This window comes from Oncorhynchus tshawytscha, linkage group LG15 (assembly GCF_018296145.1).
Source record: "Oncorhynchus tshawytscha isolate Ot180627B linkage group LG15, Otsh_v2.0, whole genome shotgun sequence".
Classification (NCBI taxonomy): Eukaryota; Metazoa; Chordata; class Actinopteri; order Salmoniformes; family Salmonidae; genus Oncorhynchus; species Oncorhynchus tshawytscha.
Genome location: NC_056443.1, coordinates 14,942,982 through 15,087,160, shown reverse-complemented (window position 1 = coordinate 15,087,160; position 144,179 = coordinate 14,942,982). Strand labels below are relative to the sequence as shown.

General features: G+C 42.0%; 3 protein-coding genes across 6 annotated transcripts in view; 2 read left to right on the top strand and 1 right to left on the bottom strand.

Annotated features, from left to right (window-relative positions):
* Window positions 1-25,702, top strand: part of LOC112214487 (phospholipase C, beta 3 (phosphatidylinositol-specific)) — a 101,747-nt gene extending 76,045 nt beyond the window's left edge. Inside the window, exons 15-33 of one of the 2 annotated variants that reach the window (XM_024373263.2) lie at window positions 4,058-4,159; window positions 4,302-4,375; window positions 4,484-4,580; window positions 4,838-5,047; window positions 5,221-5,375; window positions 5,484-5,645; window positions 6,446-6,545; window positions 6,657-6,761; window positions 7,143-7,237; window positions 7,812-7,947; window positions 8,696-8,731; window positions 8,852-8,961; window positions 9,184-9,293; window positions 9,499-9,658; window positions 9,813-9,889; window positions 11,279-11,368; window positions 18,030-18,087; window positions 18,335-18,421; window positions 23,967-25,702. In XM_024373263.2, the coding sequence (XP_024229031.1) occupies window positions 4,058-4,159; window positions 4,302-4,375; window positions 4,484-4,580; window positions 4,838-5,047; window positions 5,221-5,375; window positions 5,484-5,645; window positions 6,446-6,545; window positions 6,657-6,761; window positions 7,143-7,237; window positions 7,812-7,947; window positions 8,696-8,731; window positions 8,852-8,961; window positions 9,184-9,293; window positions 9,499-9,658; window positions 9,813-9,889; window positions 11,279-11,368; window positions 18,030-18,087; window positions 18,335-18,421; window positions 23,967-24,260 (2,258 nt within the window). In that variant the 3' untranslated portion in view covers window positions 24,261-25,702. Of the gene's footprint in view, window positions 1-4,057; window positions 4,160-4,301; window positions 4,376-4,483; window positions 4,581-4,837; window positions 5,048-5,220; window positions 5,376-5,483; window positions 5,646-6,445; window positions 6,546-6,656; window positions 6,762-7,142; window positions 7,238-7,811; window positions 7,948-8,695; window positions 8,732-8,851; window positions 8,962-9,183; window positions 9,294-9,498; window positions 9,659-9,812; window positions 9,890-11,278; window positions 11,369-18,029; window positions 18,088-18,334; window positions 18,447-23,966 lie in introns of both variants that reach the window. The other variant, XM_024373264.2, reaches the window with a different exon arrangement.
* Window positions 25,703-77,822: 52,120 nt separating this feature from the next.
* LOC112215067 (glycoprotein hormone subunit alpha 2) lies at window positions 77,823-78,976 on the top strand (the record flags this gene model as incomplete). The annotated part of the gene is made up of 2 exons (XM_024374074.1): window positions 77,823-78,035; window positions 78,282-78,976. Coding segments are annotated over 2 exons (318 nt in total), but the record flags the coding sequence as incomplete, so codon positions are not given.
* A 3,444-nt stretch (window positions 78,977-82,420) lies between these two features.
* LOC112214486 (serine/threonine-protein phosphatase 2A 56 kDa regulatory subunit beta isoform) lies at window positions 82,421-125,978 on the bottom strand. 3 transcript variants are annotated; one of them, XM_024373262.2, is made up of 13 exons: window positions 124,089-125,974; window positions 106,317-106,513; window positions 105,589-105,690; window positions 105,320-105,412; window positions 105,054-105,184; window positions 104,820-104,879; window positions 98,211-98,319; window positions 90,316-90,369; window positions 89,982-90,032; window positions 89,605-89,724; window positions 88,544-88,671; window positions 86,599-86,700; window positions 82,421-85,039 (listed from the first exon to the last, which is right to left on the bottom strand). In XM_024373262.2, exons 1-13 carry the CDS (start codon window positions 124,279-124,281, stop codon window positions 84,835-84,837), a joined length of 1,545 nt encoding a protein of 514 aa, XP_024229030.2. In that variant the 5' UTR covers window positions 124,282-125,974; the 3' UTR covers window positions 82,421-84,834. The 3 variants fall into 3 exon arrangements, with proteins under 3 accessions (XP_024229030.2, XP_042154113.1, XP_042154114.1); XM_042298179.1 differs by having other exon boundaries at window positions 84,951-85,039; window positions 86,593-86,700; window positions 124,089-125,976; XM_042298180.1 differs by lacking the exons at window positions 82,421-85,039; window positions 86,599-86,700; window positions 88,544-88,671 and adding an exon at window positions 88,801-89,083 and having other exon boundaries at window positions 124,089-125,978.
* Between the last annotated feature and the right edge of the window lie 18,201 nt (window positions 125,979-144,179).

Here is a 144,179-nt window from a genome sequence, read left to right as displayed (position 1 = left end):
CATGGCTTGGTTTATGCTCTGACATGCACTGTCAACCTTATATAGGCAGGTGTGTGCCTTTCCAAATCATGTCCAATCAATTGAATTTACCACAGGTGGACTACAATCAAGTTGTAGAAACATGTCAAGCATGATGAATGGAAACAGAATGCATCTGAGCTCAATTTTGAGTCTCAAAGCAAAGGCTCTGAATAAATAAGGTATTAATGTTGTTGTTTTTTCTCACACAATACTCACACACATTCACATACACATAACACAAATGCATACCGACACAGCACAAACACACACACACACACACACACACTACATTGTAGAATAATAGTGATGACATCAAAACTATGGAATAACACATATGGAATCATGTAGTAACCAAAAAAGTGTTAAACAAATCTAAATATATTTTAGATTTTAGATTCCTCAAAAAAGCCACCCATTGCCTTGATGACAGCTTTGGACACTCTTGGCATTCTCTCAACCAGCTTCACCTGGAATGCTTTCCCAACATATGCTGAGCACTTGTTGGCTGCTTTTCCTTCACTCTGCACTTCAGCTCATCCCAATCCTTCTCAATTGGCTTGAGATTGGGTGGTTGTGGAGGTCAGGTCATCTGATGCTGCACTCCATCACTCTCCATATTGGTCAAATACAGTGGGGAGAACAAGTATTAGATACACTGCCGATTTTGCAGGTTTTCCTACTTACAAAGCATGTAGAGGTCTGTGATTTTTATCATAGGTACACTTCAACTGTGAGAGACTTTTTTTTTTTTATCCAGAAAATCACATTGTATGATTTTTAAGTACTTAATTTGCATTTTATTGCATGTGATGATCCCTGTGTGTGATCACCTACCAACCAGTAAGAATTCCGGCTCTCACAGACCTGTTAGTTTTTCTTTAAGAAGCCCTCCTGTTCTCCACTCATTACCTGTATTAACTGCACCTGTTTGAACTCGTTAACTATATAAAAGACACCTGTCCACACACTCAATCAAACAGACTCCAACCTCTCCACAATGGCCAAGATCAGAGAGCTGTGTAAGGACATCAGGGATAAAATTGTAGACCTGCACAAGGCTGGGATGGGCTACAGGACAATAGGCAAGCAGCTTGGTGAGAAGGCAACAACTGTTGGCGCAATTATTAGAAAATGGAAGAAGTTCAAGATGACGGTCAATCACCCTCGGTCTGGGGATCCATGCAAGATCTCACCTCGTGGAGCATCAATGATCATGAGGAAGGTGAGGGATCAGCCCAGAACTACACGGCAGGACCTGGTCAATGACCTGAAGAGAGCTGGGACCACAGTCTCAAAGAAAACCATTAGTAACATCCTACGCCGTCATGGATTAAAATCCTGCAGCGCACGCAAGGTCCCCCTGCTCAAGCCAGCGCATGTCCAGGCCCGTCTGAAGTTGGCCAATGAGCATCTGGATGATCCAGAGGAGGAATGGGAGAAGGTCATGTGGTCTGATGAGACAAAAATAGAGCTTTTTGGTCTAAACTCCACTCGCTGTGTTTGGAGGAAGAAGAGGGATGAGTACAACCCCAAGAACACCATCCCAACCGTGAAGCATGGAATTGGAAACATCATTCGTTGGGGATGCTTTTCTGCAAAGGGGACAGGACGACTGCACCATATTGAGGGGAGGATGGATGGGGCCATGTATCGCGAGATCTTGGCCAACAACCTCCTTCCCTCAGTAAGAGCATTGAAGATGGGTTGTGGCAACGACCCGAAACACACAGTCAGGGCAACTAAGGAGTGGCTCTGTAAGAAGCATAGTGGTTAGAGCGTTGGAGTAGTAACCGGAAGGTTGCAAGTTCAAATCCCCGAGCTGACAAGGTACAAATCTGTCGTTCTGCCCCTGAACAGGCAGTTAACCCACTTCCTAGGCCGTCATTGAAAATAAGAATTTGTTCTTAACTGACTTGTCTAGTTAAATAAAGGTTAAAAAAAAAGCATCTCAAGGTCCTTGAGTGGCCTAGCCAGTCTCCAGACCTGAACCCAATAGAAAATCATTGGAGGGAGCTGAAAGTCCCAGCGACAGCCCTGAAACCTGAAGGATCTGGAAAAGGTCTGTATGGAGGAGTCGGCCAAAATCCCTGCTGCAGTGTGTGCAAACCTGGTCAAGAACTACAGGAAATGTATGATCTCTGTAATTGCAAACAAATGTTTCTGTACCAAATATTAAGGTCTGCTTTTCTGATGTATCAAATACTTACAGTGGGGCAAAAAAGTATTTAGTCAGCCACCAATTGTGCAAGTTCTCCCACTTAAAAAGATGAGAGAGGCCTGTATAATTGTCATCATAGGTACACTTCAACTATGACAGACAAAATGAGACAAAAAAATCCTGCGGACGACTTTGTCAACCACTGAAAAAAAAGGTTGAAGACATCCACTACTCATTCACTCAGCCTATTGAGTCCACTAGTGTCACTCACACAGAACTACCCTATGCCTTGACCTCTTTCTCCACACTCTCTCCAGATGAAATCCTGTGACTAGTGAGGTATGGCCGCCCGACAACCTGCCGCTCGGCCCCATCCCTGCCTGCCTCCTCCAGACCATCTCTGGAGACCTTCTCCCATTCCTCACCTCCTTCATCAACTCAGTGGTCAGGGATGAGTCTGACTTCAAAATAGCCCGAGTCGCTCCCATCCTCAAGAAACCGACACTCATCTGACGTCAAAAACTATAGACCTATATCCCTTCTCTGATTTAACTTTTTCGTTCTCTCTCTCAGAATGATCTTCTTGACCCTAACCAGAGACTGCTCATCTCTGTGTCATGAAGGCTCTCCGCACTGCCAAAGCTGACTCTCTCTCCTCTGTTCTTATCTTCCTAGATCTATCCGCTCCCTCGACACCGTGAACCATCAGATCCTCTCCTCCATCCTCTTAGGGCTGTTCGTGTCAGGCTCTGAACACTCTTGGATTGCATCCCACCTGGCAGGCCGCTCCTACCAGGTGACGTGGAGAGGATCTGTGTCTGCACCACGTACTCTCACTACTGGTGTCCCCCAGGGCTTAGTTCTAGGCCCTCTCCTCTTCTCTCTATACACCAAGTCACTCAGCTCTGTCATATCCTCACATGGTCTCTCCTATCATTTCTATGCGGATGGCACTCAACTAATTTTCTCCTTCCCCGCTTCTGACACCCAGGTGGTGACATGGATCTCTGCGTGCCTGGCAGATATCTCAACTTGGATGTCGGCCCACCACCTCAAGCTCAACCTCGACAAGCGTTGCTCTTTCTCCCAGGAAAGGCCAGTTGACAACTTCACAGTGTCGCTCTCCTGGAGTGCAAAGAACCTTGGCGTGTCCCTGGACATCACCCTTTCATTCTCTGTAAACATCAAAGCGGTGCTTGCTCCTGCAGGTTCATACTCTACAACATCCGTAAAGTACGACTCTACCTCACACAGGAAGCGGTGCGGGTCCTAATCCAGGCACTTGTCCTCTCCCATCTAGAGTACTGCTACTCGCCGTTGCCTGGACACCCCGCTTGTGTGATCAAACCCCTGCAACCTATTCAGAACGCTGCAGCCCCGCATGGTTTTCAACCTTCCCAAGTTCCCCGTTCCTCTGCACACTCCACTGGCTTCCAGTCGAAACTCACATCTACAAATGGTGCTTACCTACGGAACAGGAAGAGGAACTGCCCCTCCCTACCTTCAGGCTATACTCAAACCCTACACCCCAACCCGAGCACTCCGTTCTGCCACCTCAGTTCTCTTGGCCCTCCCATCACTACGGGAGGGCAGCGCTCCCGCTCAGCCCAGTCCAAGCTCTTCCCTGTCCTGGAACCAGCTTCCCCCTGAAGCTAGGACAGAGTCCCTGTCCTTTTTCTGAAAAAAGTATCTTAAATAATCCGCCTCACCTCACTTGTACTTGACCCCCCCCCCTTTCTAGCTCAGACTATAATGATATAACTTTTTTACTTTCTATGCCTGTGATATGTGGTTGTCCCACGTAGCTATCTTAAGATGAATGCACTAAATGTCTGTGTGTGTGTGTGTGTGTGTGTGTGTGTGTGTGTGTGTATATAGACTTCCCATTCAGTGACAGCGAGGGGGGCCAGCTGCTGTCCAATGGGGAAGAGAAGCTGGCAGAGAGTCTGGTCAAGGACGGAGATCCTCGGAAGTCAATTGGTCAGTTCACATCTTGAATGAACATGCTGGGGAGGGAGGAATGGAGAGAGGAAGGGGAGAGAAGGATGGATGGATGGATTGATGAATGGGTGGCTAGATAGATGGAGGATATTGGTAACAGTTGTTTGTGTATGTTTTCTAGGAGGGGAGGGAGAGAGTGATGAGGAGGAGGAAGATGAACCTGTGGCTGAACTGAAGAAACCAAACTCTGATGAGGTGAAACCTCTATTTATTGATTGACCTTCATTGATCCCCGAAGTCTTCTATCGATATGGGTCAGCCCAGTGATAAAATGAACACATAACAATTCTCTCTCTGTCTCAGGGTACTGCCAGTAGTGAGGTAAATGCGACAGAGGAGATGTCTACTCTTGTCAACTACATAGAACCTGTCAAGTTCAAGAGCTTTGAGGTTGCAAACAGTGAGTGTGTGCGTCTGATGATAGCAAGCAAGTTGTGTGTGTGTGTGTGTATGTATGTGTGTGTCAATGATGTGCATCATTGGTGTGTGTGTGTATGTGTGATTGAGTGGATAGGTGTCATTACGCCTAATCACTCCTCTCATGTAGTGCATAAGGCTAGCTAAATTACTAATTCATAGTTCATTATTAGCCAAGAGACACACACTGACATATTGATTGATTTGAACTGATTTGTATATATTCTCTCTCTCTCACAGAGAGGAATAAGTATTTTGAGATGTCATCATTTGTGGAGACCAAGGGTATGGACACACTGAAGAGTGCACCCATCGAGTTTGTTGAGTACAATAAGAAGCAGCTGAGTCGTATCTATCCTAAAGGGACGAGAGTTGATAGTTCAAACTACATGCCCCAACTCTTCTGGAACGTAGGCTGTCAGATGGTGGCGCTAAACTTCCAGACACTCGGTATGTCAATCTTTCTTCCTTATACCTGAACTCTTCTTATCTTCTCATACCTTTCTTTATTATTTTCTCATCTCGCTCTCATCCCTCTCTCTTTCCCTCTTGTTATGTCTTCTGTCCCCCTGCTTCACTTATTTCCATGACTGACAATCTCCCTCTCTCCCCCTCTCTCTCAGACCTGCCCATGCAGTTGAACATGGGTGTGTTTGAGTATAATGGACACAGTGGTTACCTGCTCAAACCAGAATTCATGAGAAGGACAGACAAACACTTTGACCCCTTCACTGAAAACATAGTGGACGGCATCGTAGCCAACACCGTCAAGATCAGGGTAAGTGGGTATGTATGTCTCGGTGGGGGTGGGGCGGTGGGGTTACGTGTGTGTGTGTGTGTGTATGTACGTATATGTCTGTAACTATCTCCATCCCTCCGTCTCCAGGTGATCTCGGGCCAGTTCCTGACCGATAAGAAAGTGGGTGTGTACGTGGAAGTGGACATATTTGGACTTCCTGCTGACACAAAGAGGAAGTACCGTACCAGAACTTCCAATGGTAACAGCCTGGACCCAGTCTGGGATGATGAGACTTTTGTCTTCAACAAGGTAACGTTATTACAGGCTGAAGAGACACACACACCATATCGATACACACACTCACACAGTGTGCAAAACATTAGGAACACCTGCTCTTTCCATGACACAGACTGAGCAGGTGAATCCAACCTACATGTACTGTATATATTACCTCAGTCAGTCACTCCAACTACCTCATACCCCAGTACACTGACTCGGTACCAGTACTCCTTGTAAATAGGCCTCGATATTTTATTGTGATACTATTTTCTTTTTAACCTTTTTGTTAATTTTCTTACTTTTTAACTGTATTGTTGGGAAAGGGCTCGTAAGTAAGCATTTCACGTTAAAGTCTACACCTGTTTTTGGCGCATGTGAAAAATAACATTTGATTTAAATTGAGATATGGATTGGGTATGTGTGCCATTCAGAGGGTGAATGGGTAAGACAAAAGTTGAAGTTGCTTTGAACGGGGTATGGTAGTAGGTGCCAGGCACACTGGCTTGAGTGTGTCAAGAACTGCAACGCCGCTGGGTTTTTCACGCTCAAAAGTTTCCCAGTTGTATCAAGAATGGTCCACCACCCTAAGGACATCCAGCTAACTTGACACAACTGTGGGAAGCATTGGATTTAACATTGGCCAGCATCCCTGTGGAATGCTTTCAACACCTTGTAGAGTCCATGCCCTGACGAATTGAGGCTGTTCTGAGGGCAAAAGGGGGTGCAACTCAATATTAGGAGGTGTTCCTAATGTTTCATACACTCAATGTATAACAATATACACACATAACGATGCAAACATACACAAGGTAACAGCATTCTGTGTGTAGGTGGTCCTGCCCACTCTAGCCTCTCTGAGGATAGCTGTGTTTGAGGAGAACGGGAAGTTCCTCGGACATCGGATCTGCCCTGTGTCAACCATCCGACCGGGTTAGTACTGTGTTTGTCTGCCTGGCTGCGTGCGTGTGGTTCTTTTTGATCTTGTATCGTACAGTCTGTTCTTTCAATGCTGTCATCTTGTGTGTGTGTGTGTGTGTGTAGGTTACCACTACATCAGTCTGAAGAATGAGATGAACCAGCCTCTGTTGCTTCCCTCTCTATTGGTCTACACCGAGGCTCAAGACTACATTCCTAATGAACACCAGGGTAAGAAACTACACTATCCATAACCCCCTAGGAATATATTACCCATAACCCCCAATGACTACACTGCACATGACCCCTTAGGACTATATTACCCATAACCTCTAGGACTACAGAACTGAGTTATCTGAAATTCCCGACCAAGAACCTGTTCATTTCCACTTCGTTATCTTCTATGTCGTAATAACAAATCAGAAACTGGGGTATCATCCGTCTATCCTGAGTTTACAGACATGCTGAACTCTGACGTCGCCTACTAAGAAAATTACTTTGATGACAGCATTTTCTGCAGTTAAATTCCAAGAGCAACAAACATTACTAAGTGTGTGTATGTGTACTAGGTCTAGGCACATTGCTCACTTTTGTGTTGTGTGTTTATGTTAGAGTATGCTGAGGCTTTGACCAACCCCATCAAACATGTGAGTCTTTTGGACCAGAGAGAGAGACAGCTAGCTGCTCTGATGGAGGACAACGGCGAGGTGAGGAGACCACACACACACACACACATGTTATGTTCTTCTATCCTCATGGTGACCTAAAATGATTTTACCTAACCCCTAACCGTAAACCTTACCATAACCCTAAACCTAACTCTTAAATCTATCCACCAACCCCTTACCCTAATTTTAACCCAAACCTTAATTGTAACCCTAACCCTAAACCTAACCCCTTAGCTTAAAATAACCTCCCACGAGGGACAATTTTCCTTGTGTTACTATCCTTGTACTATCCTTTGGGGGATTTTACATCCTCACAAGGATAGAAGAACCCACCTACACACACACACACACATCACATGATATACTGAGGCGTGGTGAAAACCAATAGGGTTTTACCTGCATCGAATTCTTGAAAATAGAACCAAAGTTTAATTTCCTTGCGGAGCCATGCTGCTTACTACGCCCAGGGTTCATTGAAATGAGTGGGATGCCTCGCAATCTGCTAAAGTTACACATCCAATGTAGCAGGCCTTTAAGACTGATGTCAAAATTGTGAATTAAAGATTTACACAAGTTACAAGTTAAGAATCAACCTTCTCTCCACTGTGTGTAGCATGTATTGGAGCAGCCGAAGGAGGGAGAGAGGGATCGGAAGGGCGACGCCCCCCTGGGGAAGATCCCCTCCCCCCTCCACCCCGTCCCCGACCCCATTGATGACATCAGCGACCTCATCAGCTCACCTGGACCAGGTAGACCACACTGTAACACACACACACACACACACACACCTATCATTGTTTGGTGTATTATAGAGGAGGCTGGTGAGTGGAGCTATTGGAGGATGGAAAGGTATCAAACACATGACTTGCATAAGCGGAGGACACCAATCCATTTATTCCATTCCAGACATTATACTAAGCCCATCCTCCGATATCTCCGCCCACCAGCCACCCCTGGTGTGTTTTGTATTGTATTATATATCAGGCCTTATGGAGTTATGGGGATTGGTGATGTGTGTGAGTGTTGTATTGTTAGTATTGTATATATTTTTTTAACTAGGCAAGTCAGTTAAGAATAAATTCTTCTTTACAATTACGGCCTACCCCAGCCAAACCCTAACCCGAACGACGCTGGGCCAATTGTGGGCCGCCCTATGGGACTCCCAATCACGGCCGGTTGTCATACAGCCCAAGATTGAACCAAGTTCTGTAGTGACGCCTCTAGCACTGAGATGCAGTGCCTTAGACGGCTGCGCCACTAGGGAGCACGTATTTGTTGTTAGTTATCGTGTGTAGGCTTAACCAGATGCTCTATTCAAGAACCTGGGAGAGCTATTTGTCGCGTTCCAGGCTGACTACATTGCAGATGCAGATCTCAGCATGTCTGCAATGTAGTCAGCCTGGAGCACAACCATTATGTGAGTATCATTGCTGAGTTCTGAAGTGAAAACATCACATCTACATTTCATCCTGTCCTGTTCCTGTCTCCATGTGTCAGGCCAGAAAGAGGATCTTATTGCTACAGTCCTGGCAAGTAAGTCATCTCCTATCCACCCATCCAAATTACATTACACCACAGAACTCATTATCACCCTCATGTGGTGGGAGGCCAAACCAGTTAGATAATTTATCCCTTTCTCTCTCGCTCTCTCAGATCTCCAGGCTCAGTCTACAGAAGAGTTGAAACAGCAGAAGTCGTATCTGAAGCTGTTGAAGAAACAATGTAAAGAACTCAAGGAGCTCCGCAAGAAACACCTCAAGAAGGTTAGACTGACACACACACACACAGCTTGTCCGTCTTTCTGCAAAATTTGAAATACTAACTTGTAAAGATGTTGTCAATAAACCACAGTGATATTTTTTATAGACAGCTTAAATCCATTGCGAATACTGCTGTTTGTGTTTGCATCAGCACACTGTCTATTTGATATGTGTTGTGTGTCTGTGCACGGTTGTGCGTGTATACGTGCGTGTGTGTATTAAAAGGTGTGGGCCTTGAGTAAAGAGCAGAGGAGTCGCTGTAACCAGCTCCGCTCTGACACACAGAGACGACGCAGTCAGATGGAGAAACATCTCAAAAGCAGCATGAAGAAAAAGTAAGAGAGCGAGGGAGGGATGGATGGGGGTGATGAAGAGTTGGTAGGGGGTGATGAAAAGGAGAAAGAGATTCCAAATCAACCACTTGGGGGGGGGAGACACAGTGGGGAATATTTGTGTATATTAATGTGTTTGTATGTATATAATAATATATTTGTAAAAAATATATATATATTTGTTTGTTTATGTGTGTGTGTGTGTCAGTGAGCCAGCAGAGCCGGTGCAGAGGCAGTTGACAGCATTGGAGATGGAGTTACAGAAACAGACGGTGCAGCTGAGAGAGTGGCAGATGCAAGAGCTCCTAAAACTACGGCAACAACAACACACACTGGAGAGAGAGAAGAAACACACACACCTACGAGAGGTATGCACGCACCCAAGCACATACGCATGCGCACACGCACACACATGCACACACACACCTACGAGAGGTACACGCACACACACACCTGCGAGAAGTACACACACACACATACGAATCACATACAGATTCTCACCCCTCCTGCTGTGTGTTCCAGGCATTTCAGAAAATAAAGGAGACATCCCAGGAATGTCAGACGGCTCAGCTCAAAAAACTTAAGGAGATCTGTGAGAGGTAAGATACTGTTTCATGCTTTATAACGACAGTTTTACACCATTCCACATGCCACAATCAACAGCCCGATCAAAACTATGCGAAGGTGATGTGTCGCGCTGCATGAGGCAAATGGTGGTCACACCAGATAATGATTGGTTTTCTGATCCATGCCCCTACCTTTTTTTTAGATTATCTGTGACCAACAGATGCATATCTGCATTCCCAGTCACGTGAAATCCATACTTTAGGGCCTAATGAATTTATTTCAATTGACTGATTTCCTTATATGAACTGTAACTCAGTAAAATCTTTGAAATTGTTGCATGTTGCATTTATATTTTTGTTCAGTGTAGATGGATTTATATAAAAACACCTTTATAAGTAGAGTTAAGTTCTTATGTGAGCGGCAGTGTTGGGGGTAAAGTGTAACAAAAGTAACACATTACGTAATCAGCTTACTTTTATGAGTAGCGGACTAAAGTAACACGTTACTTTTTCAAATTGGGTAATATTTTTACAGTTACTTTCAGAACCATATCTCTACTGGGTGCGTGTTTCCATGATCGAGCGGACAAAGGCTGTTTGGAGAAATGTCATTAAAGATGCTGTCCATAGAGATGTAGAGGGCTCTGATCTTTGACATTGATCGCTTCTGTGATATGAAAGCCCATAGAGGGCTTTCCTGTCTAGCTGCAAGTGTGCCCTATATACATCTCTATGGGTCCATCATGTATGTGCGGTCTATAACCAGAACTTGCAGCTCGAGAGAAAGATTTTGAACAAAAAGATCTGTACAGATGTTTGGCTTGCAGTATATATGGCTAATTAAGCAGCCCATATGATAGTGAAGTATTTGTAGACTAGCACAGGAAAGAACGCCACTGATGAAAAGAGAAACTCCAAACCAGAGTTAGTAAGTAGCCTATATTTAGTAGAGCGAGCGGCTTGCTGTGATTTTTTTTTCATGAAAATAAGTCTAAGTAATATAACTAGTAACACAAGTCATTCCTTTCCACACAAAGTACTTTTGTAAAGTAACGCGTTACTTTTGTTCTTTGTATTGATTTAAATGCAATGTATTACTTTTTCAAGTAACTAATCCCAACACCGGTAAGAGGTAAGATCATGTTTTATGATCATTTATAATAATAATTGATTGGATTCATATAGTGCTTTTCCAGATGTTCAAAGCGCTGTAAATACTAAGGGGAACTCACTTCGTCCACCACCAACGTGAAGCTCATCACTTAGGTGGTGCACTGCAACCATTTTTGCCAGAACGCTCACCACGCATCAGCTATTATAGCAACTGTATTACTCCGAATGCAGATGGATTCATATCAAAACACCATTACCAGAAAGCTAAGTTACAAGTTATTGTTTATTTGTTTTTGTTATTGTTTACAGAGAGAAGAAGGAGCTTCAAAAGATTCTAGACAGGAAGAGACAGCACAGCATTATCGAGGCCAAGAGCAGAGACCGAGACAAGGCTGAGTCGTATGTCACTCTGTGTGTGTGCGTGCGTGTGCGTGTTAGTGTTGCACGCTGTACCGAAACTTCGGAACTTTTTCGATACTAGAACATGTCGGTAGAAGAATTGTTTTTACTTTTGGTACTTCTGTCAAATGTGTCACACCTCATATACGGATTGAGAGGGTTGAATCTGTCTAGTCACCCCTTAGCACTCACATCTATAGCCATGAAATTATTTGAAAGGCTGGTCATGGCTCACATCCACACCATCATCTCAGAAACACTGGCTCCACTCCAATTCGCATTCCGCTCCTACAGATCCAGAGATGACACAATCTCTATTGCAGTCCACACTGGACTAAAGGAATAAGAATCCTGTTCATTGATTACAGCTCAGCGTTCAACACCATAGCCCCGTCCAAGCTCATCACCAGGCTCAGGACCCTGGTACTGAACACCTCCCTCTGCAACTGGATCCTGGACTTCCTGATGGGCCGGCCCCAGGAGGTGAGGGTAGACAACAACACATCTGCCACGCTGACCATCAACACTGGGCTTAGTCCAGTCCTGTACTCCCTGTTCACCCATGATTGCATGGCCACGCAGGACTACAACACCATCATCAAGTTTGCTAAAGACACAACGGTGGTAGGACTGATCAACGACGATGATAAGGCAGTCTAAAGGGAGGAGGTCAGAGACATCGCAGTGTGGTGCCAGGACAACAATCTCTCCCTCAATGTCAGCAAGACAAAGGAGCTGATTGTGAACTACAGGACACGGAAGGGCGAGCATGCCATCCACATCGTTGGGGCTGTAGCGGGTCGAGAGCTTCAAGTTCCTCTGTGAGCACATCACTCACTAAGGACTTAACATGGTCCACACACACCCACACAGTTGCGAAGGGGGCATGATAGCACCTCTTCCTCCTTACTAGTCTGAAAAGATTTGGCATGGGCCTCTCAGATCCTCAAAAAGTTATACAGCTGCAACATTGAGAGCATCTTGACTGGCTGCATCACTGCTTGGTACGGCAGCTGCAAGGCACCTGACCACAAGGCGCTGCAGAGGGTGGTGAGAATGGCCCGGTACATCACTGGGGCCGAGCTCCCTGCCATCCAGGAACTCTATACAAGGCAGTGTCAGAAGAAGGGCCAAAAAATTGTCAGACTCCAGCCACCCAAGCCATAGACTGTTCTCTCTACTACCGCATGGCAAGCGGTACCAGTGAATCAAGTGTGGAACCAACATGACCCTGAACAGCTTCTACCCCCAAGCCATAAGACTGCTAAACAAGATTGCTAAATAGCTCATTTAATGTATACCCAGACTACCTACATTGACCATTTTTTGCACTAACTTTCCTGCACTGAGTCTATGCACACACGTTGGACTCACACATACGCACATACATCACACATACGCTGGACTCACACTCACACATACTTACACTGACACCCCAACATATACACACACACACACACACCCACATACACACACTACATATGCCTCCCCACACACACAACATGCGCACACATGCAAACTGACGCCACACACACACATACATACTGACGCCACATACGCTGCTGCTACTCTCTATTCTCTATCCTGTTGCTTAGTCACTTGATCCCTACCTATATATACATAGCTAACCCTGCACATTGACTCGGTACTGGTACTCCCTGTATATAGCCATTTTATTTTTACTTGAAGCATGTGACTATAATACAATTTGATTTTAATCATTTGTCTGAATCTTCTCAAAGGGGAAGTAGTAAGCTGGCCAGGTTACCTGACAGCGCAAGACACTTTTGAGAAGCAAGCGAGAGGAAAGAGAAATTGCAGACACATGGCTTTTCTAACATAAACATCATGGGAATACTTTGCTTACAGAGCAGTTATGACGGCCATCCCACCGAAACAACTAAGCAAAAGGTGTTACAAAGCGGTGCAGTGCAAGGGAGGTTTAGTTCCGAAACAACATAAAAAACTATTTTACACATGACATTTGCATTGTAACATTCTGCTAGCAACTTAATTTGATTTTTGGGGGGGGGACAATGACATGAACATATATTCAGCATGACATTCATGTGAACATTATAACATGATTACAACCCAAAAGTAATGTGAAATGCACTCATAACTTAGCTATGAAAGCAATATATTTAGACTAACGTTACTTCATGTTTGTCTGGGCTTGCTAGCAGTAGCCACCCTGGGAGTTGCAATGCACTCTGGGAATCGTAGTATGCTATGTAAAATCCATAGGATTTCTATGGTGTGTAAACTATTGCAGTACAGAAACTTCAGAATGAAATGATTTCTATGGTGTGTAGACTATTGTAATATAGAAGCTTCAGAAATGAGCTTCAAAGTGTTTTTTTTATGTCGTTTGGAACTCAACTATTGATTTAATATATTAAATGATTTAGGTACAATGAATAATGAATCATAGGTCTAATGAATGTAATGTGACCTGATATTATGGCCATAGATGAGCAAATTAACCCAGATATGTATCAAATTACATTTTAAAACAGTTAATGTAATGTAATTGTAAATTTATCTCAGCTATGGTTTTTCATTAGGAAAATGTAATAAATTATCATGGTATTTAATATGGTGGTATATCTTGGAAAGAAATTGAATATAGAATAAAATATATTATATGTGTTATTTTACCAGTTATCAACATATTGTTCAATGTAAAAATACACTACATGACCAAAAGTATGTGGACACCTGCTCATTGAAAATCTCATTCCAAAACCATGGGCATTAATACGGAGTTGGTCACCCCTTTGCTGCTATGACAGCCTCCACTCTACTGGGAAGGTTCTCCACAAGATGTTGGAACATTGCTGCGGGGACTTGCTTCCATTCAGCCACAAGAGTATTAGTGAGGTTGGGTACTGATGTTGGGAGATTAGGCCTGGCTCGCAGTTGACATTCCAATTCATCCCAAAGGTGTTCGATGGGGTCGAGGTCAGTTCTTCCACACCGATCTCAACAAACCATTTCTGTATGGACCTCGCTGTGTGCACGGGGGCATTGTCATGCTGAAACAGGAAAGGGCCTTACCCAAACTTTTGCCACAAAGTTGGAAGCACAGAATCGTCTAAAATGCCGTTGTATGCCGTAGCGTTAAGATTTCCCTTCACTGGAACAAAGGGGCCTAGCCCGAACCATGAAAAACAACCCCAGACCATTATTCATCCTCCACCAAACTTTACATTTGGCAATATGCGTTGGGGCAGGAAGCTTTCTCCTGGCGTTCGTCAAACCCAGAATCGTCCGCCGGACTGCCAGATGGTGAAGCGTGATTCATCCAGAGAATGTGTTTCCACTGCTCCAGAGTCCAATGGCGGCGAGCTTTACACCACTCTTGCCGATGCTTGGAATTACGCATGGTGATCTTAGGCTTGTGTGAGGCTGCTCGGCCATAGAAACCCATTTCATGAAGCTCCCGATGAACAGTTATTGTGCTGATGTTGCTTCCAGAGGCTGATTGGATCTTGGTAGTGACTTTTACAACCGAGAACAGATGATGTTTACACGCTATGTGCTTCAGCACCTGGTGGTCCCGTTCTGTGAGCTTCGTGGCTGAGGCCCTATGGAGATTGCATGGCTGTGTGCTCGGATTTTTACCCACCTGTCAATAACGGGTGTGGCTAAAATAGCTGAATCCACTCATTTGAAGGGGTGTCCACATACTTTTCTATATACAGTGCACTCGGAAAGTATTCAGACCCCTTGACTCTTTCCTCATTTTGTTACGTTACAACCTTATTCTAAAATTTATTAAATTTGTTTTTTTTCACCCTCATCAATCTACACTCAATACCCCATAATGACAAAGCAAAAACAAGTTTTTAGAAATGTTTGCAAATGTCTTACAAATAAAAACCAGAAATATCACATTTACAGTATTCAGACCCTTTACAGCCTCGAGTCTTCTTGGGTATGACACTACAAGCTTGGCACACCTGTATTATTTTTTTTTCTCCCATTCTTCTATGCTGATCCTCTCAAGCTCAGATTGGATGGGGAGCGTCGCTGCACAGCTATTTTCAGGTCTCTCCAGAGATGTTCAATCGGGTTCAAGTCCAGGCTCTGGCTGGGTCACTCAAGGACATTGAGAGACTTCTCCCGAAGCCACTCCTGCATTGTCTTGGCTGTGTGCTTAGTGTCATTGTCCTGTTGGAAGGTGAATCTTTAGCCCCAGTCTGAGGTCCTGAGCGCTCTGGAGCAGGTTTTTATTAAGGATCTCACTGTACTCTGTCCCGTTCATCTTTCCCTTGATCCTGACTAGTCTCCCAGTCCCTGCCGCTGAATAACATCCTGACAGCATGCTAAGCTATAAGAAGTTTGTTGATGGATATCTATACTTAGGATTTCTTTTTTATCATTTCCGTTTTACTTGATGTTATCACTGTTACAAACAATACACTGTTTAACACAATATGGATGGTGCTAGGTTTCCTCCAGATGTGACGCTTGTCATTCATCAGACCAAAGTCTTTAGGTGCCTTTTGGCAAACTCCAAGCGGGCTGTCATGTGCCGTTTACTGAGGAGGTCCATAAAGGTCTGATTGGTAGAGTTTTACAGAGATGGTTGTCTTTCTGGAAGGTTTCCCAACTCCACAGAGGAACTCTGTATCTCTGTCAGAGTGACCATCGGATTCTTGGTTGAATCCCTGACCAAGCCCCTTCTCTTCTTCCATTTAGGAATGATGGAGGCCACTGTGGTCTTGGGGACCTTCAATGCTACAGACATTTTTTAGTACCCTTCCCCAGATCTGTGCCACAGAGCTCTACGGACAATTCCTTCGGCCTCATGGCTTGGTTTTTCTCTGACATGCACTGACAATGACCTTATAAAGACAAGTGTGCCTTTCCAAATCATGTCCAATCAATTGAATTATACCACAGTTGGACTTCAATCAAGACAATGAAGACATCAAAACTATGAAATAACACATATGGAATCATGCAGGAACCAAAAAAAAGTGTTAAACAAATCAAAATAGATTTTAGATTCTTCAAAGTGATGACGTCTTTGCACACTCTTGGCATTCTCTCAACCAGCTTCACCTACAATGCTTTTCAGGCAGTCTTGAAGGAGGATTGAGATCGGGTCATCTGATGCAGCACTCCATCACTCTCCTTCTTGGTCAAAAAGCCCTTACACAGCCTGGAGTTGTGTTGGGTCATTGTTCTGTTTGTAAAAAAAAAAAGAGAGTCCCACTAAGCGCAAACCAGATGGGATGGCCTATCGCTGCAGAATGCTATGGTAGCCATACTGGTTAAGTGTGCCTTGAATTCTATATAAATCACTGACAGTGTCATCATCAAATCATCATCACACCACCACCTCTTTGCTTCACGGTGGGAACCACACATGCAGAGATCATCCGTCCACCTACTCAGCATCTCACAGAGTCACGGCGGTTGGAACCAAAAATCTCATATTTGGAGTCATCAGACCAAAGGACAGTGGTCTAATGTCCATTGCTCGTGTTTCTTGGCCCAAGCATGTCTCTTCTTCTTATTGGTGTCCTTTAGTAGCATTTTATTTTGACCATGAAGACCTGATTCACATGGTCTCCTCTGAACAGTTGATGTTGAGATGTGTCTGTTACTTGTACTCTGTGAAGCATGTATTTGGGCTGCAATTTCTGAGGCTGGTAACTCTAATGAACTTATCCTCTGCACCAGCTTTAACTCTGGATATTCCTTTCCTGTGGCGGTCCTCATGAGAGCCAGTTTCATTATAGCGCTTGATGTTTTTTTTTTTGCGACTGCACTTGAAGAAACTTTCGAAGTTCTTGACATTTTCGATATTGACTGACCTTCATGTCTTATTAATGATGGAATGTCGTTTCTCATGGCTTATTTGAGCTGTTCTTGCCATAATATGGACAAGGTCTTTTACCAAATAGGCCTATCTTCTGTATACCACCCCTCACAACACAACTGATTGTCTCAAATGAATTAAGAAGGAAAGAAATTCCACAAATTAACTTTTAACAAGGCACACCTGTTAATTGAAATGAATTCCAGGTGACTACCTCATGTTGAGAAAATGCCAAGAGTGTGCAAAGCTGTTGTCAAGGAAACGAGTTGCTACTTTGAAGAATCTCAAATGTAAAATATATTTTGATTTGTTTAACATGATTACTACATGATTCCATATGTGTTATTTTATAGTTTCGATGTTGTCACTATTATTCTACAAAGAAAAACCCTGAAATGAGTAGGTGTATCCAAACTTTTGACTGGTACTGAATGTAAATAAGGTATTTCTGTTTTTATTTGTAGTACATTTGCAACAATTTGTTTGTCTGTTTTCGCATTATGGGGTTATGTGTGTAGATTGATGAGGGGAAAAAAATATTTAATCAATTATAGAATAAGGCTGTAACGTAACAAAATGTGGAAAAAGTCAAGGGTTCTGAATACTTTCCGAATGCACTGAATAGTGTGAATTCAGCCCAGCTTTTATTCTTTGACTTTACTAATACGCTTTATCTTATTTGCAGTGGTATCGAATACCGTGATACTAAACCTGGTATTGGTATCAAATTCAAAATTCTGGTATCAGGACAACACTAGTCTGTGTGTGTGTGTCTGTTTCTCATGGTCTCTCTTCACCTCTCTCTCTTTCTACCTCTCTCTGTAGGGAACTGAATGAGATCAACAGGAAGCATATCTCAGACTCTGTCACGTTAATCCGCCGGGTAAGTGTGTGCAGGCCTCACACACACATACTTATCGCCTCACTCTTGAGTACATCTCTTTCATGCTTATGGCGGAATACATCTCTGTCAGCCATTGTGATGTCAATAACTCCCTTTTGCTCTTTGTTTTCTCCCTCCTCTCTTTCCCTCTTCTCTCTTTTCTTTCTTTCTCTCCCTCTCTCTCTCTCTCACCCTCCCCCTTCCTCCTGCTTTCTTTCCATTATCTCTGTCTCCTCACCTTGCCTAGTTGGATGAGGCCCAGTCAAGGCGTCAGGAGAAGTTGGTAATTGGTCAGAGAGAAGCCCAACGACACATAGAGGAGGAGCAACCATTGGTGAGACGCACACACACAGACACTGGTGAGACAGACACACATACTGTACCTTCAAATATGCTTTATTGGCATGGCTGTTAAAGTTGAATTAATCCTTCATCTAATCAATTAAAGTATTTTTTTTCACTCTCTCTTCCTCTGTCTCTATCGCTCCTTATCCCTCTCTCTCTCGCAATTCAACTTCAATTTAAGGAGCTTTATTGGCATGGGAAACATATGTTTACATTGTCAAATCAAGTGAAATAGATAATAAACAAAAGTTAAATAAACCATTTAAAATGAACATTAAACATTACACTCACAAAAATTCCAAAATAATAAGGACATTTCAAAAGTCATATTATGGATGTGTTGTAATTATGTGCAAATAAAGTACAAAAGGTCAAATAAATAAATATACAGTTGAAGTTGGAAGTTTACATACACTTAGGTTGGAGTCATTAAAACTCGTTTTTCAACCACTCCACAAATTTCTTGTTGACAAACTATAGTTTTGACCAAGTCGGTTAGGACATCTACGTTGTGCATGACACAAGTAATTTTTCCAACAATTGTTTAGACATTATTTCACTTATATTTCACTGTGTCACAATTCCAGTGGGTCAAAAGTTTACATACACTAAGTTGACTGTGCCTTTAAACAGCTTGGAAAATTCCAGAAAACGATGTCATGGCTTTAGAAGCTTCTGATTGGCGAATTGACATCATTTGAGTCAATTGGAGGTGTACCTGTGTATGTATTTCAAGGCTTACCTTCAAACTCAGTGCCTCTTTGCTTGACATCATCCAAAGAAATCAGCCAAAATTTGTAGACCTCCAAAAGTCTGGTTCATCCTTGGGAGCTATTTCCAAATGCCTGAAGGTACCACGTTCATCTATACAAACACTAGTACGCAAGTATAAACACCATGGGACCACGCAGCCGTCATACCACTCAGGAAGGAGACGCGTTCTGTCTCCTAGAGATGAACATTCTTTGGTGCGAAAAGAGCAAATCAATCCCAGAACAACGGCAAAGGACCTTGTGAAGATGCTGGAGGAAACGGGTACAAAAGTATCTATATCCACTGTAAAATGAGTCCTATATCCACATAACCTAAATGGCCACTCAGCAAGGAAGATGCCACTTCTCCAAAACCGCCATAAAAGAAGTCAGACTACGGTTTGCAACTGCACATGGGGACAAAGATCGTACTTTTTGGAGAAATGTCCTCTGGTCTGATGAAACAGAAATAGAACTGTTTGACCATAATGACCATCGTTATGTTTGGATAAAAAAGAGGGAGGCTTACAAGCCGAAGAACACCATCCCAATTGTGAAGCACGGGGGTGGCAGCATCATGTTATGGGGGTGCTTTGCTGCAGGAGGGACTGGTGCACTTCACAAATGGATGGCATCATGAAAATTAGGTGGATATATTGACGCAACATCTCAAGACACCAGTTAGGAAGTTGAAGCTTGGTCCCAAATGGATCTTCCAAATGGACAATGACCCCAAGCATACTTCCAAATTTGTGGCAAAATGGCTTAAGGACAACAAAGTCAAGGTATTGGAGTGGCCATCACAAAGCCCTGACCTCAATCCCATAGAAAATGTGTGGGCAGAACTGAAAAAGCGTGTGCGAGCAAGGAGACCTAGAAACCTGACTCAGTTACACCAGCTCTGTCAGGGGGAATGGGCCAAAATTCATGCAACTTATTGTGGGAAGCTTGTGGAAGGCTTCCTGAAACGTTTGACCCAAGTTAAACAATTTAAAGACAATGCTACGAAATACTAATTGAGTGTATGTAAACTTCTGACCCACTGGGAATGTGATGTAAGAAATAAAAGCTGAAATAAATCACACTATTATTCTGACATTTGACATTCTTCAAATAAAGTGGTGATCCTAACTGACCTAAGACAGGGGATTTTTACTAGGATTAAATGTCAGGAAATGTGAAAACGTTAGTTTAAATGTATTTGGCAAAGGTGTGTGTAAAGCTCCGACTTCAACTGTATGTTGTTTTTACAATGGTGTTTGTTCGACACTGGTTGGCCTTTTCTTGTGGCAGCAGGTCACAAATCTTGTTGCTGTGAGTGAACACAGTGGTATTTCACCCAGTAAGATTGGCGCCGACAGAGATGGTCGCCTCGCTTCGTGTTCTTAGGAAACTATGCAGTATTTTTCTTTTTTTATGTATTATTTCTTACGTTGTTACCCCAGGAAATCATAAGTCTTATTACATACAGCCAAGGAATACTGCTTTCCCGAAGCGGATCCTCTGTTCGGACCACCAACCAGGACAATGGGTCTGATCCCAGTAGGCGACCGAAAACAACGGCGCCGCAGACGGAGCGGTCTTCTGGTCAGGCTCCGTAAACGGGAACATTGCTCACCACTCCCGAGTATACTACTCGCCAATGTCCAGTCTCTTGACAACAAGGTAGATGAAATTCGAGCAAGGGTTGCCTTCCAGAGAGACATTAGAGATTGTAACATTCTTTGTTTCACGGAAACATGGCTCACTCAGGATATGTTATCAGAGTCGGCATAGCCACCCGGTTTCTTCACGCATCGCGCCGACAGAAACCAACTTCTGTCTGGTAAGAAGGGCTGGGGTGTATGCCTTATGACCAACGACTTGTGGTGTAATCATAACATCATACATGAGATTAAATCCTTTTGTTCACCTGACCTAGAATTGCTTACAATGACCTTCTCCCATTCCTCCTCTGGATCATCCAGATGGTCATTGGCAAACTTCAGAAGGGCCTGGACATGCGCTGGCTTGAGCAGGGGGACCTTGCGTGCGCTGCAGGATTTTAATTCATGACGGCGTAGGATGTTACTAATGGTTTTCTTTGAGACTGTGGTCCCAGCACTCTTCAGGTCATTGACCAGGTCCTGCCGTGTAGTTCTGGGCTGATCCCTCATCTTCCTCATGATCATTGAGGCCCCACAAGGTGAGATCTTGCATGGAGCCCCAGACCGAGGGTGATTGACCGTCATCTTGAACTTCTTCCATTTTCTAATAATTGCGCCAACAGTTGTTGCCTTCTCACCAAGCTGCTTGCCTAATGTCCTGTAGCCCATCCCAGCCTTGTGCAGGTCTACAATTTAACCCTGATGTCCTTCCACAGCTGTCTGGTCTTGGCCATTGTGGAGAGGTTGGAGTCTGTTTGATTGAGTGTGTGGACAGGTGTCTTTTATACTGTTAATGAGTTCAAACAGGGGCAGTTAATACGGGTAATGAGTGGAGAACAGGAGGGCTTCTTCAAGAAAAACTAACAGGTCTGTGAGAGCTGGAATTCTTACTGGTTGGTAGGTGATCAAATACTTATGTCATGCAATGAAATGCAAATTAATTACTTGAAAATCCTACAATGTGATTTTCTGGATTTTTGTTTTAGATTCCGTCTCTCACAGTTGAAGTGTACCTAATGATAAAATTGACAAACCTCTACATGCTTTGTAAGTAGGAAACACTGTCGATTTTGCAGGTTATCAAATACTTGTTCTCCCCACTGTATGTAAGAATGCTGTTCATCGACTACAGCTCAGCATTTAACCCCATAGTACCCTCCAAACTCGTCATTAAGCTTGTGACCCTGGGTCTCGACCCCGCCCTCTGCAACTGGGTCCTGGACTTTCTGACGGCCACCCTTAGGTGGTGAGGGTTAGAAACATCTCCACCCCGCTGATCCTCAACACGGGGGCCCCACAAGGGTGCATTCTCCGCTCTCTCCTTACTTCCTGTTCACCCATGGCTGCGTGGTCATGCACGCCTCCAACTCAATCATCAAGTTTGCAGACGACACTAGAGTGGTAAGCTTGATTACCAACAACGACGAGACGGCCTACAGGGAGGAGGTGAGGGCCCTCGCAGTGTGGTGTCAGGAAAATAACCTCACACTCAACATCAACAAAACAAAGGAGTTGATCGTGTACTTCAGGAAACAGCAGAGGGAGCACCCCCCTATCCACATCGACGGGACAGTAGTGGAGAAGGTGGAAAGTTTTAAGTTTCTCGGCGTACACATCACGGACAAACTGAAATGGTCCACCCACACAGACGGCATGGTGAAGAACCTGAAGAAATGTAGCTTGTCACCGAAAACACTCACAAACTTTTACAGGTGCACAATCGAGAGCATCCTGTCAGGCAGTATCACTGCCTGGTACGGCAACTGCTCCGCCCACAACCGTAAGGCTCTCCAGAGGGTAGTGCTGTCTGCACAACATATCACCGGGGGAAAACTACCTGCCCTCCAGGACATCTACATCACCCGATGTCACAGGAAGGCCAAAAAGATCATCAAGGACAACAACCACCCGAGCCACTGCCTGTTCACCCCACTATCATCCAGAAGGCAAGGTCAGTACAGATGCATCAAAGCTGGGACCGAGAGGCTGAAAAACAGCTTCTATCTCAAGGCCATCAGACTGTTAAACAGCCATTATTAACTTTAGAGTGTCTGCTGCTAACATATAGACTCTAATCTCTAGCCACTTTAATAAGTAATAATTAGATGTAATAAATGTATCACTAGTCACTTTAAACAATGCCACTTTATATAGTGTTTACATACCCTACATTACTAATCTCATATGTATATACTGTACTCTATACCATCTATTGCATCTTGCCTATGCTGCACGGCCATCGCTCATCCATATATTTATATGTACATATTCTTATTCATCCCTTTACACTTGTCTGTATAATGTAGTTGTTGTGAAATTGTTAGATTACTTGTTAGATATTACTGCACTGTCGGAACTAGAAGCACAAGCATTTTGCTACACTCGCATTAACATCTGCTAACCATGTGTATGTGACCAATAAATTTGATTTGATTTGAATAGATGTGGTGGTTTATCAAAGTTGGATTTGTTTTCAAATTCTTTGTGGGTCTGTGTAATCTGAGGGAAATATGTGTCTCTAATATGGTCATACATTTGGCAGGAGTTTAGGAAGTGCAGCTCAGTTTCCACCTCATTTTGTGGCCAGTGTGCACATAGCCTGTCTTCTCTTGAGAGCCAGATCTTCCTTCGGCGGCCTTTCTCAATAGCAAGGCTGTGCTCACTGAGCCTGTACATAGTCAAATATTTATTTAGTTTTGGGTCAGTCACAGTGGTCAGGTATTCTGCCACTGTGTACTCTCTGTTTAGGGCCAAATAGCACTGTAAATTATTTTACAAGTAATTCTCTTTTTGTTTTTTCATGATTTGGTTGGTTCTACTTGTGTTGCTGTCCTAGGGCACTGTGGGGTCTGTTTGTGTTTGTGAACAGCGCCCCAGGACCAGCTTGCTTAGGGGGCTCTTCACCAGGTTAATGTCTCTGTAGGTGATGGCTTTGTTATGGAAGATTTGGGAATCACTTCCTTTTAGGTGGTTGTAGAATTTACAGTTTTTTTTCTGGATTTTGATCATTAGTAGGAATCGGCCTAATTCTGCTCTACATGCATTATTTGGTATTTTACGTTATACACGGGGGATATTTTTGTAGTATTCTGAATGCAGTCTCAATTTGGTGTATGTTCCATTTTGTGATTTCCAGCTACAGGCCCGATTGGAGCGAGACTTGGAGGCAGAGTTACAACGTCTACCAGAGGAGATCTGCCAATACCTGCAGGCGGAACTCGAGTCCAAAGGTCTCCGTAGCGACGCTCTCTTCTCCTTATCCAATCACAGCCCTAGCTCCAGCTCGGGTCCGCCCTCCAACTGCTCCACACCCACTTTTCCCTTAACACCCAATAGGAGCACCTGGAACAGGAGTCTGGACAATAGCATTGCCTCATTGGTGGACTCATCCTCTTCCTCTACCCCTGTCCTATCAGAAGCAGATATGTAAGCCATATGTACATTTATGTCAACCTAATGGCCCTGAGCTTCAGTTCGTTTTTTTGTTAATGTTTTCATTAAAAATATATATATATTTTTTTCTTAATTTTTTTCTCACCAGGGTTAGATGAGAGATAGATGAGGTTACCAAAAGTTTTTGGTTGATTTTGACCTTCCCAGGAAAATGCCCTATGCGTGTTTTCACATGTTGGCCTGCGTCCCAAATGGCACCCTTTCCCCTATTTAGTACATTAGTTTTGACCAGAGCCCTATTGAGAATAGGGTACATTGGGACGCAGACATATTCTGTATGTGGACAGTGGACAAGAATATTCTGTGGATATATTATTATAATCATTCTGTGTAATGTAATATTGTTGTTTTACATGACCTGTACTACTGACTAAAGGTGTCTTTGGGGAGAAAGGAGGGATGAATGGAGAAGAGGAGGAGAAGTGATCGTGGTAGCGAACTATTTAGATTTTTGGGGGAGCGATGCTGATTTGCTCTGGAATAGAAAGACCTTTCTCTCCTCTGGAATAGAAAAACCTTCCTCTCCTCACCAATCCTCCCCCACTGGTACTTGCTGCCTGTCTGTCTTGGTATATAATATTATAATATGCCTCTGTGTATATTCATAAACATTATTTTACCACTTTTTTCATCTTTAATTTGTTTTTATATTTTTTTGTGATGGATGATCTATTTAATTTAGTCAGCTGAGCAAATGCAGAGATTTATTTTTTGGGTGGGGGGGGTAATGGTCGGGTTGCTATGGTAACCAGGGGAGATGACTTTGCTGTGTTATTTTAGCAATCATCGTACCCCTTCCCCCTCCCTTTTGGTTGTGAGGGTCTATTTAAATGTTTGAACATTTTCATACACATTGTTGATTGAATGGTTCACACCATTGCTAGCAGGGAGAAGACCTCACACACATAAAAAAAAATGTAAGTTCCAAGTACCGTGGTGTCAGGGTACCTCTAGTGGTTAAGACCATTGGGCCAGTAACTGAAAGGTAACTGGTTAGAATCCCTGAGCTAATTAGGTGAAAAATGTGTTGATGTACCCTTGAGCAAGGCACTTAACCCTAATTGCTCCAGTAAGTTGCTCTGGATAAGAGCGTCTGATAAATTACTAAAATGTATATGTACATTTAGGACCCCAAATGTTGTTTTATTTTTACACTGATGTGGTTTCGGATCAGGGAACATGATTTGACAAAATCCCAATTTATATGTATTTATGTACATCGGAGCATTAGTTTGGGCTTACATTAATTTATTTTTTTGATCAGCACATGTAGTGCTAAAGATGGTCTTTATGATTTTAGGAAACCCACCCTAGTATGTGTTTAACACACAGAACAACAGCTTTAACCAGTGTCTCTGTGTCTCGCTTTCCCTTACGAGAATATGTTTTTAAAAGCTGAATTTAAAGTTTTGAAACATTTTTTTGTTATTGCTCTTTTATCACAAGGTTTTATTTGTTTTAAAACCTTTTATTCAAAGAAGTCATGACAACCATTTCTTAAATAGTTTATAGTGTCACCTTAGCTATTTGGTAGCCAGAGGCAGAGCCATATACAGTTGAAGTCGGAAGTTTACATACACCTTAGCCAAATACATTTAAACTCAGTTTTTCACAATTCCTAACATTTAATCCAAGTAAACATTCCCAGTTTTAGGTCAGTGATAATCATCACTTTGTTTTAAGAATGTGAAATGTCAGAATAATAGTAGAGAGAATGATTTATTTCAGCTTTTATTTCTTACATCACATTCCCAGTGGGTTAGAAGTTTACATACACTCAATTCATATTTGGTAGCATTGCCTTTAAATTGTTTAACTTGGGTTAAACATTTCAGGTAGCCTTCCACAAGCTTCCCACAATAAGTTGGGTGAATTTTGGCCCATTCCCCCTAACAGAGTTGGGGTAACTGAGTCAGGTTTTTTCGCCTCCTTGCTCGCACATGCTTTTTCAGTTCTGCCCACAAATTTTCTATAGGATTGAAAAGGGCTTTGTCATTTTGCCACAACTTTGAAAGAATGCTTTGGGTCATTGTCCATTTGGAAGACCCATTTGTGACCAAGCTTTAACTTCCTGACTGATGTCTTGAGATGTTGCTTCAATATATCCACCTAATTTTCCTCCTCATGATGCCATCTATTTTGTGAAGTGCACCAGTCCCTCCTGCAGCAAAGCACCCTCACATCATGATGCTGCCACCCCCGTGCTTCACGGTTGGGATGATGTCCTTTGGCTTGCAAGCCTCCCCCTTTTTCTTCCAAACACAACGATGGTCATTATGGCCAAACAGTTCTATTTTTGTTTCATCAGACCAGAGGACATTTCTCCAAAAAGTACAATCTTTGTCCCCCTTTTTTTATGGCGGTTTTGGAGCAGTTGCTTCTCCTTGCTGAGCGGCCTATCAGGTTATGTCGATATATGACTCGTTTTACTATTGACAGATACTTCTGTACCTGTTTCCTCCAGCATCTTCACAAGGTCCTTTGCTGTTGTTCTGGATTTGATTTTCACTTGTCGCACCAAAGTACGTTAATCTCTAGGAGACAGAACGTGTCGCCTTCCTCAGCGGTATGACGGCTGCTTGGTGCCATTGTGTTTATACTTGCGTACTATTGTTTGTACAGATGAACGTGGTATCTTCAAGTGTTGGTAAATTGCTCCCAAGGATGAACCAGACTTGTGGAGGTCTACAATTTATTTTCTGAGGTCTTGGCTGATTTCTTTGGATGATGTCAAGCAAAGATGCACTGAGTTTGAAGGTAGGCCTTGAAATACATCCATAGGTACACCTCCAATTGACTCAAATGATGTCAATTCACCTATCAGAAGCTTCTAAAGGCATGACATAATTTTCTGGAATTTTCCAAGCTGTTTAAAGGCACAGTCAACTTAGTGTATGTAAACTTTTGACCCACTGGAATTGTGATACAGTAAATCATAAGTGAAATAATCTGTAAACAATTGTTTGAAAATGACTTGTGTCATGCACAAAGTAGATTGCCAAAACTATAATTTGTTAACAAATTTGTGGAGTGGTTGAAAAACGAGTTTTAATGACTCCAACCTAAGTGTATGTAAACTTCTGACTTCCAACTGTATATAGAGAGAGTTCGGCCAATTTTTAGAATGGACATCATGTTGCTGCCATTGAGCATACCATTTATCCATTCATGACAAGTATTTGGATTTTAAATAAATTCAAGATGTTCAGTTACTTAGCATGTTTAAATTAAGAAAATTCTATAAACTGCTATTTCTCAATATTGCACATGGCTACCATATGGAATTATTTGATTGTCTGTGTCATGTAATTGCATCATAATGCAGAAAACTCAATGTCTTATCTCTCTAAATGGCTCTAGATAGTATAGTCTTCTATGTTCTAGAATATGGCCAGATAATTTTACTGCAGAACACTAAGTTCTAGAATGCAGTGGTTCTATGTTACAAAGTTAGAGGCTCTTCATAGGCCTTCACATTCACATGCTGAAGAGAGTTCCATTGAAGGTGTGTGTAATGCGTGCATGTGTGCATGCGGGTATCAAATAAGATCTAGATGAAACAGAAAGAGCCAGAAGATTGTGCTCCGTTCACTATTGTGGTTAGCCAGTTTCCTACCCTAGAGACTCAGCCTGGGGATTAATTCAGTTTAGCCTTGTGGTCTAGTTTCAACTCTATCTCCACACATATATACACACACACACACACTTTTCAGCCCCACACTGTAAACCAGGGTCCATCAACTAGATTCAGCCGTAGGCCGGAGCATAATTACAAATCATTTGTAGACCGCAAATTGAACCGCAAAAAGCCCAAACAGATATATTTGACAAAAACCTAATTATGTGTCACTCGATTATGTGTGGGAATACTTTGGAACAGATTTTCTGAAGTAAAATAACTTGGAGCTGATTTCCTGGTGTTTTTACAGATGATTATGTCCAACAATGAACATGTTTAAAAGTACCAGTCAAAAGTTACACACCTGCTCATTACTGTTTTAATTTGTTTTTTTTTTAAATATATATTTTCTACATTGTAGAATAATATTGAAGGCATCAAAACTATGAAATAACAGCTATGGAATCATGTAGTAAACCAAAAAGTGTAAAACAAATCTAAATATTTTTTATATATTTGACATTCTTCAAAGTAGCCACCCTTTGCCTTGATGACAGCTTTACACTCTCTCAACCAGCTTCATGAATTAGTCACCTGGAATGCATTTCAATTAACAGGTGTGCCCTGTTAAAAGTTAATTTGAGGAATTTCTTTCCTTAATGCGTTTGAGCCAATAAGTTTTGTTGTGACAAGGTAGGGGTGGTATACAGATGAAGCCCTATTTGGTACAAGACCAAGTCCATATTATGTGAAGAACTGCTCAAATAAGCAAAGAGAAACAACAATCCATCATTACTTTAAGACATCAAGGTCAGTCAATCAGTAAAATTTCAAGAACTTGAAAGTTTCTTCAAGTGCAGTCGCAAAAACCATCAAGCGCTATGATGAAACTGTCTCTCATGATGACCACCACAGGAAAGGTAGACCCAGAGTTACCTGCAGAGGATCATTTCATTAGAGTTACCAGCCTCAAACCTGTATAAATAAAGGTTTAAAAAATAAAAGGCATGTGGGTGACTCCCCACACATATGGAAGAAGGTACTCTGCTCAGATGAGACTAAAATTGAGCTTTTTGGCCTTCAAGGATAATGCTATCTCTGGTGCAAACCCAACACCCCGAGAACAACATCCCCACAGTGAAGCATGGTGGTGGCAGCATCATGCTGCGGGAATGATTTTCATCGGCAGGGACTGAGAAACTGGTCAGAATTGAAGGAATGATGGAATGGCACTAAAAACAGGGAAATTCTTGATGGAAACCGGTTTCTGTATTCAAGAGATTTGAGACTGGGACGGAGGTTCACCTTCCAGCAGGACAACGACCCTAAGCATACTGCTAAAGCAACACTTGAGTGGTTTAAGGGGAAACATTTAAATGTCTTGGAATGGCCTAGTCAAAGCCCAGACCTCAATCGAATTGAGAATCTGTGGTATGACTTAAGGATTGCTGTACTCCAGCGGAACCCATCCAACTTGAAGGAGCTGGAGCAGTTTTGCCTTGAAGAATGGGCAAAAATCCCAGTGGCTAGATGTTTGAAGCTTATAGAGACATACCCCCAAAAGACTTGCAGCTGTAATTTCTGCAAAAGGTGGCTCTTCAATGTATTGACTTTGGAATAGTTATGCACGCTCAAGTTTAGTTTTTTTGTCTTATGTCTTTATTTTTCACAATAATAAATATTTTGCATCTTCAAAGTGGTAGGCATGTTGTGTAAATCAAATGATACAAAAATCTATTTTAATTCCAAGTTGTAAGGCAACAAAATAGGAAAAATGCCAAGGCGGGTGAATACTTTCGCACGCCATTGTAAATCCTTCACAGAGTTCAAGTAACAGACACATCTCAATATCAACTTTTCAGAGGAGACTGCGTGAATCAGGCCTTGAATCGTGAATCGGGCCAAGAAACACGAGCAATGGACATTAAACCGGTGAACATCTGTCCTTTGGTCTAATGAGTCCAAATTTGAGATTTTTGGTTTCAACTGCCGTGTCTTTGTGACATGCAGAGTAGGTGAACGGATGGTCTCCACATGTGTGGTTCCTACTGTGAAGCATAGAGGAGAAAGTGTGATCGTGTGGGAGTCCTTTGCTGGTGAGACTGTTGGTGATTTATTTGGAATTCAAGGTACACTTAACCAGCATGTCTACCACGGCATTTGGCAGTAATACACCATCCCATCTGGTTTGCGTTTAGTGGGAGTATCATTTGTTTTTCAACAGGACAATGACCCAACACACCTCCAGGCCTTGTAAGGGCTATTTGACCAAGAAGGAGAGTGATGGAGTACTACATCAGATGACCTGGCCTCCACAATCACCCGACCTCAACCCAATTGGGATGGTTTGGGATGAGTTGGACCGCAGTGTAAAGGAAAAGTAGCCAACAAGTACTCAGCATATGTGGGAACTCCTTCAAGACTTTTGGAAGCATTTCAGGTGAAGCTGGTTGAGAGAATGCCAAGAGTGTGCAAAGCTGTCCTCGAGGCAAAGGGTGGATACTTCGAAGATTTGTTTAACACTTTTTGGGTACTACATGATTCTATATGTGTTATTTCATTAGTTTTGATGTCTTCACTATTATTTTACAATATAGAACATAGTCTAAATAAAGAACCCCTTTAGTGAGTAGGTGTGTCCAAATTTTGGACTGGTTCTGTATATAAAAAAATATAGTTTTTTTTGCTCAGAAAACTTGGTGGGGCAAATACAAATTCCTACAAAACCCTGCTGTAGACCATGTGTAAGGGCATCAACTGCCATCCCTTCTTACATTCATCCTTCCCCTTACAAGACTTTCTCTTCCATCACCAGGTCCCTTATAGGTCCCGAAAAGTCATTCTGATTCCCATTTTAAAAAGCCCTTTGAGTGATGAAAATATCACCCATAATATTTGTTTTGAATAAAAAGTTGTTTTAAGTACTTTTTCTCTCATGGCTAACTACCAGGAAGTTTGAAAAGGCAGGCTGAGTGGGCGGGAAGCTTATATTCATGAGCTCGCCAAGACTGACAGCTCTTTGAAAAACTTATGTCAAGCAACTTGGATGCAGTGAGCAGCGTTGCAGTAAAACCATCCCAAGCTAATTTTATGAAATGTTATCAATGATGTCAAAAATGTTTTTTACATCTCTTGTTTGTCATGTCTCTTGTGATGTGGTTCACAGCTCCACTGGCGGATGTGTTGACTTGACAACTGCGTCTGAGTTTTGAACGACCCTTCCCCCTTGTTTGTTCCATGCTGGCTGAACACCTAGCTAGCCATTAACTAGCTAACACCAGACACGGATAAAGGGGAAACACAATAACCTTTGCCTTAGATGAAGAGGGTAAACCTTTAATAATATTTTCTGAAACCCTTCAGTAAAATTTTGGCCACCAGCGGAGTAGCTATCTATTTATGTAAACCGCGCCCTTCTGCAAACCCGCCTTCTCCATTGTTGGTTACAAGGCGGTACTTATTTAAATTAGGTTAGAGAATATCATGTTACCATTGATGTATTAAAATGCTAGAGTTATGGAGCTATCCCCCTAATAATCCTGCCACCTGTATCCAAGTGTCTAACACTGGGGAGAGGACCAGGTACTTTATTTTCAAACTTTATCAATGTAGATGCAACAGTTATTTTTTTGTACTTTGGACATCATACTGGGATCTGGTTTCATCCAAATATCATCCAATTTCATGAAAGACATCATTTTGACTGTTCATGATCTTTAGAACAGACTGAGAGATGGAGGAGAGGTATAGTTGGTTGACACTGTATGACTGCAATGCCTTCTTACATTCACCCTGTCTACCCCTCCATCCATCGTTCTCTCCCTCCTTCCCCTTACAAGAGTTTCTCTCCGAGCCCCCAGGTCACTTAATAGAAAGAGATAGAGAGGTATAGGTTTTGTCCCAAATTACACCCTATTCCCCATATAGTGCACTATGGGCCCTGGTCTATATCGGGAATAGGGTACCATTTGTGGCGCAGACAGAGTTTGTTGACGCTGTATGTAGAAATGATGAGTTTCTCTCTCTGCCCCAAGCCACTTAATATATGTAGAGAGAGAAACATTTTTAAAAAGCAGGATGAAGGAGTTTGAGTTTGAAGACACTGTATATAGAAAGGACTGGTCCGCCATGTCAAAGGGAATAATACTATGATGCATCAAGATGTAATATGTTTTATTGTTTATCTGGAGATATAATATAAACTGTATAACTGTAAATTCAATAAATACTGAATTTTTGTCTAAAATCTCTGCTTTGTCTTAGTTGGTTGGTTGCACTTCTCCAGTCGGAGAGAACAGTACATAAGAATAAAACAATAAAGACTGAAGGTTTGTTTTCATTTGTGATCCTTGTCTCTTGCTTTTTTTGTTCTATTTATTTTCCTGAAAACTATATTTTCAAGAAGCAGTGCCAGCAGATTGCAATACTGTGTAATATTTCCTACAAACAGTTTGTGAAAGAAGTTTAGCTATTATTGTGTTATTTTGGCCAGGACTCAATCCGAAACATGCTTGACATTTAAAATTAATTTCCAATTGAGCAAACATCTACAGCGCTTACCTTGAATGCAATCTCTGCAAACACGGTAACATTGCCTTTAAAAGGCGTGTTGAATCCTGGCCATTGGGTAAGTAAGCTAACCATTTTATTATGTGTACTGGTGTGTGTGTGGGTGCATGTCTGTGTGTGTGTAATATTGTCTGGTGCAGCAAAAATTATTCCCGCACTTAAAACTTCTATATTGGTCCGCTAATACAGGACTAGTAAAGGTCCAGTGCACTACTTTTGTGAAAAAATGTAATGTATTTGAGCATTTCTTGAGTCTGATAATTATCTGTACAAAACAGTTAATCTGATAATATTTGTGGAATGTAAAAATGCTTGATATGTTTCCAGTTTCTTGAAAACTTTGCAAATGCAACTTATTTATATGTGAAAACTGAAACAGTCTATTAATTAATTTTCCATTTTAGTAGACGCTCTTATCCAGAGCAACTTACAGTAGTGAGTGAATACATTTTAATTATTTTTCGTACTGGTCCCCCATGGGAATCGATCCCACAAGCCTTGCATTGCAAACTACCAACAGTGTCACATCATATCATCACAAACCTCTTGATGTCTCAATGTACTCAATTACTGTATTGTGTATAGTTTCTTTCATGGTGATGGAAATTCTATGGGTACAAACCAGGATGACCAGCCTACAGTATGTACAATACAGTAATGCAGATTTACATTAAGTGGTTTGTAAGGATGGTAAATTAAAACTTAATACTGCACAGAAAGTGGTTGTTTTCCATGTTATTTGATCAATACAAATATTTAATTTGATGTGGATGTCTTTGCCCATAACTTTGCACCTTTTGATGTAAATGTTTGAGGAGAGGTCTTTCTGGATACCATTAGAATGACAATCGCAGAGAAAGGGAAAGGGCAACAACTTTTACAATTTTACAATTGCAAGATACTGGTCTTATTTATACTACCTTTTTTTGCCAAAGTGCAGATGCTGAAAACGTTTTTTGCTCAGGCTACAGATGTCTATGTCGGTCTGCTAATAATAGTAAAGGCCCAGTGCACTACTTCTGTGAAAACCATATTGACATTCGCCCAACTTGTACATCTAAGTCAGTGGAGGGGAGAAGAAGGGTAGAATCATCCTCAGTGAATTTCATTTAAAAAATATATTTTTTAAACATGTAAAAAATTATCCTCTTTAGATCAAATGATACTACAATGGTAAATCAAATCTCCCCATTTCTGCCCATTTTTTTGCTCAGTTTTGCAGGCCTTCTCATACAGCTGCCACTGCATACACACTCGTAAATCAAGACCTTTCTTGATTTGTGCTCTGGGATGCTGCAACTGTTGAGAATCTGAGTCTATGGTTGTTGTGGGGGAAAGGGGTTGAGTGTGTATGAGTGTTTCTCTGTGTGTGTGTGCGTGCGTGTTTGTGTGTGTGTGTGTCCCACAACTGTTGCGAGGGAGTAAAAGACGTTAGGGACATTATATCGGATGAATCACAATAATTGTTTGCCAAAATAATAGTTTGCTTGCCGTAATGGCAATACTGGTAAGAGGAAACAATCATTTGCATAAACTGCCTACATTACTACAAAAATGAATGGCTAATTATGGAAATTAAGAACCTGTATTTTCTAAATATATATATTTTTTTGATAGCTATATATAATACAATTCGAGGTGAGGGCGATGGAAATACTTTTGCCGGTTGATCTGCTTCTGTTTTGTGGGTGGCACTGTGTGCTCTTTTCGAAGGATGGGTCCCAGTCTCTCCAGGCCATGGGATCCAGGGGGTCGGTGGGGGTCTGCCGGGCATTGGGATGACAACCCAACTCGGGATGAGGAGGGGTTTTAGTGGGTGGAATAGTGGGGACCAATTGGAGGTTTACTTAGTAGTAATGCAAATATCATGGTATCGCTATTCATCATGTTACCTTTTTAATGGTATGTTTACAAACATATATTATGATAAATAGAATTGAAACTTGTGTCTCATTATGGTAATTGGTGAAATAAGTATAGCCAGTTATAATTGTGATTGCTTAGCAGATAATAAGAAAAGACAATCAGTATTTACCTGGCTAAAAGAGAGGAATATAACATCTATTGTTTACAGGAAACTCATTCAACAATTTTTGATGAAGTTTTGTGGAAAAAGGACTGGGGGGGTGAAATATATTTCTCCCGTGGGTGAAGAAATTTAAAAGGGGTGATGATATTGTCCAAACAGATCCTCAAGGTAGATGGATGATTTTAAACATGTTATTTGACCATAAACCGATATGCCTTATTAACCTATACCGTCTAAATAATGATGATCCAAGCTTCTTTGAAAATATATATTACGAATTGATCAACTCTACAAGCAACACTAGACTCTATTATTATGGGAGATTATAATATGGTTTTAAATACCTCTATGGACTGGAAAGGAAACTACAAACTATCACCCTCAGGCACTTAAGGAAATCATGAATGTCATGGATATATTGGAATTAGTGGATATATGGAGGCTTAAATACCCTGACCTAGTGAGAGATACATGGCGGAGGCTTAATCAAGCTAGTCGTCTTGATGACTTTCTTATGTCATTCTCTCTGGCACCAAAAGTTAAAAATTGTTGACAGAATGCAGTCAGACCATCACATAATTGTAATTTATATTACTCTTACAGAATTTCCACATGGGTGAAGATGTTGGAAATTTAATCAAAGCCTACTGGATGATAACTTGTTTTTAACTTGGACAGAAGAATTTATAACTTACTTTTTCCGACATAACATGGGTACAGCAGATCCCCTTATTGTATGGGATACTTTCAAATTTGCCTTTAGAGGCCATGCAATTCAGTGCTCATCAAAAGCAATTTATGTCAAAAGAGTCCATATTAACAAAGGAAATTGAAGGGCTAAAAGTACAGATATATAGCAATACAAACTGTGCCATAGAGGGTCAGAGTAAGTTAGATGAAAAAACAAAAAGAAATGGAAGAGCTTTCAAGAAAGATCCATTGTATATATTATGAAAATAAAGCGAGCTGGATGGAATATGGGGAAAATGCACCAAATTCTTTTTGAAGTCACTCATTATTCACCAAACGATATTTTGAAAGAGGAAGTAAAGTACTTTAAGAATATGTTTTCGTTTCAGTCTCCTCCATCTCCACTAACCGAAGCTAATTGTATGGATTTTTTTCCTATTAATACTGTAAAAATAGCATCTGTACAGAAAGACTCATGTGAAGGCCAAATTACAGAGGAACTTCTTTATGCAATTAAAGCCTTTAAGTCCGGGAAAACTCCAGGGGTGGATGGCATGCCAGAGGAAGTATATCAAACTTTTTTTAAATACTAAGAAGGCCATTGTTAGCATGTTTTAACCACTCCTATATAAAAGGTAGATTATCGGACTCTCAACAAGTTCTGATTTCATTATTACTTGAAACAGGATCCAAGTGGTAAACAAATCCAAATTAAATTGTATTTGTCACATACACATGGTTAGCAAATGTTAATGCGAGTGTAGCGAAATGATTGTGCTTCTAGTTCTGACAATGCAGTAGTAACCAACGAGTAATCTAACCTAACAATTCCACAACTGCTACCTTATACACACAAGTGTAAAGGGATAAAGAATATGTACATAAAGATATATGAATGAGTGATGGTACAGAACGGCATAGGCAAGATGCAGTAGATGGTATCGAGTACAATATATACATATGAGATGAGTAATGTAGGGTATATAAACATTATATTAAGTGGCATTGTTTAAAGTGGCTAGTGATACATTTTTTACATCAATTTCCATTATTAAAGTGGCTGGAGTTGAGTCAGTATGTAGTCAGCAGCCACTCAATGTTAGTGGTGGCTGTTTAAGCATGTTCCAGTTTAGGTCGACCTAGCAGCACGAGCTCTGAAGATAGATGGGGGGCAATCAGTTCACATATGGTGGCCAGAGCACAGCTGGGGGCAGAGGTTGGTCTATAGCAGGCGGCAATGGTGAGAGACTTGTTTTTAGAAAGGTGGATTTTTAAAAGTAGAAGTTCAAATTGTTTGGGTACAGACCTGGATAGTACGATAGAACTCTGCAGACTGTCTTTGCAGTAGATTGCAACACCGCCCCCTTTGGCCATTCTATCTTGTCTGAAAATGTTGTAGTTAGGGATGAAAATGTCATAATTTTTGGTGGTCTTCCTAAGCCTGGATTCAGACACGGCTAGAACATCCGAGTTGGCAGAATGTGCTAAAGCAGTGAATAAAACAAACTTAGGGAGGAGGCTTCTAATGTATTCTAATGCATGAAACCAAGGCTATTACGGTTACAGAAGTTTTCAAAAGAGAGCGCCTGGAGAATAGGAGTGGAGCTAGGCACTGCAAGGGCCTGGATTCACCTCTACATCACCAGAGGAAAAGAGGAGGAGTAGGATAAGAGTACGGCGTACTTGGACATGACAAGACGAGGACAAAGGACGTCTGACTGCTATGCCATCTTGGGATGATTTGTGACACATGTTATGTTTGCTGAAAATAAACGCAGTTGACAGTGAGAGGACTGTTCTTTTTATGCTGAGTTTATATGTAGCAAAAAAGCTGTTAAAAAATGGAAAGATATTTGTCCTATGAAGAGGGGGGGTGGTGGAGGGGTTAATATTATAATTTTTTTATTCATCATATGAGGCAACAGTACAGAATGTCACCTTTTATTTAAGTGTATTTTTATTTTTTGTTTGATCATTTGGAATTGAAAGCATTTTATGTATCTAGTCCCCCCCTTTGAAGGTGTCATAAGTATTTGAACAAATTCACTTATCAAATCAAATCAAATTTATTGACATAGCCCTTCGTACATCAGCTGATATCTCAAAGTGCTGTACAGAAACCCAGCCTAAAACCCCAAACAGCAAGCAATGCAGGTGTAGAAGCACGGTGGCTAGGAAAAACTCCCTAGAAAGGCCAAAACCTAGGAAGAAACCTAGAGAGGAACCAGGCTATGTGGGGTGGCCAGTCCTCTTCTGGCTGTGCCAGGTGGAGATTATAACAGAACGTGGCCAAGATGTTCAAATGTTCATAAATGACCAGCATGGTCCAATAATAATAAGGCAGAACAGTTGAAACTGGAGCAGCAGCACGGCCAGGTGGACTGGGGACAGCAAGGAGTCATCATGTCAGGTAGTCCTGAGGCATGGTCCTAGGGCTCAGGTCCTCCGAGAGAGAGAAAGAAAGAGAGAATTAGAGCACACTTAAATTCACACAGGACACCGAATAGGACAGGAGAAGTACTCCAGATATAACAAACTGACCCTAGCCCCCGAGACACAAACTACTGCAGCATAAATACTGGAGGCTGAGACAGGAGGGGTCAGGAGACACTGTGGCCCCATCTGAGGACACCCCCGGACAGGGCCAAACAGGAAGGATATAACCCCACACACTTTGCCAAAGCACAGCCCCCACACCACTAGAGGGATATCTTCACACACTTATGTGTGTTAAAGATGTAAAATGATTATTATTTGGTCCCATATTCCTAGCACGCAATGACTACATCAAATATATGACTACACACAGTTGTTGGATGCATTTGCTGTTTGTTTTGGTTGTGTTTCAGATTATATTCTGCCCAATAGAAATGAATGGTAAATATTGTGTCGTGTCATTTTGGAGTCACTTTTGGATGCTACGATGATTATGGATAATCATGAATGAATTGTGAATAATGATGAGTGAGAAAGTTATAGAGGCATAAATATCATTCCCGCTAAAAAAAAGTGAACCTTACCTGTTATTGGTAGTGGTGAAAGGTCAGCATATTTTGAGGGTATGATCTTTGTGCCTCTGTAACTTTCTCACTCATCATTATTCACAATTCATTAATGATTATACATGATCATGGTAGCATCCACAATAATGTAGAAGTGTTCATAAATATATTTTATCCTTATTTACAATAAAATACAAAATACATGGCCTCCCGAGTGGCGCAGCGGTCTAAGGCACTGCATTGAAGTGCTAGAGGTATCGCTACAGACCCGGGTTCGATCCCGGGTTGTATCACAACCAGCCGTGATCAGGAGTCCCATAGGGCGGCTCACAATTGGCCCAACATTGTTAGGGTTTGACAGGGGGGGCTTTACTTGGCTCATCGCACTCTCGCAACTCCTTGTGACGAGCCGGGCTCCTGCAGGTGGACCTTGTTGTCAGTTGAACGGTGTTTCCTCCGACACATTAGTGCGGCTTGCTTCCGGGTTAAGCGGGTGGGTGTTAAGGAGCACGGTTAGGCGGGGCATGTTTCGGAGGACGCATGACTTGACCTTCGCCACCCAAGCCTGTTGGGGAGTTACAGCGATGAGACAAGATACATTATTTACCATTCATTTCTATTGGGCAAAACATAATCTGAAACACAACCAAAACAAACAGCAAATGCATCCAACAAGTTTACATACAAGTATACATACAGACATTGACAAATATTATCTCGCTCTCACTCATATACAGGAATACAGACACCCTACATACACATTCCTTGAAGCAGAAGTAAACATATTGAATGGGAAACACGGAGAATAGAAATCAGACAGCTAATTTTAAGTAATCAGTTCTGCTTCACCTCTCATAGTAAGTAAGTAGGTGTGTGCACGTGTGTGTGTGTGTGTGTGTGTGTGTTTGTGATGGATGGGTTAAAATGTGAGGATTACTACTAGGTCATTTTTAGACACTGAGTTTATACAGAGCTGTGCTAGAACATGACCTCATGGAAGTGTGTGTGTGTGTGTCCTGAGGGTGCTATATAGTTGACAGCATGTGTGTTTGTGTGTTAAACATGCTGGAAGAAGGGAACAGGAGTGGGACGATTGCCGACCGAAAGCAAACAACACCACTCAAGGCTACATTCATATTTCTCCTTCACTCCATCCCTCCCTCTCCATCTTTCTCTCTCTTTCTGTATTTAACTTTTTCAGTCTCTCTCCCATTGCGACATATAGGGAATGTCTCAGACCAGGCCAAACAGAGGCAAAGACTGGTGATGGGAAGGTGTGTGTGTGTGTGTGTGTGTCTCTCTCTCTCTCTCTCTCTCTCTCTCTCTCTCTCTCTCTCTCTCTCTCTCTGTCACTGTCTTCCTGTCTCTCTCTTTCTTTCTCTCTTTTTATCTCGCTCTCTTTCTCTCTGTGTCTCTCTCATACTTTCTCTCACACACACAAACAATGTCTGTCTTGTCTCTTTATTGCTCCCTGGGGGCTACATTAGTCCATTCAGACGGTATAATAACTTATATAATAACCACCTGATTAAGGTAAAGATAGAAACACATTAAATGGACACGCTGCCATAATAGAAACACATTAAATAGCAACAGACTGTGCCTGCGTCCCAAATGGCACCCTATTCCCTATGTAGTGCACATGTTTTGACCAGGCCAGGTGTAAGATCTTAATTTGACCAGTATTGCTGTAGCAAAATAAACCTTCAGCTGCAGGATTTTAACGATTATGTTGCTTGATCGGTGGTTATGCTCTTAGCTGGCCAAAATTAGCCTTCATGAAAAACTGCAATAATGTTAATATAACTGTTTGCTAGTGCAAGTTTTCAGTGAATGTATGCAAATCATAAAGCTCATCTGCATTTCCTGCGGTGCAGGAAAATTCTCAGCATCAACAGATTTATGAAAGTAAGATCCTACATCTGTACCTAGCCACTGTGTGTATCTGGAGACGGATATTAAATGGCTTCTGAGCTGAGAGAGAACGTGTGTTTGTGTGTATGTATTTGGATGTTTGATTAGCAACAGGTTCTAAATGTTCACTCCTACACTTTCCCTGGCCCTCCTTCTGTCTCATTCCTCTCCTCCTTCTTTCTGTTATTTTTGTCTTTCTCTCCCACTACGTATTTTAATATACAGCACGCTTCATTGGATGGAATGTTCTCCCCCTGTCTTTTCTCTCTCTCTCCTTCTCTCTCTCACCCCCTCTCTCTGTCTTTCTCAGGCACACTGTGTGGTATCAGATAGCCATACCCCTTCTGAGATGACTGACAAGGGCCTCTGTGTGTGTGTGTGTTTATGTGTGTGTGTGTCTATGTTTGTGTGGGTGTGTGTGTGTGTGCGTGTGTGCGTGCATGTGTATATGTTTGCGTGTATGGCAATGGGGAGGGCTGTCACAGGTGGCAGTGAGACCAAGGAGGTCACCTGGTGGTCACGGAGAGGAAAGGTGCATCCTGGGACAGTTGAGGAGGGCGACCTCGAGGAACTGAACTGAACTAATCTTGACCCTGATTCTTCTGTGAGGTCAGGTATGCTGGCCTACCTCACCAGGTAAAACTATGGTTACATCCCAAATGGCTGCTTATTCCTTATGTAATACAACATTTTTGGCCAGGGCTCATAGGGAATACTTTGTTATCAGCTTGACCACCCTGGGCCTCTGGAATGCCCTTCCGGACCACCAATTGCATGGATTGCATTTCATAAAAGTCACTCATTGTTCCTTCATTGGCACAGATGCTAGCCTAGTAAAAACAAAGCCGGTGGGAGTGTTGTTGAGGACAGTGACGTCTCTTTATCACAGGTGAAGGATCATTTAAACAAACAACAGAGTTCTACAAGCAGTTGTTGCAACAACAAGAAAATAGCTTAAAGTGTTGTGTCTAAATACTGGTGGAGTCAAGTAATAAAATAATGGACGATCTGACCAGAAAGGTCCAGGACCTGAAGAACAGTTTGCAGTTCTCCCAGGGTCAGCTCGATAAGTTTAAACAGGAGAACAGCAAGATGACAAGTTATTTAGAGAGGATATCATTTCTGTATGTGAATATGAGTGGAACAACATTGTGGTGGATGGAATTGCAGAATCTCCACATGAGACCAGGAAGGAGTCTGGGCTCAAAGTGAGGGAAATGATCACTGTGAAATTGAACATTAACCACAGGAAGATTGAGGTGGAGCACGCCCACAGGATTGGAAAACCCACCACCAGCACAGGTGACAGGCCCAGGCCGATAGTGGTCAAGTCCTTTAGGTTCAAAGACAAGCTGTGGTGGAAAAAGTACCCAATGTAATTCTTGAGTAAAATTAAAGATACTTTAATAGAAAATTACTCAAGTTAAGTAAAAGGGAAAGTTGCCCAGTAAAATCCTACTTGGGTAAAAGTGTTCAAGCATTTTTACTTAAGTACTTTAAACCACTGAAGACAAGGTAGCTGTTCTGGAAAGAGCCAAGAACTTAAGACTAACGTCCATCTTCCTAAACGAGGACTATCCTGAAGCTATGCAACAGAAGAGGAAAAAAACGTATCCTAGCCATAAAAGCTGCCAGAGCGCGTGGGGACATTGCTTACCTTATCTGCTATGACAGGCTCATTGTCCAACCTCTCAACCAAAAGCCTGTAAGGGATGAGAGAGCAAAGCCTGTGGATTCATAGCTTCAAACCCACAGTACACACAAACACCAACAGATTGATGGACTGCTGAAAATGTTTTTTTCTCTCTTGCTTTGTTTGTTCTTTTCCATATTATGTCTATCTCTGATAAGCTACACTGGAAAGGGATAAAAACAGACCATATTAATATACAGTGCAAGTATTTAGACTCCACATTTTGTTGAGTTGCAGCCTTATTCTAAAATTGATTAAAAAATAGAATAATCTTCACAATCTGCACACAATACCCCATAATGACAAAGAGAAAACAGGTTTTCAGACATAAGTATTGACATAAGTATTCAGAACCTTTGCTATGAGTCTCGAAATTGAGCTCAGGTGCATCCTGTTTCCATTGATCATCCTTGAAATGTTTCTACAACTTTATTGGAGTCCACCTGTGGTAAATTCTATTTATTGGACGTGATTTGGAAAGCCACACACCTGTCTACATAAGGTCCCACAGTTGACAATGCATGTTAGAGCAAAAACCAATCCAGGTTGAAGGAGTTGTCCATAGAGCTCCGAGACAGGATTGGGTCGAGACACAGATCTGGGGAAGGGTACCAAAAAATGTCTGCAGCATTGAAGCTCCTCAATAACAGTTGCCTCCATCATTCTTAAATGGAACAAGTTTGTAACCACCAAGACTCTTCCTAGAGATGGCTGCCCGGCAAAACTGAGCAATCGGGGGAGAAGGGCCTTGATCAGGGAGGTAACCAAGAACACAATGGTCACTCTGACAGAGCTCCAGAGATCCTCTGAGGAGATGGCAGAACCTTCCAGAAGGACAACAATCTTGGCAGCACTCCACCAATCAGGCCTTTATGGTAGAGTGGCCAGACAGAAGCCACTCCTCAGTATTTCTTTTATTTTTACATTTCACCTTTATTTAACCAGATAGGCTAGTTGAGAACAAGTTCTCATTTACAATTGCGACCTGGCCAAGATAAAGTAAAGCAGTTCGACACATACAACAACACAGAGTTACACAAGGAATAAACAAACATACAATCAATAATATAGTAGAAAAATCTATATTACAGCATGTGCAAATGAGGTAGGATAAGAGAGGTAAGGCAATAAATAGGCCATGGTGGTGAAGCAATTATAACATAGCAATTAAACACTGGAATGGTAGGATGTGCAGAAGATGAATGTGCAAGTAGAGATACTGAGGTGCAAAGGAGCAAGATAAATACATAAATACAGTATGGGGATGAGGTAGATTGGATGGGCTATTTACAGATGAGCTATGTACAGGTGCAGTGATCTGTGAGCAGCTTTGACAGCTGGTGCTTAAAGCTAGTGAGGGAGGTAAGAGTCTCCAGCTTCAGAGATTTTTGCAGTTCGTTCCAGTCATTGGCATTAGAGAACTGGAAGGAGAGGCGGCCAAATGAAGAATTGGCTTTGGGGGTGACCAGTGAGATATACCTGCTGGAGCGGTTGCTACTGGTGGGTGCTGCTATGGAGACCAGTGAGCTGAGATAAGGCGGGACTTTACCTTGCAGAGACTTGTAGATGATCTGGAGCCAGTGGGTTTGGCGACGAGTATGACGCGAGGGCATACAGGTCACAGCGGTGGGTAGTATATGGGGCTTTGGTGACAAAATGGATGGCACTGTGATAGACTGCATCCAATTTATTGAGTAGAGTGTTGGAGGCTATTTTGTAAATGACATCGCCGAAGTCGAGGATCGTTAGAATGGTCAATTTTAAGAGGATATGTTTGGCAGCATGAGTGAAGGATGCTTTGTTATGAAATAGGAAGCCGATTCTAGATTTAATTTTGGATTGGACATGTTTAATGTGAGTCTGGAAGGAGAGTTTACAGTCTAACCAGACACCTAGGTATTTGTAGTTGTCCACATATTCTAAGTCAGAACCTGTCTAGAGTAGTGATGCTGGACGGGCAGGCGGGTGCGGGCAGCGATCGGTTGAAGAGCATGCATTTAGTTTTTGCATTTAAGAGCAGTTGGAGGCCACGGAAGGAGAGTTGTATGGCATTGAAGCTCGTCTGGAGGTTAGTTAACACAGTGTTCCAAGAAGGGCCAGAGGTATACAGAATGGTGTCATCTGCGTAGAGGTGGATCAGAGAATAACCAGCAGCGTGAGCGACGTCATTGATGTACACAAGGAAAAGAGTCGGACTGAGAATTGAACCCTGTGGCACCCCCATAGAGACTGCCAGAGGTCCGGACAACAGGCCCTCCGATTTGACATACTGAACTATGTCGGAGAAGTAGTTGGTGAACCAGGCGAGGCAATCATTTAAAGAAACCAAGGCTGTTGATTCTGCCGATAAGAATGTTGTGACTGACAGAGTCGCAAGCCTTAGCAAGGTCGACGAATACGGCTGCATAGTAATGTCTTTTATCGATGGGGGTTATGATATCGTTTAGGACCTTGAGCGTGGCTGAGGTGCACCCATCACCAGCTCTGAAACTAGATTGCATAGCTGTGAAGGTAAGGTGAGATTCGAAATGGTTGCTAATCTGTTAGTTACCTTGGCTTTCAAAGACCTTAGAAATGCAGGGTAGAATAGATATAGGTCTGTAGCAGTTTGGGTCTAGTGTTAAAGAGGGGGATGACCGCGGCAGCCTTCCAATCTATGGGAATCTCAGATGATACGAAAGAGAGGATGAACAGGGTAGTAATAGGGGTTGCAACAATTTCAGCAGAAATTTTTAGAAAGAGAGTGTCCAGATTGTCTAGCCCGGCTGATTTGTAGGGCTCCAGATTTTGCATCTCTTTCAGAACATCAGCTATCTGGATTTGGGTGAAGGAGAAGTGGCGGAGGTAGCAGTGTTTCCTAGCCTCAGTGCAGTGGGCAGTTGGGAGGAGGTGCTCTTGTTCTCCATGGACTTTAAAGTGTCCCAGAACGTTTTGGAGTTAGTATTACAGGATGCACATTTCTACTTGAAAAAGCTAGCCTTAGCTTTCCTAACTGCCTGTGTAAATTACGGATGCAGGCAATGAGGCAGTGATCTCTGAGATCTTGGTTGAAAACAGCAGAGTTTTATTTGGAGGGCAAGTTGGTTAGGATGATATCTATGAGGGTGCCCGTGTTTACGGATTTGGGGTTGTACCTGGTGCGTTCATTGATAATTTGTGTGACATTGAGGGCATCAAGCTTAGATTGTAGAATGGCTGGGGTGTTAAGCATGTCACAGTTTAAGTCACCTAGCAGCACGAGCTCTTAAGATAGATGGGGCGTTAGTCAATTCACATATGGTGTCCAGGGCACAGCTGGGGGCAGAGTGTGGTCTATAGCAAGCGGCAACAGTGAGAGACTTGTTTCTGGAAAGATAGATTTTTACAAGTAGAAGTTCTAATTGTTTCAGTGTAGACTTGGATAGTAGGACAGAACTTGTAGGCTATCTCTGCAGTAGATTGCAACACCGCCCCCTTTGTCCGTTCTATTTTGTAGGAAAATGTTATACTTAGGGATGGAAATTCCAGGGGTTTTGGTGGACTTCCTAAGCCAGGATTCAGACACGGCTCGGATATCCGGGTTGGCAGAGTGTGCTAAAGCAGTGAATAAAGCAAACTTAGAGAGCAGGCTTCTAATGTTAACAGGCTTGAAACCAAGACTTTTACGGTTACAGAAGTCAACAAATGAGAGCACCTGGGGAGTAAGAGTGGAGATAGGCACTGCAGGGCCTGGATTAACCTCTACATTACCAGAGGAACGGAGGAGGAGTAGGATGAGGGTATGGCTAAAGGCTAACAGGACTAGTCGTTTAATGCGTTCAGAGCAGAGAGTAAAGGACTGGGTTTCTGGGCACGATATAATTAATTCAAGGCATAATGTACAGACAAATGTATGGTAGGATGTGAGTACATTGGAGGTAAACCTCGGCATTGAGTAATGATGAGAGAGATTTTTTCTCTAGAGACGTTATGTGGGAGGTGGAACTAAATGGTAGGTTAAGGCATGTTTAACAGGGATAGAGGCTCTACAGTGAAATAAGACAATAATCACTAACCAGGACAGTAATGAACAAGGCATACTGATATTAGGGAGAGGCATGCGTAGCCGGGTAATCAGTAGGGGTCCAGTGAGTGATTGGGCTGGCTGGAGACACGGTGATTCAGACACCTAGCAGGCCGGGGCTACAAGCTAACAGACGGGGGCTAGCATGCTAGCAAAAGAGCCTTAGACGCACGTCTCGACGGAGTAAAGTCTGTGTTTGTCTCCGCGTGTGTGACGTCGATAGACCAGTCGTGATGGATTAGTAGGGTTTCGAGTAGCAGAGGGGTCCAAGTCCAATTGGCTAAAAAGGTATAGTGGCCCAAGAAATTGGCCGATGGAGCTATACAGATAACAGTCCAATATGCTCTAGACAGCTAGCGGGCTGCAGCAAGCAGGTGGGCATTCAGGGGTGGTCACGATGTAGAGGCCAGTTGAGTACCCCTTGAGCAGATTAAGTCGTAGTCCAGTCGTGAAGGATCGGCGGGGTTCCGTGCACCGTACCAGCAGTAGAAGGGGTCCGCGTTTTGGAGCCCAGGAGTGGCTGATGGGCCTCTAGCAAGCCGGGAGAAAGGGCCTAGCATGGGCTCCAGGCTAATTGGTGCTTGCTCCAGGACCAACATTAGCCAGTACTCGGATAGCAGCTAGCTAGCTGCGAAGATCCAGGTGAAAAGGTCCAGAGCTTGCTGTAGGAACCCGGGGACATGGAGAGACAATAGGTCCGGTATGCTCTGGTTTGAGTCGCGTTGTACAAACTGGCGAGAGCTTTCCGAGCTAAAGATTAGCTGACTACTGGCTAGTAGCGAGTGAGGTGGCTAGTGATCTGGTTAGCTTCTGTTGTGGGATTCCTTATTCGAGGTGAATACTAGTTTAGAAAAAATAATATCCGCACCACATTGGGTGAGGTGGGTTGCAGGAGAGTGTTTTTAAGATGAGTTTTTTTTTAAATATATGAAAAAGATATGCGAAGAAAAATATATAAAAAGATATATACAAGGGACACGATAAGACGAGGACAAAGGACGTCTAGCTGCTACGCCATCTTGGAAACTTTAAAAAAGTAAAAGGCACGTAACAGCTCGCTAGAAGTTTTCCAAAAGGCACCTAAAGGACTCTCAGACCATGAGAAACAGGATTCTCTGGTCTGATGAAACCAAGATTGAACTCTTTGGTCAGGTTCGAGGGAAAAATTAACGGAGCAAAGTACAGAGAGATCCTTGATGAAAATCTCCTCCAGAGCGCTCAGGACCTCAGACTGGGGCAAAGGTTCATCTTCCAGCAGGACAACGACCCTAAGCACACAGCCAAGACAACGCAGGAGTAGCTTCGGGACAAATCTATGAAAGTCCTTGAGTGACTCAGCCAGAGCCTGGACTTGAACCCAATTGAACATCTCTGGAGAGACCTGAAAATGTCCCCAATCCAACCTAACAGAGCTTGAGAGGATCTGCAGAGAAGTACAGGTGTGCCAAGCTTGTAGCGTCACACCCCAGAAGACTCGAGGCCGTAATCACTGCCAAAGGTGCTTCAACAAAGTACTGAGTAAAGGGTCTGAATACTTATGTAAATCTGATATTTCAGTTTTTATTTTTAATACATTTGCAAAATTTTCAAAAAACCTGTTTTTGCTTTGTCATTACGGGGTTTTCTGTGAATATTGATGAGGGGGAAAAAACAATTGAATCCCTTTTAGAATAAGGCTGTAACGGAACAAAATGTGGGAAAAGGTTAAGGGGTCGGAATACCTTCCAAATTAATTGTATTTAACCTTAGAAATAAAGTTAAGGAAATCAATAACTTGCTAACATCAGATAACATTAATATATTACCCATTTCCGAGACTCACTTAAATATTTCATATGATACAGAAGTAGAAATACAAGAATATAACATCTACAGAAGAGCCAGGAATGCCTATGGAGGAGGCGTTGCTGTATACATTCAGAGACATATCCCTGTTATGCTTATAGAAGATCTCATGTCAAGTGTTAATGAAGTGTTGTGGTTGCAGGTTTACCTGTCTCATCTAAAGACTACTATTTTAAGGTGTTGCTATAGGCCACCAATTGCTAACAGAAGGCATCTAGATAATATGTGTGAAGTGCTTGATATTGTATGTGATGTAATCAGAGAGGTTTACTTTTTTGGGGACCTGAATATTGACTGGTTTTCATCAAGCTGTCCACTCAAGAGGAAGCTTTTCACTGTAACCAGTGCCTGTAATCTGGTTTAGGTTATTAATCAACCTACCAGGGTGTTTACAAACACTACAGGAACAAGATCATCCACATGTATAGATCACATTTTTACTAATACTGTAGAACTTTGTTCTAAAGCTGTATCCGTACCCATTGGATGCAGTGATCACAATATAGTGGCTATATCCAGGAAAGACAAAATTCCAAACGTTGGGCCTAAAATAGTGTATAAGAGATCGTAACATTTTTTTTTCTGTGACTCTTATGTAGTTTATGTTAAAAATATGTGTTGGTCTCGTGATTAATAAGGAGCATCCAGATGCTGCACTTGATGAATTTATTACATTTTGTCTTCCAATTATTAATAAACACGCACCTATTAAGAAACTGACTGTTAGAACTGTTAAGGCTCAATGGATTGATGAGGAATTGAAAAACTGTATGATTGAAAGAGATGGGGGGAAAGTAGTAGCTAATAAGTCTGGGTGCACATCTGACTGGCTGACTTACAGCAAATTGAGAAATTATATGACTAAACTCAACAAAAACAAGAAGCCAAGATCAATGATATAAAGATTTATGGAGAAATAAAACGTTGAAATGATGGGCAGAAACACCATTTCAACTCGAATCAGATGGCTTATTCATCACAAAACCATTTTATGTTGCCAACTGTAATGCTTACTTCATTGGCAAAGTGGGCAAATTTAGGCAGGGAATGCCAACTACGAACATCGGAATCCTGGATGAAAAACAAATATTGAGAGAAAAGCATTGTAAAGTTAGAATTTTGTAAAGTTAGTGTGGAAGAGGTGGATTTTTTTGTTTGTTATTGATCAATAATGGCAAATCTTCTGGCATTGACAACTTAGATGGAAAGCTACTGAGGATGGCTCTGACTCTATAGCCACTTCTATCTCTCATATCTTTAATCTGAGCATAATGAAAGTGTTGTCCTCAACCAAAGTTATTCCAGTACACAAGAATGGTAAAGCGGCCTTTACTGATACTATCAACCATCCTATCAGCTTGCTGCCAGCTCTCAGCAAACTGTTGAGAAAAATGGTGTTTAACCAAATAGCGAAGGACAATCAACATGTACTGCACTGACACAAATGACAGATAATTGGTTGAAAGACATTGATAATAAGAAGATATTGGGAGCTGTAAATTTAGATTTCAGTGAAGCCTTTGATGTTATTGACTATCACCTGTTGTTGAAAAAATGTATGTGTTATGGCTTTTCAACCTCTGCCATATCGTGGAGCTATCTATCTAACAGAAGACAAAGAGGTTTCTTTAATTGAAGCATCTCCAATGTTAACAGGTAAAGGTTGTTGTACTGCAGGGCAGCTTTCTTGGCCCTTTACTCTTTTTTGCCAATGACCTGTGTCGTACTTTACTTTTATTAATCTGATGAATGTATTTATTAGTTAACTAACTATGTTTAATTGTTACCCGATTAAATGAATCATGTAACAATTAACTCATTAGGATTTGGGGCACCACGGAAGAGGTTGTTTAAAGACTTACCAACTCTTGAATTAAACTCTAAAGGTCTTTACCTATCACATCCATAAAACAGTCAACGTATTAGTCAGGGTAGGGTAGCCTAGTGGTTAGAGCGTTGGACTAGTAACCGAAAGGTTGCAAGTTTGAATCCCCGAGCTGACAAGGTACAAATCTGTCGTTCTGCCCCCAGGCAGTTAACCCACTGTTCCTAGGCCGTCATTGAAAATAAGAATTTGTTCTTAACTGACTTGCCTAGTAAAATAAAAAAATAAATTACCTCTTATCATATCATCATTCTGAACAGTTGTAACTTCATGCATCTGCAAAAACAGCAGCCTTACTCATGATTTAGTACTATACCAATTGGTTTAATTATTTATTTACAAGCGAACTAACATACACACTTACTACATGAGACAAAGGTCCTTAGCGGACTGACACAATATGGCTTTTTACACAACAACATGGAGAGGGAGAGAGAGAAAGACGGACAATTATCGAGGATACATTTTAGAAATATTCTCACATTAATCATATACATTGCACTTGAACCGACGTCCATTTGGAATAAGAAATCATTAATGTATTTATGTTTGAGTGCCATTGTTCGGTGGGACCCAGCCCTCCTTAGGAAGGTTGATGGCCTCTCAGCGGCAAGCTAATGGCTTTGATTGTCCGAAAGGGGTCTCCCCTTTCCCGTCTTCTACTGTTGTTCACGCTGGAAGATAGCTAGCCAGCCATGTCGACGGTTCCCATTGGTGATGAGCGTAGTAGGATAGTCTAACTTAGATTCAGTTTTCTAGATATTTGACTCAAGACAGCTAATGAGCTGTCTCAGTAATTGTCTGGGAAGGGAGTTTGTTTCCCCCTTCATGTTGGTATTCAGGATTCGGACCACGAAGGACATGAGCTGCAGCTCACCGTCTCTCTGGTCTAAAGGAAGGTGAGTTTATTTCTACTCTGCGTCTCACAAAGACATGGCGGTTAGAACCAGACATCTCAAATTTGGACTCATCAGATCAAAGGACAAATTTCCTATGGTCTAATGTACATTGCTGGTGTTTCTTGGCCCAAGAAGGTCTCTTCTTCTAATTGGTGTCCTATAGTAATAATTTCTTTGCAGCAATTTGACCATGAAGGACTGATTCACGCAGTCTCCTCTGAACAGTTGATGTTGAGATGTGTCTGTTACTTGAACTCTGTGATATGCATCCTGGTTGCATCGCCGCCTGGTATGGCAATTGCTTGGCATCTGACCGTACGGCGCTACAGAGGATAGTGCGTATGGCCCAGTATATCACTTGGGTCAAGCTTCCTGCTATCCAGGACCTATATAATAGGCGGTGTCAGAGGAAAGCCCATTGAATTGTCAGAGACTCCAGTCACCTAAGTCATAGACTGTTTTCTCTGCTAGCGCACGGCAAGCGGTACCGGAGCACCAAGTCCAGGACCAAAAGGCTCCTTAACAGCTTCTACCCCCAAGTCATAAGACTGCTTAACAATTAATCAAATGGTCACCGGACTATTACATTGACCCCCCTCCACTTGTTTTGTACACTGCTGCTACTCGCTGTTTATTATCTGTGCACAGTCACTTCACCCCTACCTACATGACCATTCAAACGTTTGCGGTCACATAGAAATGTACTTGTTTTTGAATGAAAAGCACTTTTTCGTGGATTAAAATTAAATCAAATTGATCAGAAATACAGTGTAGACATTGTTAATGTTGTAATTGACTATTGTAGATGGAAACGGCAGATTTTTTTATGGAATATCTGCAGTTGAAGTCGGACGTTTACATACACTTAGGTTGGAGTCATTAAAACTCGTTTTTCAACCACTCTACAAATTTCTTGTTAACAAACTATAGTTTTGGCAAGTCAGTTAGGACATCTACTTTGTGCATGACACAAGTAATTTTTTCCTCAATTGTTGGCAGCGGGATTATTTCACTTAAAATACAGGGTATCAAAATTCCAGTGGGTCAGACGTTTACATACACTAACTTGACTATGCCTTTAAACAGCTTGGGAAATTCCAGAATATTATGTCATGGCTTTAGAAGCTTCTGATTGACATAATTTGAAAAAAATAGAGGTGTACCTGTGGATGTATTTCAAGGCCTACCTTCAAACTCAGTGCCTCTGCTTGACATCATGGGAAAATCTAAAGAAATCAGCCAAGACCTCAGAATTTTTTTTTAGTTCTCCACAAGTCTGGGTCATCCTTGGGAGCAATTTACAAACGCCTGAAGGTACCACGGTGATCTGTACAAACAATAGTACGCAAGCATAAACACCATGGGACCACGCAGCCGTTATACTGCTCAGGAAGAAGACGCTTTCTGTCTCCTAGAGATTAACATACTTTGGTGTGAAAAGTGCAAATCAATCCCAGAACAACAGCAAAGGACCTTGTGAAGATGCTGGACAAAACAAGAAGCCACTGCTCCAAAACCGCCATAAAAAAAAGCCAGACTACGGTTTGCAACTGCACATGGGGACAAAGATCGTACGTTTTGGAGAAATGTCCTCTGATCTGATGTAACAAAATAGAACTGTTTGGCCATAATGATCATCATTATGTTTGGAGGAAAAAGGGGGAGGCTTGCAAGCCGAGGAACCTCATCCCAACCGTGAAGCACAGGGGTGGCAGCATCATGTTGTGGGGGTGCTTTGCTGGAGGAGGGACTGGTGCACTTCACAAAATAGATGGCTTCAGGAGGAAGCAAAATTATGTGGATATATTGAAGCAACATCTCAAGACATCAGTTAAGAAGTTAAAGCTTGGTCGCAAATGGCTCTTCCAAATGGACAATGACCCCAAGCATACTTCCAAAGTTGTGGCAAAATGGCTTAAGGACAGGAAAGTCAAGGCTTTGAATGGCCATCACAAAGCCCTGACCTCAATTCCATAGAAAATTTGTGGGCAGAAGGGGAAAAGCGTGTGCGAGCAAGGAGGCCTACAAACCGGACTCAGTTACACCAGCTCTATCTGGAGGAATGGGCCAAAATTCACCCAACTTATTGTGGGAAACTTGTGGAAGGCTACCCAAAACGTTTGACTCAAGTTGAACAATTTCTCCGGGATCTCTCCGTGGTGTTGAGGCGACGAGCGAAGGTGCAGGTGTAATTTGTGGTCCAGGGCAGAACGCTGGGACAGAACAGCACCCACTCCGACATCCGAAGCATCGGCCTCCACCACAAACTGACGGAACGGGTCAGGATGAACCAATATGGGAGCTGCGGTGAAGCGGTGCTTGAGGTCCCGGAACGCTCTGTCAGCAGCTGGTAACCACATGAACAAAACCTTGGGAGAGGTGAGTGCAGACAGGGGGAGCCAGGGTGCTGTAAACCCGGATAAAGCAACGATAAAAGTTGGAAAATCCCAGGAAAAGCTGCAGCTGCACTCTGGACGTAGGCTGTGGCCAATCCACCACCGCTGTCACCTTTCCGGGATCCATCTGTACATTCCCTGCAGCGATGATGTAACCAAGGAAGGGGATGGAAGGGGATGGAATTTGCATTTCCCCGCTTTCAAAAAAGCTGGTTCTCCGGGAGGCACTGGAGGACCTGTCCGACGTGGATCACGTGTTCTTGGGCTGAGTGGGAGAAAATGAGGATGTTGTCAAGGTAGATGAAGATGAACCGGTTCAACATGTCGCGGAGAACGTCATTATCCAGGGCCTAGAATATAGCTGGGGCGTTGATAAGGCCAAATGACATGACCAGATATGCGAGTGACTGCTGGCGTGTTCAAGGCAGTCTTGTACTTGTCTCCATCCCGTATCATCATCAGGTGGTAGGCGTTCCACAGGTCCAACTTGGAGAACACGATGGCCCCCTGGAGCGGCTCGAAGACCGAGGCAATGAGTGGTAGCGGATATCGGTTCTTTACCGTGATGTCGTTGAGGCCCCGGTAGTCAATTCACAGGTGCAGGGTTTTGACCTTTTTCTCCACAAAGAAGAACCCTGCGCCAGCGGGGGGAATGCAGTAGGAATTGATACACCCTGCCACTAGGGAGTCCTTGATGTAGGTCTCCATGGCCTTGGTCTCCAGACCGACATAGAGTACAGTCTTCCCGCATAATGTGCAGACAGGGGCATGGTGGGGTGCGGGTACAGAGGAGATAAGCCCAGGCACTGAGTGATGATAAGAGAGGTTGTATCTCTGTACATGCTGGTTATAATGGGTGAGGTCACCGTATGTGTGGGAGGTGGGACAAAGGAGGTATCAGAGGTATGATGAGTGGAGCTAGGGGCTCCATTGTAAACTATTACAATGATAACTAACCTAAACAACAGTATACAAGGCATAATGACATTTGAGAGAGACATACAGTGAGGCATAAAGTAATCACAGGTGTTGATTGGGAGAGATAGCTAAGACAACAACGGGTAAGACAACAACAGCTAATCAGCTAAAACAACAACAACAGGTAAAATGGCGATGAATGGGCAGAGAGGGTCGGTTAACTACACACAGAGCCTGAGTTCGCGGCTGGGGCCGACATAAACAAAAAATTAACAGATTGGAGTACCGTGATTAATGGACAGTTCAGCAGGCATCAGCTATGTAGCCAAGTGATCATAGGGTCCAAGGGCCGCAATAGATGGAACAGGGAAGCCGCTGAGTAGTCGCTACTACGCTAGCACGCGGGCGAAACAGTGTTTAAAGTTAGTAGGGCTAGTAGAAGTGTCTGCTCCAACGTCCGACAGAGGCCGGTTGAAGGCACAGCGGATGGAGTATTCGTCGGCAGACCAGTCGTGGTGGTGCGGTGGGGTGCCGTGTCGACCAAGGATCCAAGCCAGATGGCAAAAGAGGTATTGTAGTTGTAGTAATTTAGTTTGCTAGCCGGGAGATGCGCCTGGCTCACGGCTAACTGGTGCTAGCTTCGGGGCAGGGGAGTTAGCCACTATAGCCACTCGGTAGCAGCAGTGATCCGGTGCCAAGGTCCAGGGCTTACGGAAAGGATCCGGTGGAGTAGTGGGTTCTAGCCGTGTTTGGATGGAGTCCGGGTGAACAACTGAGTAGGCCGGGAGGTGGGCCTCAGGGATAGCTTCGGTACTGGGTAACTCGGTGGGTGCTAGCTAGCTGTGAAGTTCAGGAGTAATGGTCCAGGGATTACGGCAGGAATCCGGCATTGTAGTGGAGAGACAGTCTGATACTGGTAGGCTGGCGAGTATTATCCAGGAGGGGGCTCCAGATTGTAGGTGATGGCTTTGTTATGGAAGGTTTGGGAATTGCTTCCTTTTAGGTTGTAGAATTTAACAAGTTATTTTCAGAATTTTGATAATTAGCAGATATCGGCCTAATTCTGCTCTTCATGCATTATTTGTTTTTTTACGTTGTACATGGAAGATATTTTTGCAGAATTCTGCATGCAGTCTCAATTTGGTGTTTGTCCCATTTTGTAAATTCTTGGATGGTGAGCGACCCCAGACCTCACATCCATAAAGAGCAATGGGTTCTATAACAGATTCAAGTATTTTTTGCCAGATCCTAATTGGTATGTCAAATGTTATGTTTCTTTTGATGGCATAGAAGGCCCTTCTTGCCTTTGTCTCTCCAGATCGTTTACAGCTTTGCGGAAGTTACCTGTGGTGCTGATGTTTAGGCCGAGGTATTTATATTTTTTTGTGTGCGCTAGCGCAACGGTGTCTAGATTAAATCTTTTTTGGAACACCATTATTTTGTCTTACTGAGATTTACTGTCAGGGCCCAGGTCTGACAGAATCTGTGCAGAAGATCTACTGTAGGTGCTGCTGTCGGCCCTTCTTTGTTGGGGACAGAAGTACCAGATCATCAGTAAACATTTGACTTCAGATTCTAGTAGGGTGAGGTTGAGTGCTGCAGACTGTTCTAGTGCCCTCACCAATTCTCTCTCGCTCTCTCGCTCTCTCTCGCTCTCTCTCTCGCTCTCTCGCCAGGTGTTTCCATTCTCCATGTTCTTCAGAGAGTGAAAATGGCTGTCATTACTCTGGATGACCAAACAACCAACCGACAGAGCTTCTGGGACCCTCTAGAACTTCTCTAAATCTGTATTCACTAAGCATCTCAGAGTAGCTGATCTAGGATCAGTTCTGCCTTTCAGATCATAATGGATATGATTATATGGTAAGATCAGCACTCCTTCTCTGAGATGCTTGGTGGATACGGGTCCTGATCTGAATCTAAAGTTCTGTTTTAGTTTCAGAATGTGGTTACTGTGTGTGAAACGTGAATGGTGAATGTGTAGAGAGAGAAAAAAAAATTGGAGTAAAATATACTCTCGTCTATTAAAACCTCTCTGTTCGGTGTGGTTATTTTTAACCAATAAGGGAGTAATAACTTTTGTCTTTCCTTTTTTTCTTTTGGGGTCAAATTATATATATTTAATCTTGGAAGGTTTTGGAGTTGGGTTTTGATACCTGTTGTAATAAATTATATGATCATAACTAATACTTGAATGTGTTAATGTATGGGTGCTTTTGCATTCCTAGGTTTTATCCAAAGATTTGAGGACAGCCCTAATCTTAAACTGCATCTAATATCTTTACAGCAGACAATAGCTGACACCAGAGCCATATATTTAGAGAGTTAGGCCAACTTTTAGAATCTTGAATATTGATCTAATTCTAGACATTCAGTTTTAAAGTATTTTTAAAAATATTTCCATGTAATGTCAATGGGATCTTACATGGCTGCCATAGAATGCTGAAGTGTCATGAAAATGCATCATAATGTAGAAACCACATTGGCCCAACTCTCTAAATACATGGCTCTGCCTGACACTATAGTAAATCTTTCCATTCTACCTGACGTCACTCCAGTCTGAAATACTTAGAGTGTGGTGGTGGTGGTGTGTATGTTCAACTTCTGTCAAAAGCATGTCGTGGAAACTCCACTTTTCTCCTGTCAATCTCAGTTAGCCTGTAAACTGTGTGTGTGTCCATATTTGATGGATCACTTGTAGCTGAAGTGATCTCATTGCTTTAAGTGAATTGAGGGCTGTGACACACCCACACAATGTCACTCTCTCTCACACACACACACACTCACACGCACTGTCATTATTTGTCTTTGACCCTCAATGTCTCTCTACAGCCACTTACCATCTCTATCTCGCTCTCTCCCTTTCATTCTCTCTCCCTCTCACCCTCCTTCTCTTTCCCTATATCTTTCACTCTCGCTCTCTCTCTCACACACACACATACACACACACAGACTATCTGACAATCACCACTCCATCTTGCCATTACAGACTTAACGACCGTGAGCCTCTCACACACCATGCCATGTCACAAAAGCTAATTCTGTGAGCATGAGTCAGCTCAGTGATTTGCGTTATTCGTACCCGGCATCCTGTGTCTTTGTTTGTATCTCCCTGTGTGTGTGTTTGTCTGGTGTTTCTACCCGCCAGTCTCAGTAACCCGGGAGATAGCGGCGTCTTGAATAACGTTAATATCATTAATGTGTCCGCTTCCACTTGTTATTTTAGTGTGTGTGTTCATTCAGTGCCATGACGGTAAGGAAAGGATTAGACAGTTTATTCCTTCCAACTAAACACGGTTTTAGTTGAGTTCACCTTGAACCAGAATCTGGGTTTACAGGAGACGTTGAATATGGTGATTCTCCTTTAAGCCCAGGAAGCAGCCATTCAATTTACCATTCGACAGCTTGTCAAGTTTAATCATGTCAAAATACATTTGGTACTTACCAAAGAATGGAGTTTCACTGAGCAACTATGTTCATTACTATCGTTACAGCTGGTAAATACTTCCAAAAAAGGTCTAAATAAAAAGTTATATCCCACTGGACAAAAACTTCTAAAATTCTAGATCACCTGTACTCCACACACAGAGACACGTACAAAGCTCTCCCTCACCCTCCATTTGGTAAATCCGACCTGCTTACAAGCAAAAATTAAAGCAGGAAGCACCAGTGACTCGGTCTATAAAAACGTGGTCAGATGAAGCAGATGCTAAACTACAGGACTGTTTTGCTATCACAGACTGGAACATGTTCCGGGATTCTTCCGATGGCATTGAGGAGTACAACACATCAGTCACTGACTTTATCAATAAGTGCATCGAGGACGTCGTCCCACAGTGACTGTACGTACATACCCCAACCAGAAGCAATGGATTACAGGCAACATTCGCACTGAGCTAAAGGGTAGAACTGCCGCTTTCAAGGTGCGGGACTCTAACCCTGAAGCTTACAAGAAATCCTGCTATGCCCTGTGACGAACCATCAAACAGGCAAAGCGTCAATACAGGGCTAAGATTGAATCATACTACACCGACTCCGACACTCGTCTTATGTGGCAGGGCTAGCAAACTATTACAGACTACAAAGGGAAGCACAGCCGCGAGCTGCCCACTGACACAAGCCTACCAGATGAGCTAAATCACTTCTATGCTCGCTTCGAGGCAAGCAACACTGAGGCATGCATGAGAGCATCAGCTGTTCTGGACGATTGTGTGATCACGCTCTCCGTAGCCAATGTGAGTAAGACCTTTAAACAAGTCAACATACACAAGGCTGCGGGGCCAGACGGATCACCAGGACGTGTGTTCCGGGCATGTGCTGACCAACTGGCAGGTGTCTTCACTGACATTTTCAACATGTCCCTGATTGAGTCTGTAATACAAACATGTTTCAAGCAGACCACCATAGTCCCTGTGCCCAAGAACACGAAGACAACCTGCCTAAATGACTACAGACCTGTAGCATTCACTTCCGTAGCCATAAAGTGCTTTGAAAGGTTGGTAATGGCTCACATCAACACCATTATCCCAGAAACCCTAGACCCACTCCAACTTGCATACCGCCCAAACAGATCCACAGATGATGCAATCTCTATTGCACTCCACACTGCCCTTTCCCACCTGGACAAAAGGAACAGAATGCTAATCATTGACTACAGCTCAGCGTTCAACACAATAGTACCCTCAAAGCTCATCACTAAGCTAAGGTTCCTGGGACTAAACACCTCCCACTGCAACTGGATCCTGGACTTCCTGACGGGTCGCAACCAGGTGGTGACGGTAGGTAGCAACACATCTGCCACGCTGATCCTCAACACCGGAGTTCCCCAGGGGTGCGTGCTCAGTCCCCTCCTTGTACTCCCTGTTCACCCACGACTGCATGGCCAGGCATGACTCCAACACCATCATTAAATTTGGAGATGACACAACAGTGGTAGGCCTAATCACCGACAACGACGAGACAGCCTATAGGGAGGAGGTCAGAGACCTGGCCGGATGGTGACAGAATAATAACCTATCCCTGAATGTAACCAAGACTAAGGAGATGATTGTGGACTACAGAAAAAGGAGGACAGAGCATGCCCCCATTGTCATCGAAGGGTCTGTAGTGGAGCAGGTTGAGAGTTTCAAGTTCCTTGGTGTCCACATCAACAACAAACTAGAATAGTCCAAACACACCAAGACAGTTGTGAAGAGGGCACGACAAAGCCTATTACCCTTCAGGACATTAAAATGATTTGGCATTGGTTTCTACAGCTGCAACATCGAGAGCATCTGGTTGCATCACTGCCTGGTACGGCAATTGCTCAGCCACTGACTCAGCCACTGACCGCAAGGCACTACAGAGGGTAGTGCGTACGGCCTAATACATCACTGGGGCTAAGCTGCCTGCCATCCAGGACCTCTACACCAGGCGGTGTCAGAGGAAGGCCCAAAAAATGGTCAAAGACCCCAGAACAGTCAGAGATTGTTCTCTCTACTACCGCATGGCAAGCGGTACCGCAGTGCCAAGTCTAGGACAAAAATGCTCTCAACAGTTTTTACCCCCAAGCCATAAGACTCCCGAACAGGTAATCAAAGGGCTAACCATACTATTTGCATTGTGTGCCCCCGCAACCCCTCTTTTTACGCTGCTACTACTCTCTGTTTATCATATATGCATAGCCACTTTAACTATACATTCATGCACATACTACCTCAATTGGAACGACCAACCAGTGCTCCCGCACATTGGCTAACCGGGCTATCTGCATTGTGTCCCACCCACCACCCGCCAACCCCTCTTTTAAGCTACTGCTACTCTCTGTTCATCATATATGCATAGTCACTTTAACCATATCTACATGTCCATACTACCTCAATCAACCTGACTAACCGGTGTCTGTATGTAGCCTCGCTACTTTTATAGCCTGTGTATATAGCCTGTATTTTTACTGTTGTTTTATTTCTTTATCTACCTATTGCTCACCAGTACTTTTTTTGCACTATTGGTTAGAGTAAGCTTAGAGTAAGTAAGCATTTCACTGTAAGGTCTACAGCTGTTGTATTCGGCGCACGTGACAAATAAACTTTGATTCGATTTGATTTGAACTGGTTGAATCAACGTTGTTTCAACCAAAAACATGGAAAACTGATTGTCATCAACGTAAAGGAATTTCGTATTTTTTTTCACCTAACTTATCACCTAAATCCAATGAAAGGGTGAAATATTTTGTTGATTTCACATTGAACTCAAGTTAGTTGACAACTCAACAAAATATAAATCAAAACTAGACACACGCTGAACTGACATCTATACCCAGTGCGATACATCTGAAAAAAATGCCTTGTTTGGAAAGAACCTAAGTTTTTTTTTGTTGAATGTAACTTTTATTTTAGACCTTTTTTGGAAGTACATAGCAGCCGTAACGGAAGTAATGACGATAGTTGCTCAGCAAAACTCCATTCTTTGGTAAGTACCGAACGTATTATGACATTATTGAGCTTGATAAGCTGGTGAATGGCAAGTTGAATGGCTGCTTTCTGCATTCTTAAATGTATTTGGGGACTCTATTAGATGTTTTTTTTCAATTCAGTCTGGTATGAGAACAGTAGCACCTATCTGCAAAATCTGGGTGTCCGTGGAAAGCTGAGCATCTTGGATATTGATTGGTGCCTTTTAAATCTTTCGTGTGATTTACTACCATATATGGGCATATAGATGTATAAGGGCAGGCCGAGCCGATGACCTCATTTCAAGATGGCTAATACCTACATTCCGGTTAGCGTTGTGATGCATAAACAAAATAAACACGGAGTACGTTGATACACAGCGAATGCTGGGACTCCACAGATCATGAGGATATCTTATTTGTCTGCCTGTGACCAACCGTTTTTGATCACCAGCCCCTAGACTATATCTTTGCGCATCAAAAATATGATGTTGCCTGTTTACGCGCTGTAGGCATCCATTACACAGGGGATGGGCTACTATGGCACCTTGGCAGTCTTGTAGCCAATGAGATAAGCTTTCCAGGGATATGCAGTTGACCTGGGTGGGACAAAGCAAGGCCTAGAACCTTTTAATGGCTACTGCAAATTTTTGCTAACTGGTGCAGAGGCAAGGAAACACCTGACACCACTTACTAAGATGTCTGCGCATTTCGAGTTTTTTCTGATATTGTTCACATGTTGTGGAAGCCATCTGATATGTTTCCAGCTCTGGGAATCAATAATTCACTTATAGCTTGTCAATGAAAGATGGCTTAAAAATGTATAAAAATATGTTTTTTTTGTGTGTGTGCTTGATCTTGTGTATTCTGACCTATGTAACTCCTATCTATCTCCAGATCATTTCCTCATAATCTCACAGATGTCTTCATTCCAAATATACCAAGTTTAGGCAATTACACATGAATACTGTAGCAGTTACTTTTGGGTATGTCTATTTAGGTGGAAATCTACATTTTCCAATTATATTTAAGATGTTTTAAAGGAGAATAGCCATATTCAACATCTCCTAGAAGCCCAGATTCTGGTTCAAGTTCACCCATGACCTCTTACCCCTGACCTCTGACCCCGTACCCCTCTCTACCACTGAAGATTATCTAGACAAGATAGTTGAGTGACTGCTCTAATAATGGAAATACATGTCTTCAAAGATGGGAGGCAAGGGGAGAAGGCGCAGATGGGACCATTCTAACCATTGAGAATGCAGATACGCGTGTGAACAACTGGCACAACTCCGATATGAAGCATATTTTTCAAAGTTGCTGAAATACCACGAGTCCACTTATTTCATTGCAATCATTACAACCTAACTATAAGACAACTTCTATTAGATTAAATAAGCCTCAAATAAGCAATTACATGTTTTGTTGACCAAATTTGATACTCTGATTGACCAGTACAAAACTAATTTCGTGATCTTATTTTCATGGACAGATTTCATTTTAAACCCTCTCCCAAGATCAACCATCTCAATAAGCAAAAGGATGTTGAAAATACATATTTTCCAGATGTTGAAGAAAGGTCTATTTCAGGTTCTGAATGAAAGGTGAAAATACACATTTTACGGACGTTTAAAATAGGTATTTTACGGACGTTGAAAATACGTAATTCCCGGGCATTGAAAATTCTGATTTTTGGGACGTTGAAAATTTGTATTTTCGGACGTGGAAATCAGATTAATTTTCGGTTCTGAATGAAATTTGAAAACGTGTATTTTCTGGCTGTTGAATAGAAACGTCAGGTTGATTTGAAGTTCTGAATGAAAGTTGGAATGATGTAATATACAGACATTGAAAATACTTGTTTTTTTTCATAATTGATTCTAGGGCCAAAGTTTAACTGCACATACATTCTCAATGAAGTAAGCATTATAATGTTTCTATTCATTTAATGTAGGAAAGAGGAGTCAACTGAACATTGCAACATAGAATATTTATTATTATTATTATTGAATATTTCTAGGATGGAGATCAGCTTTAATATTGCAGATAGATTGTTGCTTCCTTCAATGTAATTGTCTGCATCATTTCCAATACCCCATATATTTTTGTGTAAATATTGATATATATACAAATACATACAAACATTCAGAGACTTGTCTTGAAGTTACTCCTGCATTGTCTTGGCTTTGTCCCATTCTTAGGTCCTGAGTGCTCTGGAGCAGGTTTTCATCAAGGATCTCTCTGTACTTTGTTCTGTTCATTTTTCATTCAAACCTGACTAGTCTCCAAGTCCCTGCCACTGAAAAACATCCCCACAGCACAATGCTACCACCCCCATGCTTCACCGTAGGGATGGTGCAGGTTTCCTCCATATGTGAACTTGGCATTCAGCCCAAAGAGGTAAATGCTGGTTTCATCAGACCAGGGAATCTTGTTTCTTTGGGTGCCTTTGGGTGCCTTTTGGCAAACTCCAAGTGGGCTGTCATGAGCCGTTTACTGAGGAGTGGCTTCCGTCTTGCCACTCCACCATAAAGGCCTGATTGGTGGAGCTGCAGAGATGGTTGCTCTTCCGAAATGTTCTCCAGCCTCAACAAAGGAACTCTGGAGCTCTGTCAGAGTGACCATCGGGTTCTTGGTCACTTCTCTGACTAAGGCCCTTCTTCCCTGATTGCTCAGTTTGGCTGAGCGGCCAGCTCTAAGGAAGAGCCTTGGTGGTTCCAAAATTCTTCAATTTAAGAATGATGGCCACTGTGTTCTTGGGGACCTTCAATGCTGCAGACATTTTTGGTACCCATCCGCAGATCTGTGCCTTTCTGCTCTGACATGCACTGTCAAATGTGAGACCTTATATAGACAGGTGTGTGCCTTTCCAAATCATGCCCAATCAATTGAATTTACCAGAGGTGGACTCCAATGACGTTTTAGAAACATCTCAATGATAATCAATGTAAACCGGATGCCCCTGAGCTCAATTTCGAGTCTCATAGCAAAGGGTCTGAATACTTATGTAAATAAAGCATTTCTGTTTTTGTTGTTTTATAAATTTACAAAAAATCTAAAACCTGTTTTTGCTTAGTCATCATGCGTTGTAGTGTGTAGATTGTTAAAGAAATGTTTTTATTGAATATTTTTTAGAGTAAGGCTGTAACGTAAGAAAATGTGGAAAAGTGTGGGGGTTCTGAATACTTTCCGAATGACTCTACATACACATTTTTATATATAGATACATTTTTATTATAGAATAGTAGTGAAGACATCAAAACTATAAAATAACACATACAGAATCATGTAGTATCCCAAAAAATGTTAAACAAATCAAAATCTATTTTATATTTCAGATTCTTCAATGTGGCCACCCTTTGACTTGATGACAGCTTTGCACACTCTTGGCTCTCTCACCCAGCTTCATGAGGTAGTCACCTGGAATGCATTTCAATTAACAGGTGTGCCTTGTTTAAAGACAATTTGTGGAATGACCAAGTCCATATTATGTCAAGAACAGCTCAAATAAGCAAAGAGAAAAGACAGTCCATCATTACTTTAAGACATGAAGGTCAGTCAATCCGCAAAATTTCAAGAACTTTGAAGGGTTCTTCAAGTGCAGTCGCAAAAAACAGAAATTGCTATGATGAAATTAGCTCTCATGAGGACCACCACAAGAAAGGAAGAACCAGATTTACCTCTGCTGCAGAGGATACGTTTATTAGAGTTAACTGCTCCTCAGATTGCACCCCAAATAAATGCTTCACAGAGTTCAAGTAACAGACACATCTCAACATCAACTGTTCAAAGGAGACTGCATGAATCAGGCCTTCATGGTTGAATTGCTGCAAAGAAACCACTACTAAAGGACACCAATAAGAAAAAGAGACTTGCTTGGGCCAAGAAATGGACATTAACCGGTGGAAATCCAGTCCAAATTGGAGATTTTTGGTGAACGGATGATCTCCACATGTGCATTTCCCACCGTAAAGCATGTAAGAGGAGGTGTTATGGTGTGGGGGTGCTTAGCTGGTTACACTGTCTGTGATTTGTTTAGAATTCAAGGATCACTTAATTTAAAACTTCTTTGGGCTAGGCCCTTTTTTTCTCCATTAGAAATGCAAGAGAAAGGTCATATTGTAAAATAGATGTAAAATAGATGCCTGGATGGGTTCCACAGGGTGTCAGCAGTCTACGTTCAAGGCTTGTAACTTCAAAAACGAATAAGAAATCATTTGTAAGAGGACACAGTCTTGGAAATCTGTGTTTTTGCACGCCATGACGAAGTTGGGTCCTGCTAAAATCGGTTTCCCATTGAACAATCTTCTTTCCGAAATAAATATTATAGTTTGATTATATTTTAGGGTGTCTGAGGAGTAAATAGAAACATATTTTGACTTGTTGAAACAAAGTTTAGGGGTAGATTTTTGGGTTCCTTTCTCTGCAAGTTGAACGAGTGGATTACTCAAATCGATGGCGTCAACTAAACAGACTTTTTGGGAAATGAAAAATGATTTTATCTAACAAAACGACACTACATGTTATAGCAGGGACCCTTTCGATGACAAATCAGAGGAAGATTTTCAATAAGTAAGTGAATATTTAATCTTTATATGTGAATGTATTAAACCTGTGACGGTGGAAAACTATTTTGATGTGGGGCGCCGTCCTCAAACAATAGAATTGTCCCGCTAGCGAGACACCGATCCTTAAGAAGTTGCATGGCTACCACAGCATTCTGCAGCGATACGCCATCCCATCAGGTTTGCTCTTAGTGGGACTATCATTTGTTTTTCAACAGTACAATGACCCAACACAACTCCAGGCTATGTAAGAGCTATTTGACCAAGAAGGAGAGTGATGGAGTGCTGCATCAGATGACCTGGCCTCTACAATCACCCCACCTCAACCCAAATGAAATGGTTTGGGATGATTTGGACTGCAGGGTGAAGGAAAAGTAATCAACAAGTGCTCAGCATATGTGGGAACTCCTTCAAGACTGATGGAAAAGCATTCCTCATGAAGCTGGTTTAGAGAATGTCAAGCGTTTGCAAAGCTGTCATCAAGGCAGAGGGCGGATACTTTAAAGAATCTAAAATCTAAAATATATTTTGATTTGTTTAACAATTTTTTGGTCACTACATAATTCCATATGTGTTATTTCAAAGTGAATAATTTATGTCTTCACTAATATTCTACTATGTAGACAATACAATAATAAATAAAAACCTTTGAATGAGTAGGTGTGTCCAAACTTTTGAGCTTGAACAACTGATGTTCTGTAAATAATTGACAAAGAATGTTGGAAGTGAAAATGGAAAAAAAGATCACTAAACAGATTTTTAAAAATGTATTAAAATAAATCTTGTTAGGGATAGGTGTTTCCCATCAATGGGACAGTTGTAAATCATGCAGCGCCTTATGTCACGATTGCACATTTTAGAGAAACAACAAATGTCGGTACATATAAGTGTGTTATATCGGCTGAAAGCTTAAATTCTTGTTAATTTAACTGCACTGTCCAATTTACAGTAGCTATTACCGTGAAAAAATGCCATGCTATTGTTTGAGGAGAGCCCTAACAACAAAACACTTTTTTCACAACAATAGGTTTGATAAATTCACCTCTGAAGGTGAAATGTGTACTTACATTCTGAAATCTTGCTCTGATTTGTCATCCAAAGGGTCCCAGAGATAACATGTAGTGTTAGATCTTAGTTCTGCTAGCTTGCTACCCATGGCTCGGCTAGCTGTCTGAATCGCCGTGACCCCAACCAACCTCACTACTCACTGGACCCTTATGATCACTCAGCTAAGCATGCTTCTCCTTAATGTCAATATGCCTTGTCCATTGCTGTTCTGGTTAGTGTTTATTGGCTTATTTCACTGTAGAGCCTCTAGCCCCTCTCATTATACCTTATCCAACCCTTCAGTTCCAACACCCACACATGCGATGACATCACCTGGTTTCAATTATGTTTCTAGAGACAATATCTCTTTCATCATCACTCAATGCCTAGGTTTACCTCCACTGTCTTCACATCCGACCATACCTTTGTCTGTACACTATACCTTGAATCTATTTTATCGCCCCAGAAACCTGCTCCTTTTACTCTCTGTTCCGGACGTCCTAGACGTCCAATTCTCATGGCTTTTAGCCGTACCATTATCCTACTCCTTCTCTGTTTCTCTGGCGAATTAGAGGTGAATCCAGGCCCTGCAGTGCCTAGCTCCACTCCTATTCCCCAGGCGCTCTCTTTTGATGACTTCTGTAACCGTAAAAGCCTTGGTTTCATGCATGTTAACATTAGAAGCCTTCTCCCTAAGTTTGTTTTATTCACTGCTTTAGCACACTCTGTCAACCCGGATGTCTTAGCCATGTCTGAATCCTGGCTTAGGAAGACCACCAGTAACTCTGAAATCTCCATCCCTAACTACAACATTTTCAGACAAGATAGAACGGCCAATAGAACGGTAGAACGGTGTTGCAATCTACAGCAGAGGTAGCCTGCAGAGTTCTGTCCTAGGTCTGTACGCAAACAATTTGAACTTCTATTTTTAAAAACAAGTCTCTCACCGTTGCCGCCTGCTATAGACCAACCTCTGCCCCCAGCTGTGCTCTGGATACCATATGTGAACTGAATGCCCCCCCCCATCTATCTTCAGAGCTCGTGCTGCTAGGTGACCTAAACTGTGACATGCTTAACACCCCGGCCATCCTACAATCTAAGCTTGATGCCCTCAATCTCACACAAATTATCAATGAACCTACCAGGTACAACCCCAAAGCCGTAAACATGGGCCCCCTCATAGATCCTGTTTGGGATAGGGGGCAGCATTTTCACATTTCGATGAAAAGCGTGCCCAGAGTAAACTGCCTGCTACTCAGGCCCAGTTGATAATATATGCATATAATTAGATTTGGATAGAAAACACTCTGAAGTTTCTAACACTGTTTGAATGATGTCTGTGAGTATAACAGAACTCATATGGCAGGCGAAAACCTGAGAAAAATCCACCAGGAAGTGGGAAATCTGAGGTTTGTAGTTTTTCAACTCTTTGCCTATCGAATATACAGTGTCTATGGGGTCAAATTGCACTTCCTAAGGCTTCCACTAGATGTCAAGAGTCTTTAGAACCTTGTTTGATGCTTCTACTGTGAAGGAGGGGGGAATGGGAGCTGAATGAGTCAGTAGTCTTTCAGAGTGGCATGAGCTGGTCACGTGTGTTCACGTGAGAGTTAGCTTGCGTTCCATTGCATTTCTGAAGACAAAGGAATTCTCCGGTTGGAACATTATTTAAGATTTATGATAAAAACATCCTAAAGATTGATTCTATACATCGTTACATACACTGTAATATGACATTCGCCTGGACCTGCCCACGCATCCTGAGTTTGGATTTGTGAACTGAACGCGCTAACAAAAGGAGGTATTTGGACATAAATGATGGACTTTATCGAACAAATCAAACATTTATTGTGGAACGGTTATTCCTGGGAGTGCATTCTGATGAATATCATCAAAGGTAAGTGAATATTTATAACGCTATTTCTGACTTCTGTTGACTCCAACATGGCGGATATCTGTATGGCTTGATTTGTTGTCTGAGCGCCGTACTTAGATTATTGAATTGTTTGCTTTTTCCATAAAGTTGTAAAAAAATCTGACACAGCGGTTGCATTAATAATAAGGAGAAGTATATCTCTAATTCTGTGTATAACACTTGTATCTTATATTAAAGCTTATGATGACTATTTATTTAAATTGATGTGGCTCTCTGCAAAATCACCGGATGTTTTGGAAGCAAAACATTACTGAACGTAACGCGCCAATGTAAACTGCGATTTTTGGATATAAATATGAACTTTATCGAACAAAACATACATGTATTTTGTACCATGAAGTCCTATGAGTGTCATCTGATGAAGATCATCAAAGGTTAGTGATTCATTTTATATCTATATCTACTTTTTGTGACTCCTCTCTTTGGCTGGAAAATGACTGTGTATTTTTTGTGACTAGGCTCTGACCTGACATAATCATATGTTGTGCTTTCAATGTAAAGCCTTTTTGAAATCTGACACAATGGGTAGATTAAAACCTCTTAAGGTATAGGGGGCAGCATTTTCATTTTTGGATAAATAGCATGCCCAATTTCAACTTCCTGCTACTCATGCCAGGAATATAATATATGCATATTATTAGTAGATGTGGATGGAAAACACTTTCTAAAGTGTAGTGTTTAGTGTCTCTAAACAGTTTCTAAAACTGTTTGAATCATGTCTGTGAGTATAACAGAACTTATGTAGCAGGCAAAACCCTGAGGACTAACTGTTCAGATTATTATTTTTTTGCCTCTTGTTCCCTGACTTGTCTTTGCCGAGGGATATTTCATTGGAACCTGTTTTCAGTTCCTACCACTTCCACTGGATGTCACCAGTCTTTGGAATTTGGTTTAGGTTATTCATTTGTGCAACGAAGAAGAAGCTTATCCTGGAACAACTTTACACTATTGAGAGTTGCGCAAGATGTAAAAAGGAGCATGGTTTGTTTACTTGCTGTATTGAACACAGATTGCCCCGTCTACAATTTGATCGATTATTAACGTTTACAAATACCTAAAGTTGTATTACAAAAGTAGTTTGAAATATTTTGGCAAGGTTTATAGGCAACTTTTGAAATGTTTTGTAGTGACGTTGAGTTTTTTGGCAGCTGTTTTTTTCTGGATCAAACGCGTCAAATAAATGGACAATTGGATATATATGGACAGAATTAATCTAACAAAAGGACCAATTGTGATGTTTATGGGACATATTGGAGTGCCAACAAAAGAAGCTCGTCAAAGGTAATGCATGTTTTATATTTTATTTCAGCGTTTTGTGTAGCGCCTGCAGGGATGAAATATGCTACCCTCTTTGTTGTCATTGTGCTATCATGAGATAATATCTCCTTATGCTTTCGCCGAAAAGCTTTTTAAAATCTGACATGTTGGCTGGATTCACAACGAGTGTAGCTTTAATTGAGTATCTTACATGTGTGATTTAATGAATGTTTGATTTTATATCATTATTTGAATTTGTCGTGCTGCATTTTCCCTGTTTTTTTTCAAGTGGGGCGCAAGTGTCCCCTATACCATAAGAAGTTAACAAGAAGTTTATCTGTCATTTGGTGTATTGTACTTGTGAATGTATGAATGTTGTCAAGGGGTTCCGCATGAGAAGATATCATCCTAACCAATCTGTCCTCTAAATACACCTCTGCTGTTTTCAACCAAGATCTCAGCGATCACTGCCTCATTGCCTGCATCCGTAATGTTTCAGGGGTCAAACGACCTCCACTCATCACTATCAAACGCTCCCTGAAACACTTCAGCGAGTCGGCCTTTCTAATCAACCTGGCCCGGGTATCCTGGAAGAATATCGACCTCATCCCGTCAGTAGAGGATGCCTGGTTATTTTTTCTAAATGCCTTCCTCACCATGCACCATTCAAGAAATTTAGAACCAGGAACAGATATAGCCCTTGGTTCTCTCCAGACATGACTGCCCTTAACCAATACAAAAACATCCTGTGGCATTCTGCATTAGCATCAAACAGCCCCCGTGAAATGCAACTTTTTATGGAAGTTAGAAACCAATATGCACAGGCAGTAAGAAAAGCCAAGGCTAGCTTTTTCAAGCAGAAATTTGATTCCTGTAAACACAAACTCAAAAAAGTTATTGGACATTGTAAAGTCCATGGAGAATAAGAGCACCTCCTACCAGCTGCCCACTGCATTGAGGATAGGAAACTCTGTCACCACCGATAAATCCACTATAATTGAGAATTTCAATAAGCATTTTTCAACGGCTGGCCATGTTTTCCACCTGGCCACCCCTACCCCGGTCAACAGCCCTGCAACCCTCACAGCAACTCACCCAAGCCTTCCCCTTTTCTCCTTCCCCCAAATCCAGTCAGCTGATGTTCTGAAAGAGCTGCAAAATCTGGACCCCTATAAATCAGCAGGGTTAGACAATCTGAACCCTTTCTTTCTAAAAATGATCTGCCGAAATTGTTGCAACCCCTATTACAAGCCTGTTCAACCTCTCTTTCGTGTCGTCTGAGATTCCCAAAGATTGGAAAGCAGCTGCGGTCATCCCCCTCTTCAAAGGGGGGGACACTCTTGACCCAAACTGCTACAGGCCTATATCTATCCTATCCTGCCTTAGAAGGTCTTCGAAAGCCAAGTCAACAATCAGATCATCGACCATTTCGAATCCCACCGTACCTTCTCCGCTATGCAGTCTGGTTTCAGAGCTGGTCATGGGTGCAACTCAGCCACGCTCAAGGTCCTAAACGATATCTTAACCGCCATCGATAAGAAACAATACTGTGCAGCCGTATTCATTGACCTGGCCAAGGCTTTCAACTCTGTCAATCACCACATCCTCATCGGCAGACTCAACAGCCTTGGTTTCTCAAATGATTGCCTCGCCTGGTTCACCAACTACTTCTCCGACAGAGTTCAGTGTGTCAAATCTGAGGGCCTGTTGTCCGGGCCTCTGGCAGTCTCTATGGGGGTCCCACAGGTTTCAATTCTTGGGCCGACTCTCTTCTCTGTATATATCAATGATGTCGCTCTTGCTGCTGGTGAGTCTCTGATCCACCACTATGCAGACGACACCATTCTGCTCTTGCTGCTGGTGAGTCTCTGATCCACCTCTATGCAGATGACACCATTTTGTATACTTCTGGCCCTTCTTTGTGTTAACAACCCTCCAGACGAGCTTCAATGTGATACAACTCTCCTTCCGTGGCCTCCAACTGCTCTTAAATACAAGTAAAACCAAATGCATGCTCTTCAACCGATTGCTGCCTGCACCTGCCAGCCTGTCCAGCATCACCACTCTGGACGGTTCTGACTTAGAATATGTGGACAACTACAAATACCTAGGTGTCTGGTTAGACTGTAAACTCTCCTTCCAGACTCACATAAAACATCTCCAATCCAAAGTTATATCTAGAATTGGCTTCCTATTTCACAACAAAGCATCCTTCACTCATGCTGACAAACATACCCTCGTAAAACTGACCATCTTACCTATCCTCGACTTTGGCGATGTCATTTACAAAATAGCATCCAATACCCTACTCAACAAGTTGGATGCAGTCTATCACAGTGCCATCCATTTTGTCACCAAAGCCCCATATACTACCCACCACTGCGACCTGTATGCTCTTGTTGGCTGGCCCTCACTTCATACTCATCGCCAGACCCACTGGCTCCAGGTCATCTACAAGACCCTGCTAGGTAAAGTCCCACCTTATCTCTGCTCGCTGGTCACCATAGCTGCACCCACCTGTAGCAGGTGTTCCAGCAGGTATGTACCACTTGTCACCCCCAAAGCCAATTTCTCCTTTGGCCTCCTCTCCTTCCAGTTGTCTGCTGCCAATGACTGGAATGAACTACAAAAATATCTGAAACTGGAAACACTTATCTCCCTCACTAGCTTTAAGCACCAGCTGTCAGAGCAGCTCACAGATCACTGCACCTGTACATAGCCCCTCTATAAATAGCCCAACCAGCTACCTCTTCCCCTACTGTATTTATTTATTTATTTGCTCCTTTTCAACCCAGTATTTCTACTTTGCACAATCATCTACTGTCAAATCTACCATTCCAGTGTTTTAATTGCTATATTGTATTTACTTTGCCACCATGGCCTTTTCTTTGCATTTACCTCCCTTATCTCACCTCATTTTTTCACATTGTATATAGAATTATTTTTCTACTGTATTATTGACTGTATGTTTGTTTTACTCCATGTGTAACTCTATGTTGTTATATGTGTCGTACTGCTTTGCTTTATCTTGGCCAGGTTGCAGTTGTAAATGAGAACATGTTCTCAACTTGCCTACGTGGTTAAATAAAGGTGAAATAAAAAATAAAAAATGAAAGATAAAATCCTTTTTCATATCCTAAAAAGGTCCATATAGCATGCACGATCAATTTTGTATTTCCACTCGTTCAATTTGCAAAGAAAGTTATCTGTGAAAATCTAACCTTAAACGTTGTTTCCAACCAGTCAAATCACGATTGTACGATTGTATTCCTCAGAGATCCTAGAACGTAACCAGACTTCACTATATCATTAGGGGTGTAGTATATCCCATAGGACACCAAATTTGGTCAGATAGCGACGCCTTCATGGCACACCGATGACGCGGACGGTCCTCAATTGATTGACTGTAACTTTGTCAAAAAAGCACCAATCGGGGTCAAACAAAGATAGCTAGATAACCAATGACCTGGGCTTTACGAGAATTTCCGGAAACCCCGTATCTGTCACAAAATGTAGCTGCTAACCTTGTGCGACAGCCAGCCTTTTACTTTGGGACAAAAATTACAAGAATATGGAGATTTATGAAATTATGACATCTGGTTGTTTTGCAAATGTTGAACTTATAATATGGCTACTAATACTGGTAAAGCTAAATCAATGTCCAAGTATACAGATTTGATGATATTCTTGCAGAAAAATGTAATATGAATGCAAATGCCTCCTTCACGATTTGCCCAAATGTACCTGGGTTACTTCACACTAAATGTCATGCAGTTTTCTCATACTTAGTTATCCATCTGAAAGTTTGCACATACACTGCTTCCATCTTGTAGACACCATCGGAATTGCAACCAGAGTGATGGCTAGAACTGGGACCATTCTGTTGCATTTCAAAGATGGTGGTAGAAAAAAAACCCGTTTTTTTTTCCTTTGTATTTTCTTTTACCAGATCTATTGTGTTATATTCTCTTACATTCAATTCACATTTCCACAAGCTTCAAAGTGTTTCCTTTCAAATGGTACCAAGAATATGCATATCCTTGCTTCAGTTCCTGAGCTACAGGCAGTTAGAGAGGCTAACAGTGAAGGTTAAGAAAAGGAGGGAAGGAGGGGTCCAGACACACTCGCACACACTCAAACACATTCTCACATTCACACACACACTTTGAGAGAGAAAAAGAGGTTGCTGTGGGTGTGACCAAAGGAGTAACTTAGACTCTTCTCCCGTTTACCTGAGGGGCTACATATAGCTGTGTGTGAGGTAGAAAACACACACTCACACACACCTGACGACGCTGCGGCCCTGCCGATTCACCTTGACTCCCCTGGGCTGAAGAAAACATATACCACAACTTAACAGGTAACACCAGCACCTCACACACACACTTATACACACACACCTGATAATTGTTGTTCTCACTGTTAATAGTCTCAATTTTGTATTTTGTATTTTCTTTACATATTCAGGCTTTTGGATAAATTCTTGTGTTGGTGAGATTTTGTGTATAAATTCTTGAGTGTTTGTGTGTGTCAGTGGATGTTTGTCTGTCTCTGCCAATATAAGTTGCATTAAAGTTTTAATGAGCCACATCTCACTAAGAAAAATGCAATAACTTAAGTTCTGCAATTATTGTATACAGTATGCAATAAATACTGTGTGTTTTGGATTGGTGTGTTTCAGATAAATCTGATCTTGTAGGAATTTACTTAGTCTACACATTATTCTTACATTTATACTAAGGGTTTTGCCAAGTGATTCAGTAACATATTTAGTTTTGTCATACGTATAAGTGTATTTAGGCCTGCAGAATATGATGGATAAACTTGAGTTCCACGTTGGGCACTTGGGGCCGAATCCTGACGTTATATCTGTCCTCATAACTTAATGTAGACTTTTTGCATTTTGCTTTCATATCAAATGAGTAATGATTAACACACACACACACACACACACACACACACACACACACACACACACACACACACACACACACACACACACACACGCACACACACACACACTGAAACAGGGTAACAATCACCTAAACACACTGACTGAGACTAAACAGTGCAAATGACCACACACAGACACACACTTAGAGACATGGAAACTCCAACTTATATTAATCCTTCTCTCTGTTTGTTCTGTTTGTCCCATGCAGGCCACTGTCCTTGGTCATCATGTCTCAGTGTGTGCCCTCTAACCTATGTGTGCTAATGCTGCTGCTGACCCTGCTGCTGCTGTCACCATTCAACTTCAGCTACGAGGGGCTCAGCACAGGACCTGGCTGCCATCTATACCGTCAGTCTAACACACACAGACATATACAGATACACACACATAATGTGCAAATATATACTCTGACACACACACACACACACACACACACACACACACACACACACACACACACACACATACACAAACACAATGTTCAGATACACACACATAATGTGCAAATATATACTCTGACACACACGCACGCACACACGCACACACGCACGCGCACGCACGCACGCACACACACACACACACACACACACACACACACACGATGTTCAGATACACGCAAACACACATAATGTACTGTTACACACACACTCTTTACAGATAAATACACTCGTGCTGAGTGATTATTGCTTTTTGAGGTGGTTTTGGTTCATTTAAAACCTCTTAAGCCGACCCCCTACTTTTTCGAACATTCTGTTAAAAATCGCGCAACATTTTGCGTCCTGCTACTCATGCCAGGAATATAGTATATGCATATGATTAGTATGTGTGGATAGAAAACACTCTAACGTTTCTAAAACTGGTTAAATTACGGCTGTGACTATAACAGAACGTCTGTTTCATCGAAAAGCGCAGGAAAATCTGATCACTGGAGATGGAAAAAAATATCCATGCGCCACTTCAACCCATTGTTAAAGGTGAACCGTATTAAATGAGGCCGAGGTTGCAGTACCTACAGCTTCCACAGGATGTATAGAGTCTTCTCATTTGATTCTGATTTGATTCTTGGTAGATCCGACCAAAGGGAACCGATTCCCTCCGACCACCAACTTGATGCATTGCTCGGTGTTTTTCCGGACATTTTTTCCAGACGACCAGCTATCGAATTTACATCGCCTCCAGATGATTTTTATTTTTAGTGTAGTAATGTAGTAGTAATAGTATACGTGTAGTAATACCTAAAGTTGCATTAGAAAGGTATTTCGAAGTGTTTTGTGAAAGTTTATCGTCGACTTTTTAACTTTTAAAAAATGACGTTACGTTATGAAACGCTATTTTTTTCCGTTTATCACACAGTTTTCATAGATCGATATCTAGGCTATATATGGACCGATTTAATCGAAAAAAAGACCCAGTATTGATTATGGGACATCAAGGAGTGCCAACAAAGAAGATGGTCAAAGGTAATGAATGTTTTATATTTTATTGTGCGGTTTGTGTAGCGCCGACTATGCTAATTCTTTTGTTTACATCCCCTACGGGTCTTTTGGGGTGTTACATGCTATCAGATAATAGCTTCTCATGCTTTCGCCGAAAAGCATTTTAAAAATCTGACTTGTCTGAAAATCTGACAATACCAAGCATGTGTATTTTAATGAACGTTTACGTTTTAACTAATACTATTAGCGTTTAGCGTAGCGCATTTGCATTTCCAGAGCTCTAGTTGGGACGTCTGCGTCTCAAGTAGGATCAAGAGGTTTTTAATAAAAAATAATCGGAGTTGAATGCTGTAACAATACAGAAAAAAATAAAATAATTAAAGTCCCATGATGGTAGTGGCTGCCATTACTGCTTATAAACCATAATTTATTCACGTAACTTTACTTTAATAAAATATTTACATTTGTTTTATTTGATGACTTTAATTATATTAGTACAGTTGAAGTCGGAATTTAACATACACTTAGGTTGGAGTCATTAAAACTGTTTTTTCAACCACTGTACAACTTTCTTGTGAACAAATAGTTTTGGCAAGTCGGTTAGGACATCTATTTGTGTATGACACAAGGAATTTTTCCAACAATTGTTTACAGACAGATTAGTTCACTTATAATTCAAGGTATCACAATTCCAGTGGGTCAGAAGTTTACATACACTAAGTTGACTGTGCCTTTAAATAGCTTGGAAAATTCCAGAAAATGATGTCATGGCTTTAGAAGCTTCTGATAGGCTAATTGACATCATTTAAGTCAATTGGGGGTGTACCTGTGGATGTATTTCAAGGCCTACCTTCAAACTCAGTGCCTCTTTGCTTGTCATCATGGGAAAATCAAAAGAAATCACCGAAGACCTCAGAAAAAAAATTGTACCTCCACAAGTCTGGTTCCTCCGTGGGAGCAATTTCCAAACGCCTGAAGGTACCACATTCATCTGTACAAACAATAGTACGCAAGAATCAACACCATGGGACCACGCAGCCGTCATACTGCTCAGGAAGGAGATGCGCTCTGTCTCCTAGAGATGAACGTACTTTGGTGTGAAAAGTACAAATCAATCCCAGAACAACAGCAAAGAATCTTGTGAAAATGCTGGAGGAAAAGTATCTATTTCCACTGTAAAATGAGTCCTATATTGACATAACCTGAAAGGCCGCTAAACAAGGAAGAAGCCACTGCTCCAAAACTGCCATTAAAAAAAGTCAGACTACGGTTTGCAACTGCATATGGGGACAAAGAGCGTACTTTTTGGAGAAATGTCCTCTGGTCTGATGAAACAAAAATAGGACTGTTTGGTCATAATGACCATCGTTATGTTTGGAGGAAGAAGGGGGAGGCTTGCAAGCCGAAGAACGCCATCCCAACCGTGAAGCACGGGGGTGGCAGCATCATGTTGTGGGAGTGCTTTGCTGCAAGAGGGACTGGTGCACTTCAGAAAATAGATGGCATCATGAGGCAGGATAATTATGTGGATATATTGAAGCAACATCTCAAGACATCTGTCAGGATGGTAAGCTTGGTCGCAAATGGGTCTTCCAAATGAACATTGACCCCAAGCATACTTCCAAAGTTGTGGCAAAATGGCTTCAGGACAACAAAGTCAAGGTATTGGTGTGGCCATCACAAATCCCTGACCTCAATCCTATAGAACATTTGTGGGCAGAACTTAAAAGGTGTGCGCGAGCAAGGAGGCCTACAAACTTGACTCTGTCAGGAGGAATGGGCCAAAATTCACCCAACTTATTGTGGGAAGCCTCTGGAAGGCTACCTGAAACGTTTGACCCAAGTTAAACAATTTAAATGCAATGCTATCAAATACTTGTTGAGTATATTTAAAATTCTGACCCACTGGGAATGTGATTAAAGAAATAAAGCTGAAATAAATCATTCTCTCTACTATTATTCTGACATTTCACATTCTAGGATTAAATGTCAGGAATTGTGGAAAAACTAAGTGTAAATGTATTTGGCTAAGGTGTATGTAAACTTCTGACTTCAACTGTAGTTTCAGGTAGGGACACCTCACCAAGCAACAGCTGATGTCTTTATCCCCTCACTATTGTGCATTCTTCTGTCTCTTCCCATTGCACGCATAAAAGAAACACAGACTGGACAAGTAGATGCGCAATGGATTATGGACATTGTAGTTAGTTTCGCGCATAAACTGTGATAATTATGTTGAATATTGGCCTGTTGGAAACGACAACTCCCTACTACATTGTCAAAGTTCTGGCTGGATCTAATTTATCTCTAGAGAATCTGCAATGTGCGCATTGAGCTCACAGAAAAAAAACATACAAAATTTAATTCAAATAATTTATAATTATGTCGGTCAATTACTTGTTTAAATTAATTGTTCTCCTCTTTCCTCTCCACTCCTGCAGCATTTAACGTGACCATCCGTAGTGACCGGCGTGGGACATGTAAGGGAACCCATGTTGTGTATGCCTGTGTTGGATACTGTGAGTCCAGTGCCTTTCCCTCACGCTACTCTGTCCTGGTGGCATCTAACTTCACTCACAACATCACCTCAGCGTCAAGATGTTGTACCATCAGCAAGGATGCAAAGGTAAAGTATGGAGACAGAGACAGAGACACACACAACATTATCTCAGCCTTGAAATACTGCACTATCAGCAAAGACACAAAGGTAGAGTATACACACACACACACACACACACACACACACACACACACACGTAGGGTAAGGGTATGTCATCCTGATTACCTCTTTGGTTGGAACATTGTCCCTTGACATGTCTGAAAATGTAAAACATGTGATATAAAATATTTAAATTGTATTAATTTTCCTAAGATCAAAGTTCGTCTGAAATGCCCTCGTGCTCGTCATCACAACAACATTGAGATCCTGACGGCGCGGGCCTGTCACTGCGACATGTGTCGCAAGTCACACTACTGAGATGCCACTGTCGCCGCGGGAACTAGAATGGAATGGTGGAGCAGGGAAAAAAGACTTGAGAAACACTTTTTATAACGTTGCTTTATTTAAGAATTGTTGGTTTAAACATTGGTTTAAGACAGAAGAAGACCGTTTGTGACCCTGTATGAGTTAACACCCTATTTCCTTTGTAGTGCACTACTTTTGACCAGGGTTCATGGCGCTCTGGTCAGAAGTACTGCACTATAATAGGGAATAGGGTGCCATTTGGGATGCATTCGTAGGCACTGGCAGCCAGTCAAACCACTATAGATAATACAATAATTAACTCTACATAGATCTGCTATACAGCCCCTACCACAGAACTAGAATGAGTAGAACTAGAATCCAACTTTCAAATCAATGGGTGGACTGGCAGCCAATTTGAGTGTTTAACAATCAAGTTGCCATGGTCAGAAGTTCCAATTCTGTTCTATTAATTCTATGGCCACTACACAGCCAGACATTAAGAGACAAAATAATGTACATGAAACTGTATTTTTTTTTTTTTTTTGATGTTTTGTAAATAAGTGACAAGAAAGAATGTTGGAAGTGTTGAGGAAATAAACATTTAAAAGATTACAACATATTTTTAAAGAAGTTTTCTGTGTGACAACACTACAGTGGTGTACATACAGCAATATGAAACCCTCTTGGTCTTACACACACACACACACACACACACACACACACACACACACACACACACACACACACACACACACACACACACACACACACACACACACACACACACACCTCTCATCTCCTCAATCGCTCTCTCTCTCACAAACACACATCCTGGTCCCCCTCCCCCGACACACAATCCCTGCTCCCCGCCACCCCAACCAATACACATACTCCTTTCCCTCAGTGTCCTGTGTGAAGCAGACCGTAGTGGGCCATCAGATAGCGGGTACGCCCGTAGGAACACACATGGTGGTGCCGCTGGATGTAGGGGGGCTCCGGGAACGACTTCTATAGGGCAACAGAAACAACATAACAACCCTATTAACCCTGCCAATGATACATCATTGTTGTTTTATAAGGTGAGATATGGCAAGATGATATGATGAGATGGCAAGACTTAGGATGACTTATAGAGCAAGCGAAAATAAACACATACACAATCGGCAGCTTGGAGGCAGGCCAAGCAAGGAGGAGTTCTACCAGCAGCTTAAAAAAGCCCTATCTTTGTTCAAGGAAGTGTCCAGGTGTGTGCATGTGTTTGTTGTCCTGTTTACCTATCTCCCAGGTGTTGCAGCAGTCAAAATGCCAATCATCAAAGAAAAAACAGAATTGGGCTGCCTGTGTAAATGTAGCCCGAGAGAGTTAGCGGGGCAACAAAATCCTGAGACAGAGACAGAGAGAGATGAATAGAGAGAGAAGTGATGATGAGAATGGTCTGATGGCTCAATACATTTTAAACTCATACATCAAATTTATATCTGGTCTACATCTGGTCCACAACATTTTTGTAATAATTTATGGTAACTTTCACATAAGTTACTATCAGTTTAACTTTGCTTCATATAAGACAGGTAAGTCAAACTATTGAAGTCTCTTCTGTTCTTACACTACAAACATGAAGAATCTCCCCAAGCGTACGTCATGATTCCTGCACGGCCGATCAAGAGATCTCTGTGCTGAGCCTGAGAAACTAGACAAGTACAGTGATACGTTCTTGTCATGATAAAGGAAATAAAATGTCCATCAGTTATACAACGTTTTTATTTTTATTGAAATTGTAAGCTAAACTGATTTCTAAACATTTACATCAATGATGTAGATGTGTTATTAGAGCTATGCTGCATTCTACAATCTACTGGTTCCTATCGTTGTCTTATCAACAGAATCAAAGGTCTGTTTTGTTCACGTACAGAAATGTACCTGAAAACATTTCAAATGGCAACAGCAAGGCTGATGGTCCTCATGCGCTCAAATTACCTGGAGTGACGCGCGCAGTGCCAATAAACATCATTGTCATGAGCAACTACAAAAAAAGAAAAGGATTAAACTATTTTAAAGGAGCAACAAATAATTTAACATTTCACAAATATTGTCAAAATAAAGAACCACCAACAACGAAAGTAGACTATACAAATCTGTTTGGTAGGCTACGTAAAGACTAGTTTAATTATAAAATCAACAGTTGGGCAACTTCTCCACTGTCTGAACATGGCCTATCTCAGAACAAATGTTTTGAATTTGCTTTTAGTCCAGTTAAATTGTACCGATACTCTGACATCATAACAATTATAACGAAATGCCCTTAAAACTTGGCGACTCCTCTGGGGGGGGTGGGGGTAACAACATCTCCACCCCGCTGATCCTCAACACTGGGGCCCCACAAGGGTACATACTGAGCTCTCTCCTGTACTCCCTGTTCACCCACGACTGCGTGGCCATGCACGCCTCCAACTCAATCATCAAGTTTGCGGACGACACTACAGTGATAGGCTTGATTACCAACAACGACGAGACGGCCTACAGGGAGGAGGTGAGGGCCCTCGGAGTGTGGTGTCAGGAAAATAACCTCACACTCAACGTCAACAAAACAGAAGAGATGATCGTGGACTTCAGGAAAGAGCAGAGGGAGCACCCCCCTATCCACATCGATGGGACAGTAGTGGAGAGGGTAGTTCGTTTTAAGTTCCTCGGCATACACATCACGGACAAACTGAATTGGTCCACCCACACAGACAGCGTTGTGAATAAGGCACGGCAGCGCCTCTTCAACCTCAGGAAGCACTCACAAACATCTACAGATGCACAATCGAGAGCATCCTGCCGGGCTGTATCACCGCATCACCGGCGGCAAACTACTACTAACTGCCACCACTAACATTGAGTGGCTGCTGCCAACATACTGACTCAACTCCAGCCACTTTAATAATGGAAATTTATGGAAATGTATGCAAAAAATGTATCACTAGCCACTTTAAACAATGCCACTTAATATAATGTTTACATACCCTACAATACTCATCTCATATGTATATGTATATACTGTACTCTATATCATCTACTGCATCTTGTCATCTTTATGTAATACATGTATCACTAGCCACTTTAAACTATGCCACTTTTATGTTTACGTACCCTACATTACTCATCTCATATGTATATACTGTACTCGACACCATCTACTGCATCTTGTCTATGCCTTTCTGTACCATCACTCATTCATATGTCTTTATGCACATATTCTTTATCCCTTTACACTTGTGTGTATAAGGTAGCAGTTGTGGAATTGTTAGGTTAGATTACTCGTTGGTTATTACTGCATTGTCGGAACTAGAAGCACAAGCATTTCGCTACCCTCGCATTAACATCTGCTAACCATGTGTATGTGACAAATAAAATTTGATTTGAGAGATGTAGAAATTAGTGAAGGATGAGAGGGAGCGAGTGAGAGGAAGAGAAAGGTAGATAGTGTGTGTGTGTTTAATCATGAATTGTATTGCAAAATGTAGATTTCCGAGATGGCACTAAATAATAACTAGTAATGAGTTCACCTTTTTAGTAAAAATAGTTATAACTTGCTGAGGTGTACTCACTTTTGAGAACACAAGCTTAAATACATAGTACAAATATTATACAAATATAAAAAATGATTTTTTTTTTATTGTGACAGCTATAAATTAGTCTGAGAATATCACAGTGAGATGAAACGATGATTACCGGATTTTCTTTGTCTGGATAGAACAGAAAATGTTACACTCATTCCCTATGCAAATGTATGGTGTGAAACCTGACACTTCAAGTCAGCACCACTGACAAGAGTGGTAACGGAAAGCAGACAGATGGGGCTTTCTGGCACTATAAAGCACTAAACCCTGTGAAATTCACAGAGTGCTCTGTACAGCAATATATCAGTTGGAACTGGTCCAGAACCCTAAATAGGGGACTTAACATCTATGCCCCATTAGATGGATGGAGTGATAGGGACAAAAGAGAGAGAGAGAGAGAGAATACACAAGAGACCATTCAAAAAACGACACAAACACACTCCATTGTTTTCTCAAAGTGAAGTTAATTTAACACATCATCTTTTCCTTTCTACAATCCCGGTTTAACTTGACTGTACATTCATCTACCCAGCTGTTGGTCCCCGGAAAAAAAATACATGGTCATCCTCAATCGTTTCTATGTTTCTGAGCACGGATAGCCTACAAACCAGACCAGGAGGACACTGCAATTGTAGTTTAGCAATGCTACTTATGCGTACATATTCAATTCCATTATTATTGCTGTTCTATAATTCTACTGACGGAAACCTCTTCTTTCAGTTGATAAATTGCGTTCCAATTCCAGCATTCCCGATTTCCGGAAGGATTCTTCTTGTTCTAGAACAGAATAGTGGAAGGGAAGATTATTTTCCCAGCGAACTGACTGACTGACAAATGGGGGAATTTATGGGTAACTTGCAAAATTGTTTGTTGTGTTTAACGATAGTGTTTTACGAAGTGTTTTAACGATAGTGAGGTTTGTTTCTTTATTTCCTTTTTTGTTTTGTTGAAACTAAAAACTGTTAAAGGAGTGTTGAAGGCTGCTGGTCTGGTTGTCTTGGTAACAAGACGCAAGAAAAACCTCCAGATTCACAATCAATCAAAAGTGTTACATTCTGATTCAAATCCTGTTCCTACGAAAGGAGAGAAAGGGAGAGAAGAGAGAAAGAGGGATCAATGCCGCCTCTCTCCCTCTATCACTCTGTCTATACACATCTCCTGTCACTGTTACACTCATACTGAATTCTCTCACACACACACTTCCATCACCTCTGCATCTTACACACATGAACACACACGCATACACGCATACACACACACACTTCCATGACCTCTCCATCTCTCTCTCACACACACACACACACACACAAACACGTCTCATCTTTGCCAACTTCCTGTAATAAGGTCACAATTCCAGAGATCAAATAAAAAAATATCATAAATATCAGATATCGCCAAAATGAACACACAAAAACATAAAAATATTAAAACAAATTCAAAATAATTTCATCAAACGAATGAATCATAATAAGATGCACAGAAGAACAGTAAGACAGTGTGATATCAAGGACTAGTAGACTGAGCCCACAGATGGTAGACTGAGGTCACATCCCAAATGGCACCCTATTCCCTATATAGTGTACTACTGTTGACCAGAGCTCTATGGGCCCTGGTCAAAAGTAGTGCACTTCATAGGGAAAATGGTGCCATTTAGGACACGACCCCAATACACACATTATCCAAAACAAATTAGAATATTACTAGAAAAACGTGGTTTTCTGACTCTCTTCCTTCTCTCTATGCCCAATTATGAATGGACAAGAATAATGACATATCAGAACATTGTTTTAGTTTAGGAGATTAGGGGTCGCCCAAAATCATACACTTTGTACGTCCCAAATGGCACCCTATTCCCTAAATACTGCACTACTTTTGACCAGGGTCCATAGGGCGCTTGTCAAAAGTAGTGCACTAAGTAGGGAATAGGGTGCCATTTGGGAAGTAGCCCCTTTCCCCATTATAAGTGCACTGCTTTTGGTCAGTAGTATTGCACTACAATATGGGGATTAGGCCCCATATAGTGTGCTACATTTGGCCAATAGTGCACTCGCTCTGTAGCGAATAGGGTGTGATTTGGACCATGCTCAAGTTATGCTAAAGCTTTAGGAGTTCTACACTAAAGATTCTCCCACCAACACTATAATAATCATAATATTCAGACATATATATATATATATATATATATATATATAAAAACATCAGTAGTAGTAGTAGTAGTAGTACAGTAGAGAAGAATAGAAGAAGAAGCAACAATATTATGTAGCATTCACGTCATCATTCCTCTGTATCTTTTGGGACGGTATAAAGTCCTTTGTCGGAGAACCGGGAAAACGGTTCCACGTCAAAACCTAGACAACTAGAACCAGTACCTGGGTGTGTGAGTATGTGTGTGTGTGTGTGTGTGTGAGTGTGAGAGAGAGAAATATGTATTGTTTAAGATGGGCAGTTTGTGTGGTCTTCCAGTGAGTATGTAGAGGGCTGTGTTGGCACTTCAATGTAGTCTATGTGTTTGAGTTGATTCATCTTGTGTTTACATTCTGCATGAGTGTGTGTGTAAACACTATATGCCTGTGTGCGACTCTGTATGTGTTTAAGTGTACGTTGTCAGTGTGTGTGTGTGTGTGTGTGTGTGTGTGTGTGTGTGTGTGTGTGTGTGTGTGTGTGTGTGTGTGTGTGTGTGTGTGTGTGTGTGTGTGTGTGTGTGTGTGTGTGTGTGTGTGTGTGTGTGTGTGTGTGTGTTTGAGCGTGTGCGTCTGCTCCTTTGTGTGTACATGTGTGTGTTTGGCTATGTGCATACTGTCTCTGTATGTCCTCTAAGTACTCTATGTATCCTGGTACTGATCCTCCGCTGTCTGGTTCTAGGTGTTAGAAGAGGCTCCACTGAGCTCGGGGTTTGGCTGCTCAGGGAATGCCGTCTGTGTGGAGGTGGGCTGAGGAGGCTCCCCTCTCTCCTGGAGGTTCTTCTGATTGCGACTGGCCTCCCCCAGGATCTGCAGTCTCCTCTCCTGCTGCTCATCCAGCCCCCGCCACAGCTCTGCACGCTCACACTCCCTCTTCAACTCCCTTGAGGGGAAAGGAGAGGAAGGGTGGAGGGAGAGAGAGAGGAGGAAGAGATGGATGGAGGGAGGAAGGGAGAGCAGAAGGAGAAGAGGAAGGAAGAGAGAGACAGCTTAGGTTATATACACACTGTACACTGTACAGTGTACAAAACATTAGGAACAACTTCCTACTATTGAGTTGCACCCCCCATTTTGCCCTCAGAACAGCTTCAATTCTTCGGGGCATGGTGTCGAAAGCGTTCCACAGGGATACTCGCCCATGTTGACTTCAATGCTACCCACAGTTGTGTCAAGTTGTGAGGGGGGGAGGTGAAATTGAGTCAGAGAAATGTAAGATAATCTGTACAGCACTTCGTTATAACTGCTGATGGAAAAGGGCTTTATAAAATACATTTGATTGATTGATTGAAGATAATGACGTGTGGTGTCAATCAATGCAACTTCCAAATAAGAAAATGCATCCCATAACATTTTAACATGGAAATATCTGTTCTAACAGTAGAAGCCAATGTGTGGTGTTCAATGTACATAGGCCTACATTCCATGAGATTTAAAAAAAAAACATGCAGGGCTTGACATTAACCTATTTATCCACTTATCCTTCAGACAAGGAGGTGGCTGAAAATGCTGTCTTGTTGTTTGATGCAAGAAACCACTTTACAAAATAAAATGCATTATTATTTCCATATTATTATTACAGAGAATCAGACAAATTATTCTACCCTTTGCCTATTGGCAATTTAGCTAATTCAAGACTGTCTCAATTTACAAAATGAAGACAAAAAATGCTCTTTACCCAACTCGTTTTTCAAAGATACATGTTTTGTGCTCTTGTAGGAAGTAATCACTCCACCATTGCTGACTACAAATTATCAATAACTGGGCTAATAATTCACAAATTATTAAAGGATATGAACAAATGTGCACATGTGGCTCTCGCTTTGATCTTAAAACAAGCATATCTGCACATGACCACTCATGCTGTAAACACAGTCCAGTTCAAAGTGAATGGCACAGATCCATATACAGCAACGACCTATTTGCATATAGGCCTACTGCAGCTCTGATTGGTTATGACGCACCAGTCTGTGTGGAGTACGGGCTAAGTCGTGCGTGTCAATGCAATAGAATCTTACTCTGAAACGTTTCTGCCTACAACAAAATCTCTTGCATAGTTAGTTTTGCATACTAAGTTAGTTTTGCATACTAACTTAGCATAGTTCATTTTGTTTCGGTATGTTGCATTGAAAGTGGCTAATGTTGCGTTGATTCGATCACAATTCCCACAGGAAAGGGAAATGTTAATAGTGTTAACTAATGAGGCACACTGTAGGAAGTTGAGTGAAGTTCAATCTCGTGCTTCTCTGCGCGGGCTGATATTTCTTCTGCGGGGCAGTCCCGGGGAGCTGCGCACCTGCGCATGCATGTAGCTTAGAGGGAACATTGGTGTCAATAAAGATCCTTGAATTGAATGCAAGTAAACACAAAGAGAAAAGGAGAAAGAAAGATGGGAGGATGAGAAACAGGGGTGTTATACACACATATTAGTACACGCACGCTCACTTCTGTTTTTCCACTTTGTAAGAGGCAGTGAGGTCATCAAACAGCTTGCTGTTCATCTCCATAAAGGTCTTCAGAACGTTGTAGATCAGAGAGACTATAGTCCTGCAGAGAGAGAGAGAGATAGAGAGAGGGAGAGGGGGATGGAGGGAGAGAGAAAGAGAGAGAGATGGAGAGGTGAGAAAGAGAGAAGGACAGAAAACGAGTGAAGGTGGGGTTAGAGAGATACAGTGCCTTGCGAAAGTATTCGGCCCCCTTGAACTTTGCGACCTTTTGCCACATTTCAGGCTTCAAACATAAAGATATAAAACTGTATTTTTTTGTGAAGAATCAACAACAAGTGGGACACAATCATGAAGTGGAACGACATTTATTGGATATTTCAAACTTTTTTAACAAATCAAAAACTGAAAAATTGGGTGTGCAAAATTATTCAGCCCCTTTACTTTCAGTGCAGCAAACTCTCTCCAGAAGTTCAGTGAGGATCTCTGAATGATCCAATGTTGACCTAAATGACTAATGATGATAAATACAATCCACCTGTGCGTAAATCAAGTCTCCATATAAATGCACCTGCACTGTGATAGTCTCAGAGGTCCGTTAAAAGCGCAGAGAGCATCATGAAGAACAAGGAACACACCAGGCAGGTCCGAGATACTGTTGTGAAGAAGTTTAAAGCCGGATTTGGATACAAAAAGATTTCCCAAGCTTTAAACATCCCAAGGAGCACTGTGCAAGCGATAATATTGAAATGGAAGGAGTATCAGACCACTGCAAATCTACCAAGACCTGGCCGTCCCTCTAAACTTTCAGCTCATACAAGGAGAAGACTGATCAGAGATGCAGCCAAGAGGCCCATGATCACTCTGGATGAACTGCAGAGATCTAGAGCTGAGGTGGGAGACTCTGTCCATAGGACAACAATCAGTCGTATATTGCACAAATCTGGCCTTTATGGAAGAGTGGCAAGAAGAAAGCCATTTCTTAAAGATATCCATAAAAAGTGTTGTTTAAAGTTTGCCACAAGCCACCTGGGAGACACACCAAACATGTGGAAGAAGGTGCTCTGGTCAGATGAAACCAAAATGGAACTTTTTGGCAACAATGCAAAACGTTATGTTTGGCGTAAAAGCAACACAGCTCATCACCCTGAATACACCATCCCCACTGTCAAACATGGTGGTGGCAGCATCATGGTTTGGGCCTGCTTTTCTTCAGCAGGGACAGGGAAGATGGTTAAAATTGATGGGAAGATGGATGGAGCCAAATACAGGACCATTCTGGAAGAAAACCTGATGGAGTCTGCAAAAGACCTGAGACTGGGACGGAGATTTGTCTTCCAACAAGACAATGATCCAAAACATAAAGCAAAATCTACAATGGAATGGTTCAAAAATAAACATATCCAGGTGTTAGAATGGCCAAGTCAAAGTCCAGACCTGAATCCAATCGAGAATCTGTGGAAAGAACTGAAAACTGCTGTTCACAAATGCTCTCCATCCAACCTCACTGAGCTCAAGCTGTTTTGCAAGGAGGAATGGGGAAAAAATTCGGTCTCTCGATGTGCAAAACTGATAGAGACATACCCCAAGTGACTTACAGCTGTAATCGCAGCAAAAGGTGGCGCTACAAAGTATTAACTTAAGGGGGCTGAATAATTTTGCACGCCCAATTTTTCAGTTTTTGATTTGTTAAAAAAGTTTGAAATATCCAATAAATGTCGTTCCACTTCATGATTGTGTCCCACTTGTTGTTGATTCTTCACAAAAAAATACAGTTTTATATCTTTATGTTTGAAGCCTGAAATGTGGCAAAAGGTCGCAAAGTTCAAAGGGGCCGAATACTTTCGCAAGGCACTGTATATCTGCAGAGATTCACAGTTCATACAGACTTAAAGAGCAAAGGTTATAGGTTAGGGGTTAGAGGTTAAGGGGTAGAGGTCACTCACTGGTTCCAGTGCTCCTTGGACACTCTGTAGAGTGTGGCGAAGACCAGCGGTAGAATCACCTGACAGTTCTCCTCTATCAGAGACAGGATGTACTCGTTGTTCCAGAAGTACAAGGCCCTCTCTGCTACCTACAGCAGGGAGGGAGAGAGAGATGGAGGGAGAAGGAGAGGGAGAGAAAGGGATGGAGGGAGATAGAGAGATAAAGGGATGGAGAGAGAGAGAAGTAGTGAGGGAGAAGGAAGGAAGAGGGAGGAAGGGATGGATGGAGGGAGAGCAGAAGGGGAATAGAGGGAGGAAGAACGAGAAAGCTTAGGTTATATACACTGACTGTACAAAACATTAGGAATATCTTCCGACTATTGAGTTGCACCCCCCTTTTGCCCTTAGAACAGCCTCAATTCGTCAGGGTATGGACTCTTCAAGGTGTTGGAAGTGTTCCACAGGGATGCTGGCCCATGTTGACTCTAATGCTTCCCATAGTTGTGTCATGTTGGCTGGATGTCCTTTGGGTGGTGGGCCATTCTTGATACACACGGGAAACTGTTGAGCGTGAAAAACCCAGCAGTGTTGCAGTTCTTGATACAAAATGGCACCTACTACCATACCCCGTTCAAAGGCAGTTAAATATTTTCTCTCCCCATTTACCCTCTGAATGGCACACATACACAATCCATGTCTTAATTGTCTCAAGGCTTAAAAATCCTTCTATAACCGGTCTCCTCCCCTTTTTCTACGCTGATTGAAGTGGGTTTAACAAGTGACATAAATAAGGGATAATAGCTTTCACCTGGATTCACCTGGTAAGTCAGTAATGGAAAGAGCAGGTGTTCTTAATGTTTTGTACACTCAGTGTATAACAGTAGAACAAATCTTTATTGTCCAGAGAATTTGTCCTTTGCAGTTTGTTAGATCAATGTGAGAGGACAGGGGATTGGCTGTCCAGATGTGGTGGGCATGGCCTAACCTGGGAGTGTGGGCTGGAGATGCAGGCAGAGATCTGTGTGTGTGTATGTGCGTGTGTGCATGTGTGAGCTTTAATTTTAATGTGTGTGTGCGTGTACCTGGAAGTGTGGGCTGGAGATGCAGGCAGCAATCTGTTTGAAGAGAGGCTCCTGAACACGGATAAACTGAGATGGCTCGATCACATCCAGTATCTCCTCTATCTCCCCTAGGAACATCACCTACAGATGCGCAACCACACCACACACACACACACACACACACACACACACACACACACACACACACACACACACACACACACACACACACACACACACACACACACACACACACACACACAGATGAAGAGACAGATGCACACAAATATACACACAACACGCACGGGCGGACACACACACACACACAGATGCACACACACAGCCTCACACACATATGAGAGACGCACACCATGGGTTTATAAAAAAACATGTCTCACCTCTTTCTGGGTGCAGGTTTTGGGCCAGTATTTGAGGAGCCCTCGTATGATCTGAACAGAAAACAAACAGAGGCAAAGTCCAGCACGGTGTTACAGTGTTTTATGTATACTGGAAGTTCCAGTGTGAGCAGTGACTAACAACAGTAAGGTTGCAAAATTCCAGTAAACAATAACCCAAAATTCCCAGGTTTTCCCAAAATCCCAGTTGGAGTATTCCTGGAATCAGTAGTGATTATGCAGGAAATCCTGCAATCAGGATTTCTGGAAGGCCTGGGATTTTTAGGAAAGTTACTGTAATTTTACAACCCTAAATGACAGAAAAGGTGTTCCTTACGTATTCTGTGACAGTAGAATCTTTCTCCATAAACTGGACCACACAGTACGCCAGCTGTAGAGTGGTAGATACATACAGCAGGTTAACACACACACACAGCCCAACAAGCACATAGTGTTCTGAGAACCATATGTTTCTTAGAACTTGGTGAGAGCATGGTTGTCCTATGGTTATTTTGCATTCAACCTTCCCTTAACTTTCTGGGAATGGCGCTGTATATATATATGTTGCTCAGCACATTTAAGGAACTTAACAAAAAAATGTTTTTATTACATTAAGAGAACGTTTCCTAAAAGTTCAAACATGGTTATATTTAATTTCAGTTTGATAATGTTCTAGGAATATTCTCCAACTGGTTTGACATTGGGAATGTTCTCAAATAGTTAAGAAATAACGTTAAGAAAAAAACGTTCTTCTGTGGGAAGTACTTCGGCATAATGTTTTCTGAGAACATTTTACTATAGTTCCCTGAAAGTTTTCCTGTGAGGTCTTATTAATAACATTCCGAGAATGGAAATTCTAGGTTATTTGAAAGTAATTAAATAATGTTCTGAGAAAATGTTTCAATGTTTCAATAAGACTGCTAGCTTGAGTTGAACTCCAAGCACAGATATAACACATGGAATTTCATCTGTTTAGGCATTAATCATGAAAAAACATATAATTTTCTTGTGGCACGGCATCAGTGAGATTTTAACCAATGGTCTTCTGTTCTCTATCCATGGAATTTGTCCACTGCGCCACCAGGATGGAGCTAGGATGCCATGTTTTTTACTCATACAAATCTGTTCATTTTAGTATATTCAATCAGCCACCATTTCAAAGGAAACAAGCATTCATTAAGATCAGGTGTGGGCAATTAGTGGGCGCAGCTAACACACCTGAACACACTTAACAAGATAGAGGATAGACAGAGTTTTGCTGACACTGAAAATAATGTTTATTTTTTTAAATAACATTCTTAATGTTTTATTGTGGTTTTTATGGAACGTTTTCTTAATGTTATGAGAACATGACTTGAGGAAACCTGCAAAATACTTTATGATGAACTACTAAAATTCCCACAGAAGATCGTGGTATCTTACCATTCTCTGAACATTCAGAGAACATAACTTTAAATAGGAATATGAGGAAACCTTTAAAAAAATGTATGATGAAGTACTGGTTCTTAGAAAGTGTGCTAGCTGGGTATCCTGCACCTTTCCCAGAATGTTGTGGGAAGGTTGTATGCAAAATAACCATTGGAAAACCATGCTCTCACCAAGCTCTGAGAACATTATGAACATTATTTCAGAACATTATGTGCTAGCTGGGCTAGCAGTGCTATTAAAAGTCTTATTGAAATATTCAGTGAAAGTTTAAAGGAAATTATTAAAAAACCTCAAAATAACCTATAATTTCGGTTCTCAGAATGTTAATAAAAACTATCAGGAGAACTTTCAAGGAACCATAGTAAAATGCTCTCAGAACCTCCCTGCAACCTAAAAATGTAAGTTCCCAGAACATTTAAAATCATTCAGTTTTAACAGTCAGGAGACTTTTATTATTATACTTTTTTATTTAACCTTTATTTAACCAGGAAGGGCTCATTGAGATTAAAATCTATTTTTCAAGAGCGCCCTGGCCAAGATAGGCAGCACCAAGTCATTACAAAAAAATTACAGACAGACAACATGAAAAACTACAAGTAATCTAGTAATAACCATTGAATTCACAAGAGTATAAAACAGAAAATTAAAAACATTGACAGGTCAGAGAATCAGCCTCAAAATCCTTCATCAGTGATTTAAAAACACCAATCGGGACAAGTTCTTCCAGTTTAAAAGTATTTTGAAAGGTGTTCCAAGACGATGGCGCAGAGTACATAAAAGCCCTTTTACCAAATTCAGTTCGGACATTTGGAACAGTTAGCAGGATAAAGTCCAACGAACGAAGAGTACCCACCACATTTCTGAACAATAAAAATGCACAAATAAAAAGGTAGTAAACCCAAAATGGCTTTGTAAATAAAAGTATACCAGTGACTGAGCCTACGAGTGACTAGAGAAGGCCAGCCAACCCTGGTATACAAAGTGCAGTGGTGCATAAGGGTTTTGCAGTTTAAAATAAATCTCAAAGTGCCATGGTAAAGAGTGTCAATTGATCTCAAACACTGACCGGAAGCATTCATATATAAAATATACCCATAGTCTAGTAAAGGCATAAATGTAGCTGATACTAGCCTCCTTCTGGCTTCAAAAGAAAAACAGGCCTTATTCCTCAAATAAAATCCCAATTTCAGCTTAAATTTTTTTGTCAATTGTTGCATTTTAAAAGAGAGGCCGTCATCAATTAAAATTCCAAGATATTTATATGAGGTTACAACCTCAATCTCCTCCTGACAGGTAGTAATAGGTGAAAGGTTCAGAGGTCTATTTCTTGCATAAGAAACCACCATTAGTTTAGTTTTGTCAATATTGAGGATAAGCTTCAATTGACACAAGGTATGTTGAACAGTATAAAAAGCAGTTTGCATGTTCTGGAAAGCTTTTGTAAGAGATGAGGCACAACAGTAAATAACAGTATCATGAGCATAAAAATGAAGTTGTGCATTTTGGACATTTTTGTCTAAATCATTTATATAAATAGTGAATAAGACAGGACCAAGTACAGAGCCTTGGGACACACCATTCAAGACAGACAATTTAACAGACATAAGCCCATCAAATTGAGTGCACGGAGTTCTATCAGACAGATAGTTAGCAAACCATGCAACTGCATGCTCCGAAAGACCTACACTCGACAATCTCTGCCTTAGTATAGCATGAGCAACTGTATCAAAAGCCTTAGAGAGATCAATAAAAAGTGAGCCACAGTGCTGTTTTTTGTCAATGGCTTCAGTGATATCATTTAAAACCTTCATGGCTGCTGTAATTGTGCTATGCTTCTTCCTGAAGCCCGATTGGTACACTGGTAAAATAGAGTTAGTAAATAAAAACTCTTTTAGCTGTTCACTTACAAGGGTTTCAAGTATTTTCACCAGGGGTGACAGCTTTGAGATTGGCCTATAATTATTTAAAAGAGTTGGATCTCCCACTTTTAAAAGTGGTAGGACAAATACTGATTTTCAGATCTTTGGAATTTCATTACATTCCAGGGTTAGATTGAACAGAGATGTAAGTGGTTCAGCTATGAAATCAGCTGCCAGATTTAAAAAGCAGGGATCCAAAAGAGCAGGACCTGCAGGCTTTCTCTGATCTAAGGATTTTAGGGCTTTATGTACCACCTGCACTGAGAATGGCAAAAAGCTAAAAGTTTGACAGTTCCCAGAACCAATGGGAAACCAAAAACATACGTTCCAACAACTTCCAAGGAATCAAATGGGCTAGCTGGGAGTACTGTATACTGTGTACGCACTAAAATATTGTATTTTACACATGCACGCACACACATTCAAATACTGTGTGTGTGTGTATACACGACAAACACTGCACACACTCATGTGTCGTGTTATGGGCAGTGGTATTGCAGTAATCTGTAGTTTTTTCTTGTTGCAGCATTCCCTAGAGTCAGAATACACACCCACACACACCCACCCACATGTTCCCTAGAGTAGGGTTTCCCAAACTCGGTCCTGGGGCCCACCCCCTGGGTGGAAGTTTAGTTTTTTTTTGTCCTAGCACTACACAGCTGATTCAAATAATCTAAGCTTGATGATTAGTTGGTTATTTGAATCAGTTGTGTAGTGCTAGGGCAAAAAAACAAAACGTGCACCTAGGGGGGCCAGGACCGAGTTTGGGAAACCCTTCCCTAGAGTGGGAATACAATGGGATGTAAAACCCTGATCCCACCGGATTACTGCTCTAAGGATCGGAAAGATACGTTTTCCAAGTTGGTGCCTGCATGTGTGTGTTTCGTGATTGCCCCTCCACCTAGGTGCGTTGCCATGGCGAGTGGGCACCGTGGCGACGGAGTGTGTGTGTTTACTTCGGAAGGAGTGACGTCACAGCCTGCCCTGGGGGGATATGACATAGAGCTCTCCTTTCTCTCTCTCTCTCTCTCGCTCTCTCTCTCTCTCTCTCTCTGTATATTTCTCTCGATCTTTCTCTCTCTCTTCCTAAATATCTGTATCACTTTCTTTTTCTCTATAATTCATTGACTTTCTACCTCTGCCTGCCATTCACCTTTTCCCCTCTCGCTCATCTTTTTCACTTTTCTTTTTTTTCCCACTTTTCTTTTTTTTCACTCTTCATCCCTGACTTTCTCCATCCCTTTCTCCCTATGCACATTATATGGAAAGATCAACAGAGGGTTGGAGCGGAGGTAGAGGGTGAATGGAGGGAGGGATGAATGAGAAAAGCAGGAAAGAACCAGTGATTAAAATAAGACAGGAGTTGAAGCGGTTAAAGGATTAAAGTCAGATTAGTGACAAGCCTAGGGTAAATACAGAGTTGTTTTCTGTTGTTAGGTGAGGGATTATCGATATTGTAGTCTGTTAGGATAGAGTTTATGGTGTTTGTAGTTCCAGGCTAATAAGAGGTGACAACTGGTGACTTTAAAAATGTAAATACAGCAGCCTAAACCAGTGTTTGCCAACTCCAGTCCTCGAGTACCCCACACACACACCACACACACACACACACACACACACACACACACACACACACACACACACACACACACACACACACACACACATGTTTTGGAGCCCCAGACAAACTCACCTGATTCAACTCATGGAGGGCTTGACAATTAGTTGACAAGTTGAATCAAGTATGCTTGTCAGGGAGTAATAGAAAAATGTATGCTGTTAGGGGTACTCGAGGACTGGAGTTGGGAAACACTGGCCTAAACCATGGGCTACTTTTGACCAGGTCCCAAAGGCTTTGGTCAAAAGTGGTGCAATATAGAGGGAATAGGGTACCATTTGAGAAACAGGCCATTGTTCCCTCCCACCTTGCTGAAAAAAAAACAGCATAGACCAGCATAGGCTGGTAACCAGCCTTCATTGTGTTTTTTGCTCATGACCAGCCTTCGCTGTATTTTTGCATAACTAGCTAGACCATGCTAGTCAGACCAGCTAAACCCCTTAAACTCAACTCTGAGTTCCACTGCTTTTTTTCATTGTTCACCTGTAATCAGGGACTGATTTAGACCTGGGACACCAGGTGGATGCAATGCATTATCAGGTAGAACAGACAACTAGCAGGCTCCGGCCCTCGTGGGGTAAGAGTTGAATACCCCTGAGCTGGACCACGCTGGTCTGCCAACAGAACCAGCTAGACTATGCTGGTCAGCCAGCAGAACCATCTAGATCATGGGTTCCAAACTTTTTTGGCCCACGACCCCATTTTGATATCAAAATATTATTGATATTGGGGCTATGACAGTCAATTACAAATCAGTCTGGCAGTAATTGTGATCGTTTTTCAATCTGAAGGAAGTATGATTTGAAGTGACTGAAATTAGAATGGTATTGGGAAGTTAGGAAGATCATCAGGCAATCATTTTGTATGATCTTCTGTATAAAAAAAAGTACATCATTTAATGATGTTCTTTTTCCCTCAGTCTGATTTAGTGCCTAGTCTTGTCCACTCTTTTCTCATTAGTCCTGTGTGGATAGTGGGTATTGTAGAGGGAAACATCTTATCTTTCAGTGATGAGGTCATAATAATAATAATAATAATAAGAATGTAGTATACTTCAGGATTTTAAAAATGAAGCCTTTTTATCTACTTTGCCAGAGGATGGATACCATTTATGTCTCTGCGTGCAGATTGAAGGAATTTGCTCACAACAGTTAGCTCAATTGCTAACTAGCGTTAGCGCAATGCCTGGAAGTCTATGATAACTGCTAGCATACTAGTAGATACCATAGACTTCCAGTGATTGTGCTAAAGCTAGTTAGCATTGGCTCACAAAACTTACCTCAAACTTCCTTCATACTGGATGCAGAGACACAAAAATGGTATCCATGAGTTCATCTGACTCTGGGGAAGTAGATAAAGGGCTTCATTGCAAAAATCCAGAAGTATCCCTTTAAAAAGATAGAGGCACATTTGTAGTAAGAAAACAGAAACCGTTCTGTTTATTACGACTGCTTCTCGCAACCACATTTTTAAAATCAGGACCCCACATGGGGTTGCTACCCCTACTTAGGGAAACAATGAGCTAGACCCCTCAAACTCAACTCTGGAAGTCAAAGTCAGTTCCACTGCGTTTTTCATTGTTCCCCTCTGCTCAGGGACGGATTTACACCTGGGACACCAGGTGGATGCAGTTAATTATCAGGTAGAAAAGAAAAACAGCATGCTCTGGACCCCTTATGGTAAGAGTTGAATACCCTTGAGATAAACCAAACCGACCTGCACTGCTAATGGTTTTTATTTGGGCAGTTTGACCTGATCCTAGCTGGAGTGAATGGGGTTTGCTAACCATGCTCTTTCCCTGAGGGAACTGTGTGTTTGTGTGGTTGGCAGGCCATGCTGTGTGTGTTAATAAATAATACATGGAGTCAGAAGAGAGAAATGCAAGGCAAGCCAATGTTTAGACTCAGAATACTTGCACACTAACACACACACACATATATGCACACACACCAAGGCGGAGATGCACACATACAAGTACATACAGATTTAATAGAGCACACATACGCATATAGAAACCTACACGTAGACACACATTCACAGATACTGGTTGTGTGTGTGTATAAGAGGATGGTGTGAGTTGTGATCACAGCTGGATGTGCAGTCAGTCAGTCTGTAGTGTGACTCGACGCCGGTCTCTAGTGGTCATGGGTGCACATTGCAGTCTCATATAATATTTAAAGCGACAATATTTAACTTTTTGGGCAACCTAACAAATTTCACATAGAAATGTGAGTTATAGATCTGTCCTTCTGAAAGCAAGTCAAAGAAGCGGTAGATCTGTTCTGTGTGCGCTATTTCTATGCTTCCCGTTCTTAAGCTTCATTTTTGCTTCAAAATATATTTTTGGTTATTGAAAATTTATTTCACAGCAGTTTAGATTGTACAATGATTCTCTACACTATACTTGCTTGTTTTGTCACATAACCTGAAATTAGGCGGAGTAGTAGAGTTTTAGCAACCAGGAAATGATTTCACCATAATGCACCTTTAACTCTTAGTACTGGGAATCAGAGCGAGTGAGCGAGAGAGCATGTGTGTTTGGCAGGCCGTGCTGTGTGTGTTAATAAATAATTACATGGAGTCTGAAGAGGGAAATGTAGGGCAAGCTGACATTTATACTCGGAATAAACACACAAACACTGACACATTCACAAACACATATATATGCACACACACACCAAGGCTGAGATGCAAAGATACAAGTACATACAGATTGAATAGAGCACACAAACATATATAGAAACCTACACATTGACACAGACACACACATTCACAGATACTGATTGTGTGTGTCCATAAGAGGATAGCGTGAGTTGTGATCACAGCTGGATGTGCAATCAGTCTGTAGTGTGACTCCAGGCCGGTCTCTAGTGGTCATGGGTGCACAATGCAATCTCATTTAATATTTAAAGCTGCAATGTGTAACCTTTTGGCAACCCAACCAAATGCACATAGAAATGTGACTTATTTTGGTTATGGAAAATATATTTCACAACGGTTTAGATTATAGAATAATTTTATACACTATAATTCCTTGTTTTGTCACATAACCTGAAGTATTTGAATTTTAGCATCCAGAAAATTATTTATCCATAGCTCACTTTTAACTCTTATCACTGGGGAACACACACAGAGACAGACAGACAGACAGACAGACAGACAGACAGACAGACAGACAGACAGACAGACAGACAGACAGACAGACAGACAGACAGACAGAGACAGAGAGACGGAGACAGACAGAGCGAGACAGAGAGAATGACTGACCTGTGCATGGAAAATGGACAGAGACTTGGCTGTGTGTAGAGGTATCAGGACTCGAACCAGGAACTGCTTGTGTTCCGACTTCAAGGGCAGAGCAAACCCATTTATAATGCTGTAGACAGAGAGAGAAGCTTACCTATGAAATCCAAAAAATGTAAGCAGACAGCCTAAGGAAATTTACAACAATGACAAATTGTTTGATAAAATATGCAAAAACAGGTTTGTAGACATTTGTGCAAATGTAGGAAAGGCGTCCGGTCAACGGGACAGTTGTAAATCATGCAGAGCCTTGTCACGATCGCAGATTTTAGAGAAACAACAAATGTCGAAACATATAAGTGTCTTATATCGGCTGAAAGCTTAAATTCTTGTTAATATAACTGCACTGTACAATTTACAGTACCTATTACTGCGAAAAAATGCCATGCTATTGCTTGAGGAGAGCTCCTAACAACAAAACACTTTTTCCACCACGATAGGTTTGATATATTCACCTCTGAAGGTGAAATGTGTACTTAAATTCTGCTAGATACAATCCTTTTTCATATCCTAAGAAGGTCCATATAGCATGCATGATCGATTTTGTATTTCCACTTGTTCAATTTGCAAAGAAAGGAACCTGAAAATCTAACCCTAAACGTTGTTTCAACCAGTCAAATCACGTTTGTTTGTATTCCTCAGAGATCCTAGAACGTAACCAGACTTCACTATATAATTAGGGGTGTAGTATATCATATAGGACACCATATTTGGTGAGATAGCGACACCTTCATGGCACGCCGATGACGCGGGCGGTTTTCAATTGAACAACTCTAACTTGGTCAAATAAGCACCAATCGGGATCAAACAAAGCTAGCTAGATAGTCAATGAGCTGGGCTTTACGGGAGAATGTAGCTAATAATCTTGTTCGACAGCATGAATTTTACTTTTGGACAAAAATTATAAGAATAGTTGTGAAGTTATGAAAACTGGTTGTTTTGCAAATGTTAAACTTATAATATGGCTACTAATACTGGAAAAGCTCATTCAAAGTCCAAGTATACAGATGTGACGATATTCTTTCAGAAAAATGTAATATGAATGCAAATGCCTCCTTCACGATTTGCCCAAATGTACCTAGGTGACTTCACACTGAATGTCATGAAGTTTGCTCATACTTCAAGTTATCCATCTGAAACTTTGCACATACACTGCTGCCATCTTGTAGACACCATCGGAATTACAACCAGAGTGATGGCTAGAACTGGGACCGTTCTGTTGCATTTCAAAGATGGTGGTGGGGAAAAAAACGGTTGTTTTTTTCTATGTATTTTCTTTTACCAGATCTATTGTGTTATATTCCCCTACAATCAATTCACATTTCCACAAACTTCAAAGTGTTTCCTTTCAAATGGTACCAAGAATATGCATATCCTTGCTTCAGGGACTGAGATACAGGCAGTTAGATTTGGGTATGTCATTTAGGCGAAAATTGAAAAAAATGGGGGCAATCTAAGAAGTTTTAATAATATATAATATCACATTTACGTAAGTATTCAGACCCGTTACTCAGTACTTTGTTGAAGCAACTTTGGCAGTGATTATAGCCTTGAGTCTTCTTGGGTATGATGCTACAAGCTTGGCACGGCTGTATTTGGGGAGTTTCTCCCATTCTTCTCTGCAGATCCTTTCAAGCTCTGTGATGGGGAACATTGTTGCAAAGCTATTTTCAGGTCTCTCCAGAGATATTCAAATGGTTTCAAGTCCAGGCTCTGGCTGGGCCACTCAGTACTTGCCACTGAAAAACATCCCCACAGCATGATGCTGCCAAACCGCAGCATCATGGGATGGTGACAGGTTTCCTCCTGACGTGACGCTTGGCATAGGCCAAAGAGTTCAATCTTGGTTTCATCAGACCAGAGAATCTTGTTTCTCATGGTCTGAGAGTCCTTTAGGTGCCTTTTGGACAAACTCCATGCGGGCTCTCATGTGCCTTTTACTGAGGAGTGGCTTCCGTCTGGCCACTCTACCATAAAGGCCTGATTGGTGGAGTACTGTAGAGATGGTTGTCCATCTGGAAGGTTTTTTGCCCTGACATGTACTGTCAACTGCTGGACCTTATATAGATAGGATTGTGCCTTTCTAAATCACATCCAATCAATTGAATTTACCACAGGTGGCCTCCAATCAAGTTGTGGAAACATCTCAAGGATGATCAAAGGAAACACCTGAGCTCAATTTCGAGACTCATAGCAAAGGTTCTGAATACTTAAGTAAATAAGGTATTTAATTTTTTTAATGTTCAAATGACTACAAAACCTGTTTTCACTTTGTCATTATGGGGTATTGTGTGTAGATTGATGAGGACATTTTTTTATTTGATACATTTTAGAATAAGGCTGTAATGTAACAAAATGTGGAAAAGTGAAGGGGTCAGAATACTTTCCGAATGCACTCTACATGATCAAATACAAATCTTAGAATCAACTATTAAAGACTACCAGAACCCACTGGATTCTTCAGTTACATTGAATTAACTACAGGACAAAATACAAACCCTCCAAACCAAAAAGGCCTGTGGTGTTGTTGGTACCCTAATTGAAATGATAAAATACACAGACCACCAATTCCAATTGGCTATACTTAAACTCTTTAACATCACCTTCAGCTCTGGCATATTCCCAAAATGTGGAACCAAAAAGTGTAGACAAATTGGACACCGATAACTACCATGGGATATGCGTCAACAGCAACCTTGGGGAAATCCACTGCATTATCATTAACAGCAGATTCCTACATTTCCTCAGTGAAAACGATGTAGTGAGCAAATATCGAATTGGCTTTTCACCAAATTCCCATATGTCAGACCACAAACTCACCCTGCACACCCAAACAAACCAAAACAAAGGCAAAGTCTTCTCATGCTTTGTTGATTTAAAAAAAAGATGTTGACTCAATTTGGCATGAGGGTCTGCTATATTGATGGAAGCAGTGTTGAGGGAAAAACATACAACATTATAAAATCCATGTACACAAGTGTGAGGTTAAATTTGGCTAACAACACACACATCTCTTTCCACATTGACCTGCAGTGAGACAGTGATGCAGTTTGAGCCCCACCCTCTTCAACATCTATATCAACGAATTGGCGAGGGCACAAGAACAGTCTCACCCGACCGCACCCGACCTCGCCCTACTAGAATCTGAAGTCAAATGTCTACTGTTTGCTGATGATCTGGTGCTTCTTTCCAAGGAGGGCCTACAGCAGCACCCAGATCTTCTGCACTGATTCTGTCAGACCTGGCCCTGACAGTAAATCTTAGTAAGACAAAATAATGGTGTTCCAAAAGTTTGCTAGGACCACAAATATAAATTCCATCTAGACACCGTTGCCCGAGAGCACACAAAAAGCTATACATATCTCGGCCTAAACATCAGTGCCACAGGTAACTTCCACAAAGCTGTAAATGATCTGAGAGACAAGGCAAGAAGGGCGTTCTACGCCATCAAAAGGAACTTAAAATTCGACATACAATTAGAATCTGGCTAAAAATACCCATTGTCCTTTATGGTTGTGAGGTCTGGGGTGTGAGGGAGTTCTGAGGGAAATATGTGTCTCTAATATGGTCATACATTTGGCAGGAGGTTAGGAAGTGCAGCTTAGTTTCCACCTCATTTTGTGGACAGTGTGCACATAGCCTGTCTTCTCTTGAGAGCCAGGCCTGCCTACGGCGGCCTTTCTCAATAGCAAGGCTATGCTCACTGAGTCTGTACATATCCAAAGCTTTCCTTCATTTTGGGTCAGTCACAGTGGTCAGGTATTCTGCCACTGTGTACTTTCTGTTTAGGGCCAAATAGCATTCTAGTTTGCTCTGTTTTTTTGTTAATTCTTTCCAATGTGTCAAGTACTTATCTTTTTGTTTTCTCATGATTTGTTTGGGTTTAATTGTGTTACTCTCCTGGGGCTCTTTGGGGTCTGTTTGTGTTTGTGAACAGAGCCCCAGGACCAGCTTGCTTAGGGGACTCTTCTCCAAGTTCATCTCTCTGTAGGTGATGGCTTTGTTATGGAAGGTTTGGGAATCGCCTCCTTTTAGGTGGTTGTAGAATTTAACGGGTCTTTTCTGGATTTTGATAATTAGTCTAATTTTGCTCTGTGGAGTCTTGGTGTTTGTCCCATTTTGGGCAATGGGTTCTCTACTGATTCAAGTATTTTTTGCCAGATCCTTGCGGACGCCTCCGAGCGGCTAGGTAGGCTGTTTGGAGAGTTTATCTGATTAAAAAATATATACTATTATGTCCTCTCCCCACACTTCTAAAACCAAAGTTGCACCCCTGCCTGTGGCACTGATGTTTAGGCAGAGGTATGTATAGTTCTCTCTCTCTCTCTCTCTCTCTCTCTCTCTCTCTCTCTCTCTCTCTCTCTCTCTCTCTCTCTCTCTCTCTCTCTCTCTCTCTCTCTCATAGTTGTTATTTGTGTCTGTCTTCTGTTTATTCTTTTTTTATCCTTTAATCATCCTTTTTCTTCCCTTGTTTTCTCTCTTCCTATTTGAGGAATGAAAGAGAGAGAAATAGCTATGGAGGATAAAATAGAACAAATGTTTTTCTCTTCCATTCCTTTACTATATCTGCCTCTCTCTATTGCCTCTTTCTCTATCGCATCCCTCTCTAATCCTCCGTTTCTCATCCTCTCTCTTCTGTCTACGGCACCCATATATACCCCTCTATTTCATTCTCCCTCCCCTCCCGTCTCTTTCTCTCCACCCTCTCTCTCCCTTTCTTCTATCTATCAGTGAGTTTGTGGGTGGGTCTATAAATACTCAGTCAGCATCAACCTGAAGCCCACACCCCCTCCTTCCCCCAAAACATTGACTCACTCCCTCACCCTCCGTCCCTCCATTTCTCTATCTCTCAATCTTCTCAGTCCCAGCATGAAGATACCTAAAATCAAAGGTATGTTTTGTTGACTTGGGAGAAAGATAAACAGTGTGTGTCATTTGTTGTAAGGGAGAAAGAGAAACTGTGTAGAGCAGGGAGGGGCAACTAGCAGCCTGCGGAACAATTTCCAAAAACAATCCGACCTACATGTTTTTTTCTACTCAGTCGGGGTCTCAACTTACTGTTGAGATTTGCAATAGTAGAATACACAAGGTGCAATTTCGAAATATGGCTGTGCATCGAAATTTGGTTATGTCAGTCACTGACAGTCACTCAATTAGCAATGTCAGCTAACAATTTTTAGATTGGTAAGTTAGTGTAGCCAGCTATCTAAACTTGTAGTAATCATGGCCAAATACCGACCAGGGCCCTGACCTCCAGTAGGCCCCCAATGATTTTATTAGTCACTCTCACCCAGATATCATATTAACATGGCTAAGTCATGGCAAAATGTGTAGAATTGTAGGAAATAAATTTTAAAACTGCAAGAATGTATCTCCACCCCACGTCAAAACGGATAGAATTGCAGGAAATGTGCTATTTTCTTCTCTCTGCCCTATGGCAAAATTAGGAGAATTGCATGAAGTTTGTTATAAAATTGCAAAATTTTCTCTCCACGACATGGCAAAATGTGTAGAATTGCAGAAAATGAACTTGAATGCAGCTGCTCTCTCAATATCTCAATATCAAATCATTTCTGGGTTACAATTAAATACTTTACAGTGATTGTTTTAAAATAAAATGGTAAAAAATAAACAAAAAGTATAGCAAATAGCAAAAAGTAATTTCTCAAGTAAGAATTTTGCTAGGACTGTCTGGGAGTGGTCTGAGTGTGAAGGGAAAACTGAAAACTAGCTGTTATTGGTCTATTAACTAATTACACCATACAGTCCAAAACTCCAAACCACCCAAGCAGGCTGAAATTTCGGGCAGTCTTTTCAAACAGCTAAACACTAAAAGGGCATCATCATGTAAAAAAATGTCACAGTATTGTTCCAACCTCATAATGTGTAAATATATATAAAACACAGGGAAATCACCTTTTTGACTGCACTTTGCTTGAAAGGGATAGTTCACCCAAATTACAAATCATCCGAAAGTATTTACAATTGATTGGGAAGCTCATAAAGGTCACTTATAGAGGTTTTGAACATGATGTTTGAAAAATGCTAATATCTGTCCCATGACGAATGGCATCACATGCTAAAACTCTGACAAGGTAAGGAAACCAATGTGTCATTATGTAATTTGGGCGAACTATCCCTTTAAAACTAAAAAATGTCTCCCCATCATTCAAGACATTGGCCAGTAAAAATAATTAGTAGGGGATAGGGGGGCCAAATCTTGCCTATGGCCCCCAAAAGGCTAGGAGGGTATAATGCATTTAGTTAACAGAGTTAATTGCACAAATGGATTGATTGCACAAATCATTTGACTGCATGTGTGAGTATGGATGTGGGTGCGCAGACCCACAAGTTCAGATTTTTTGTGGCCCCCAACCCCATCAAAGTTGCACATTCTTGGTGTAGAGTGTAGAGGAGATGCACCGCTTTAGTCCTCAAGGACAGCACTGTTGGCTGGTTTTCATAATTTTTTATTTGAAAATGGACCTTTCAGTGACATGTATTGATCTAACAGAACTTGAGCACCTGAACCCCATAGAGGGTAAAGAGTGTGTGATACAAGAAGATACACACCTGCCCAGGATCTCCAGTAGCTCTGCCACACCGTTGAAGTGCTCGGTCTCATAGATAAACCTGGAAGAACAGAGACAGATCACACACACACTGTCACACAAACGCATAATTTGCCATGTTAACGTGTGAGTGTACATGAGTGTCTGTGTGTGTTTGCATGTTAGTGAGTAAGTATGTGAGTGTGTACATGTACATGCATGTGTGTATACATGAACGTGTGTGTGTGCGTGGTACCTGAGGAAGATATTGTTGATCTGTTTGCGTATGTATGCCCGCAGGCCGAGCAGTTTGCCGTAGACACGATGCAGGATGGTCTTTAGGTACTCTCTCTCCCTCGGATCCTCACTGTCAAACAATTCCAACAGCTACACGCACGCACACGCACACATACACACACACACAAAATGTAGAACGCAGAGAGTCTGAGTAATACACAAATAGAGACAGACATATTGAAATGCATATTGTAAGAGGCAGACATGTAAGAAATTGATTTCTACCTGAAGAACAAACTTCTGGTCAACGTAGCGTTTGGCCATGGAGGGCTGGAAGTCTGGGCTCTCCAGGAAACGCAGAAAGAATTCATACACCAGCTGAGAAAACATACACACAGAGTACACACACACAGTTGAGAGTTAAATAAAAATAAAAAAGACAGAAGGTGATAGATGGAATCATCTTCACAAACATAGATTTCAAATCTGTTTCTAATCGTGTGACTGCCCATATATATATATATGTGTGTGTGTGTGTGTGTGTGTGTGTGTACCTGCAGGTGTGGCCAGGAGGCCTCTAGAGTGGGTTCATCCTCCTCCGGGTCAAACTCTGGGTTCTCACTGGGAGGTAATGTCCTGAAGATATTCACTGAGATCTAAAAGAGGATGGAGGGTTGGGGGAGAGGAGAGGAGAGGAGAGGAGAGGAGAGGGAGGGGAGGGGAGGAGAGGAGAGGAGAGGAGAGGAGAGGAGAGGAGAGGAGAGGAGAGGAGAGGAGAGGAGAGGAGAGGAGAGGAGAGAGGAGAGGAGAGGAGAGAGAGAGAGGAGAGAGAGGAGAGGAGAGGAGAGGAGAGGAGAGGAGAGGAGAGGAGAGGAGAGGAGGATAAAGGACAGGTGGAGGGAGGAGGCAGGAGGAAAGGAAAATGATGAAAATAAGAGAATAGAAAATAAATGAACCTAGGCTTCTCTGAACTTCATAACCCTTTCTCTTTTCTCCAATGCTATCTATCTCTTTCCTTCATCTTGTCCCTCTCTTCCTCTCCTCCCTCTTTCTCTCTCCTTCAACGAATCCTTTATTTTCTTCTACACTCCGGTTGAAGAGTTCTTTACATCTCTCCACCTCCTCTCGTCCCTCCCTCTCTCCCTTTCTCCACTCTTCTACTCTTCTCTATCCACTCTCCACCCCCTTTCCGCTACTATTATCCCCCTCTCCCTCCCTCTCTCCTCTCACGTTTTCTTCTTCCTCCTCCCTCCTCCTCCCTCCCTCACTCCTACTCTCTCACCATCTTAATAGCCTCTGGGTAGAGTGGCTCTATCAGAACTCCTCTGCTTGTAGCAACAGACTCCACCAGTTCGTTGAGCGCAGCTCGTTTGATCTCTTTCCCCTTCAGGTCAGCCACACAGTCCAGGAAGTCAAAGAGGACGCAGCACTGCTGCAGCTTCTTACAGAACAGGTCATGGAGCTCTGCCACAGGGGCATCTGGGGAGGTATGGAGAGAGGGAGAGTGAGAGGGATGGAGAGACGGAGAAGTTAAACACAACACTCCCGCAAACAGTCAAAACCGTTAAACCAACAGGCCCCACTTTTTGATCACATCAAGGTAACACCAAACAGTAATTTGTGAGAACTAAATGTTCAAAGTCTCTGTTAACAATGTACATCCATCCCTCCCCTCTTCTCACCACTCCAACCCTTTCCCCCATCCCTCCTTCCCTCTCACAGGGCTCTACGCTGACCTTTTTTATAAGGAGCACATGTGCACTGAAGTTGAAAAATGTAGGCGCACACACAAAAAAATTGTAACACAATGAAAAATATTTTAGATATTAATGCTAGAATCCCCAAAAATGTTAGGCTCACTGGTGCTCCTAAATAAAACTTCCAGGTAGCACAGCAAAACATTTAGGTGCATATGCGAGTAAAATGGTCGAACTGTAGAGCTCTGTCTCACCCCTCCATTCTTTTCTCCTCCCTCCATCCATTCCTCTCTCTCTCCCTCCATAGTCCGACTATGAAGGAGAAATCGAATCAGTTTTTAATAGAGAGTAATTGTATGAAGAAAAGCCGAACTAGGAACCAGAAAGAACAGATCGAGAAAGGGAGGGAAAATAGAGAGAAAGAGAGAGCAAAGGAGTATTCCTATAGTAGGGAAGGGCAACAGACGGCTCACGGAGCCCGCGGATCGATTTCCAAAAACGGGGGGAGGGCCGCAGATCGATTTCCAAAAACGGGGGGAAGGGCCACGGATCGATTTCCAAAAATGGGGGGCCCTCCCGCAAAACGTTTACATTTTTGGGGTGTCAACGTACTGTTAAGAATTAGAATAGTAGAATACACAAGATGCAATTTGAAAATGTGGTTGTGCATCAGCAGTGTTTATTTTGTTACAGTATGTAAGTCACTGACAGTTACTCAAATAGCCATGTCAGTAAATGTTTTTTTCATTTAACCAGGCAAGTCAATTAAGAACAAATTCTTATTTTCAATGACAGACTACACTGGCCAAACCCAGACAACACTAGGCCACTGCCCTATGGGACTCCCAATCACAGCTGGTTGTGATACAACCTGGATTTGAACTAGGGTGTCTGTAGTGACACCTCTATTTCTGAGATGCAGTGCCCTAGACTGCTGCGCCACTCGGGAGCTTGGTAATTTACTCTAGCCAGTTATCTAAACTAGTTATCATGGCCAACGAGTAATCATGGCCAAATATCGACAGGGCACACAAGGCACATGCCCAGGGGCCCTGACCTCCAATGGGGCCCCATTGATTTTGTAAGTCACTCGCAATCAGATATGATATTAACATGGCATAAGTCATGGCAAAATTAGTAGAATTGTATGAAATTTGTTGTAAAATTGCAACATTTTCTCTTTGCCCAATGGTAAAATATGTAGAATTGAAGGAAACTTGCTTTATAATGCAAGTTATAACATTATCTCTGCGACCCATGGCAAAATGTGTAGAATTGTATGAAATATTTCTCTGTGCCATCATGACGTGGTAGATGTTAAAAAGGTTAAGGCTGGTCCTGCATTTCAATCAAATCAAATGTTATTTGTCACACATGCCGTTTACAACAGGTGTAGTAGACCTTACAGTGAAATGCTTACTTACAAGCCCTTAACCAACAATACAGTTTTAAATTTAAAAAATAGGTAAGTAAAAATATAATAATAATAAAAGTTTAAAATAATTAAAATAACATAGTGAGGCTATATACAGGGGGTTTAGTTAAGACTCATGATGAGTTCCAATTTTTTTGTGGCCCCAATCCCCATCAAAGTTGCCCATCCCTGGGCTACAGTATCAAGGAAAGGAATTGTGCTGGGAATAGAGCGTGTGTCCCCAATGGACCCATGGGGCTCTGTTCAAAAGTAGTAAACTATATAGGGAATAGGGTATCATTTAAAGATACCTTTTTGCTTGGTAGGGAAGATTAGCGATACAGGAGGAGGGGGTGGTAGGGAAAGGGATGGAGAGAGGGGGAGCGAACTTGAATAAGAGAGACAGAGAGAGAGATAGAGAGAGAGAGAGACAGCTACAATCTTAGAAAAAAAGGTGCTATCTAGAACCTAAAAGGGTTCATCGGCTGTCCCCATAGGAGAACCCATTGAAGAACCCTTTTTGGTTCCAGGTTGAACCCTTTTAAGTTCATTGTAAAACCCTTTACACAGATAGAACCGAAAAGAGTTCTACCTGGAACTAAAAATAATTTTACATGGAACCAAAAAGGGTTATCCTACTGGGACAGTTGAAGAACCCTTTCGGTACCCTTTTTTCTAAGTGTACATATTGTAGCTTCCACAGTGACAGAAAAATACAAATTAAATTGGAGACAGTGAGTTTGTGGAAACAGGGATGGAGAGAGAGGAAAAGAGAGAAAGAGAGAAAGAGAGAAAGAGAGAGCTAGAGAGCGAAAGGGTTTGGAGAGAGAAAAAACGTGAAATAAACAGGGAGTTTAAAGGTGTGCAGACATCTTTAAGGGGCAGACATGAAGAAGCATCACTGATTCAGACACCCGGCAACACACACACACAGCCAGAGCTAAATATAGTACTACCACAGAGAGAGGGAGAAGAGAGAGAGAGACAGGAAAGAGATGGGGGAAAGGGAGAGACAGAGGGAGAGATACAGGGAAACAGAAAGAGAAAGAGAGAGAGAGGGAGGAGGGAGAGGAGAGAGATGGGGAAAGGTCGAAAGAGAGAGAGAGAGAGGGGGAGAGAGAAAGGATTAAAGGATGACATCATCTATGTTGCTCTTCTGTCTTACTCTCTTCCCCTTCCTCCCTCCATATCCCTGGGTACCTCTCCTCCCTCCCTCCCTGTCTCTGTGGCTTTCTAAACGAGATGAGCAACTACTACTCTCGTCTTTAAAAAACACTTTTTCTGTTTTGGCTGTGTGTGTGTGTGCATGCGTGTGTGTGTGTGTGTGTGTGTGAGACGAAGAGCCACTATTATAGCAGCAGCCCTCCTCCGTCTCTCTCTCATTGTCTAACCTCACCCACATTGTGACGCAGTGAGAGAGAGAGAGAAAGAGAAAGGGAGAGAGACAGAGAGAGAGAGAGAGAGAGAGAGAAAGAAAGAAAGAAAGAGACAGAGAGTGTGAGAGTGAGAGTGTGAGAGAGAGTGTGAGAGAGAGAGAGAGAGAGAGAGAGAGAGAGAGAGGACATAGAACAACAATTTCTTTATTATGTTCCTTTCAGGAAGTGTGTCTTACATCTCAGAAAACACAACACAGCATCACCACATAAGGGACAGTCCAAAATGTACTGGGCTGGGGTGGGTACAGAATAAGGCAGGGTTGTATAACTTTTTTTTTGCTTTGGGGAGTGTTGTGTGTTTTTTTATTGGGCACAGAAGAGGGTTAACATTACCCTTTTGCAGGTTTTGCTGCATAATTTATTCCATCCTAGTCAAATGTCCTCACCTGCTTGCATGCACCTCACCTACAGTACCAAGTTTTGACAAACCTACTCGTTCAAGGGGTTTTCTTTATTTCTCACATTTTCTACATGGTGGAATAATAATGAAGACATGAAAGCTATGAAATAACATATATGGAATCATGATAACCAAATCATGATCATCATAACCAAATATTTTTGATTTTTCAAAGTAGCCTGCCTTTGCCTTGATGACAGATTTGCACACTCTTGGCATTCTCTTTTACAAGCTTCACCTGGAATGATTTTCCATCAGTCTTGAAGGAGTTCCCAGATATGCTGAACACTTGTTGGCTGCTTTTCCTTCACTCTGCGATCCAACTCATCCCAAACCATCTCAATTGGGTTGAGGTTGGGTGATTGTGGAGGCCAGGTCACCTGATGCAGCACTCCATCACTCTCCTTCTTGGTCAACTAGCCCTTACACAGCCTGGAGATGTGTTGGGTCATTGTCCTGTTGAAAAACAAATGATAGTCCCACTAAGCGCAAACCAGATGTGATGGCGTATCGCTGCAGAGCAGAATGCTGTGGTAGCCATGCTGGTTAAATGTGCCTTAAATTCTGAATAAATCATGCAGAGATAATTCATTCACCTACTCTGCATCTCACAAAGAAACGGTGGTTGGAACCAAAAATCTCAAATTTGCACTCATCAGACCAAAGTACAGATTTCCACCATTCTAATGTCCATTGCTTGTGATTCTTGGCCAAAGCAAGTCTCTTCTTAGGGGGCATCATGGTTTGGGACTGCTTTGCTACCTCAAGGCTGGACAGCTTGCTATCATCGATGGAAAAATGAATTCTCAAGTTTATCAAGACATTTTGTAGGAGAATGTATCTGTCCGCCAATTGAAGCTCAACAGAAGTTAAGTGAAGCAACAGGACAACAACCAAAAAGACAGAAGTAAAATCAATAACAGAATGGCTTGAACAGAAGAAATACACCTTCTGGAGTGGCCCTGTCAGTCCTGACCTCAACCCGATTGAAATTTTATGGCATGACCTCAACAGAGCGGTTCACACCAGACAGCCCAGGAATATTATGGAACTGAAACAGTTTTGTAAAGAGGAATGGTCCAAAATTCCTCCTGACCATCGTGCAGGTCTGATCCATAACTACAGAAAATGTTTGGTTGATGTTATTGCTGCCAAAGCAGGGTCAACCTGTTTTTAAATCCACATACTTTTTCCAACCTGCATTGTGAATGTTTACACGATGTGTTCAATAAAGACATGAACATTTATAATTGTTTGTCTGTTATTAGTTTAAGCAGACTGTGTTTGTCTATTGTTGTGACTTAGATGAAGATCAGAACCAATTTATGACCAATTTATGCAGAAATCCAGGTAATTCTGAAGGGTTCACATACTTTTTCTTCCCACTGTATATCAAGGTGTTTTGGTACTTCCCTTATGCACTACGCTTTTCCGTGCGCTAACTATTACTATACCACCAGGTCAATATGGTCTACCAGTCTAACTGTATATCCTGCCCTCACCCACCATTCATAGTGATAATGGTAGTAGGTGTATCGTATATGTCCAGATCTGCAAGAGGCTGACTAGCATTCATACAACACAAAAAATCATTCAAAGCTGCACCAATTTTCAACATTCTACTCTAGGCTGCAGTGAAAATGTAAAATGGTGCAACAGCCCTGTGATTTGAATGTTTCATTCAATTTGAATCAGTTCTACACTCGATAATGTACAAGGTCTGGAAAGGGACAGTAACAGGCCAGTCTGGCTGTATTTTCAATTCTCATACTGAGATATGCTGTCTGTTGCAGATCATCATTCTCCCAAGTCGTCCTATGTGACCACATAAGCTGCGTTTACACAGGCAGCCCAATTCTGATCTTTTTTCCACTAATTGGTCTTTTGACCAATCACATCATAAATGTTCACATCAGATCTTTTTCAGAGCTGATCTGAATGGTCAAAAGACCAATTAGGGAGAAGAATACCATAATTGGGCTGCCTGTGTAAACAAAGACATATCCTCCCAGCAGGCCCAGTTATTAAGGAAAGTTTAATGGTGCTCTACCTCCTCTCCAATCCGTACGACTACTCCTCGCGCACCTAGAACCTAACTCTTTAATATAGCCTTTGAGATTTGTGTTTAATGTAGGAGTTATTTAACACAAAGATTTGTAATTTATATTTTACAATGTATTACCTTTTATATGTGGCATAAACACAACCAGTCACAATGTTTTAATCTGATTACGCTACTTCAAAAGTCTCCTGTAGGCTATGTAGGCTAAATAGCAAATGTGCCTACTCTGGTCATGGCACATGCGCTCCAGCCAACAGCTCGCAGATACAGTGCGGAAGGCTGTGCTGGTAGGCTAGTCTACATGATGACATTATTATGGCATCCAAGCAGTCAAGCATCTACCATCACGTCACCAAAATCAGACACTCAATATTTATTGGAAATGAGCATTAAAAGATCACCGTGCACTTTCACCACCCTGTGAAGTTCATCATACGTTATTTAACACTGACATTAACTGCATGATTTCCCGAGTCGTAGTGGGAGAATCACACACCATATCATTATGTGACTACAAGTTTACGATGATGATGGTTATTATATCAATATTCAGGCAGGTCACCCGTGATACAAGTCAGTATTCAACATCCATCCTTGTCTGAAGATGAAGGAAGATGGTGTGGAAACCGGCCACTAGGGGCAACAGTGAGCACTGTTACCTTCAAGTAGGTTTTGGTTTTGCTAGTGTGTTGTGGACGGGAATGGCAGATGGGTGCCATCATCTGCCTCTGGTTTGAAAGGTTGCATGTTCCAGAATGACAACCATCTCTGCAGCACTCCACCAATCAGGTCTTTATTATAAAGCGGCCAGACGGAAGCCACTCCTCAGTAAAAGTCACATGACAGCCCGCTTGGAGTTTGCCAAAAGGCACCTAAAGAACAAGATTCTCTGGTCTGATGAAAACCAAGATTGAACTCTTTGGGCTGAATGCCAAGCGTCACATCTGGAGGAAACGTAGCACCATCCCTACGTGAAGCATGGTGGTGACAGCATCATTTTTCCGCGGCAGGGACTGGAAGACTAGTTAGGATCGAAGGAAAGATGAACAGAGAAAAGTACTGAGAGATCTTGATGAAAACCTGCTCCAGAGCGCTCAGGACCTCCGCCTGTGGCGAAATGTCATCTTACAACAGGACAACGACCATAAGCACACAGCCAAGAAAAGGCAGGAGTGGCTTCGGGACAAGTCTCTGAATATCCTTGAGTGGCCCAACCAGAGCTCGGACTTGAACCCGATCATACATCTCTGGAGAGACCTGAAAATAGCTGTGCAGCGACGCTCCCCGTCCAACCTGACAGAGCTTGAAAGGATCTGCAGAGAAGAATGGGAGAAACTCCCCAAATACATGTGTGTTGCGTCATACCCAAGAAGACTCAAGGTTGTAATCACTGCCAAAGGTGCTTCAACAAAGTACTGAGTTCATTTAAGGACCTTTTTTTCAATTTTAGCCTAAAATGACATACCCAAATCTAACTGCCTGTAGCTCAGGACCTGAAACAAGGATATGCATATTCTTCATACAATTGAAAGGAAATACTGAGAAGTTTGTGGAAATGTGAAATTAATGTAGGAGAATATAACACATTAGATCTGGTAAAAGATAATACAAACAAACAAAAAAGATGCGTTATTTAAATTTTTTCATCATCGTCTTTGAAATTAAATAGAAAGGCCATAATATAATATTGCAGTTTAGGCACTAGTTTGATTTTGGCCACTAGATAGCAGCAGTGTGTGTGCAAAGTTCCAGATTGATCCAGTGAAGCATTGAAATACTGCACAGTATTTTGTCTCCCCAAATGTGCTGAATTGGTCAATTGATACATTTTCAAGTACCTAACTACAGAAAACATAGAAACAAATTTATGGTAATGCAAAACTTAAATTTACACACTCCCAGGAATGTCATACATGATGGATCATTAGCTTATACACTAACTTTCACACATCAAGATGGCCAGGCAGGGTGGACGTGGAGCCAGAGACAGCAGGGGTTCAAACTGTAGAACCCAGTTCCTACATGTTAATATAACATGTATTTTATCAAACAAAACTATGCTACATTGTATCTCTGGGACCCCCAGGATGTCAAATCAGAGCACTATTACTGAATGTAAGTACATTATTTACCTTTAACTGAAGGTATCAATCCAGTTGACGTGATAAACGTTTTTTGTTGTTGTGCACTCTCCTCAAACAATAGCATGGCATTTTTTCATTGTAATAGCTACTGTAAATTGGACAGTGCAGTTAGATTAACAAGAATATAAGCTTTCTGCCCATATAAGACATGTCTATGTCCTGGAAGGTTTGCTGTTACTTACAACGTCATTCTTGTCACATTAGCGCACGTTAGCGTACGTTACTATCAACCGTCCCAGTATAGGGACACCGATCCCATAGAGCAGGGGTGGGCAATTCCAGTCCTCGAGGGCTTGATTGGTGTCACAGTTATTCCCCAGGCCCAGCTAACACAAATGAATCCAATAATCACCTACTCATGGTCTTCAGTTTAGAATGCAATTTGATTAATCAGCTGGTGTTTGCCATTGATGGTCCTCGAGGACTGGTGTTGCCCACCCCTGCCATAAATGTTAAGGGTCTGAATACTTATGTAAATGTGATATCAAATTTTTATTTCTAATACATTTACAAACATTTCTAAAAACCCTGTATTTGCTTTGTCATTATGGGGTACTGTGTGTAGATTGATGAGGTGGAAAAAAACATTTTATTTACAGATAGCCAGGGGCCCACTGCAACACTCAACACATAATTTGCAAACAAAGCATTTGTGTTTTGATGAAAATAATCATGGCCTCTAAACCTTCAAGCTGCAAACTGGACCCTATTCCAACTAAACTCCTGAAAGAGCTGCTTCCTGTGCTTGGCCCTCCTATGTTGAACATAATAAATGGCTCTCTATCCACCGGATGTGTACCAAACTCACTAAAAGTGGCAGTAATAAAGCCTCTCTTGAAAAAAGCCAAACCTTGACCCAGAAAATATAAAAAACAATCGGCCTATATCGAATCTTCCATTCCTCTCAAAAATTTTAGAAAAGGCTGTTGCGCAGCAACTCACTGCCTTCCTGAAGAAAAACAATGTATGCGAAATGCTTCGGTCTGGTTTTAGACCCCATCATAGCACTGAGACTGCACTTGTGAAGGTGGTAAATGACCTTTTAATGGCATCAGACCGAGGCTCTGCATCTGTCCTCTTGCTCCTAGACCTTAGTGCTGCTTTTGATACCATCGATCACCACATTCTTTTGGAGAGATTGGAAACCCAAATTGGTCTACACGGACAAGTTCTGGCCTGGTTTAGATCTTATCTGTCGGAAAGATAACGGTTTGTCTCTGTGAATGGTTTGTCCTCTGACAAATCAACTGTAAATGTCGGTGTTCCTCAAGGTTCTGTTTTAGGACCACTATTGTTTTCACTATATATTTTACCTCTTGGGGATGTCATTCGAAAACATAATGTTAACTTTCACTGCTATGCGGATGACACACAGCTGTACATTTCAATGAAACATGGTGAAGCCCCAAAATTGCCCTCGCTAGAAGCCTGTGTTTCAGACATAAGGAAGTGGATGGCTGCAAACTTTCTACTTTTAAACTCAGACAAAACAGAGATGCTTGTTCTAGGTCCCAAGATACAAAGAGATCTTCTGTTGAATCTGACAATTAATCTTAATGGTTGTACAGTCGTCTCAAATAAAACTGTGAAGGACCTCGGCGTTACTCTGGACCCTGATCTCACTTTTGACAAACATATCAAGACTGTTTCAAGGACAGCTTTTTTCCATCTACGTAACAAAAATGATGCAGAAAAATTAATCCATGCTTTTGTTACTTCTTGGTTAGACTACTGCAATGCTCTACTTTCCGCCTACCCGGATAAGGCACTAAATAAACTTCAGTTAGTGTTAAATACGGCTGCTAGAATCCTGACTAGAACCAAAAAATGTGATCATATTACTCCAGTGCTAGCCTCGCTACACTGGCTTCCTGTCAAGGCAAGGGCTGATTTCAAGGTTTTACTGCTAACCTACAAAGCATTACATGGGCTTGCTCCTACCTATCTCTCTGATTTGGTCCTGCCTTACATACCTACACGTATGCTACGGTCACAAGACGCAGGCCTCCTAATTGTCCCTAGAATTTCTAAGCAAACAGCTGGAGGCAGAGCTTTCTCCTATTGATCTCCATTTTTATGGAATGGTCTGCCTACCCATGTGAGAGACGCAAACTCGGTCTCAACCTTTAAGTCTTTACTGAAGACTCATCTCTTCAGTCAGTCAAATGATTGAGTATAGTCTTGCCCAGGAGTGTGAAGGTGAACGGAAAGGCTCTGGAGCAATGAACCGCCCTTGCTGTCTCTGCCTGGCCGGTTCCCCTCTTTCCACTGGGATTCTCTGTCTCTAACCCTATCACAGGGGCTGAGTCATTGGCTTACTGGTGCTCTTTCATGCCGTCCCTAGGAGGGGTGCGTCACTTGAGTGGGTTGAGTCACTGATGTGATCTTCCTGTCTGGGTTGTGCCGTGGCGGAGATCTTTGTGGGCAATACTCAGCCTTGTCTCAGGATGGTAAGTTGGTGGTTGAAGATATCCCTCTAGTGGTGTGGGGGCTGTGCTTTGGTAAAGTGGGTGGGGTTATATCCTTCCTGTTTGGCCCTGTCCGGGGGTATCATCGGATGGGGCTACAGTGTCTCCTGACCCCTCCTGTCTCAGCCTCCAGTATTTATGCTGCAGTAGTTTTTGTCGGGGGGCTAGGGTCAGTTTGTTATATCTGGAGTACTTCTCCTGTCTTATCCAGTGTCCTGTGTGAATTCAAGTATGCTCTCTCTAATTCTCTCTTTTTTTCTCTCTCTCGAAGGACCTGAGCCCTAGGACCATGCTTCAGGACTACCTGGCCAGATGACACCTTGCTGTCCACCTGGCCGTGCTGCTGCTCCAGTTTCAACTGTTCTGCCTGCGGCTATGGAATCCTGACCTGTTCACCGGACGTGCTACCTGTCCCAGACCTATTATTTGACCATGCTGGTCATTTATGAACATTTGAACATCTTGGCCATGCTCTGTTATAATCTCCACCCAGCACAGCCAGAAGAGGACTGGCCACCCCTCATAGCCTGGTTCCTCTCTAGGTTTCTTCCTAGGTTTTGGCCTTTCTAGGGAGTTTTTCCGAGCCAACGTGCTTCAACACCTGCATTGCTTGCTGTTTGGGGTTTTAGGCTGGGTTTCTGTACAGCACTTTGAGATATCAGCTGATGTACGATGGGCTATATAAATAAATTTGATTTGTTTAGTGAGTCCACCAGATTAAAGGCAGTAGGGATGACCAGGGATGTTCCCTTGATAAGTGAAATTCCTGTCCTGCTAAGTATTCAAAATTTAACGGGCATGTTTGGGTGTCAGGGAAAATGTATGGAGTAAAAAGCACATTATTTTCTTTAGGAATGTAGTGAAGTAAAGGTTGTCAAAAATATACCCCAAAAAATTACTCAATGAGTACTTTATAGTAGTTTTCCTTAAGTACTTCACACAACGAGTTAGAGTAAAATCCTCTCAAGCAAATTTGCTGACACACAAAGCTCAAATTACATTGACATTTCATCAATGACTGTGCCTTTAAACAGCTTGGAAAATTCCAGAAACTTATGTCATGGCTTTAGAAGCTCCTGATAGGCTAATTGACATAGTTTGAGTCAATTGGAGGTGTATTTCAAGGCCTACCTTCAAACTCAGTGCCTCTTTGCTTGACATCATGGGACAATCAAAATAAATAAGCCAAAATTGTAGACCTCCACAAGTCAGGTTCATCCTTGGGAGCAATTTCCAAATGCCTGCAGGTACCACGTTCATCTGTACAAACAATAGTATGCAAGTATAAACACCATGGGACCACGCAGCCGTCATACAGCTCAGGAAGGAGACGCATTCTGTCTCCAAGAGATGAACGTACTTTGGTGTGAAAAGTGCAAATCAACCCCAGAACAACAGCAAAGGAGCTTGTGAAGATGCTGGAGGAAACAGGTACAAAAATATCTATATCCACAGTATAATGAGTCCTATATGGAGGAAGAAGGAAGAAGCCACTGCTCCAAAACCACCATAAAAAAGACTACGGTTTGCAACTGCACATGGGGACAAAGATCATACTTTTTGGAGAAATGTCCTCTGGTCTGATGAAAGAAAAATATAACTGTTTGGCCATAATGACCATCGTTATGTTTGGAGGAAAAAGGGGAGGCTTTTTTATGGCGGGGGTCAAAGAACACCATCCCAACCGTGAAGCACGGGGGGAGGCAGCATCATCTTGTGGGGGTGCTTTGCTGCAGGAGGGAGTGGTGCACTTCACAAAACAGATGTCAGGAAAATTACGTGGATATATTGAAGCAACATCTCAAGACATCAGTCAGGAAGTTAAAGCTTGGTCGCAAATGGGTCTTCCAAATGGACAATGACCCCAAGCATACTTCCAAAGTTGTGGCAAAATGGCTTAAGGACAACAAAGTCAATGTATTGGAGTGGCCATCACAAAGCCCTGATCTCAATCCCATAGAAAAAGTGTACGCAAGCAAGGAGGCCTACAAACCTGACTCAGTTACACCAGCTCTGTCAGGAGGAATGGGCCAAAATTCACCCAACTTATTGTGGGAAGCTTGTGAAAGGCTACCTGTAACGTTTGACCCAAGTTAAACAATTTAAAGGCAATGCTACCAAATACTAATTTAGTGCATGCAAACTTCTGACCCACTGGGCATGTGATGAGAGCTGAAATAAATCATTCTCTCTACTATTATTCTGACATTTCACATTCTTAAAATAAAGTGGTGATCCAAACTAAAACAGGGCATTTTTACTAGGATTAAATGTCAGGAATTGTGAAAAACTGAGTTTAAATGTATTTGGCTGAGGTATATGTAAACTTCCGACTTCAACTCTATTTTACACATCTCCGATTTGGCATGTCTCTTGTGATGCGGTTCACAGCAGCACAGACGGATGTGACAACTGCGTCATAGTTTTGAACAACCCTTCCCCCCCTTTTGTTCCATGCTGGCTGAAGTAACCAGCTAACACCAGACACAGATGAAAAGGAATCATATAAATATCTTTGCCATAGATGAATAGTGTACACTTTTAATTATATTTCCTGACACCCTACAGTCAAATATTGGCACCAGTAGAGTAGCTATCTGGCTATAAACCACGCAACTCTGCAAACATGCCTTCTCCGATGTTGGTTACAAGGCACTGTTTTTTTTATTAGGTAAGAGAATATAATGTTACCATTGGTGTATTAAAAAGTGAATTAGGGTGATATCGGCCATTCCCTTTAATAATCCCGCCTCCTGAATCCAAGAGTTTGACATGGGGGAGGGGACCAGTAACTTTATGATCAAACTTTATTTATGCAGAAGCAACAATAGTTGTTCATACTTTGGTCATCATACTTTGTTCTGGTTTCATATATCATCCAATTTCATGAGAAACATGATTTTGACTGTTCATGACCTTTAGTGAAAGAGACGTGGTTGTTGAATTAATTCATTTTCAGTCCTGTGGCCTTCATCAAATGAGTGAACGTTATTATTATAATTAAAGTCTTTATCACAATACATTACATATCTCATAAGGCCTTATTTTGAGACCTAGCTTTATCCTAATACAGTGGCCTGAAACTCATGGTTTACAGGCCACATCGGGCCTTCAAGTAAGTTTGCAAAATTCTGGTAAGTCTCCCAAAATTCCTTTAGTTTAAAACCTGTTTGAAGGATTTCCAGGAATCATCACACCGGGATTTCTTGAAAACAAGGGAAATTTACCAGCATTTTGCAACCCTACCTGCAAGTCACATTATGCTGGCTTGCAAAGTGTTTAGTAATTCCTAAAGGAATCCAGCCAGTGTTAGTCCATCCAACAGTTGAAATGTGTATTCACCCGCAACTTGCATGTATAATGGCTGCCAGCATTAGAAACAGTGTGAGGAGACCACCTAAGTATTTTAAACTGGAACAACCATTTCAGTAACAGGTGCAAAAAATTATTGGATTAGTTAGCATTTTTTGTATTTATCAAACAATGAATCACTCAATGTACAGTACATGCAAAAACATAAGCCTGTGCCAGGCTTATATTGAAGGCGTGGCTTAGTGGGTGTGTGGCTTTCAGTTAGTTATTTTTCGCCACCCATGAGTGGAAGAGTTGTGCCAGTTTAAAAAGTCTATAGTTAAGTTAGTTAAAGTTTGAGTATGTCTGCTGCCACTTCTGAAGTCTTCATATAGGCTTACGTAAGAGCATTTCACAATAAAGGGCTGTAATGGATAACATAGTGACCTTAACACAACACTGCCATGAGGTATGGTCTTTGTGGCATAATGGTTGAGGTGTTGACTTTACAGTTGCTGGATCCAGGTTCAAGTCCCAGTCAGGGATACCCTTGAACTTGCTACATTGGTGTCAGAAGTTGAATGATGGAGGGGTGTGTACATTTGAGGACTTGGTATAGAGAACAGGTATGTTTTTGTCACTTAAAAGGAAAAAACGGTTTTGTCACTATGGTGATACCCTGAAAAGGCACACCTTTTCTAAAGTTACACTTTTGTACCTGTAGACTATATGTAAGAAAGATACTATTTTGTCCCCTAAAAGTACACTATCGGCTCTTTTAAGGTACGATTGGCAAGGGTATAATTGTGTGTGTGTGTGTGTGTGTGTGTGTGTGTGTGTGTGTGTGTGTGTGTGTGTGTGTGTGTGTGTGTGTGTGTGTGTGTGTGTGTGTGTGTGTGTGTGTGTGTGTGTGTGTGTGTGTGTGTGTGATCACGAGAAACTATCTGGTCTATCTTAGGGAGCAAGGCTCTGCCAATGGCTTCAGCGCTCAGAGCTCACACACACAAAAACACTCACACACAGACAGAACCCCCTTATGCCTCTGGATTCTAACTGTGTGCCCTTCATCGTCTGCAAATTCTATCACTTATCCAACTGTATTTTAATTGATTGTTGTATTCCAGTGTTTCCTCCTGGTTTTGGGGACCCAAAGGGGTGTCCATTTTTTGGTTTTGCCCAAGCACTAACACACCTGATTCCACTTATCAAAGGTTTGATGATGAGTTGATTAGTTGGAACAGGTGTGTAGCGCTACAGTAGGGCAAAAACTAAAATGTGAACCCTTTTGGGTTCCCAGGACCAGGACTAAAAAACACTGCTGTATTTAATTTGATTGTAATTTATTCAGAATTGACTTGGATTCAGTAAAGAATGTGTATGAGTAATGTTATAATGTTCTAGAAACACAACCAGGCCTCTGTTATAGGTTCACTGGCTGTGTTTCAAATGGCACAGTATTTTCTATGTAGTGCACTACTATTGACCATAGGGCACTGGTCAAAAGTAATGCACTACAAAGGGAATATATTGCCATTTGGGTCGCAATAACTCTTGGGTCTAATTAACTCTTGATTCTCTGCCTCAACTTCCTAGTCAAATAAAGGTAAAATAATACATAATAAAACTAAAAAGGGGAGAAGAAGGAGAGGAAGAGGAGAGGAGAGGAGAGGAGAGGAGAGGAGAGGAGAGGAGAGGAGAGGAGAGAGAGAGGAGGGAGAGGAGAGGAGCGGAGAGGAGAGGAGAGGAGAGGAGGAAAGTCTACCCTGTGGGTGAAAATGTGACCTTAGCATCGTTAGCGTGTTAGCTAAAGCGTGGAGACCCATGACCAGGGAGGCAAGCTGATGCTGTAGCCTGAGGGGAGGACATCAAAGCTGGGGATGAGTGCCAAGCTAACAGCCTGTTTGAGGGAGATGTGGAGGTCTGGAGGACAAATACTTATTTATTTTATTGTATTGTTGCATGTGTACTCACAAAGCTTCTCGGAGCAGAAGTGGTTATGTAGAATCAGGTCCCAAGTAATCTTATTCATTATGATCTAAAAGACAAAACTGTGCACTCCTACTCTGAGATACTTTATGAATACAATGATGATGTTCTTTTCCACACAGAAGACGATACAAAATTATTGCCTGATGATCTTCTTAACTTAATACCTTTCTGATTCTGATTTCAATCACTACAAATCATCCTTCCTTCAGATTGAAATACTGTCAAAAGTACTGTCAGACTGATCTGTAATAGACTGTCATATCCCCAATTAAAAAAGTAAACATTGGCCGTTTATTAAATCACTTCCTTTTACATGGTGGGGTTACAAATAAATGTTGATAACAAAATTGAGTCATGGGCCAAAAAGGTTTGGGAACTCCTGCATTATGGGATGCTCTGTTCTAGATTCATCCACTTTGATAATGATTAGAAATTACTTGATTAGCCTACATCAAACATACACTACATGACCCAAAGTATGTGGACACCTGCTCGTCGAACATCTCATTCCAAAAATATGGGAATTAATATGGAGTTGGTCCCACCCTTTGCTGCTACAACAGCCTGTGCTTTTCTGGGAAGGCTTTCCACTAGATGTTGGAACATTTCTGCAGGGACTTGCTTCCATACAGTCACAAGCATTAGTGAGCTCTGGCACTGATGTTGGGCGATTAGGCCTGGCTCGCAGTCAGCATTCCGATTCATCCCAAATGTGTTCGATGGGGTTGAGGTCAGGGCTATATGCAGGCTAGTCAAGTTCTTCCACACTGATCTCAACAAACCATTTCTGTATAGACTTCGCTTTGTGCACGGGGGCATTGTCATGCTGAAACAGGAAAGGGCCTTCCCCAAACTGTTGCCACAAAGTTGGAAGCATAGTGTCGTCTAGAATGGCATTGTATGCTGTAGTATTTAGATTTTCCTGCATTGGAACTAAGGGGCCTGACCTGAACCATGAAAAACAGCCCCAGATTATTATTCCTCCTCCACCAAACTTTACAGTTGGCACTATGCATTCGGGCAAGTAATGTTCTCCTGGCATACGCCAAACACAGATTTGTCCATCGGACTGCCCGATGTTGAAGTGTGATTCATCATTCCAAAGAACGCATTTCTACTGTTCCAGAGTCCAATGGCAGCGAGCTTACACTACTCCAGCTGACGCTTGGCATTGTGCATGGTGACCTTAGGATTGTGTGCAAGAAGCTCCCGACTAACATTTCTTGTGCTGATGTTGCTTCCAGAGGCAATTTGGAACTCAGTAGTGAATGTTGCAACCGAGGACAGACTAATTTTGAGCACTACGCACTTCAGCGGTCCCATTTGTGAGCTTGTGTGGCCTACCACTTCACGGCTAGACGTTTCCACTTCACAATAACAGCAATTACAGTTGACCAGGGCAGCTCTAGCAGGGCAGAAATTTGACAAACTGACTTGTAGGAAAGGTGGCATCCTATGACAGTGCCATGTTGAAAGTCACTGAGCTCTTCAGTACGGGCCATTCTACTACCAATGTTTGTCTGTGGAGATTGCAGGGCTGTTAACTCGATTTTATATACCTGTCAGCAACGAGTGTAGCTGAAATAGCCAAATCCACTCATTTCAAGGGGTGTCCACATACTTTTGGACATGTAGTGTAATTGTATATACGGTCTATTAGCCCAAATACAGTACGTTCTAATGGACTATACCATGCACGTTGATAGGCTTATGATTTTAAATGGCTAAATCAAATCAATAAATGTTGTTGATGTACTGTAGTGCACTACTTATTCCATATGTAATGCACTACTTTGACATCATATTCCCTATGTAGTGCACTACATTTCATCAATAGTCATATTACATAGAATACAGCCTAGGCTGTAGGCCTATTCCTGAAAAAAAAGATAGAATCGAAGTTGATGGAGATGTAGGACACGCCTTTGGGCCCTGGTCAAAAGTACACTATTGAGGAAATAGGCTGTAACCTAAATCATATTACAGGCCATACTACATTGAATAGACCTTGATAAGCAGGTATTGGACCCATCTTTGAGCAAAGGCAGGCCTACTATAAACATAGAATATACATTGATAGGACATAAAGTAGTAGCGTACTACAATAGGTCTACTACATAGAATAGATATTGAGGAGAAAGCAGAGGACCTACCTTTGAGCAGTGGCAGTGGCGTTAGCTCGACCTGGGAGCTCTGGTAGCGGAACTGGGACGAGGAGTGGGAGCGCCTCTGCCGGGCTCTACGCATCGAGCGCCGGGGAAACCCATCCACCTTCTCCGCTGACGGTACCGAGAACCCGGTGGTCGGGGAGGACGGGCTGGTCGGGGGCAGTTTAGTTGTCTCCATCGCTGCTGTGTTGAATTGGCGAGCTGTCCGGTGTGTATGTCAAGTTTGTGTGTCTGTGTCTGGATGCGCCGATGAGATGCTAGTGAAGGAGAGGCGTATAGGATTGAGATAGGGTGAACAGTTTTTAATCCTTAAAAGAGCTAATACGTTAACAAATGAATAAAAATGGATAATCTGGGAATGGAACAGAGGGATGGGGAGGATTAGAGGAGGGGGATAGAGGAGGGAGGAAGGAGGGAGGGATATAGATGGAGAGGTGCAGTCCACAGAGGGACGGATGGTGTGTGTGTTGCTTGTGACTGCCTGCCTGCCTGCTGCCTAACGTCTCAATACAGCAGAGGGAGGAAAAACGGTTGCTTCACTCGTTTTTAAATTAACCGAAACATATTTTTATGCCAAAGACAAACGCATAGATCTAACGGGTAGGCCTAATTGTCCATGTATCTATCGATAGAGATAGGAAGAAACGCATGGGTTGTTAAGACTACTACTAAGTCATCAGCCTAAATGTGGTATTTATGGATATATTTCTGTCATGAATAGAGCCCATAGCCTATAGATCCTTAGATAAAGCACATCACACCGATAAAGCAGGTTATAGGGATCAATCCGAAAATGTCAACATGAATCCATAAAATCAGTTGTTTGATTGGTCCTTTCTCATCGATGATAAGTAATTCATTAATTGATTCGTTTATAAAGGCTCATATCATAAAACCATTGATCCGAGTCCTTCTCATCACTGTTCCCCGGTTCCGTTAACGGTTCCGTTATTCGGTAACCTGCCTGGCGTTGCCGTTAGACGGATCTGCGATCCGCGCAGGGCGGGGATGGAGATGTGGAGCTTGAACGTGTTGACATTTGCGGTTCTTCAGCGCGGCCGCTGCAACACCGAATCCCCGGTCTCCTTTATAGCTAACCGCTAAAAACACCACAAAAACCTTCGCTGTGCTGGTTGCTCACAGATGGTTTAGGTATATATAGACCTATATTCCCATTGTTGTCTGCCTGTCGCGTTTCCTCTCTCCTTGGTTCGGCTAGGAAAGGGATGGCTTGTTCTCTCTCTCCGTCCTCCCTGTCCTCGTCTCTGTTTCGGCTGCGCTTACGTGGTGCAAGGAGGGCACACTGCGGCTGACGCTCTTCTCGCCACAGCGAATTATTTAATTATTTCAGATATATTTATGTACCCCAGTCTTTACGCCATGGACGGGCGGTGGAGCGTTTGGTTTGGGCTAATATATGGATGCGTTATGACGCCGAGAGCGAACACTCCCTCTTTCACTCCCCATCTTTAAATAAAAAAGAACATAGTTTATCCCTTTTATCCGACCTCCTGTCCTCTCCTTCTGTTTCTTTAGCTAGGCTTCGTCCACCGATTGTTCACCACTGTCTCTATGTGACTGTGCCATTCTCTCCTCCCTCTCTCTTCCTCCTTCACCTCTTTCTTTCCTCCCCTCTGTGCGTGTCTACATTAGTTTGAGGCTGATAGTGTCTACAGACGAGGTAAACCATTGTTCATCCCTTCCTTCTTCAGCTCCTCCGTTTGTTCTAACCCAGTTTCTCACTCTCAATTGCGCAACCGGTCACTGCATGCGTTCTAGTGCCTGGTGTCTGCACGCGCAATGTTTATGATGTAATCATCTGTATTAACCCAGTTAGTAAGCCTAGCCGTTATCGTTTATTATCACTGTTCCACGTCTCTCCAGTGGTGTCGTAATGCTGTCTCTCTCTCCAACCTGGTCTCAGAGCATTTAATATTATTCTGGGTTTGCATACAGTGTCTCACTCCATTTATGTTACATTTGGTATTGTAGGCCTATGTATTCATCATTTGTGGATTGCCATCACCCATTTCGTATTAAATGTTACGAATTACAGTTCTTATATGTTAAGAATTTTCAAAACATACAATATATAACGAATTGCAAAATGTACAATATAATAACAATTTGAAAAAGTAGGTGGCTAACGTTAGCTTGGTTAGGGGTTGAGGGTAAGGGTTAAGGTTAGGGTTAAGTTTAGGAGTTAGGTTAAAGGGTTAAGGTTAGGGTTAGGCGAAGGGTTAAGGTTAGGGTTAGCTAACATGCTAATTAGTTGAAAATTAGCTAAAAATAAGTAAGTAGTTGAAAAGTTGCTAATTAGCTACAATGCTAAAGTTGTCGATGATGAGATTCAAACTCGCAACATTTGAGTTTTTGCCTTATTTAATGAACCATTTATCTCATGTAACAATACCAAACATAACATGCAAAATGGAGTCTCTCGGATTGAGGTACAGAATAATACGAAATGCTCTGAGACCAGGTTGCTCTCTCTCTCTCTCTCTTTCACTGGCCCCTCCTTCTCCTTTCCTCTCCTCCTCTCTATTGTTGTCACCTGTCCTTGCACACGTGAGCAGGTAGCAGTTTGGTAAACAGGAGATGGTGCTGATGTCGAGCACAGTGGTCACGAGATGGGTATGTTCACGGGATTGTAATCAATGGTTACAGTGCCTTCGGAAAGTATTCACAACTTGACTTTTTCCACATTTTGTTACAGCCTCATTCTAAAATGGATTAAATAAATAAAAATCCTCAGCAATCTACACACAATACCCCATATTAGCAAACTGAAAACAGTGTTTAGACATTTTTGCAAATGTATTAAAAATAAACAGAAATACCTTATTTACATAAGTAATCAGACCCATTGCTATGAGACTTGAAATTGAGCTCAGGTGCATCCTGTTTCCATTGATCATCCTTGAGATGTTTCTACAACTTGGAGTCCACCTGTGGTAAATTCAATTGATTGGACATGATTTGAAAAGGCACACGCCTGTCTATATAAGGTTCCACAGTTGACAGTGCATGTCAGAGCAAAAATGAAGCCATGAGGTCGAAGGAATTGTCCATAGAACTCCGAGACAGGATTGTGTCGAGGCACAGATCTGGGGAAGGGTACCAAAAAATGTCTGCAGCATTGAAAGTCACCAAGAACACAGTGGCCTCCATCATTCTTAAATGGAAGAAGTTTGGAACAACCAAGACTCTTCCTAGAGCTGGCCGCCCGGCCAAACTGAGCAATCGGGGGAGAAGGGCCTTCGTCAAGGAGGTGACCAAAAACCCGATGGTCACTCTGACAGAGCTCCAGAGTTCCTCTGGAGATAGGAGAACCTTCCAGAAGGTCAACCATCTCTGCAGCACTCCACCAAACAGGCCTTTATGGCAGTGGCCAGACAAAAGCCACTCCTCAGTAAAAGCCAGATGACAGCCAGCTTGGATTTTTCCAAGAGGCACCTAAAGGACTCTCAGACCATGAGAAACAAGATTCCCTGGTCTGATGAAACCAAGATTGAACGCTTTGGCCTGAATGCCAAGCGTCAGGTCTGGAGGACACCTGGCACCATCCCTACGGTGAAGCATGGTTGTGGCAGCATCATGTGGGGAAGTTTTTACTGGGGCGAAGGAATCACATTCAAACAGGACAATGACCCTAAGCACACAGCCAAGACAAACGCAGGAGTGGCTTCGGGACAAGTCTCTGAATGTCCTTGAGTGGCCCAACCAGAGCCCGGACTTGAACCCAATCAAACATCTCTGGAGAGACCAGAAAATAACTGTGCAGCAACGCTCCCCATCCAACCTGACCGAGCTTGAGAGGATCTTCAGAGAGAAATGGGAGAAACTCCCAAATACAGGCGTGCCAAGCTTGCAGCGCCATACCCAAGAAGCCTCGAGGCTGTAATCCCTGCTAAAGGTGCTCCAACAAAGTACTAAGGGTCTGAATACTTATGTTAATGTGATAAAGTATTTTATTTTTAGTAAATTAGCAATTTAAAAAAAAATGTTTTTGCGTTGTCATTATGGGGTATTGTGTGCAGATTGATGGGTATTTCTTTTAATGCATTTTAGGATAAGGCTGTAACAAAACAAAATGTGGAAAAAGTCAAGGGGTCTGAATACTTTCCAAATGCACTGTACCCATTGTTCCTCCTTTACTCTCCTCCCCCTGCCCTACTCCAATTCCCGAGTAAAGTAAACCACTCCTACATCTCCCAAACGTATTTCTATATGAAAACGTTTTATATGAAAAGTTTTATTTTAAGTTTTAAATCAGATTAGTTAATACCTTTTTATTTTTTATTTATCATCGAGCCTAAAAGGCTCCCCCCAAAAGGGATTTTAAATGGACATCTGGGAAAGGAAATAATAAATAGATGAAATTAAATCAAAATAACTATAATCGCTGTCAATGATATAGGAACAAAAAGACCCCAGAAAATGGAAAAATTGGCATGTATGCCTATACTGTAAAACTTTTCCCTTTATATTTACAGCATTATACTGTAACATATTACAGCATCCATGCTGTAAAATTACAGCAGGGATGCTGTAATATGTTTTACAGTAAGGAAAATCATACTGTGAACTATATTACAGCATGACTGCTGTAAAAGCAAAATTACAGTTGCCAGTTTAATGCTGTAAATTTACAGGGAAATACCTACAGTAATAGACAATTATTTTACAGTACTAAGCAGCCTTGCAGGTTGTCTTTAGAAGACAGCTCCCTGAAATGTAATATTGCAAGAAAAACAATACGTGTACAAATATATGTATTCAAGTTCATAACATGAATTGCACTTTAACCACAAAGAACAACACTTGAAAAGAGCAACATTACAACTCCAGAATGTAGGGGTGAGAAAGAGAGAGAGAAACAGAGACACAGTGATAAGAACATTGACAAATACTGGCCAATAATGTACTTCACCATACACAAACCAAGACATCAGAATAGGTCATTCTTGAAAATACAGGATTTATGTAAGAACAAAATAAAATCTAAACAGATCAATGAAAAATAGGAAAACAGTTGAACAGGGAGAAATGTTTACAAAAAAACTAACAAGAACTGCTTGCCTGCCTGTCTTTGAGAGAGAAACGATAAAGAGATTGAGAGAGAAAGTGGCTGAGAGAAGGATGGATTGAGAGGAGTGAGCAGGGCTTGACTGGAGCCAGAGAAGCAAGCCAACACAGGCTCCGGGATGGTGCAAGCTCTCCTTAATTATGACAATTTCCGGAGGACGTCCTCCAACTTATGCTTTCAGTACTAGATTCATTCTCTGATCCTTTGATTGGGTGGATTGCTGCAAGAGCTCCGATAAGGTCCAGCTAGCTAGCACTGCAGTGCATAAAATGTGGTGAGTAGTTGTTTCAGAGAGAGAAAGACAATAGTTGAACAGTTTTGAACAAATTCATTTCTTCCAAAATGAACGAGAAGCAAGAGAGAGAGAGAGATTTCATCATTTTTTAACAGTTTCACTTACTTAGCTAGCAAATGCAGCTAGATAGTTTAGCCTACTCAAAAACCCTGCTCATACAGTGGAATGCTATGTGAGCTAGCTTGCTATGACTATCCAACACAACACTGGAACAACACAACCCAAGTCAAGGTAAGCTTTGGTTTTACAATTTCTTTGCCATCGGGGCCTGCTGGAGTAAGTGCTAAACTGCTTACTGACTGTTCGCTGTAACGTTACTGCATGATTGTAGCAGGTTTACTAATGCGTTAGTTTGTGCTAATATGGTGACAACTATGTGTGCTGTGTGTAGCAGTTATGATGTGGTTTGGCTTGGAAAGATTTTTTCGCCTGGTCACATACAACTGATGTGTTGTACATTGACGTCTACAAACGACTAAGGGAAAGATGAGAGGAGGAGAGCGCATAGATGCAAGAAGGAATACAATGTGGCTGTTATGAAAGTGAACTGTGTTTACGCATGATTGAAAAACATTTAAATGGAACAAAACGGGGATAAACATACCTGGACTGATGATTACACCATATATCAGCATGTTCACATGTTCTCTGGAGTGATGAATCACGTGATGAATCATGTTTCACCATCTGGCACTTCGACGGACGAATCTGGGTTTGGCGGATGCCAGGAGAAAGCTACCTGCCCGAATGCATAGTGCCTACTGTGAAGTTTGGTGGAGAAGGAATAATGGTCTGGGGCTGTTTTTCATGGTTTGGGCTGGGCCCTTAGATCCAGTGAAAGGAAAAAATCTTAACACTACAGCATTCACATCCTAAAGATTGATTCTATACATCGTTTGACATGTTTCTATGGACTGTATCGGAACTTTTTGACATTTAGTCTGCTCCTAGTGAACGCGCTTCGTGAGGTTGGATTTGTTTACAAAACGCGCTAACAAAAGTAGATATTTGGACATAAATGATGGACATTATCAAACAAAACAAAATTTTTTTGTGGAACTGGGATTCCTGGGAGTGCATTCTGATGAAGATCATCAAAGGTAAGTGAATATTTATAATGTTATTTCTGACTTCTGTTGACTGCACAACATGGCGGATATTTCTTTGGCTGGTTTGGTCTCTGAGCGCCGTACTCAGATTATTGCATGGTTTGCTTTTTCCGTAAAGCTTTTTTGAAATCTGATACAGCACTTGCATTAAGGAGAAGTGTATGTGAAGTTCCATGCATAACACTTGTATTTTCATCAACATTTATTATGAGAATTTCTGTAAATTGACGTGGCTCTCTGCAAAATCACCAGATATTTTTGGAACTACTGAACATAACGCGCCAATGTATACTGAGATTTTCTTATATAAATATGAACTTTATCGAACAAAATATACATGTATTGTGTAACATGAAGTCCTATGAGTGTCATCTGATGAAGATCATCAAAGGTTAGTGATTCATCCTATCTCTATTTCTGATTTTTCTGACTCCTCTCTTTGGCTGGAAAAATGGCTGTGTTTTTCTGTGACTTGGCTCTGACGTAACATAATCGCAGTAAAGCCTTTTTGAAATCGGACACTGTAGTGGGATTAACAAGAAGCGTATCTTTAAAATGGTGTGAAATACTTCTATGTTTGAGAAATTTTAATTATGGGATTTCTGTTGTTTTGAATTTGCCATCCTGCACTTTCACTTGCTGTTGTCATATCGATCCCGTTAGCGGGATCTCAGGCCTAAGAAGTTTTAAGCATGACACTGCATGACACAAAGCAAGGTCCATACAGAAATGATTTTTCGAGATCGGTGTGGAAGAACTTGACTGGCCTGCACAGAGCCCTGACCTCAACCCCATCGAACACCTTTGAGATTAATTGGAATCCTGACTGCGAGCCAGGTCTAATTGCCCAACATCAATGCCTGGCCTCACTAATGCCCTTGTGGCTGAATGGAAGCATTGGGTAGGGGTTGGTCACATGGGAAGCTGAAGCAACAGTGGAGAGGGGGAGAGCCTGGACACAGGGGTAGTCATGGGGGAAATAGATGACGTGGAGACGGGCAGGAGCAGGCAGTCGTGGGTGGTAAGGGGTATAGATCACGGCCGGAGGGGACAGAGAGGTTGGTGTTGCTCGAAGGTAGCTGTGTAGTGCTGAATGCTCCAGGGTCTGTAGCGCCTAGAGAGAACGAGGAAGAAAAATATAGAGTGTGGGTGGGAGAGAGAGAAATTAGAGAAATCATTGCTATTATTATCAATACTAATACTTTCTCTCTCACACATACACCAATTCCACTGGTTGAGAAACTCGTTTTCAGAGTAATTGTAAAAATAAAGAAGACAAAGAGAAAGTGGTTTGAAGAGAGAGAAAGTGAAAGTTGGTGAGTGCATGAACTAACGGGTCCTATAAATGTGTGTGTCATAACTAAAGTTGGTTCCCTATGTTGTGTAATACTTTTGACCATAGCCCTTTGGTGAATAAAGTGCCATTTGGGAAGCAGCCCAAGAGAAACGGTTGTTTCAAACTGTTCAGTTATTTTTTGTCTGAGTCAGAGATTCCTGTCCAAGCTCCTTGGAATTTGACCTCTGGGGACGGAGAGAGGGGAAGGGAGAGAGGAAAGGAGGAGAGGAAGGAGATTGGAAGGGAGGGAGAGACAGAGGAGAGGGGCAGGAGGAGGAGAGTTTCTCTTCAGAGTAGGTCTTTCCCAGAAAGCAGGTTGACATTTATTGTCATGAGTCTTGTCCTGGAGGCATAACTGGGCAATTTGCCATTAGATAGGCCAGCTGCAAAGTCAAAATTAAAATCAGATTTTTTGACTTTGTGGCTGTGCCAGCTGGTGAATACTCTGCAGAGCTGCCTCCAAAATAAGATTCATGACGAAAAACGCTAACCAGCTCTTTGCACAGATTGCACAGGCAAGTTCATTCTATTGTGTTTTTATTATTATTATCACATACACCGGATAGGTGCAGTAAAGTGTGTTGTTTTAAGTTGCATCACACAAAAAAATTGTGGTGGACCAAGTATTGTTAGCATTGTTAAATATCTTGCTAGCTGGTTCAAATTATCTGTTAGCTAGCCAGAGAAATGATGAGCATTAGCCAATTGATTAAATTATTGAGTTTATGGGGTGAAAATTGTCTGGCTAATAAATTCAGACAGCTAACGTTACAACGTCAGATGATCTAACGTTAGTAATCTAACCAATTCGCTACGACTCCTTGCTGTTCCTCAAGTTATAATGTGTTAGATGCTTACTGGACCCTGGCAATCTGTGTGAAATGTTAACTAATTATATTTAGCTAACGAACAAACTACTATCTGTGAACTAATGTTTTCCCTCTACAGTATGTGGTTAATTTTCAGAATGAGAAAATGAGGCATTGCTTGATATTAAACAGGTGTAGCTGGAGCTGGGCCTGGCTTAAGCTGGCCCACTTTCCCTCTTTCACACTTTTTCAATACAGTGGATAAAAAGGGCTATGCCAGGTGTACTCTGCCTGAAAGAGATCAATTATGCCAACAAAGGGTATCCTGCTCTGTTGGCTCATTGCAGAACAGATGTCCACAGAAATCCAAGATGGAATAGCAGTCAGACGTCTTTGTCCTTCGTCTTGTTGTGTCCCATGTATATATATTTTTATATATTTTTCTTCCCATATCTTTTTATCTTTTTCTAAACCTCAAAATACTCTCCTGCAACCCGTCTCACCCAATGTGGTGTGGATCTGTTTTTTTCTACAATATTTTTATTTACCTTGGAACCGGAATCCCCCAACAGAAGCTAGCCAGCTCACTAGCTACTAACTAGTAGTCAGCTAACCACTGCTAGCGGTCATCAGCTAACCTTTAGCTCGGAAAGCTCTTGCCAGATTGCACAATGCGACTCAAACCAGAGCATACCGGACCTATTTTCTCTCCATATCCCAAGATTCCAACTGCAAGCTCTGAACCTTTTCACCTGGATCATCGCAGCTAGCTAGCTGCAATCCGAGTGACTACTCCTGGCTAACGTCTGTCCTGAAGCAAGCACCAATTAGCCTGGAGCTAGCTCATGCTAGGCCCATTCTCCCGGATAGCTGAAGAGGCCCATCAGCCACTCCTGGGCTACAATACTCAGACCCCTTCTGCTGCCGGTACGGGTCATGGAAACCCGCCAATCCTTCACGGCTGGACTATCGACGTAATCTGCTCGAGGGGGTACTCAACTGGCCCCTACGTCGCGACGTCCCCTGAAGGCCCATCTGCTAGCCGCAGCCCGTTAGCTGTCTAGAGCATATTGGACTGTTAGATTAATAGATCTATCAGCCAATTTCTTGGGCCACTACCTATTTTGACAATTGGACATGGACACCTCTGCTACTCGGAACCCTAATCCATCACGACTGGTCTATCGACGTCACCGCACGCGGAAGCTAAAACACAGACTTTACTCTGTCGCAACGCCCCTCTAAGGCCCTTCTACTAGCTTGCTAGTCCCAGCCTCCTAGCTGTCTGAATCGCCGTGTCTCCAGCCAGCCCAACCACTCACTGGACCCCTATGATCACTCGGCTACGCATGCCTCTCCATAATATCAATATGCCTTGTCCATTACTGTCCTGTTTAGTGATTATTGTCATATTTCACTGTAGAGCCTCTAGCCCTGCTCAATATGCCTTAACCAACAATTTATTTCCACCTCCCATATATGCGGTGGCATCACCTGGTTTAAACATCTCTAGAGACAATATCTCTCTCATCATTACTCAATGCCTGGGTTTACCTCCAATGTACTCACATCCTACCATACCTTTGTCTGTACATTATGCCTTGAATCAATTCTATCGCGCCCAGAAACCTGCTCCTTTTACTCTCTGTTCAGAACGTACTAGACGACCAGTTCTGATAGCCTTTAGCCATACCCTTATCCTACTCCTCCTCTTTTCATCTGGTGATGTAGAGGTTAACCCAGGCCCTGCAGTGCCTAGCTCCACTCCTACTCCCCAGGTGCTCTCATTTGTTGACTTCTGTAACCGTAAAAGCCTTGGTTTCATGCATGTTAACTTTAGAAGCCTCCTCACTGCTTTAGCACACTCTGCCAACACGGATGTGCTAGCCGTGTCTGAATCCTGGCTTAGGAAGGCCAACAAAAAAAAAGAAATTTCCATCCTTAACTATAACATTTTCTGACAAGATAGAACTGCCAAAGGGGGCGGTGTTGCAATCTACTGAAGAGATAGCCTGCAGAGTTCTGTCTTACTATCCAGGTCTGTACCCAAACAATTTGAGATTCTACTTTTAAAAATCCACCTTTCCAGAAACAAGTCTCTTACCGTTGCCGCTTGCTATTATAGACCACCCTCTGCCCCCAGCTGTGCCCTGGACACCCTATGTGAATTTATTGCCCCCATCTATCTTCAGAGCTCGTGCTGCACGGTGACCTAAACTGGGACATGCTTAACACCCCGGCCATCCGACAATCTAAGCTCACACAAATGATCAATGAACCCACCAGGTACAACCCCAAATCCTTAAACACGGCCCGTAGATATCATCCTAACCAACTTGCCCTCCAAATACACCTTTGCTGTTTTCAACCAAGATCTCAGTGATCACTGCCTCATTGCCTGCATCATCTGTAATGGGTCTGCGGTCAAACGACAACCTCTCATCACTGTCAAACACTCCCTAAAACACTTCAGCGAGCAGGCCTTTCTAATCGACCTGGCCCGGGTATCCTGGAATGATATTGCCCTCATCCCGTCAGTAGAGGATGCCTGGTTATTCTTTAAAAGTGCATTCCTCACCATCTTAAATAAGCATGCCCCATTCAAAAAATGTAAAACCAGGAACAGATATAGCCCTTGGTTCTCTCCAGACCTGACTGCCCTTGAACAGCACAAAAATATCCTGTGGCGTTCTGCATTAGCATCGAATAGCCCCCGTGATATGCAACTTTTCAGGGAAGTTAGGAACCAATATACACATGCAGTTAGGAAAGCTAAGGCTAGCTTTTTCAAGCAGAAATATGCACCCTGTAACACTGTAAAGTCCATGGAGAATAAGAGCACCTCCTCCCAGCTGCCCACTGCACTGAGGCAAGGAAACACTGTCATCACTGACAAATCCACTATAATTGAGAATTTCAATAAACATTTTTCTACGGCTGGCCATGATTTCCACCTGGCTACCCCTACCCCGAGCAACACCCCTGCACCCCCCACAGCAACTCGCCCAAGCCTCCCCCATTTCTCCTTCACCCAAAATCCAGTCAGCTGATGTACTGAAAGAGCTGCTAAATCTGGACCCCAACAAATCAGCCGGGTTAGACAATCTGGACCATCTCTTCTAAAATGATCTGCCGAAATTATTGCAACCCTTATGACTAGCCTGTTCAACCTCTCTTTCGTATCGTCTGAGATTCCCAAAGATTGGAATGCTGCCATGGTCATCCCTCTCTTCAAAGGGGGAGACACTCTAGACCCAAACTGCTACTGACTTATATCTATCCTGCCCTGCCTTTCTAAGGTCTTCGAAAGCCAAGTTAACAAACAGATTACCGACCATTTCGAATCCCACCGTACCTTCTCCGCTATGCTATCTGGTTTCAGAGCTGGTCATGAGTGCACCACAGCCAAACTCAAGGTCCTAAACGATATCATAACCGCCATCGATAAGAGACATTACTGTGCAGTCGTATTCATCGACCTGGCCAAGGCTTTCGACTCTGTCAATCACCACATTCTTATCGGTAGACTCAGCAGCCTTGGTTTCTCAAATGACTGCCCCGCCTGGTTCACCAACTACTTCTCTGATGGAGTTCAGTGTGTCAAATTGGAGGGCCTGTTGTGTTGTCCGGACCTCTGGCAATCTCTATGGGGGTGCCACAGTGTTCAATTCTCAGGCCGACTCTCTTCTCTGTATACATCAATGATGTCGCTCTTGCTGCTGGTGAGTCTCTGATCCACCTCTACGCAGATGACACCATTCTGTATACCTCTGGCCCTTCTTTGGACACTGTGATAACTAACCTCCAGACGAGCTTCAATGCCATTACAACTCTCCTTCCATGACCTCCAACTGCTCTTAAATGCAAGTAAAACTAAATGCAAGCTCTTCAACCGATCGCTGCCCACACCTGCCCGCCCATCCAGCATCACTACTCTGGACGGTTCTGACTTAGAATATGTGGACAACTACAAATACCTAGGTGTCTGGTTAGACTGTAAACTCTCCTTCTTGACTCACATTAAGCATCTCCAATCCAAAATTAAATCTCAAATCTGCTTCTTATTTCGCAACAAAGATCCTTCACTCATGCTGCCAAACATACCCTCGTAAAACTGACCATCCTACCATTCCTCGACTTCGGCGATGTTATTTACTCCAACACTCTACTCAACAAATTGGATGCAGTCTGTCACAGTGCCATCCGTTTTGTCACCAAAGCCCCATGTACTTCCCACCATTGTGACCTATACACTCTTGTTGGCTGGCCCTCGCTTCATACTCGTTGCCAAACCCACCTCAGCTCGCTGGTCACCATAGCAGCACGCACTCCAGCAGGTATATCTCACTAGTCACCCCCAAAGCCAATTCCTCCTTTGGCCACCTTTCCTTCCAGTTCTCTGCTGCCAATGACTGGAACGAACTTCAAAAATCACTACCTCATCCTCATACTGTATTTATTTATTTATTTATCTTGCTCCTTTGCACCCCAGTATCTCTACTTGCACATTCATCTTCTGCACATTCTACCATTCCAGTGTTTAATTGCTATATTGTAATTACTTCGCCACCGTGGACTATTTATTGCCTTACCTCCCTTATCCTACCGCACACACTGTATATAGACTTTTTCTACTGTATTATTGACTGTATGTTTGTTTATTCCATGTGTAACTCTGTGTTGTTGTATGTGTCGAACTGCTTTGCTTTATCTTGGCCAGGTCACAATTGTAAAGGAGAACTTGTTCTCAACTAGCCTACCTGGTTAAATAAAGTTGAAATAAAAAGATCAACAAAAAAAAGGCAGAATGTGTACAATGTAATAATGTGCAGTGTAGCCCAAAGATATTGCTTTTGTTGTGTTGAACTTGACAGTAACACTTGTGTGTGAGTGTGGGGGGATTATTACATTTTTTACTCAATGAACGTTATTTTTGCACACATGTAGCCTTGTGCACTTGATCGATGTCTATAGTGGCCACTATAATAGAGCAAAAATAGAATGCATGTTTGTTTCATTCTATTTCTACTTTAAGATGTTTTTTTCCCCAAGTGCAATATTTAGTTGTGTGTGGTCACAAGCGTTCTATTATAAAGGCTGTCATGGCTAACTGCAATATTAGTGTATTGTTCTCTCATTTGCAGTAAAGTCTAGGCAAAAAATAACATTGGATTGCTTTCTTTACATTTTTTCAAAAAACCTGTACCTCTATGATTCTAGTCATGCAGTATATAAAGACCAACAAGTAAAGGCCAATTGATGGAGGGAGATTGAGGAGACGCTGGGTTCCGACCCAATCACTTGTTCTGAGAAGTGGTGTAATGTTTGCACCAAGTTCTAAAAGTTTCTGGAGTGGCTTTTCCACTGGCATCTCCACTGGCTAGCAATTGTTAGCAAACATGGCTACTCTTTTCTTTGACTACAATAGAAAATACGACAACATACCTCATCCTTGTGCCAAACAAACCAAGGCAGCTGCAGCTACATTTCTGGATTAGCCTTTCCACCGGCATCTCCAGCTGGCTAGCAATTGTTAGCAAACATGGCTACTCTTTTCTTTGACAACAATAGAATATACTACAACATACCTCATCAATGTCAACCAATCATGTTTTGATCTGGCTCTTATCCCAAACAACAACAAATCCGTGATTAAATTGGGCGGGGCAACTGTATAGTAACAACTTGCTGGTTGTCTTGGAGATGTGTGCTTGTTTTAACAACAATCATGAAAAAGAGAAGTATAATTTATTGATTTTAAAACCGAATAAAATTACTTCATGCCACTATTTTTCGTCTATTACTTCACATTATATTAAATTGTTTATCAAGCATTTGCCACATTGAGTTTGCTGATAATACTGAAGAAAATGAAGGAGAGAGAGATGACAGTAGTCACTACTGATGCTGTATCCTTTCTGCTGCCAATGATTACATGAACTACATTTAGAAAGTTTGCATAGAAAATAGATGCGACAATTGCCTGCTGGTGTGCGTTTCCATTTAACTAACTTGTGTTGATAAAAACTGCTGGACGTAATCACGTCACACCAAAAAAAATGATCTACTTAAATCTACAATAGCTAGGTTTCCATCCAATGGCGAAGGTGCATTTTAAAAATGTACAAAATTATTACACTTCAAAATGTACAAAAATATACGTCAGTTGTATTATACATTTTAAATGCATATTTAGCAGAGTACATAACCAACCGCACAGATTTAAGAAAAATGTATAAAGAAAGAAAATGATTAAAAATGTAAAAGTTTACAAACTTCACAGAGGTTCAATTATTCAAATACATTCAATTATACAAATCATATCAGGTTGTATGTTTCAAAGGCAGCAATGAGTTTCAGGGGATGTTTGTTTTTAACAAATCTTAATCAGGGCTTTAAGTGTGACCAATTTGGTCGCATATGCACCAAAACATTTTGCTGTATTTTGGTAGCACTGTGCGACTAAGAAGAAAATATACCCGTTAATAATTGTTGTAATGATAAGGCTTCACTGTACCGTTGGTTCCAAGTGCCCAGAGAAAAAAGTGAGTGCAGATCCGCTAGCGTCATGGTTACACCATTACTACTTCGAAAACTGCTTGCTTCTAGCCCAGGGTAGGGAACCCTGATTTTGTTCCAACTAGGCACCACACCTGGCCAACTGAGCTAATTGATCAGTTGCGTGATCGGTTCAATTCAACACATCTGGTCTTCCAGGTCGGTTAAATCAAAAATACTCCAGGACCAGGGTTGCCTACTCCTGTTCTAGCCCAACCAGGTCTTCCCATAGCGGATCACCGGGACACCATTTTACATTCATAAACCAAGTCGTGGGCCGTTCTAAAACAACTCGCTTTATTCAGTCATGTTACCTCACTGGGTAGCTAGCTAACAACCTCCTGGGGCTGTTGGCCAGTTTTATGATGATCGTCAATACCATCCCTTGCCAAGCAGTATGGTGGTAGAGACCTTACAAGAACAAAGGACCTTCTCCCGCCAAAACTCCTACCTCCTCCAAATTGGAGATATTATACAATTAAACAATATTTATATTTTTGAGAATGTGGAAATATCCAGTGGAGACTAAAAGAACCCTCATGTTGAATTCGTTTTGATGTTGTGACACCATGAAAGATGATAGAACCACATAACTGTACCTCTATTTGTCTACAACTCTAAATTATAAGGTTTGCATCTGAATTTGTATAAAATTAATGATTAAAGTATCAGAATAGTTTTGAAAAGATATACAGTGGCAAGAAAAAGTATGTGAACCCTTTGGAATTACCTGGATTTCTACATAAATTTGACATCAAATTTGATCTGATCTTCATCTAAGTCACAACAATAGACAAACAGAGTGTGCTTAACTAATAACACACAAATAGTTGTATTTTTCTTGTCTATATTGAATTTAAACATTCACCGTGTTGGTTGGGAAAAGTATGTGAACCCCTAGGCTAATGACTTCTCCAAAAGCTAATTGGAGTCAGGAGTCAACTAACCTGGAGTCGAATCAATGAGACGAGATTGGAGATTTTGGTTTGAGCTGCCCTGCCCCATAAAAAACACACACACAATTTGAGTTTGCTATTCACAAGAAGCATTGCCTGATGTGAACCATGCCTCAAACGAAAGAGATCGCAGAAGGCCTAAGATTAAGAATTGCTGCCTTGCATAAAGCTGGAAAGGGTTACAAAAGTATCTCTAAACGTCAGTCCAGGGTAAGACAAATTGTCTATAAATGGAGTAATATCAGCACTGTTGCTACTCTCCCTAGGAGTGGCCGTCCTGCAAAGATGACTGCTAGAGAACAGCGCAGAATGCTCAATGAGGTTAAGAAGAATTGTCACGTTCTGACCATAGTTCTGTTATTTTATTCTTTGTTTTAGTATGGTCAGGGCGTGAGTTGGGGTGGGCAGTCTATGTTTGTTTTTCTATGTTGGTTTTTGTGTTCAGCCTAGTATGGTTCTCAATCAGAGGCAGGTGTCGTTAGTTGTCTCTGATTGAGGATCATACTTAGGTAGCCTGGGTTTCACTGTTGGTTTGTGGGTGTTTGTTTCCGTGTGAGTGTTTGGGCCACATGGTACTGTTTCGGTTTTGTAAATTCACGTTGTCATTTATTGTTTAGTGTTCTGAGCTTTATTAAACATCATCATGAATACTTACCACGCTGCGCTTTGGTCCGATCCTTACTCCTCCTCAGACGAAGAGGAGGAAATCCGTTACAAGAATCCTAGAGTGTCAGCTAAAGACTTATAGAAATCTCTGGAAGATGCTAACATCTCTGTTGACGAATCTACAATCCGAAAAAATATAAACAAGTATGGTGTTCATGGGATGACACCATGGAAGAAGCCACCGCTGTCCAGAAAAAAACATTGCTGCACGTCTGAAGTTTGCAAAAGAGCGCCTGGATGTTCCACAGTGCTACTGGCAACATTTTCTGTGGACAAATGAAACTAAAGTTATGTTGTTTGGAAGGAACACAGAACATTATGTGTCGAGAAAAAAGGCACAGCACACCGACATCAAAACCTCTTCCCAAACTGTAAACTATGGTGGAGGGAGCATCATGGTTTGGGACTGCTTTGTTGCCTCCGGGCCTGGACAGCTTGCTATCATTGACGGAAAAATGAAGAATGACAACCATCTTTGTAGCACTCCACCAATCATGCCTTTATGGTAGAGTGGCCAGACAGAAGCCACTCCTCAGTAAAACGCTTATGACAGCCCGCTTGGAGTTTGCTAAAAAGGCACCTAAATACTCCCAGACCATGAGAAACAAGATTCTCTGGCCTGATGAAACCAAGATTGAAGGCTTTGGCCTGAATGCCAAGCGTCACGTCTGGAGGAAACCTGGCACCATCCCTACGATGAAGCATGGTGGTGGCAGCATCATGCTGTGGGAGTGTTTTTCAGAGGCAGGGACTGGGAGACTAGTCAGAATCAAGGGAAAGATGAACGGAGTAAAGTACAGAGAGATCCTTAATGAAAACCTGCTACAGAGCGCTCAGGACCTTTTCAAATCAAATCAAATGTTATCGGTCACATACACATATTTAGAAATGCTTGTGTTCCTAGCTCCAACAGTGTAGTAGTATCTAACAATACAAATAATAAAATACGGTATATACTGTGGTATCCCAGGAGGTCTACTGAGGCGACGTTGGCTCCCTCTGCTGGGAATACGGGAGCTGGGCACCCCGACACAGACAGCTCTAAGTGGAGGTAAATTAGAGGAAAGTGTCAACCAGCCGTGGAGGCCAAATAAAAGGAGCACGGTGGCACACCGCCAGAGAGAACCGGGAGAGACCAACACCAAGCCACCGTAGAGAAGTAGGACCGAGCAAAACCTTTGTTATCTTTGACTTAAATCTCCATGTCTCTGTGTCAATCTCTGCATGCTCAACCCAACACCCCACGGTTTACCACAATACATATGAAATGAGTAAAGCAGTATGTAAACATTATTAAAGTGACTAGTGTTCCATTATTACAGTGACCTGTGATTCCATGTTTATGTATATAGGGCAGCAGCATCTAAGGTGCAGGGTAACTGAGTAACTGGGTGGTAGCCGGCTAGTGATGGCTATTTAACAGTCTGATGGCTTTGAGATAGAAGCTGTTTTTCAATATCTGGTCCTAGCTTTGATGCACCTGTACTGACCTCGCCTTCTGGATGGTAGCGGGGTGAACAGGCCGTGGCATGGGTGGTTGATGTCCTTGATGATCTTTTTGGCCTTCCTGAGACATCCGGTGCTGTAGGTGTCCTGGAGGGTATGGGTGTTTTCTGTTAAGAGAATGTGTTTCTTGTTAAAAGGCTGAAAAAGCACGAAAGACAGTAAGCAAAGACACTATGTGTAATCCTGGGATTGAGTGTACTTATTGGTATAATCTTGTAATTGCCTATAGTGCTTAATACTATAATGGCCCATAGTAATATTACAGTCCAATAATGGCATGTACAGTGGGGCAAAAAAGTATTTAGTCAGCCACCAATTGTGCAAGTTCTCCCACTTAAAAATATGAGAGAGGCCTGTAATTTTCATCATAGGTACACTTCAACTATGACAGACAAAATGAGAAAAAAAATCCAGAAAATCACATTGTCGAATTTTTAATGAATTTATTTGCAAATTATGGTGGAAAATAAGTATTTGGTCACCGACAAACAAGCAAGATTTCTGGCTCTCACAGACCTGTAACTTCTTCTTTAAGAGGCTCCTCTGTCCTCCACTCGTTACCTGTATTAATAATGGCACCTGTTTGAACTTGTTATCAGTATAAAAGACACCTGTCCACAACCTCAAACAGTCACACTCCAAACTCCACTAAGGCCAAGACCAAAGAGCTGTCAAAGGACACCAGAAACAAAATTGTAGACCTGCAGCAGGCCGGGAAGACTGAATCTGCAGTAGGTAAGCAGCTTGGTTTGAAGAAATCAACTGTGGGAGCAATTATTAGGAAATGGAAGCCATACAAGACCACTGATAATCTCCCTCGATCTGGGGCTCCACGCAAGATCTCACCCCGTGGGGTCAAAATGATCACAAGAACGGTGAGCAAAAATCCCAGAACCACACGGGGGACCTGCAGAGAGCTGAGACCAAAGTAACCAAGCCTACCATCAGTAACACACTACGCCGCCAGGGACTCAAATCCTGCAGTGCCAGATGTGTCCCCCTGCTTAAGCCAGTACATGTCTAGGCCCGTCTGAAGTTTGCTAGAGAGCATTTGGATGATCCAGAAGAAGATTGGGAGAATGTCATATGGTCAGATGAAACCAAAATATAACTTTTTGGTAAAAACTCAACTCGTCTTGTTTGGAGGACAAAGAATGCTGAGTTGCATCCAAAGAACACCATACCTACTGTGAAGCATGGGGGTGGAAACATCATGCTTTGGGGCTGTTTTTCTGCAAAGGGACCAGGGCAACTGATCCGTATAAAGGAAAGAATGAATGGGGCCATGTATCGTGAGATTTTGAGTGAAAACCTCCTTCCATCAGCAAGGGCATTGAAGATGAAATGTGGCTGTGTCCTCAGCATGACAATGATCCCAAACACACTGCCCGGGTGTTAGGAAATTATGATTAATATGACTGAACAAATCATTTTAAATGGAACTGTAAGTAAACTGTTATATTATGTTTAATAGACAATATGAGTTCATAAGAAGAAATTGTGTGACAGGAGAAAGGAGTAATAAAATGTTAAAGAACACCATTCCAACTGGGCAGGAACAAATGGGTTGTGGACTGTGTGAACACATAAGGTCGTTAGCCTATGGTTGACCCAACCTGAAACTTAGCTCTGGGGTTTTTAGATTAGGCAGTGAGTGTATTCCTAAGGTTTCTGTTAATTAAAACTGTCAGTTCAGTGGTGATCGATAATGTTGAGGGGTCAAAAGTTATCTGGGAGTGTGTTAGTAAGTTA

What these genes read in the sequence shown, in the direction of transcription:
- LOC112214486 (XM_024373262.2), bottom strand. Translation starts at nt 124,281, where the DNA reads ATGGAGACAACTAAACTGCCCCCGACCAGCCCGTCCTCCCCGACCACC. An exon ending in CTACTGGAGATCCTGGGCAG is followed by an intron (nt 98,320 to 104,819) that starts GTGTGTATCTTC and finishes CTCTGTCTACAG; the next exon opens with CATTATAAATGGGTTTGCTC. An exon ending in AAACCTGCACCCAGAAAGAG is followed by an intron (nt 89,725 to 89,981) that starts GTGAGACATGTT and finishes GCGCATCTGTAG; the next exon opens with GTGATGTTCCTAGGGGAGAT.